The following is a 123,479-nucleotide window of genomic DNA, read 5'->3' on the forward strand; positions in this document are numbered from 1 at the left end:
TTTCTTGTTGTCGAAACACACGCACGCGCTGCATATAACGAAAAGGAGAACCCAAATAGTATTAAGAAGTAGCCATAACATTTTAATTCTAGCAGTCAAACTTGTAACATGTAAAAACAAACTCAACTAAATAAATGAAAACTTTGGTTCTTTAAATACTTTTCCAGACAAGACATGATACTAATTTGACTCTGGGCTGCTAAAGTCCAAGCATGAGACGTTCATATGAAAATTTTCTAGCGAAATACATTCATTTCTTATCCAGAAAAATAAGAAACAAAAAAGGAAAGATGAAAATACCCCCCTCCACTGAGAAAAACTTACCAATAATAAAAGTCAAATGTTTTATTTCAAATAAAACTTGCTAATAAAAATGCTACGCAAGGAACCAATGTGCTAGGTACATGTCTAATCTTCATGTAAGAGTAAATGACAAGATCAGAAGTTTAAATATGTAGAATGAAAGCTTATTTTAGAAAACTAAGCATTAAAGATATGAGATTGTATAGAGCGATATGCAAATTTCTTAAGCTGAATATTGGTTTTGACTTCTTTTTTTGTTGTTGTTGAAGAAGCTTCAGAGTTTTTTGCTGGAGCCAGGAGGTGGTGGTAGCCCCCATTGAGGATTTCTTCAAGTCATAGGGAGCTCTTTTATGCAGATTGTGGGTTGTAACTTTAAAAGTTTAATTTGTTGTTCTTCTAATGGTTTATACTCTTGTATTTGTTTTCCTTTCTTTCCCCTCTTTTTATAGGAAACAAAAAAAACAAAGGAATACCTAAAGTTTCAAAGATAAAAAATTTAAAGAAAAAAGCTTGGACCTTCTCGCAACATGGGTTTTTGGCCTTAGCTTATCGAGCCGATATATTTATTTTATGTATAGCCGAAACTTTTATTAAGAAGAAATGAAAGAATACAAGGGCATACAAAAAATAGCCCACAAGAAAATGAAGCAAACTAAAGAAATAGCCTCCAATCAAGTCAAATAAGATATACAAATAATTACAAAAATGTTTTACCACCAAAGCCTAAGACATGAAATCTAAAATAAGGAGCTTAACTAGCCAACTGCCAACATATCAGTTATCCAAAAAAAAAAAATCAATACCAAGAACTGGTTCCAGTCTCTCCCTCTCTAATCAACAAAAACTAATGATAATACCTTTTTAAAAAAATAAGTCACTTTACCTCACAAACTTTTCACGCTGACCACCCATCAGTTGTGACTTGTAACCACAATCAAACATTTTCTTTAAGCATCTGAATCATCGCAGAAAAGCATCTTGTTAAGGAAGATAACGTTCACATTAGCCATTAATGTAATAAGCAATCACTGTGTACTGAAGAAGTCCAGAACCCATACTTTGGACAAATAATAATATGAAACTACATTTTCCAAAAACTTATACTCCAGTACAAGTAACCAAGAAATGATCAACGTGCTAAAGTGAATAACAAAAAGGGTAAACAATAACATAAATCAAGAGTTTAGCATGCCTGAACACCAATTGAGATAATAAATTGACCACCATATCGTTTTTTTTTTTACATCAATCACCACTTTCTCTAAGCGCTAACACTCTAACCAGTTTGCTTCCAGATTACACTTAAAATTTTCAGAAAGGTAAAACCCACAAGTTACCACCAATTAGATCAACACAGTTTGCAGGCTAGAAGATGAAGCACTCCCATACCCATCACTTCTTTACCCTTTTTATCATACATAAAAACCAAAGAACTAAGATCTTAACCGTGTGTCTCTAAACGAACCCTGAAAGATAGATCATTTCCAAAAACCCAATTCCAAGACTTCCTGATTTCTCAGATGATATCAAGATTACAATTAATACTCAACATAAGAAACAACAAAATCAGCCCACTCTCCATAAACCAAAACCTCAAAGACACAGTTAATTCCTTTATTTCAATCCGTCCAAACCCCATAAACAACTCCCATTTCCAAATCATCCCAGAATCATCCGATACCATTGAAACAATCAATTACACGCAAAAAATCCTGTATGTCAAGCAAGCAGAAACAAAATCCCCCCTGCCCCGTCACTCCAAACTCCAGCATCCAATTCATACAACAGATAGACTATAAACCAATCAACAAACAATCGATCAATTGGGTAACTGGGATTGGAGCGCGAGCGTGCGCGTGGCCAAACTAGTCAACGAAAAAAGACTTACCACAACCAGAAACCGTCAGCTCAGTCCATGGCGCAGAGACAGGGAGAGAGTGGAAAATCAAAACAAAGCAGTGAAAAACGGAATTGGAAATGGATTCTCAGGTTGGGTAAAAGGAACACAAACAACACTAAATCTTCGGGAAAGGTTCGAACGCGTAAAGCGGAGGAAAATGGAAGAAACTGATAAGCAAGAGCAAGCGCCTCTTTTGAAGCCGACGACGACGATCATTGACATCTTTGAATATGTAATTACTATATTACCCTCACGGATGACTCCGTCAACAATTTTCTTCTTTGTAAGAATTACAAATTTAATCCTTTATGTACATTATAGATTTCTAAATATATTATTTTTTGATCGGTATGTAGACGGTGAATAAAAGAAAAATTATTTCAATGATCTTTTCATAATATTTATAAATAGAGTAAAATCTTACCATATATTTATAGTAGAGTTGTAATAGATATTACTATCTGTGTCTGTAATAATAATATGAATATATGTTATTTTACTCTATTTTATAAATATTGTAAAATAGTTTAATAATAATATTCTTTTCAAAATATATGATAAATAATATTGGATAAGTTCTTAAAAAACTGGATTGGTAAACCAAAGTTTGAAAACAAATTATTTTTCTAAAAAAAATGTATTTCGTGTGTGTTTGGCAGTAGAAGGAATGAATTTTAGTTTAAACAGTTTATTTAAAATGTATTTTCTATAGAATTGATATTGTATTTATCAACTTGTTTTATATTTAAAAAAATAGGTTAAATAAAAAAAATGTATCTATAGTTTGTAGTTTGTGTAAAAAAATACTTTCAATCTTTTAAAAATTTCAAAAATATTCTTTGACTGATAAATGTTCAAAAATATTTAAGTTTGAAAGAAACTGTTAAAATTTTGTTTCAAAAATATCACAATATCACTTAACTATTGAAAAAATTTATAAATATGGTAATGCTTACATAAGTTTTTTAAAAGATACTCTCGTTTATCCCAATTTTACACCGACGAAAATCAAAAACAAAATTTTAAATTGAAACCATAGTTTCAAAATTTATTTGGCTATTGACATATAATGATTTGATTACAAACACAAACAACTTCAATAATTATTGTTGTAATTAACATAAAGTTAATTGTCAAATAATAAAATGTATATGACTATCAACGTAGTGATACTATTATAGATCTTTCTATATGAGATTTAAAAAAAAAAACGGACTATTTGTTGTTTTAGTATGTTTTAAGAAAATTTAAAAAAAAAAACTTCATGAGACTTTGTGAAATTTCACGTTGGATTAAAAATATTGATGTTAATAGATATATCGAGGGGTTGATGCTACGAAAAAATTATTAATTTTTTTATTCCCCTCCTCTCGTGTTATTTAAATACTTGAACAATGATAACTTAAATATTCCCAACATAAAAAGAGTATGGTAAAAGTTTTATAAATTACAATTAAATATAATTAAAGGATTGAGATATTTTTTTTACTTTGTTTAATTTATATATCATTTTTCTTCGAAACACATAAATATACTATGTTCGTTCCACGTTATACTATCAACATCAAAGTTTGATAGTGAAATAGAGTATACTTGCAAAGTAATTAACACATGATCATAGTTTTCTTTATTTTACTTCATTTTTCACAATTTTGAAACGTATACATTCTTTAGGCCTTCAAGTTCAATTCGATCGAGTTGGTTAATATAGTTCAATCAATGTTTAGAGGTTGAATAATCCATATATTTTTAGAGGTAATTATGATGGTAGTAATTTTAGGAACAATGATAGAGTATATAACAATATTTTTTTAAAAATACAAATATAGCAAAATTTATTAACGATAGAAGTATATTAGTGATATACCAATATCTGTAACATCGTCTATCATATTTACAATTCTTTTAAAATATCGTTATACAGTGGAGTGTAAAGCTATTTATAATATATACTCATTATAAATTTTCTTATTTAAAAAAAATATTTACTATTTATTATCCAAACAAAAATACCTTAAAATAGTATTTTTTGTGAAAGTTATTGTTTTTATTTAATTAATTTCGACATAAAAAATTATTGGAAAAATGTTATTGAATGTACACGTACAATGAATAAATTTAATATTCCTTCAAAGTACAATAACTAAATTTGAACAGTTGAAAATGTAAATTACACTAATCAAAATAATATTTTAATCATTATTATTAATATATTACTTTTTTTTTCAAGTATAATAGAAGGTGAGAGATTCAAACCACAAATTTCGTAACCATTGACACATTATGAGGTGTTTGGGGATCGTATTAGATTTTTTTGTAACACACTGTAATCCAAAACCTATGTTTGAATTGAGCGTTTTAGGTCTGATCTGAAATATAAAGCAATCATTTTGAACCGTTTTCAACTCAACCTTTCTCACATTATTTTTATGTTTTACAATATTATTTTCGTTTCATATTTGATTACGCATATGTTTACCGCACTCTTTAATTCTCGATAATCTTAACAACTAAACAAGGGCTAAATAGATATTTACACGAAAGTTAAATTTTGGTAGAGTTGAGAATGAAAATGTTTCCTTTCCCTTTCTCTAGATGAAAAGAATACCCAAATAGATATTTTGAAGTAGTACATGAAGATTTGGAATTTAAATATTCATATTTGTATATATTTTTTGCACAAACAAATAAACTTTAACCGACCGACCACCCAATCATTACAATTAGATTTATAACACAATTTTGTTTTACACGCAATGAATATAAATTTATTTCGGAAAATAAAATAATAACGATAATAAAAAAATCTTTTGATTTTTATATTTATATATAGTTTCATTATGTGATGATTTTAAATATTTTCAGGTCAACAACTTTAATTTAAGGATTTGTAAACTATAGTTGCAAATTTAACAATTAAATTCAAATTAATTAAGTATATAACACTGTTTTAAAAGAATTACAAATATAGTTATCTATTGCAATTTTTTAAAAATGTTGTTATATTCTTAATTATTATTACTAAAATAGTCATCTATTGCAATTTTCCTTTAACTTACGATTTGTTGATATAAATTTTATTTTAATTTGGTCTTTAAAAATCAATCCATGACATAATTTTACTTTTTTTTTGTCTTTAAAATAATTATAATTAATTAAGTTTTTAAAGTATTGTAAAAAATAGCAAACCTCACAAAATACTTACAACATATAACAAATTTTTAGATTTTATTGATAACAGATATTGATAGACATTGTCTATCAAGACACTGATATCCATCGATGAATTTAATATAGACTCGGGGGCTCATAACATGTATAAACAAAACAAATTATTGCTTAATATTTGTATAGAGTTTAATGATAACTATGCTTATCAGTCTCCCTTCCAACCAGAGTTCAAGTTTTTGTTGCCTATATCATTCTATAATAACATAACTATAATAGTGACACTGATGTAAGTCTATTCATTTTTACGATGGATATAAAGATGTGCATTTAGTGATTTGAAGTTATTAAGATAAATTTTATTGGATTTAAAATGAGTTTGAAACACATTTTCAACCTCTCATCAACATCAAATCAGTTAAATGTACATTTTTAAACACATTTTTCATACTAGATTTTGGGTGAAGACCCTTTGTATCAAATAGTTTATTGTGATTTATTGCAGTGATATTATAATATATTGCTAAATAATTTTGTAGTTAAATCATTTTCGTTCATAAAAATGTTTTAAAACGTATTTTTCATAATAATAATAATATTTATAATAATACCAAATAGAGTTTTCAATTGCAAACAATAAATAGAGTTTCAGGAACCGTTGACAAGGCAAGCGAGAGAGACTGAGAAAGAAAAGCTTCACTTCGGGAGTCGTTGCACCGTCGTCTCAACCAAAACTTCAAAGGTACGTACCATTCTCCCTTCTTTCCCCAATACTTTTTTCCATTTCCCCTAGAATTTGGTTAATTCAAGAGATCGTAGCTTAGGAATTCTTGATCTGATCGGTTGTTTGACTCTTCTCGATTGCTGGTAATGTTTCGGGGAAAGGGTATGTGAAGAAAACGTTGAAAAAATATCCTATCGTTTACGGGTTATTCTGTTGCTTTCTATGGGATTTCTTGATAATTTGGGACGATTTGACGGTCGGAGTTGGGAGCTCGATTGCCGTTTGAGAAAAAGGCGGTGTTCTTATGAGAGATTCTTCCTCCCTCTTCTGAGTGATTTCGGTTGGAGGGTTTGTTTGAAAATTTGTTTGGATTTGGGGGGTTGATGTATGGTTTGGAATTTCGATGACTCTTTATTCAGACTATATTTTCTGCCTGTCAATTTTTTTTTTCTGGTTTGTACGAGGTGGGTAGGGTTTTTCTTTGAGGTGGTTTGCATGTGCAAAGGTGGTATTTCTGCATAAATTTTTGGTTTCATTGAAGTGGATTATGAAGGAAAATCTTGGAAGTTTTATTTTGATTTTCAATTTAGGATATTGGTCGGTTTAAGAGATTTTAATGGTTTTTGTAGCCTCTTACCACTTTCAATGATCAAAACAGGATGATCTACTCTCTCTCAACTGTTATCCTCTAGGTTTCTGAAATTTTCTTCTCTGATGTGTTGAGATTTTAATTGTATATTATTATTGAAAAAGAGTTTTTACTTGTATACTTTAATCTTCTTGCCAACAAGATTACAGCAATTGGAAACTTATTGCCTGTTGTATCGTCTGCCACCTTCCATTTCCATATTCTAGAATGCTGCATTTGTTATTTCGATGTTTTTCTTTACAGAACTTAAATATGAAACGTCACTTTTTTCTGTCTTCTCAAGAGTTGCGTGTTTCCAGGGATTCTATTTTGCATTTGTCTTGATATTGTTCAGTAGGAAAGATGAGTGACAACTTGATGGATAAAGTAAATGCCTTGGGCGAACGCCTAAAGATTAGTGGGACAGAGATGAGCCGAAAGATGAGTGCAGGTGTCAGCTCCATGAGTTTCAAAATGAAGGAACTCTTTCAAGGTCCAAACCAGGGCGATAAGCTTGCTGAGGATGCCACAGCAGAGACTCTGGAAGAGCCGGATTGGGCCCTGAATCTTGAAATATGTGACATGGTTAATTCTGAGAAAATCAACAGCATAGACTTGATTCGTGGGATTAAAAAACGTATAATGTTGAAAAATCCGAGGATCCAGTATTTGGCAATGGTGCTGCTTGAGACATGTGTTAAAAATTGTGAGAAGTCTTTCTCTGAGGTGGCAGCTGAGAGAGTTCTTGATGAGATGGTGAAGTTAATTGATGATCCACAGACTGTTGTCAATAATCGGAATAAGGCTTTAATGTTGATTGAAGCATGGGGAGAATCAACTAGTGAGCTTCGATATTTGCCTGTTTATGAAGAAACATACAAGGTATGCGCATATTTCTTTTATTTCTTGTTTTTGTTATTTATCATTTTTCTATTTGAGTAATGGTATCCATATATTTCTGTACCCTCTTTCTCTTCTAAATAAATGGGATCTGAGTATGAAAAAGATTTAGGGCTTTAGCATAATATCAGTGGATTAAGTTTAGAAGGACGCTCTTTGTTTTTTTTCCCCCTTTCTTTCCTCTTTCATCTACTGGTGTTTCCGTTTTCTAAGTTTATACATAGAATGATATACTATGCATGTAGTGACTTCTTAAATATTGTTTATAGGAAGTTCATGTCAAATTATAGTAACTTGGCAACAAACTATGTTTAATTCTTGGATAGATGTCTCAACACTATCCAAGAAACTTCAAAAAAAATCCAGCACATGCTCAGTCCTTCGAAGTGCTGCCTTTGTTTGAAAGATGAGGAGACCCTGTACCATTTATTTCTGCATTATATTTTTACTAGGAAAGCATGGAACACTTTGTTTAGAATCTTTAATTTGGAGGTTTGCCTTCCTAGTAAGATTGATAGATGGATGCTGGAAGGTTTCAATATCAGAGGTTATAGTCCAAAAGAAAGCATTTTGTGGAGTTGTGCTACTGTTCCCTTTTGTGGTGTATTTGGAAAGAGGAATAGTAGAATTTTTTAAGACAATTATAATTCTTTTGATTCTTTTTGGACTGTGTTGCAATGCACAACTTCTTGGTGGAGTACGAATTACACAAGCACTTTTGTAATTTCAGCCTTTCTATGATTTTCAACAATTGGAAGACCCTTATTCTTTAGTCTTTCTCGGAAAGGGCCCTCTTGTCCCTTACTTTTGTTCTATGAATATATCCGTTTCTTATCAAACAAAAAATGCTTGAATGGATGAAGTGCGGTAAAAGCTTATCTTGGTAAGAAAATCTTGATTTAATTAAAAGGGAAGTAGCTTCTTGGTGTGTTCTTTCAAAATGATTTTGTAACTACTCTCCTGCCGTGTATATATGTGTTGGAGTTTCTTTAAATGTATTAGTATTTTAGATTGAGTTGATTGGTGAGTTTTAGCCTTGGTATCAAGGTTGGATGAAGTATATGGGACACTAGTAAAGACTTCACACTTCAATATGTTCTTAACTAACAATACTGAAAGCTTGCAGACTGTATGTGAAGCAACAAAAATTAAACAATTGGAATAAGAAATGAGAAATGTATTGACACCATAAACCCTTTGTAATAATTCCGAATTATCACAGTCTCTAACCGTGTGCTCCATTTTGGAGTCCGAGTCCTAAAACAACATTATTTTGAACAGTGGACTGGTCGAACAACTTTATTCCAAAGGTCGGATTTTCGTTCCAAAAGGTCTTAAAGTGATCAATTATTTTATTTTATTTCTAATCTAGTTATACCCTTGGATGAATGGACATGCAACCACTTCTCTGAAGTGTTAGCAATACATGGTATTTGGTGTATATTTCTTCATCTCAATGGACTTGGAAGTGGTTTGACGGTCTGGAAATATGGGATGTACTTCGTACTTAAAGTTGTACGTGTGGAGTGGTTTGGCTGACTGCACAGATAGGAATATAAAGTTGTACATGTGGAAGCAGTACGAGAAGGATTACATATGGAAGGGAACCACTAATTATCCAGAAAATTTTCATAACAATTGATGTGTTCTTTTCCTTCTTCCCCAATATAAAGGTGAAACTACCTTCCTCTTTGATACCAAATACCAATTGATGTGGGATGGATCGACCAATTGTTTTAAAAGGGAGGAAGTTCTATCTATTCCTGTACATCACTTAGGACAAAGTCCAGGAGTGCACTTTCCAAATGTATTAGCATCCCTTTTGAGGCTTCCAATTTCTTTTGCAAAAGGAAACGAAGCTTTCCGGAGAACGTTGTTGAAATTTGAAAGCATCAATATCTCATTGTGTTGAAACACCCGCTTACATATTATTAATGAGACGGCTAGGTTCTAAAATATTGTTTTATATGAAAGTTGATATCATTCTCGAATTTTTAATACTCCTAGTATGGAGACACGATTTTCGCTAGTTTTGGACTTTTTCTCATTCATTTCATGCAAGAAAGTTTGGAGAGTAACAATTTGGGACTTTATTTTGCTAGTTTTCTTTTAGATGCTTTCCCTGTGGGTTGAGGAATAGAAGAGTGATTAACCATTACTTTTCTTCTGTTTGTATCTGTCAGAGTTTAAAATCAAGAGGCATTCGATTCCCTGGTCGGGACAATGAGAGTCTTGCACCCATTTTCACCCCTGCTCGCACAGTTCCAGTATCGGAGACAGAAGCCATTTATGCCGAAGATTTCCAACATGACATTCCCGTCCAAACCTTTACAGCTGAAGAAACAAAGGAAGCGTTTGACGTTGCAAGGAACTGCATTGAGCTTCTTTCCACAGTGTTATCCTCATCGCCCCCTCAGGATAATTCTGAGGTAATGCATCTCTTTCATAATGTTCGGATTTCTCTCCCTCTCTCTCTCAATATGTATGTGTTTTACTATTTTACAATATCATTTATTTTCTTATTTTTTGACAAGGAAACATTAGAATAAATTGATTAAAAAAGAACAGAATAAGAACAGCCTAAGGTAAAACCAGGCCTCCCCAACGTAGATTCTTTAAATCAATGTTTGAACTCAACAACCCACATTGAGAATCATCATGAAAACATGGTCGGAGAATATTCACTCTCTAGGTTCATTTTGCAAAAAAGAAAAGAAGAAAATTATTCAATGTTCTCGAGAGTTTGTTTTTATTTTTTATTGTTTTAAATCAACAACTTTCATTGGAAAAAAAAAAGAAAAGAAAAAAAAGAATACAAGGCGTACAAATAGCCCACAAAAAGTAACCCCTAAAGAAATGGTTTCCAACTGAGTAAGATTACCTAGAGAATAGTTACTGAAAAGCTTCGAAACTGAAGCCTAAAATGACACGTTAAACTTCAGTGACCAAACTAACTGGGATCACTATCCGTACCTCCGCACACTCTATTACTAGGAGTAGATATTATTCCTTAGTTCGCTAGGACCTTGGACTTGGACTTGGACTTGCTATTTTTGCTTTATGCTTAAATTTCCCATAAGATATCGTGTAGATGTTCAAGCTGATTATCTTTTCAATTTGACCATGAATGATAGAATGATACTACCTTGTTTGTCTCCCTCTGCAGGATGATCTGACTAGCACCCTTGTACTGCAATGTCGTCAGTCACAATTGACCATCCAACGAATTATCGAAACTGCTGGAGACAACGAGGCCCTACTTTTTGAGGCATTGAATGTGAATGACGAGGTTCAGAAAGTCCTTACCAAGTATCAAGAACTGAAGAAGCCTCCAACTGTTCAACGTGAACCAGAACCTGCCATGATACCGGTTGCTGTAGAACCTGACGAATCTCCCCGTCATGCCAAGGAAGACTCTCTGGTTAGAAAACCGGCTACTTCACGCGGCCGATCTCTCGGTGGAAGCAGTGATGACATGATGGATGATCTCGACGAGATGATATTTGGCAAGAAAGGTGGAAGTGGATCTGATCGGGGACACGATCCAAAGAAGCCTGATTCATCAAAAGACAAGGATCTGATTTCCTTTTGAGCTTGGTTTGAACAGATGATAATTCCACACCTATGTCAATCTAGAAAGATTTATTTGATGTTAAGAAAAACGGCTGTGTAACTCCTTCGTACATTAGATGTTTAGATGCATCTTGTAAACTTCTACATTAACTTCTGCACGTTTTTCAAGTTTCTGATGTTTGGATTTGGTTCCATATGATGGCGTGTGCGTATATATTATTATACACACCATGAGTTTTATCATTTATAAATAATACAAAGTTTGTTTTCTTTCCTTCACTTTTATCAAGGGTTTGTTTGGAAGTAGGTATTCCTTGAGTTTTTAATGGTAGATGTAAATGAAGTGTTATTGCAACATCCAAAAGAGGTTGACATTTTGTAGATGTTTCTATAGCCTGATAAACTCTTCATAAATAATTAAGATCTTACGTCCTCTTGATTGGAAACGATTAATACAAGAGTGATATTCAGACTATCGTAGATGCTATTCGACATATACATCTTAGTGGGTTGATTTAGCTTCATGTGTGTGGCTTGATGACCATCTTCTATGAATAGATTATGGTATTCATTCTTATTCCCTTTGTCTTTAACCTCTTTTGGTTTCACACATTGTACTAAAAAAAATCTAATCTACCAAGACTGAAAAAAAGGACAAATATCAAATTATACCTTTTTTAAAGTTACATCAACCTAAACTCTTAATTAATAATGGTATTCATTTAAAATATTAAACTTTATTCATTTAAAATATTAAACTTTATTGAATCAATTTAAAATTTAAATTAATAGATATATTAATTTAACCTTAAACTTTTGTAAATGTATAAATTTAAACTTCATTTTTTTACAAGTGTATCAAAATAAAACAAGATTGAATGATTTAAATTGATATGATCGTGTAAGTTTAAGTTTAAGGGAAACAGTTTGAAGAAGAAACCTTCACACAACACCACAGCATCATGAGAGGAAGAAACCTTCCATTTTCATCATCAATGTCTGCTCAGATCCAAAGATCCAATCGATCTCCTCTTCTCCTCTTCACACTCTCTCTTCTCGCTCTCTCCGTTCTCTTCATCCTTGTTTTCTTATCCCCTTCCAATCCCCATCCCAATCCCACTTCCTTCCACTCTCCAATTTCCTCTCTCAAACCCGAAACCTCCTTCGTCGTTTCACTCGAGCATTTTCTCACTCACAAGGTTCCTAAATCCCCTCCGCTACGTGATGATACCGCTCCTGTTGCCGGTGATGTTGAAGACGCCTCTAGGAAGCTCGATGAGGCACTTTCTGAGGCAGAAATGGAGCGGGTGATTCGAGATCCGTACTTTCCGTTGGGATCTCCAATTAGAGTTTATGTTTATGAAATGCCGTGGAAATTCACTTATGATTTGCTCTGGACGTTCAGGAATACCTATAGAGAGACCTCTAATCTCACCTCCAATGGCAGCCCCGTCCACCGCCTTATTGAACAGGTATTTAGTTATGAATTTTATGCTTACCTCACTTGTGGCTTCGGGAATTTACATTGTACTCGAGTGATTTTCAATATTACATTGTTGTGTAATTATCAATATTAATTGACAGAAAATGCCACTATTGATCTGAATACGAGATGCTCTAATATTCACTCGAAGTTTTGTTAATAGATTAGGACTGTTTAATCTAGTATATATAATATACTTAACGGGTGAACTTGTTTGAACCGCATTTTTTACATTGTTGAAAACGGTGTTTATAACATTATTCTACTTGATATGAATTATGGAGATTAAAAAATTTCAGAGAACATAAGACGATTCTACTGTTTGAAAGTGGATTATTTTTTTTGTAGCATATTCATGTTAGATACGTTTATCTCGTTTCTTGTTGATGTTATGAAGTGATGAGCCTTATGTAGAAGTCTATGGGTAGCTTCTTGCTTCATTGTGTATAGATGCAGTTTTAGTTTTCCATATACTTAAGTATTTATTTCAGAATTACAAGTTTCTATTTGTCGTAACTAAAATGCCAAAAATGGGTTTCTGTTGTAGCATTCTATTGATTACTGGCTGTGGGCCGACTTAATCGCTCCAGAGTCGGAGAGATTGCTGAAAGGTGTGGTGAGGGTTTATCGGCAGGAGGAAGCAGATCTCTTCTATATTCCCTTCTTCACAACTATCAGCTTCTTCTTGTTGGAGAAACAACAGTGCAAAGCACTTTACAGGGTGTGAGTGAGCTTCCAAGGTTTTCTTTTATTATATTTTCAGTTGTTATGCATGTCGTGCCTATATCATATTAGTCTTTTCTTTAAGGCGGAAGTGGATTTATTTAATTAATCAGAGGAGGGGGAAGAACTGCTCTAAAGCGAGCAATCTCTAGATGTGAGCAGGTGTCTGTCTTAAGGGAGGATGGAGTTGCCAAGCTGATTCCCATTAGTTGTATAGGATAGGAAGAGATTCTGTTGGCTATGAAACTAAATACTGTGGAAATCAATGGTTTCAATGACCAAGGTATTCAATAATAGTTCACCATGATCTGTATTCTGTGCATCGTCCCTAATACTTAGAAGAGAGCAGCCTAAAGGAAAGGATTTTTTTGGGATTTGGAATGGTTGTTGATTGGTTAGGGTGGCGCTATGTTGAGGTGAACTTTTGAGAATCCTATTGGTTGAGGAATAAGGAGTACCATGGATTCATTAAACCTATTAATTACTTGAATTTGCTTATCTCACTTGGCAATGAAAGTTTGACTTGGTCCAGTCATAGAGGTTAGCTGATCTGATCATCGCTCTAATAGATTGATTTCTTGTTCTTTTATTTTGAAGTCTCAGAACTTTAGGGTTCACTGAGACCAAAAAGTTTCAAAATAAAATTCAATGTTCAGTGCAATATGTTCTTTTTCCTGGAGCATAATTATGATTATTTTGGAATTTTATTTTTGTTCAAAATACAGTGCTTTTGTTTGTGCTCCATAAAGCATTGATTTACTTTTACATGTGGATCCAGGAGGCTCTGAAATGGGTGACAGATCAACCTGCATGGAAGCGATCTGAAGGCAGGGATCACATACTTCCAGTTCATCATCCATGGTCCTTTAAGACCGTTAGAAAATTTATGAAGAATGCCATTTGGTTACTACCAGATATGGACTCAACAGGAAACTGGTAGACATTAACATGATAGAACCTCTTAGAAGATATTGAATGTTCTTTTGAAGCTTGATTAAGTGACATGTACCCAATATCTTTAGGTACAAGCCTGGACAAGTCTTTCTGGAAAAGGACCTTATACTTCCCTATGTTCCAAATGTTGAATTATGTGACAGCAAATGCTTATCATATCAGCAATCAAAGAGAAGCATACTCCTCTTTTTCCGTGGTCGGCTCAAAAGAAATGCGGTAAGTTTTGGTAAATATCAGTGGAATTTTCTGCACTTCATACTTTTTCTTTATGCATTTGTTTAATGTATAGTAAGATGCATGAACTTTCTTTAGTGAGACACATGACGTTATGAGTTGATTTCTTAAACGGAACCAAAGACAACCATGTAAAATTTAAACTTTAGCTGGCGGTGGATGAGTGCTTTGGTAATAGACTAGAATCATAATTCATGCATAGCCCTTGATTGACTATTCTACTTACTCTTAGGGAGGAAAGATACGGGCAAAACTTGGTGGAGAGCTAAGTGGTGCAGATGATGTACTAATAGAAGAAGGAACGGCTGGAGAAGGAGGGAAAGCTGCAGCTCAGACTGGAATGCGCAAGTAATATTTAAGTTTTTATTTTAACCTCTTCTGCATTCTCTTTTGTTACCATTGCAGATTTCAGATTGTCCAACCTTTCTTCCATCTCCAGATCCATCTTTTGCTTAAGTCCTGCCGGCGACACTCCATCATCTGCCAGATTGTTTGATGCTATTGTCAGCGGCTGCATTCCTGTCATTGTTAGTGATGAATTGGAGCTTCCATTTGAAGGAATACTTGATTACAGGAAGGTAAATTGATGTATCTGTGTCACTTTCTTTTTAATATTTACCTTGAAGCCAGATTGGTAACGTATTTAATTTTCTGTTACATTAATAAATTTGAGACATTTCATTACATTAAAAATATAGCAACTGATATAATCTTTGGTTATACAAAATTGAAATTGATTTCATTGGTCAACCAAAATCGTATAAAAAAACTTCTTGAAAGCAGTAAAAGAAAAGAATTAATAAATTATTTCTCTATCCGGACTGCTTGGTCAATAGCATGATTTCATCTTACTGAATAAGTTGTGAAAGAAGTATGCGAGAATTGTGGAACGTTTCTCTCTGATGTCCTAGATCTCAAATGGCATTTTCCTCTTGCAGATTGCATTATTTGTTTCCTCAAGCGATGCTCTAAAATCAGGATGGCTTTTAACATATTTGAGGAGTTTTAGTGCTGCTGATATCAGAAGATTGCAACAAAATCTCGCCAAGGTGTGTAGCTCCTCCAAATTATAACTAATTCTAATAAATACCTTTATAGTGCTATTTCTTGCTTTATCAAAGTTTTTGGTTCGGATAACTTTCTATGCACTTCTTCTTGGGCATGCGGCTAAGCGAGGAGGATCACATATCATTCTAGTGCTTGGTGTTTTACATCTTGAATGATCTTTGTTCCTCAACTGAGATACACTAGTTGGTGTCGATAATCGATTAATATAGATTATGGCTATTTCTTTGTTGGGACCTTTTTGGAATTACAATTCAACCACATAAGTGTTTCTGAAACAGCAATGGATTAGTTTTAGCATCTTGTTATTTTTACCCCTCTTGGGTGAATTTCATGCTGACATTTGCAATCTTTATTATCTTTGTGCCCATTGGAAGAGTTTTCTTTCCTTGGTCAACTTCCTTAGCTTGGGATTAGGCTCTCCTCCCATCGTGAAACTAATTTCTTCTCTTCTTTCCTGGCATCTGTCAGTTATCAAGACATTTCATTTACTCCAGTCCAGCTCAACCCATGGGCCCGGAAGACTTGGCTTGGAAAATGGTTAGCTTCTCATCCTCTATCTCTACTTGTCCTGGTCTTGTGGCAAATATCTAATTGCAGTCGAAGAGCATGTTCCTATTTTTACATATTTAAAATCACTTCAAAACATGCCTTCATAGTAATTTTGAAAATCAAATTTAAAGTGATTTTGAATGATCAAAGATTTGTTTTAGATAATCTTTGGATTAAATTTGAATAAGACGAAAGTGATTTTAATTATTTAAAAATCATTATGTTCATCCAAAATCAAATAGTACAATATAACAAACTCTTTTGCCATGCTATTGAAATCCAACCACTAGCACATGTGGGTGTTCCTTTTTCTTCTCCAAAGAAATTAAGGGATGATGTTTGGGGCAAGAAGTTGATTATTATAATCTTCGATCATTGTAGTTTGGTTATAATAATTTGTGCTTAGAGTATAAATTATTTTAGTTTGAGTTATTTTTTAGTTGTAAATTATTTTAGTTTGAGAAGAAAACAGTAAACATTTAGCCGTAGGATAGAAAATACTGTAGTAAAGTGTAAATACTATAATAAATAGGGGGTTTTGAAATAGTGTTGACGGTAGTTAATTGAGGGTTACAAATCAATGTTTAGTTGCAAGGGGTGGTTCTGAGAATGAAGGGAGTTCGGTGGCTTGGTTACAGTTAGCAAATCTTTGAGGTGAAGTAAATGAATGTAAGCGTAATCAAGGCTTAAAATATCCTTTGATATATTAAATTGGGGATTTTCATTGATATTGATATTACGTTTGATTGAATATATTCGTACAGTAATTGAAATATAAATATGAATATCGACATCAATATTTTAACCGTCGATTTTGATTTGTTGCGGTGAAGATCGGTGGCAAGTTGGTGAATATAAAGCTTCATACAAGGAGGTCCCAACGTGTAGTAAAAGAATCTAGAAGTGTATGCAGTTGTGATTGTAGGCGTTCCAATTTTACTAACTCTCCTCCTTCTTCATTATAATCTTTTCCTTTTCAACTCATCGCTAAAAGGCTTCAATTGGAAGAAAAAGTCATCCAGAGGGTTAGATTTCTTCAATGCTAGAGTTGCATAGGGAGAGGAGATTGTCTTTTCCTTTCTACTCTTTCACCTTTATTTGTTTTGTTGTGGGGATTTGTAGTGGATGATCTATATTTTTAATTCTTCTTTATCAATTTTCACTTATAGAATTTCTAAAACTTCGAAATTGTTTAGTTAAAAAAAAAAATTTATTAGATATCTTTTTTAAGTTCTATAAAAAACTTATTAAATACTTCCAAAAGTTAACCATAATTTCAAAGTTTAGAGATTAGATTCTGTAATTTACATTTTTTTTTTCATGATATACTTCAAACTATCACTTGTGTTTCCATGGGGATTTTATACCTTTAGAAAGTATGGTTAATGTAGAATTTTATACCCTTAAGCTATGGATTTGGTATTTTCATTTTAACCATTCTTGTGGACTTTTTGTAGTAAATTTACAGATACAATTTGCTAAACATCTACATAGAAGGAAAAAGGGAAAGACATAGAAGAACCCAAACTTACTCCTTTCAACATTCCTTTTCTTCTCACAACTCAAACCATCAAGCTTACGTATGCTTTTAGATGTGTCCAATGAAGCGATGAAAAGTATAAGGTCTAAGGTTTATATTGAAAAATTCTTGGGATTCAAGACTATAATGTTTTTCAAAGGTTGAAAATATAGAAATTCAACCCCATGATTCTATAGTATTTATTCATAACAGCTAAAGTAAACTTGGACTTGACTTAATATTAACATAACCTCCAGTCTCTAATAGTCAAGATTCAATCACCATAATTTAAAAGCCACTTGCATCTTCAAAACAACCTAAGTCAAAACAAAATTTTGGAAGTACCATAACTAAAATAATACCTTAAATTTGTAAAAAAATTAAATAGAATAACAAGTGAATTTCTCAAAAATAACTTCTTAGAGCTTAGAAGCTTGTTTCCACGTATGGTAGGATGCTATACTTGAAAAAGTTATACATATATTTTTTTTATATATATGTAATGCTTTGAATTTAGGAGGGGAACATGAATAAACTGATATCGCATTTGAAGGAGAGAGATCTTAAAGACATAAAAGTAAAATTAAGAAATGCTTAAACAAATTAAAAGTTATTACTTATATCAACAAAGTGCACCTTTTTTTTCAAAATCAACATACTTAGCTTGAAATAATTCTATTCAAAGATCCAAATTTAATCTACAATATAATATAGTTCATCTAAAGAAGGGCACATAACATTGACATAGGAGAATTACATTGTGTATTAATTTTTATTATTTTATTAAAATTGATTTGAACTCATAATTATTTTATGTTATTTTCTTTAAAATTTAGATAGAACCAAACTAGAACTATGTTTACCTAGCACTTTTCTTTTTCTATTTTGCCAAATTATGATTTATGATTGAGTAATTGAATTTAAGGATTTAGTTTTCCTCATTTTCTTTAAATGCAAAATTGTTATTTGTTTTTAATAGTAATAATTCAACTTATATTAAGAAGTTGGGTTATTACATTATATGTCAAATATATTTGATCATGCCTAATGTAGTCCTAAGAGGAAACAAAAGACTTACCAAAACTAAAATGGAAAGAAGGAAAAATGAAAAGTAGCCAACCTCATATACAAAAGAGAGGAAGCCATGGGAAGAGAAGAGGGGCAAAAACAATCCACAATCCACAGTCCAACAAACGAAAGAGGATAACATCACACCACTGAGTGCACAGACTTAATAATATGTGAATATATATGGGCATTGGGTGGTCATAGGGGACAATTAAACAACACAAACAAACTCATAAAATGTTTATCATCATCAATACATCTAAGGGATTGTTTGTACTGGCACAGGCCTCTCATTTGATAAGCGTTTTGACGATTGATTTGACATTGAGCTTCTTGAGGTCGGTATATGACTGTCCACAGCCGACGAACATTACCGGTGCTCCAGATATGTAGACCATAGACAATGCTGCTCCAACCTGCAAGTAACCTCAACTTGTTATATTGATTGATAAATGGTTGATTATGATTCCCCTTGTTAGCTAGGAATGTTCCTCAATTTATTTACCTTGTCGTCGATGGTGTCGAACTTTGTGAGCAAGATACCATCAATCAGTCTGGGTTCGGGTGAAGTTGATAGGTCAGCTAGTTTCTGCAATGACAAGGATCAGAGAGTAAAGACAAGAGGTAGTTGAATAGGTAAGATGACAAAAAATGCAACGTATATAGAAACAAAACCTGATTGAACTTCGAAAGTTGATCGACAGCATCATTCCCAACGAGGGCCTCCCCAACGAACAAGACAAGATCCGGACTGTTAAGGTTGATAAGCTTTGAGAGAGCTCTCATGAGTGGTTCATTATCCTGAGAGTTGCAACATGTTTTGGTATGAATGAATATTCAAAGACTTCATACAACAAATGTGAATACGAAGATCGTCTACAACCTTGCCAATTAACAACTGGCACATGCTCACACAAATTTGCATCCAATATTTAGAAAACTAACAACAATTTTAGGATACAATCACTTCAATTTTGGTTAATAAGAAAAGTAACAAACCTGCATTCTCCCAGCTGTATCAACAAGAACTACATCTGATCCGTTGCGGGATGCCTCTTGGATTGCTTCTTTAGCTACAACCGCAGGATCTTTCTCATAACCCTTCTCAAATATAGGGATCTGAAAGTGATCAAGGATAAATATAGGGACCGAATGAGTCTTGATAAACAAAATCATGAAAATTGAAATTGGAATATCAATGTGAAATCATATACCTGAAGTCTACGAGCATGAGTTCTAAGCTGTTCCACTGCTCCAGATCTAAATGTATCACAAGCAGCCATCATGACGCTAACTTTATGCTGCAGAAGCCAATAGGCCACCTGTATATAAAAGTTAAAGCATTAAACTCTCGAATCAAAAGCCATATCAAAACACGTGGAACAAACTTCTGCAGGAATGAGGAGGCCTGACCTTTGCAAGATTAGTTGATTTTCCAACTCCATTGACTCCAACGAACACTACCACATAAGGCTTCTTTTGTTCTTTTGCAGCATGCACGTCCCTCAGAATGTCGATGGAGCGTCTTGGAGTCAATATACGGACTAGGGCTTCTTCCATTGCAGCCTGTAATGAGAAATTAAAGCAAGGTTCTTGGTCACTTACAAAATTCAATAAGAAATGAAGTAGGTGAGAATACATATTGGACACGGGCTACTCAAAGATGTACCTGGACTGTTGAAGAAATCCTAGTGAAAGAAGCTAGCTTCTTTCCCTCGAGACTAGCTGCTACTGATTCACAAAGTTTCTCAGCTATCTCCTCAGCCTAAAATCCAACCAGGAAATATCTTGTTAAGTTGCAGCCAAAAGTTACAAACAAGAGATGATAAGATAAATATGGAGAGAAAACATACCACATTCTTTGTCATAAGCCTGTCCTTGAGAGCTTTCAGAGCTGGTTCTAGGTCTGCCTTGTCCAAACTTGCCTTGCCTGAGATACTGGAAACATGAAAGTACCCAAAAAAAATTTTTAAAAAGGAAAACAAAATGAGAAAAGATTGATAATCTCACATTAAATTTAACATATCAAAGTAATAAAAAAATAAGTCATGTCATAAAGAACAAGGTGGAATTTCTGGATGTCATTTTATGATAGCTCTCCTCAGTTTCTCTTGCTTTATAGAGAACACAAATAATAAGATAGTCTCCAGACTCCACTTTCATTTCTAAACTTCTATATATATAACACACACAGAGAGAAACATAGGTTCGTCTTAGTATCAAAAGTCCAAAAGAGTACACATAGAATATAATTTGTTTTTGTTACTAAATGGCAGTCCTAAAGGCCTGTTAGTGCATTCAAAATGTAAGTCAAACTCATCTACACAACCTGATGCAACCATCCAGTTAAAACATACAAAATGGCCAAATAACAAATGCAATATAAATTTAATAATTTCACGCTTTGAACATTAACAACGATGAAAAAAAATTGAAATATGGGGGAAAAGTAATTAGAAATATAAACGGTGGACAAAAAAATGTCAGATTGTGAATCAGAGAATTCAAAGGTCTGATAAACATTAATTGACCAACTGCAAATAAAGGTCAAGGAACTAAAGTGTGTAAGTTGACCATAATGCAAAACCTTTTTTTTACATTGCTGTAAACTGGTCAGAAAGATGAGGCTATGAATGAAAAACATGCATGAAATAAAAAGGTTTACCTTTGGAACATAGACGAAAACCACCCTTTCTTCTTAGCATCGGGCTTGCTACCCTTGTCACCTTCCTCATCTTCTTCATCCTCACTGTCACTACTAAAGACCTCTTCTTTGTCCATCATACTTTGGCCCTGATCTGCTGCCAAAACATCGATGTTGTTATCCCCATTCTCACCCACAGGATCTGTGAAGTCTAATTTTGCCTCAGTGGGTTTCTCATCCCAAACTCTATTCTTCTTTGTTACCTTTTTCTTTGGCTCTTCCTTGGAGCCCTTGTTAGCAACAGGATCAGTTTTCTTTCCACCTTTAGACCTAAGCTTCTGAAGTTTATTTACATCAAAAGCCCCAACATTGGAACTTGTATTTTCTTTTCCATTAACAACAGCAGTCAGTTTAGATTCTATAACATGGTTACCATTAGAGTAACCATTCTCCAACTTATGTCCTTTTGTACGCTCAGCATCACCATCATCTGCCAAACCACTGTTGCTTTTCTTGTTTTCTCCGAATCCAGTCTTCTGATCCTGCCCTTGCTTCCTGGCATTGTTCAAAGGCTTTCCCACCTGCTTTGTTTTTTTCAACTCATTAGTACGAGCCTCAGCTTCCATTCTAAGTTGCCTAAAAGTTTCATCAAAATCATCATAGACCATCCGCTTTGGGTCATATATCTCAGAAAACCCCTGTTTCACCATTGCAAGCAAATCGTCCACATACAATAAATGAAGAATCCTTTGATACACCGCAACAAATACAAGGCCAAGCTCATTGTGGAAGGTCCACTTGAGGGTGTAAGCAGCACCTGGAGCATCATAATTATAAGATGCTGCACCTGATCGTTCCTCTAAAAGACAGGATCTGATTAAAGTGTCAATAGGAGAGCCTCTAAGTGCATTTCCAAGCTCCTTACAAGTCCATAAGATCAAACCCCCCCTAGTGAATATCAGCAACTGCTCTAACATCTTGATCTATTTAAAACACCCTGCAAATAAGTACATTTATTTAATAATTGGTGGAAATTTCTTCAGTTGGTATTGCATGATTCTAATCACAACATATAATCACAATGGATTTTGGAAAATTAATGGATTCAGAAGTTAACTGTAGTTCATCCAATAAATCACTGTTTGCTTGTCACAAAATAAAAGACAATGAAGTACAACATTACTCACAGGGAATAATTTCTATTTTCTAGGAAACAAGAAACTTTAATCATAACAAACCAATGACAACCTAAAGACAAAAGGACAATAAATCTTTCCAACCAAATTAATCTTCTCCCTGAATAATGACAACTGGCTCTTCTCCCCGAGGATAGAAAGTATGTAACTTGCGCGAAGCAACCTCTCTTGTTCCTGACTCTGCAATCCTAATGAAACCATATCCATATTGAGTTTACTCTTAAAACCTTTGAGTTATGTGGAATGGTAACAAGGCAGTCTAGAGTGTCAACCAACCAAATAACCTACGAGTTCATAGGAGAAATTTTTAGTAGAATTACTTCCTTTCTCCCCCCCTTTTACGAAAATTTAAAGAAAATATTTTTTCCTTGAAGCTTCAGTCGCGAACTAAACACAAACTCAATGCTACAAATTTTCAAGACTTCCAGAAAGCGATCTTGGTTGAGGCAACTGAAGCATAAAAGCACAAACAAGAGGAAAAACTTCACCCAAATCATTCTCATTGCAAAGTTATAGGGTGCCGAACGTCAAATCCTCAAATCCCTATGCAAACCAAATGAATTATCTGAAATCATATTGATTTCAACTACATAAAAACAAAAATACAATCGCAAGGACAAAAACAACCAGAATCTAAACACATCTTTAAAAACGGGAGGAAATGAAACAAAACAACAGAAAATAATTAAGAAAAAACTCTGACCAAATCATAATTCTCAAAAGAAACAAAACACCCAAATCATAAATCATTTCGATTCCACCAAACAAACAAATACACCCATCAAATCCATAAAGACATCATCATAAAGAAACAAAATTTCCAAAACAAATCAAACAAATTCCACTAAGTATAATTACAGAGACACAATTTCAATCTAGGGCATGGATCAAATGAGATTGAACATAGATCGTAATAATTCCAATCCAAAAGTGAAAATAGAGGAAATGGATCAATCGGAGAAAACGATGAAGAGAAGGAACAAACCTGTAAAAGCTACCTTTGTCGAAAATCTAAACCAAGAAGCGAACTACAGAAGAAAAAAATTAAATTAAAAAGGAAAAAAAAAAATCTAAAGGAGAATTTTATAAGGAAGAAGAAGAATTCCTACAAGAAAAAAGAAAGAAGAAGGGAATGGAAGTCCAAGTTTGTCTCCGCGTTTTATTTTATTTGAGGCTTAAATCTTCAAATTAAAAATGACCGCACGCCAGCTCAGCCAAGCCATCTAGCCGACGGCGCATACGCTAACAGTAACGGAAACGAAGTTTTCCAATTTAACTTAAATTATCATTTAGTCTTTGCATGGTTTGAATTTTTTTTAAAAAAAATATGTACTTTTCTTTTTCTTTTTCTTTTTAATTCTTTTTTTTTGGCTAAATGATACAAAATACCCCTTAACTTTATATATATGTTCTTTTTTGTTAAAATCTCGTTATTATGTATGAAAAATACTCTTAAACTTTTAAAATATTATAAACGTTTTTTATAACGAGGTATTAACAGTTTTTGTTCATATTTTAACGCTGATAATTTTATACATAATATCCTTATAATAGGGGTAATTTTGAATTTTTACGATGGAAATTTGGGCCAAGAAAAACATTGGGTCAAAATCAAGCCCATTAAGTGACTATTGTCACACCCTCTTCCAGAGCCCTTTCTCTCTTTGGCCTCAAAAGAGGGTGCGAGAGCTAGCAAACAGTGTCATACTTTGACAACACTTACCAATCAACTGCAATAACTAACATAGCGGCCTCATAACCAACAATGCAAACTAAACAAAATCCATTACAAGCTAAATGCCTATAATTACACTAATTCTATTATAGATACAAAGTGGAAAACATAAACCATACTATCTAGACCCATAATTTTCAAACTTATGTCAAATGCATATACACACTAACTATAAGGAGAATAATCTCAGTTCACCAACCACAACTCTAGGGCAAGCTTGGCACAATGACCACTACATTGTCCTTTGACATAAACTCTCAATATAGTAGGCAATATGGAACATAAGTGCACAATTTACACAATAGAGAGGAGATTTGAACCTGTGACATTAAAAGGATTAAAAGTTACTATATATATCAATAAACTGCACCTTCCTTTTTGGTGGCTCGATTGTAGAAAAGTGTTAGGGATTTGAATTTTGAATCATAAGCCTTTAATACAAATAAGGACGGTGTTGTTGCTAGGTTGCAAGGGAATATCGGGATCTCAGACATTGTCTTTAAGTACATACATGTTCCAATTGAGTTGAGTTTAAGTTGGCATTTTTGAAATCTCTACTTGAAATCATACTTAAATATAGTAAACAAATTAGATACTATTAGGGACTCTTTTTAACACGAGATTTAAATTTCTTGCTTATCTATTTATTTAATAATTTAAATGTAAAATTTCATCATATAACTCGATAACCAATTTTGATAATAATTAGCTTGGAAAATACTATATTTAAGATTTATTGAAAATATAATAACTAAAAACGAACCATGAAAGTACATCGGCTAAAATTGTCTCAATTTTTACTCGATTCACTAAATTGCAAAAGATTCTAGAGTGTGGGTTTTTTTTAACTCTCATATAAGATTAACGTTGAAACAATTGCATATATAATAATTAGATTTAAAGGATTAGCATGTACACTGACATTTTAAAAAAAATTGTAACTATAGCAAAATCTGATTATCACGGATAGATTTCACTATATTTATAATGGTTTTTAAAAATGTTGTTATATACTTTATTATTATCCATAAATTTACTCCCTATTATAATTACTCATTAATATTTGACACTATCTTAACTATTTAATATAAATTATTATTGTTAATTTAATTGTTTTTAGTAGCTAATTAAACAATTTAATTATGTTCAATGAATGTTTAATTCATTACCTTTTATTTATATGGGTTAAACAATAAATTAATATAACATTATTTTAAATAAAACTACACATTAATGTAACAATATAATAAATAAGTTTAAATCTTATTTTGGTACCTAAATTTTATAGCATGTTCTATTTTGGTCCATACCTTTTATTTTAGTCCAATCTAAGCTTATTTAATATAAAATTTTAATGAAATAATGAAACGATTTCTATATTTAGATGATTAAATTCTAAATTTATCATATTAATTAAATTTATAGATAACCAATAAATTTGGTTAATTTATTTCATAAATCTTTTATGCCAACATATAAATATAATCAACACATAATCAAATAAACCCAAAAACTATGTTTGTTATTTTTCTCTCCAAAACTCTACTCTCCAACGTCTCTTCCCTGACTCGGCAGCTCCCTCATCTTTAATTTTATTTTTTTTAGATTACAACTTTGCATAATCCTAATGTTAGGGACTAAAGTAAGCTTTTTTTTTATTATTATTATTAAAAGGTGTAAAGACTAAAATAAATTTTATGTTTAAAGACCAAAATAGAACGAGATGAAAAGTTTTAGAGACAAAATATGATTTAAACCTAATAAATGATACTGTATGGGCTACATTAATTGGTCTCACACATAATTGATAAATGATTATTTATCCACTTTAATTAATCAAAATATTTAAAAGAAAAATATTTAAAATTCATTCATTCAAATTACAAACATTTAATATCTAAACTCGAAAAATATAACAAGTAATTAGTAATATCAGATGTTATTAAAGGGTCGATGTTATCAACTTTTTTATAATTTAGAAAATGTATGAACTCTACTATCATAGAAAAAAAGAAATATATTGAAAGCATCCTTTAAAACATTATTTATATCAAACATTTTAAAGTAGACAATAAAAGAAAATATTGTACTCATTTAACTTATTTGTGGGTTAAATATAACGTGAAGTTGTTAGAAAGTAGTATTGATGATAAAAGTTAGAACAAATATTGTACACAATTTTATTCCTATGCCGCTTTTTAAACAATTCGCAACCATAGTCCTGAGATGAAGAAATCGAAATTTCAGACATTCTTTCATTAATTCCCATCACAATAATTACCTACCACTAACTACGACTTTAGGTATGAACTATTTGTAATGACTTTCTAAGTACTTAAAAATTTCTTGTCAAACATTTTTAAGCACTTAGAAAGTCATTCAACATGAATGGTCACCATTTTCTCGCTTGAATTATGAAAAAAATAAAAATAATGGGATTTCAAGGAATCAGAGTTTTTGCACCTATGCAGACTATGCAAATGAAGGATCCTCAATGATTTTTTCAATTAGAGAGGACTTCATGCTCTTAAAGCCACTTGATCTTGCCATGAGATCTTCCTTTTTCCTGCTCTGTTTGATCCATTATCATCATTCCTACACATTGATGATAACACCAACTCGCTGTTCTTTGCATCGTGTTCGCTTCTTGGGAAGATATTCTTCGGCTCGTCCTCCAGTCTCACTGGTTTGAAACCAGCTTGCAGTTCTTCTTCCTCCCTCTGAAGCAAGAAACAGATGTTAAAGGACTGAGAGTTGCATTTGAATGTAATCGGAAAAGTTGAAACGTTTCTAACTAAAAGAAGCTGAAATTGAAGTCATGGTAGGTACCGAAATCTGGTTAAGGTCGAAAACCGGGGTCATGTTCCTGTTGGCAGCAGCTTCATGTGCTCTGTATACTCTCTCTTTCTGGTCAAAAGTAGGAAAAGAACTGTTCACAATGACTTCCTTCTTGCTGCACGTATTTGACTTCTGGTTTAGGTCGAAAAACGACTGAGATTTTCGAGAAGAGGCTTCAACCCCATTGTAGATTCCTCCCCTTTGGTTTACGTCATGAGCTTGAGCAAGCGGCTTCAAAGAAGCTTCTCTTTTCCGTGAACTCTTTTCTTTCTTAACGGTGGGAGGTTTGAGTTCAAGGTTCCGTGGCCGCTTGAAACCAACCTTTGGCTGGATGTTTGCAGGCTGCTTCTTCAACAATTCATATCTATGCCTCAGGAATCTAAAGGAGTGGAGAAATAAACAGGACTCAGTTAACAACATTAGCAAATTCCTGATAGAAACCCACAGATAGAGGGAAAGGAGAATAGTGATGCTAGACTATACCGAACTTCATCCAAAAGGGTTTCCTTTTTCCGCTTCGCAATCAGTAGTTTTTTCTTCATGGCTTCTGTTTCCTGAGATGAAAATGCTTCAACTGGTCAAGTTCTACGTAAAATATTTTCACAAGCTATACCCTCATTATCTCTGCAGTACATTAGAAGTAAAACTGAGCAGGAATTCCATCCATCAACCATATGGTAAAAAAAATTGAAACCTTAAAACATACAGGGCACCCCCACCCCTCAAAGATTGTACTTTCATTATTCGTGAGTGATAAGATCATGTTCAAACCAATGTAATGGGTATCCAAGTTGAGCTAAGCTAGGTATATAAATTCAAATATATCACTCCTAAACAAATACAAAAAGCAACGTAAATTGAATACTTACACTTTGACTAATCTCACTCAACATTGAAACTAACAACTAACTCTATTACAGAAAATCAATAATATCAAGTCATATTTACTTCAAACTTGAACACAATTACAGGAGACACATTATCTCATTTAATTAAACGCCCTGATTTATTGCATGTTTAGATTACCTTTCTAAGGGCTTAAAGGCATTTTAAGTACCACTTCTACACTAAGGGAAAAACGGAACACATGGGGTCGAAAGTTTAAAACTTATGATCTCTTAGCCAATGGAACTGTCTAAACCCCTTGAGGTATCCTCGATTAAGCCAACAACATATAAAAGAGATTGAACCCCATAAGCTTAATTTTCTTTTAGCATTTAAAAACACCAAAAATTAACACAAACATCAAAAGCAATATTTCAACAGTTCAAAATTTTCTCAGCAACCAAATACAGTCTCAAAGCCTTCTCAGGCCAAGATCTTCATCTTTTCTAGTATCAAGGACAAAACAAGTACAGTCTCAAAACTCAGCAACCAATCAACAAATAACCAATCTCGAAAAATAAACAACAATAATCGAAGAACAAGCACATCGATAAAAGAGATTAAAACAGGGAGAAAAATCCAAAAACGAAAATATTACGTTATGCAACTCCTCGTAATCCTGCAAGAGACTTTGATGTTTGATCCCAACCATCGAACTCTCAAACAGAGCACACGCCATTGAATTCGCAGCCACCCCTTTTCGAGCTTTCTTCATTCGATTAAAAGAGAAAAATCGAAACGATGGTCGAAAAAAGAGATGACCCAGAAAAGAGAATGAGGAGAAGAAGGAGAAACAATGGCGGAAAAGGAAAAAAAAAGGGGGGGCGAAAAGAATGAAGGGTTTTGGTTAAATCTTAACCTAGAAGAGAACTAAGAAGGGAAGGGAGAAAAAACCCAAATCGGAGGGTGATTCAGGGAAGTTGAGAGAGAGAGAAAGAAGAGAAATTTAGGCAGTTTTTCTCTGATTGAATTAGGAATTTGTTGGAGAGAAGAATTTTTGGTTTGGTCCAACTGGGCCATTGATGAGATATAGAAAGAGGATTCCATTGATGTGTGGATGGTGAAAAATCTTGAGAACAAAAATTCAGTGAATTGTGTGAGTGATGTGTATAACTTTTTTTCTTTATTATTAATTGTTTGTTTTTTTGGAAAGAGAAAAGGGAATGAATTTCTGTTTGTGTTGAACTGTTTTAATGGGGTTTGCAGATGATGTTTGTGGATAGTGCTTCTTTGCCTTTAAAGCCTTTCCTTCTTTTTTCCTCTATTAAATCAATCAATCCATAAAGATTCTCTCTCTCTATCTCTCTCTCTCTCTCACACACACACACATATATGGGTTCGGTTTGGTTTATAGAAAAGTTTTAACTTTTTTATCCGGTTTGGTTTTCTTATTTTAATCGAACCCATAAATTAAGTTTCTTTATCATTTTAAGCAAACTCTCTAAGTTATAGGAACAAAAAAAACAATTATTTGGGTGGATATATGTTTGTTATTTTTGTCAAGAAAAAAATGTTCAATTTTAATTTGAAAATTAGAAAGAAAAAAAAAATGATGAGATGGAAAACCAAACCGAACCAAATAAAACCCCCTTTTTATGTTCATCGCTTTCTCATTTTGTCTTCAGAAAAACCATCTCAGTCTCTATGGTCAAATTAATAGACATTTTGGAGAATATTCCTTTTTTTTATGTTCTGATTTAGAATAAATGCTTACATAATTGTGTGTTATGTACTTAATATTATTCTATAGTTTACATTAATTAGTGTTTAATCAAGATTAAGTTATAATTTATTTTTTTCATTTGAAATTTGTATATGGCTACTCAACGTTCAAAATTACAAATCAAATTTGTATATGAATTAATCTTTTTAAGAATTCACATTTTTGACATAGTTAAAAATTTAGAACTATCTTGTTTAAGTTTTAAAACTAAAATATAATAATCTCCTTCAACTTTATGAATGAAATTTCTTTTGATATGTCTATAAATTTGATCTAATATCAAATTTGTTACAATAGTTTCATTTTTTTTATATTCGTGAGTGTTTGAGTCAACTTATGTACTCATCTGATAAATCACATGGGACAAACTGTCTCACTCTTTAACCTTAGAGTGTCAAGAAACTCGTAATAAATTAATTATAGTTAGGTAACCAACATGGAAGACTACTACCTTAATTTCATATAACTCTCTAATCTATATTTTATCTATCAAAATAAATTATTGTTCAACTGATATAAAACATGTACTTTCAATTTTGAGATTAGATGTTCCATCATTTGCAATTTTGAGATTAGATGTTCCATCATTTGCATACGGATCTAGAAAATGTTTCTTATTTATGGTAAAAGCCATATGGTGTTGTTGGCAAATTGTTATAAAAGACAAAATTTGTTAAGCTTTGAAGTAAAGGAGGAGACAACGACCCATTTATAGTTTGATGGTGTTAGAATATATAATTTTTGTTATAATGTCATGTGTTTAAGATGTAAACTATTTTAATTCAAAAAATAAAGTAATAAACACCATAACAAAGAATAAAAAGTGATGAATGTACAATGTAAAAACCGAAGGTTATGATAACTTATTTGAGAATACAAAATTGATATTTGCTGTAGCAAAAATAGCTATTTTAGTCTTAGGTATGTCCACATACATCTCTTTCAATTTATTTTAAATTTATGTATTTCAAGTCATGATAACCTAAAAAAGATATAACACATCCAAGTTAATTCAAAAAGGTATGTATGATGGATTTATATAGAAAATGTATGAAGTGATTTTGTGAGTGTGACTATATTTATTATTGTTTACTTGTATTCTCTAATCGTAATCTCTCTCAGTGCAAAGTTGAGAGTGATTCTTTCAATGGTAAAAATTACATGAAACACACTAAGATAGATACTTAAAAAATAATTTAGTACGGACCTACATTTACCAAATGTAGTTTCTATATGCAGTACTATACATTAACCATATACTTACCAACCATTTTTTAGAATCACTTTTTTAACTGTGGAATCAATCAAGCACCACTAAAGTTTTGAAAATAACTCAGGGTTAGCCTAAACTATATTGTTTCCCACCCCTCGCCCCCAAATCACCGAGCAACACGTGTCGTTGCCAGTTCCCCTTCTTCTGTCCAGAATCTACATTTCTTCAAAGCTAAAATTACTTACTTACAATAGTCGCTCTTCCTCCTCAGTTTGATTAGCTTTTTTAAGTTTTGCTTGGTGTTGCTTCCCATTCACATGAGCTAACATCACTTTCGTTACATAAGCACCAACTTTGCACTTTTCACACCAAAAACTGAACTTTACTGAACTTTTTGCCATGACATCGTTGTTAGTAGTCGGGTTGTTCTCTTGCTGCTGCTTATTCTCCTTTTTCAGAAAGTACGGAATTAATGCATTCATGTCAACACTGCCTTCACTTTTCTCACCTACATCTGCTTCTCCATCTTTTGTTTCCTTTCCTTCCGCACCTCCTCCTGCTGCCGCTGCCATGGCTTTCTGTAGCTTTCTCCTCTTTTTCGATAATGGCTCATGTGCAACTCGGGAAACTTTGCTCTCCTTTTCAGCTCTCAGGTTTGCTTCTTTACGCCTGTGTTTCTTGCCACGAAGGTGATCATTAAAAGATTTTTCTTCCGCAGTGGTTACTTGACACAGGGCACAACTCCACTCGTCCTTGGAAGTCTTCTTCACAAGAGATGGTAGGATGTGTTTGATGGATGGTGATGTCGTCGTCTCAGCCTTTCGCTCTTCTCTAAAGGCATTCGGAACGGGTTTTTCCTGTAGCAGCATTCTCAATTCTATAAGAAATGAACTCGACTTTCTAAGTGCTTAGAACCACTTTCTAAAGCACTTAAAAAGTCGTTACAAACATATTTTTTAAGTAGGATAATTTTTCTAAATCGTGCCATTATTCAAACAATGTATCAATAATAGAAACCTGATCATCAATAATTCCTATATACCTATATAGGCTATGAAAAACTTCCATTTTGTCCCAGTAAATTTAAAGCTTGAGTTGAAAGAAAAGTTCATAGAAATACTTTTAGAAGTTTGGCAACCTTTGAAATCTTAACATTTGTCTGCCAGTTTTATTGAAGTTCGCATTTAAATACCACCAACAAAAATAGATTAAATTACAATTGAACTCTGGGTTAGTGTTTATTTAAACTCTCAAAAGTGACTGTTCTTGAACATTTTTTAATTAGAGACACTAAAATTTTAGGGCCCTTCTACACATTTTTTAAATTATAAGGGACCTTTTGAAAATTATAAGAATAAACTAGATTCAGACTTCAGAGTTAGGACTAAATTGGGCCCTACACATTTTTTAAATTATAAGGACCTTTTGAAAGTTATAAGAATAAACTAGATTCAGATTTCAGAGTTAGGAGTAAATTATTATTTAACCATTTAATACACACATACACATGTCTATATCTCGATATACACATACATATATACATACATACATATATACATACATATCTACATACATATCTACATACATATATACATACATATACATATACACACATACACATGTCTACATCTAGATATACACATATCTAGACATATTTATCAATATACATATCTACATATATAGACATACATAGATATATAGCTCAAAATTAACCATTCATTTTTCTTCTCAAATTAAAATTCTCTTCTAAAATTTAGAGTCTCTCTGGCCTACAAATTTGTAATTAAATTTTTTATTTGTGTCTTATAAATCCATGAACTTTCAAATCAATCTCTAGATTTTGTAATTTTTATAAACATTGAATAGGTCAAGCATCTATTAAATACAAAAAAGGAAAATTAAGAATTTATTTGTGTTGATAAGTTGGGATAGTGGACGTATTTCTTGAATTTGATTTTTTGTTTTAATTTTTTTTTGCTTATTTTTGCACATTTTCTCTAGAGTGGTTTTCAACCCTATTAGAAAAGAAGATTGAATTTTCAGTCCAAGTTTTTTTTAAAAAAAACAAGTTTATTGAAAACTATAATTAGTTTCCAAAAACTGGTCTATTTATCCACTTTGACTAAGAATTCAAACTTTTCAAAAGATAAAAAACCAAACTAAAAAATAGTGGGTAAACAAGCATAAATTACAAAAAAAACTAAAACGAAAAACAATATAGAAATGGTTATGAAACTAGCCTAAGTTTTATGTAAAGAAAAAGAAAACATTCTTTCTTCAGGACAACAAAGGCAGATGGGAGATTGAAACACCTTTAAAAAATGATTTTGAAAAAAATGTCAATACCTCCAAATTAAATAGGAAATTGTCTTTTAAGTTTTCTCAGTCCATCCAATCAACCACCGAACTTTAGTTGGAAATTTAAAATTTTCAACTAATGAAGGTGAGCGTGATATACCAAAAACTGAGCCTCAACTGACTCGATAAAAAAATAATTACTTCAACGGGTCAAATCACCATGGAGAGATTAACATGGGATTCTGGTAATTTCTCAAATCTTATATATTTTAAATTAAATTATTTTCCCAAATATTATATCCAATTGCCATTCAAAGATTTAAAAAAATTATAGCTGTGTTGGGCACTCAGACTTTGGGGAGTGGGGTGGGTTATTTTAGCCCAGTGGGTGGAGTGGGTTATTTTAGCCCACTCCACATGGATTAAGCAAGAGGGGATAGATGAGGGTTATTTTACTCATTCTCTAGGCCCAGATGACCACAAAAATTTTTGCTTTGCTTGAGGTCAACCTCCTCGACCCCGAAATTCTTCCAAATTTAAAAAACTTTTTGAAGAAAATTTCTCGATCTCTCTCAAAGACATCTCGAGGCAACCTTAGCGTACCGAATAATGCTTATATGTTAGACCAACTTCAACTCGAGATCATTGACATAATGCTTAAAGATGTCAATGATCTCAAGCCAAAGTTCGCCCGAGATAGCCTGAGAGCTAAAGAAAATAAGCATGATGGAATATGATCTCGGGGGCTACGGGCACTCGGTGAGTTAAACAACTCTAATCCCTTTCACTTAATACATGCCTAAACATGGAGTTGGGCTAAAATAGCTCACTCCACTCCCCTCAAATATGTATCCCAAACACATACTATAATAACGTAACAACTTACTATAAAACCCAGCAAACTATAATAATACTCAGACTGCACTCCTCACCCCCAAATGCCCCATAAGAAAATTTAGAAACATATAAGATTTAGTATGAGATTAGTATAAGATTTAGGGATATTTGAAAAAATTACTATAATCTATAAATTGGTAAAAGAACCCTAAAACTCAATCAGCTTATTTCTGACGATTTTCCAAGTTAAACTGAGGGAATCATTCCAAAAGATGATGCCAAAAATGATTTTGAAAAACCCTAAAACATGGAATATATTTCATCAAAGGAAAGTAAAAATATAGGGATAAAGAGTCAAACCAGTACAATGAGTTTTCTTTCATTGGCAGCCTCCTTTTTGTCTTCCACCATTAATGGCTGAATCCGCGGCCGCAACGCCACCGCACCAAACCCTAGGCGGTCGGAAGTTTTTACTTGCTCCATATTCTGCCACTCATGGTACGATTGCACCACTAATGCCTGAGACGGCGATGGACAAGGCACTGCCACAGCGCTGGACGGCGGCCCTGTCACAGGGCAGAACGGCGGCGCTACCCATCGTTGCGGCTGTTGGAAAGGATATCCAACTGCCGACTGTGTAAGTCCTCGAATAGCGATCTCTCGTTCGAACAACCTCAGTTCTCTCCTCGCTTCCTCTTTCAGAAATCGCTCCCGTTCAATCTCCCCAATCAATTTCTCTTCTCTCAATCGCATAAACTCCATCTCCAAGTGCATTTCCTCGTTTAAATTGAACGGCTGTCTCAGTGTTCCGATGTTCGTCGTTTGTCTGAACGCGTCTGCTGAATCCATGAAGAAATCTAAAACCATGTAAAATCGGAGATAAGTAAAGAGAAATCCAAGACTTCCATATGTTCTAAGAAGTGCGATCGCAACCGTTGAAAGAGAATCGAAAACCGTTTGTGATGATCTAAAACAGGAACCGCTTCCGTAACTGAAAATGAATAAAAAATCCTAACCGAGCTAGAAAAAGGAAAAGTTCAATTTCTTTCCCTGAATACAATTTTACATTTAATGCTCAACAAAATTCCAATTAAATCTCTCATCGAAAAAACCATGAACAGGTCAGAGTTCCAACGCACTCAGTAAAGAGCTTTTGAATCCCAAGAAAACAAAAGCTATTCACTACTCAAAATTCAAATCATACAAAAAAAAAAAAAAAACAGGAGAAATCTTCAGCCCCTCCATCCGAAAATCCAAACAGAGTAAACACATAAACAACACAAAAACTCGCAATGCAAACAACAAACAAAGACTTCACACAACAAATCATCCAAAAATCGAAAGAATCTAAAGAATGAAAATCATAATGCGGACAAACAAACAAAGAAAAAAGTTGACAAGAAACACAAACCTGGAAATCCTTGCTCAGATAAACAATAAACAGCCGGAGAAGCAGGAGGAAGAAAGTGCATTGGCGGAGGCATAGGAGGAAGAAAGTGCATCTGAGGAGGCGGTGGAGGTGGCGGTGGCTTTCGGAGATCATCGACACGAAACTTGAACTCCATAGAAAAAAAAAAACAGAGAAAAGGAAGGGAACAGAAAGAGAATCGGGGGGAGAGGCGGAAGATGAAAGGGAGAAGGTAAGAAGAAGTAAGAAAGAAGAAGAAAGAAGAAGAAAGAAGAAGAAATAGGAAATGAAGAGTTTAGGAAGGGAAAGCAGCGGGTAGTGTTAGCGCGTGAGAAGTAGAAGAAGGAAAGTTGAAAAGAAAGGGGAGAGAAAGAGGGGGAAAAGGGGAAGCGTTGTTCGCACCGTATCTCTCCACTCTCCAAATACTCTCTTTCAAATGGGATTCTCTTTTTTCTTCAAATGAATAAATAGGTGTGGAGTATTTTTTAAAAAACAAATTGACCTTTTTATTGGATTTTTCTTTTTTTCCAATATTGTCTTCAATTTTTTGAGAAAAGAATAACCTAAATAAAAGTAGGCCTTTTTAGATTTTTTTATTTAGATTTTTTTCCTTTTAATTTCTTTACTTTTACTTTTTAAAATTAAATATTTAAATTTTAAGTTAAAATTTTAAATAAATAGTTGCAAATATATCCATTAGATTCAAAATATTAGCATATATAATCATATTTCCGACTGATATTTTTAAAAGATTGCAAATATAGTAAATTTCGTCAAATTGTATACCATGTTGCAAATATCCATCAATCATGAATAGTCTTGTAGACTAGCAAATATCCACCAAGTACAACTAGATTTTGTTATATTTACAAAAAAATTTAAATCTTATAGTAATTGTAAGGGTTTTTTTTTTCCCAAGAATAATAAAAGAAAATACAAACTATTTACCCTCGATGCAAAAAAAAATCACTAAAGTACAAAAATGCATTACACTCGGTTTGTCATTTTCTATGATTTTCCTATATTTAATTATTATTCCTAAAATTGCTATCCATTATCATTACCATAATTTATACTTAGACCTTGGTTTGATACTATACAACTAAAATTTTGTTGTCTTTTTCTAAAATATACTTTGCACTTTTTAAGCGCACTCACTTAACATGTTATGTTTTGTTTCAAAGTTTTTTTAGATTCAATGGATCGACTAAGTTTATTTTCTTTTGGATTATTATTTAGTCTATTGATATGAATGTTTGAAAGCATTTGTTGCATATAAAGTTCCAGTGATGTAAATTTCATAAATGAATTAAAGTGTTGGTTTCAATGTATGAGTGAGTGGTCATTGATGAACATCTCTATGCATGAGACTTTGAGAGTTTTCTTAGATATGACTGCTTTTAGTTAAATAATCGTTCTATTGGGTTGGATTGAGTAAATCATATACTTCCAAGTGAGTGAATTATCATTATCTTTCTTCTCATCTCTTTTCGGATAGCACGATTGATAAACTTACTTTATAAACATCGTTGCTATAGCTATACGATGCCTATTTTGTTCTACCTTATGTTTTAACTTTGCAACTTTACATGAAAACTTGTACATCTCCCTTTTGTAATTCTTTCAAGTTTTATTATTGTTAATTGCTTTTATTTTTTCTACTTTTATATATATACACACAGAAATTTTAGGAAAAACTAGAGGAATGAAATTATTTACTATTAGTAAACGTCACGTCATGCCATTTTCATCCTGAAGTCACATCATGCAACACTTTGTAGGGTTCGTCACATATTGTGGCGTTTTTTTGAATACGCCCAAAAGGGATTCTCTGACTTGGGTTTAGCAGCGAATCATTGCAACGATTTATATTAGTCACTAAAAAGTTGTTGCAACGAAAAGAATATCTTTAACAACTAATTTTATGCAAGATTTCTTATAGTATATAGGAGGAAAGTTTTCTCAATGTACCCTATTGCCATGTGGCCTTTTCAATAATACATGAACTCTTAAATGATGAATGATAAATGATAGAAAACATCATCGAACTGCTAAACTTTTTTGTCAATTAGTATATAGACAACGTTTATCTACATTCTTTCATCTGACCTCATTTTATAACTTCACGTCTCTCGTTTGTTTCAATTAATGATAATTTTAACACTTCATATGTTTCCTCTCTTATTCAATATCTTCTTACTTATTCTCACTATTTCATTCCCCAATCTCTACATGTAGTCACTTCAATCAACACATGTGGGCTATAACAATAAGGTACAAGAACAACCCTAATCAACCAATATCTTAGGACTTAAATGTTATGAGTTAATGCAATTGAATTTTAATACATAAACAAAATAGAACATGTCAAAGAATTCAAGAAATAATTTCCAATGACAACCAATGGGAGGAAAAAAGAAATAAAATATATACATGACCATATTTATGGGTGAAGATTTTGTTGATCTTTTCTAAAGTTCAAATTCCTTTATTTATTGTTTACAATAATGTTGTTCATGATCCAAAATTATATTGTTTTTTAAGATAATGTTATGTATGGTAATTCAGTGTGTGTTTTGATGAGTTTTGGGGGAATATTTTAATTTGGGTAATTTGTAGTCAGAATTGATTTTTTTAGCATAATTGTTTAAATTGATCATGACCATAAAAACTTATCGTTGATCAGTATAACTTTTGAAATTTCCTAAACCAGTCCCAACCAAACCTCTCTTTATGTTCAATTCAGCTTCGATTCAATCAGTTTTGGTCAGTCGGGTCGATTTTTCAATCTATCACGTTCATATTTACCTTAAATTAAAGTTTGTGACATGTTTGGTGTATTTCTTTTAAACGTTGGTTTTTAAAAATGTTTATTATAAATCCCAAATGTGATAGTCAAATATGGTCGTTTTTGCAATAATTTATTTTAAATTTTAACTTTTGTGTCTAATAGATTTTTGAATTTTTAAGATCGTATCTAACAATTGATAGTGAATTTGGAAAATAAGTTAGAACTTTACTTAAAACACGTTAAGATGGGGGTGTACCACTAGATCTAAAATTAGTTCTTTTTGTTTAACTAAGTTCAATCTTTTATAGTCTGTTTGAACATTTACAAAAGCATAGTCAATTCTAAGACGGTTTGATCTAAAAGACCGATCAATGTTCACCCCTACTTTATAAAAGAATTTTATTGAAAAAAACAAATAACAGTATTAATATATATATATATATATATATATATATATATATATATATATTAGAAAAAGGCAAAACGTGGAAGACAAACAATAATAAATGAAAAAAGAAGAAAAAAAATTGGGATTGAGACTTTAAAATTGTTATGATCAATAGATAACAAACCTAACAAACAGATTTTTCCATTAACTCTCTTCACTTCCACAAACCTCTCTCTTCAATCAAAAATGGTGAACGGTTGTGAGATCTGCTGCGAGATTCTCATCGCCATCCTCATTCCTCCTCTAGGAGTTTGCCTCAAATTCGGCTGTTGCACGGTAATTCCTCTTTCTTCTGCTTCTCCTTCTAATTTCCCCAAACTGACCTAAAACAACGACCGAAGAAACTTCTCTCCCTCTGCGATTAATCTAAATGATCTGACGATGTTGATCTGAAATAGATTTTTATTTTGATTATTCGCAGGTGGAATTTTGTCTGTGTTTGATTTTGACTCTTCTGGGTTACGTTCCGGGGATCATTTACGCAGTGTACGCCATTGCGTTCGTGGATCGTGACCAGTTCTTTGATGAGTACAGGCGTCCGCTGTATTCCTCGGTGTCGGCGGAATAGAACAAGTTTGAATTTCTTGATCTCTATGTGTTTTTAAGAACTTATGGTATGGATCAATAATTATTGCTGATTCTTAAGTAGTTTTCTCTGTTCTTTTCTGGATATTGGATTATTGGCTTTCTCATCATCTCTACTTAGATTTGTAAGGCTCTCTCTTTCTTTGATTGGATTGGATTTTGTTGAACAATTTGAATTAACACAATATGAAAAGTGGGCCATTTGATTATATATCTGTACTTATATGAGAACAAAAAAGAATTGTTTTCATTTGGGATTGGAAGTGTGGCTTAAGGGACTTTGAAATAAGATGTGAGTGTGAGTGTCGTAGAAAGTTAGAAGAATGGAGGAAGAACTGAAATGACTTTCGATAAACGAAAAAAATGAAGTTAAAATCTTCATTTAAATCTTAAACTCTATTCCCTAAACCTAATTTTAATTAAAAAAAATTGGTGCAATCGTGGTAGAATTTTATTGATGAATCAGCTTCCATCGTAAATGTATTTTTGGATTACTCTTAAATTTGATGTTACCATTTCTATTTCTAGGGGTCGAGTGATAACGAGATAGCCATTATAGCAACACTAAAGATTTCAAAATTAAATTTAAGTGGTAACAATAATGGTAGCCTTAATGTGACAATAATATATAACCATAACATAGTCATAATGGTAATTATTAAACCTAATTCCTTTCAAATTCTTACCCTGATTTACATTTTTTTTTTCTAAATATGAGAGTTGAATTCTGAGCTAAATTCTAAATAAAAAAAAAAGTTTTTAAAAACTACTTTTTATTGAACAAGAGTATCATATAAATGACTTATAAATACTCCTACCTTACGACCACTAAGGAGAAGGGTTGATTATCTCCAAGGGCTTATTTTTTGTATGTTTAGTTAGAACCACACATGTGCAAGGATCTCTTACATACAAGTTATTTTATAGGTCGCCCCTCGACTAAAAGATTTGAGTACAATGTATTTTATGTGATTTTAACAAGTTTTAAACACTCTCATTTGAGCGCCAAGTAACTTTTCTGTTTTTTTTAGTATCCTAAATATGAAAGAGAGTGATCATGAGTATATAAGTGTAGACAACTATATTTATTGGTATGAAACATTTTGAGGTGACAACAAAATCAAAACCACAAGAGTGTATCATGTATATCTAAAGTAGATAATATCATATCATTGTAAAGATATATGAGAGTCTATTGTACTTAACACTATGAAGAATCAAATTAGATCTTAAATATAGTTGAATTGAACTTACTTTTAGATCATAATATTGAATTTGATCACAATGAATTGATTATGAGCTTGACATAAATCTACACCTAAATATATGTACTAAATTAACTTTATATGATACTAAAAGTAATCATGGCAAAAGATCTACAGTCTTATATATTTTTAAAATGAGAGTTTAAGTAAAGAAATAGAATTGTTTTAAAATAGAGCAATTAAAACTATTTACAAAACTCTGGCCAAATTATTAGATTCTATATAATTCATTTGATTGTTTTTTTTACTATATTTTGTAAATAATTTTAATTTTTGTCTGTTATAAAAATTCCTCCATAAGTAAGAGGAATAATAAATTAAATTAAAAATATAATAAAGGTAATTTAAACAACAAATTCCCTCCATAAGTAAGAGGAATAATAAATCAAATTAAAAATATAATAAAGATAATTTAAACAACAAATTCTTCTTAAGAGGAGTCCTCTTGGATCATCACACATGCACTCATACCATCTTAAATCATTAATAGACTTAAAATTTTAAAAACAAATTTAATGTTATATTATGACCTAAACCAAATAATTATATGTAATATAGTTTTAGAATTATAGAGGAATGATTTAGTGTGTGGATGCATGTGGTATGTATTCTCCATCCCTATCTCCAAAAGGAATTCGAGAAAAAGAAAAGAAGATTCTTATATTCCGATCGGATTTGGAGTGAACCCTTGATAAAGAAAAAGAAGATCATGAAATGAAGAAATATGAAGTCATGAAGGAATATTACTAAAATGAGACGATGTGATAACTAAAAGAAAGGGAGATGTCGACATTTATACAATATAAGTTCGACATATTCTTCACAAATGATTGATTTAGAGAAATATCAACCAATGTTACATTCCCAATCACTTTCTCCTTTTTTTTTCTATTAAAAACTTCTGGTTCTTTAAAATGAATGAGATTTTGTACCAATAACACGAGCAAATACACCTTTACATGCCTTCAATATCAAGAGATATGTTGGAGAAATTCTCTAATCCTAGAGATATATTTCGAGAATATCAAGATGTATTTACATTTTTAAAAACTAGATTTTACGAATTTTTATGTTTCATCCGAAAAAAAATTAATTCTATAAAAAATTGAGTCTTCGTAAATATAATTCAAAAAATAAATCTAAAATAATAAATAAATATTTTATTGTTTTCAAATAAGTAAACATGTCTTTTAGTGTCATTTTTACGTTTATTTTTTTGTAATTCATGTATTATTTTACAATATAATGAAAATATCAATTCACCTCTTTTATCGATATCAAATTTATGAAAATGTAAAAATATTGACGTATTGATAAAAATTAAATATATATTAAAGTTAGAAATATTTTTGACACAAAACAGAGGGCAGATAATGGATGTGTTTTATAATTTAGGGTTATTGTTAATATTATTTTGATAAGAAACGGATAAAAGGTAAAAGGATATAAAGAATGATGAAGGACATTAGGAGGAGATGTGTGCATATGAGTTTCACTAAACCAACTTTGCTCCCCTCACAAATTTTCAATAATTTTTTAAGCTTTTAAAATAATTGCTCCACCTACAATAATTGGCGGATTAAGTTTTAAAAATATATAGTTGAATTTATTCTAAAAAATCAATAAATTGATGTTAATATCTATTTTATTTTGTGTTAGTCTATTCTATGTATTTTAATAATGACTATTTTTATTTTTTAATTTCTATTTTTGTTTTGTTTTTGAGAGACATCAGATGGTTACTTTCTAAAAATATGATAATAAATATATTAAAATTAATATAAATACTATTTTCGTCTTTCTATTTTTTTCATTTTGGTTCAGGTTGGTTCTTAAGTCTTTAAAAATTTCATTTTGCTCATTGTTCTTTCAACTTTGGCTCATATCGGTTCATATACTTTTAAAATGTTTATTTCGGTTCCCATCAAAAGAGATGTTAGTACGAATATTCTTTTTCTTTTTAAGAATTGAGTTGACAATTACTCTTAGATCGAGTAATTTGAATAATTTACACAAAAATAACCGATGATAAATATGAATAATTGAATTGTAATAAAAGAAAAAATTGTAGAAAATATCCTGAAACTATGAGTTTGGTTACATTCACGTTTCTAAACTTTTAATTTGATCCGATCCCTAAAGGTTGTTAATTTTTTATTTATTGAATATCTGTATTTTTCTCTCTTTTCTCTAGTACCTCTCTTCAATTCACGATAAATTGAAGTATGGGTACAAGTACAACAAGAAGGTGGAGATATTGAGGTTGACAGGGTGGGTCCTCACTACTTTCAAATTCTCAAAAGTTCCTAATTCTCCTTTTTCAAATTCTCAACATATTGGGGTTTCACTCTTTTCTTCTCTAGTCTTTCTCTATGTTCTGTTTCTGTTTTATGATTTTCATTCCCTTTTTTGCGTTCGACATAGATATGTTTTCTGCTGCTTTTCTTCCCAGTCCTCCTTCCCACTCATACATATATACCTTTTCATAAATTGAAAATGAAGTCATATAGTTCGCTTCTCCTCGTAATGTTGTGCGGTTTCTTTCTTGTTTTTTTTGCAATTGAGAATGGAAGAGCATATGTCCTCTAGCTCCAATGAGTGGGTAATTTGTATGTAGAATTGAAGAATAATTGAAAAGGATTGAGAATTCAAATGGGGAATCGAAGAAAAATGTCTATGATTGATGATTTCAATTGCAACCTGACGAGAGAGATTAGAAAGATATATGAGGGGTTTGGTTATAGTTATTTTGGAGAGTTGAGTGGGTAGTTATTCTAAGAGAGAATAATTAGGAAAGTTGATTAAAATAACGAGGTGAAAAATACAAATTGAGAAATGCGAGATAATAGGAATAACACCATCCACGTAGTTGAAAATGGTTTTTGCAACTTTTTCGATTAAGAAAAGGGTCGGTTGAGACTATCTCCATTCTCACGCCAAATGATCGGATTGCGCTTTTGCTTCTACTCCGCGCATCTCAACGAAAACTCCAAACGAAAAGAAAAATAAAAACCTCTATTTCCTTTCTTCATTCCTAAATTTATTTCCAAGGTCACCCAAAAAATGGCGGAGCCGTCACCATGGGCGGAGCTGACTCACGAGTGTCTAACCAACATCCTCTCCCGTCTAACCATGGAGCAGCGGTGGCGCGGCCCTATGCTCGTTTGCAAACACTGGTTCCGTGCCGCCACGGATCCTTCTCTTTTTTCACACTTCGATCTCGAAAAAAGGTTCGAGTCTGCCCCCACCGAGCTTCCGGCCTGGTGGTTGCCGGAGTTCGAGACCAAAATTGATTCCATGCTCCGATCTGCCGTCCGTTGGAGCCTTGGATCTCTTTCAGTTATTCGGATTAGACACTGCTCCGATTCTTCTCTCGATTTAGTCGCTCAAGGGTAATTAAATTAACTTTTCTTCTTTTAATACTAATTTTAATTTTATTGTTGGGGCCAAAAATGGAGCTTTATTGTTTGGTTATTAGGGTAGAAGATTTCATTTTTATTCTTCTCATATTTTTTTTTATTCAGCAAGCATCTTGATTGTGAGTTTTTTGTTTTCATTTTATAATTAAGTTAAGCATTATCACTTGATTTTTGCATCTGCTTTCAATTTTCAACAATCGATGTGCAGTTTTTTAGAATTAAAATTGTTGGGTTCCTCATTCAAGATGGGTTTTTTTAGGATGGTGGATGGGATGGGATGGGATGGGATGGGATGAATTTAGAAATTCTAATTGGTTAGGGATGTACCTTATAGAAAGGATTCCTTGTTTTGGAAACATGGTTTTTTTTTTTCAATTCATAAATATTTCATGGAATTTGATGTTCTCATAAATAGTCCACTTAGGGACTACGAGGATCTTTCTCAAACAATAGGGAATGAATTCTAATAGTAAACCATATGAACTCAATTTGAACTTTTTCCATATCGTATGGATAGTTTAATTGCAAAAAAAAGCAATTTCTAAAGATTGTTTGGATTGATTTTTTAAGTGCTTAGGAGTGTTTTTCAAGAGAGAAAAAATAGTGTTTTTACAAGTCCATACAGAGTTTTGACTCTAAATAGTCGATGAGGTCATGAGTATGGGCTTTGCAACAAAAATGGCTGTAGAATCTGGCATTGGAGATGAGTAAGATAGCATGGACACTAGGGATTATCAAAAGGGAAAAGGAAATCATATTATGGGTTGGCATATATTGATGGCTTTCAACTTACTTCACATTTTAGATGCCCAAACCTTGAGGTTCTTTCCATCAAGAGCTGCGCCAATGTTACTGATAGATCAATGGCTAAGATTGCTTTTGGCTGCCAAAAGCTCCGGGAAGTAGATATCAGCTACTGTCACGAAATCTCAAACGTGTCTTTGGCATTAATCGGCAGGCATTGTCCAAATATCAAGACTCTAAAACGAAACTTTTTTAACAATCTAGATCCTTCCCAACATAAGGGAATTGTCCCTGACAATTATCTAGATGCCCGCCCACAAGATGTGGATTCAGAAGCTGCCGCTATTGCAAAATTCATGCACAACTTGGAGTACCTTGAACTCGGTTTCTCTAAACTATCAGCTAAAGCTCTAACTTTGATCTGTGAAGGATGTCCTAACCTCAAGTACTTGGATCTGTTTGGGTGTGTGAACTTGACCAGCCGAGATATAATGAATGCTACATCAAGTTTGGAGCATTTGGAGATTAGGAAACCAAATTTCTACATTCCAAGGTCGGTCTTTCACACGGAGAGGTATGATCATTGGAGGTTGTATGATGAGAGATTCCAAACTGATATTTTCCGAATTTGATGATTCTGCAAGTGCACTTTTAATACTATATGTATAGCTGCACTTAGAAACCAAGTTTAATGTTGCTTTCCTAAGTTGTACAGTTTTTAATTTACCTGTTCTGTTTTATGACAGTTACAAGTCTGTATTATATTTGTAACTTGTATGGTGGACTGATGTGGCACAAGGTTGGTACTCTTGTAGTTATTGTTATGGGTTTCAGGTTTCACCCTGTACATCTCTAATCTCTTAATATGCTAATGATGGGACAATTCACATGATATTACAACATTTAGAAAATTAATTTCTAAATATGTAGTCACCAGGGATCGCCCATCACTTCTTAGTTATTGAGACCGTCTCCTTTTCTACCACTATTTTTCTATATTTTCTTCCTCTAAAATTCCGATCCCTCCATCAATATAACTAGTCCAAATATCTGACTTAAAAAGCTCTGGTTTAGATGCATTTTAAGTTTTATACCTTATACCTACCAGGGCGGCTGGATGGTAGTTCAGGAGGTACGATGGAAAATTTCTATTTATGGGATAGATCACTCAAACCTACCATCTCCTTGAAACTTTTATTGCAAGTTAAACTTCATGTTTAGTTCCTAATCTTCCAGGTTTATGTCTACTATATTTATTGCAAAGAAAAAAAATGCAGGAAAATAATTCTAAATATCAAGTAGTCACCATAGTTTGAACTTGTTCTCCACAAGGTCTTTCTTTTTCACCATGGTCCTTATTTCCCGTTGTAGCTACCTCCCAGCGGAATTAAGAATAAGATCATGTAGAGGTGGGGATTGGGTGAAATTCTATTTAGCACTGGCAATGTTCTTAGTCCAATGAATGAATGAATTGGTGAAAGTTGGAATATTATTTTGACGTTTTTATCCCCAGAATTTTCAGCTGTCAATGTTCAATAATATGATAATTTCACTTCATTTTTCATTGTATATGCTCGGACTCAACGAAAAAGTTATAGGAGAACAGCATTACAAACCTGGATTAGATAGCTTTAAATCAATGAATTAGGTCGTCTACAATGTCTGGCTTGATCTCCCGGAGTCTCGGAATATTGCATATTTGATTAGCCAAGTCACCGGTGACACGATCCATGTATAGTATGTAGAGCCCATTTCTGCTTTCCAAGAGTTCTAAAGCTTTCTTTGCATGTAGAATGGATATCATTCCCTCTTCAAAGAGCACTGCAAATCATTTTGGAGAACAATTAGAGGGGAAAATACTTGATGCAAAACATATTTCCTACAAATAATTTTGGAGAAATATTAAATGGAGTACTTCTATTATTACTTTTAAGTAGGTTTAAGAGTTTCAATATCATTTATTAAAAGCAAACATCATAGAAATTAGAAATGTATGATATTGTGTAAGACCATGACCACGTTAGGGAAATAATAGTAAGGCCAGGGCATATTAGAAATTACCTAGTAAGGTTGTTAGTGCTTTTAGTTATAAAATGTGGGGTGGGTTCAGGAGTGAAATTTTGCAGTATTTTCTGTGAGAAATATTGGTAGAGAGTAGCCCTCTCAAGGGAGTATATCATATTATAGTTTTTTCAATGATATTGCAATATGAATCTATCATGTAGTTTTCTGTGTTATTCTCTCCAAACAACCTTGTTCATAACTTCATCATTTTGTAAAAGTTGAAAGCAATGTCGAAGAAAAGAACAGAAAGTCTGTAAGGAAAAAAAAATGCTTACGGCTGTCGAAGTTTTCATCCTTTGACCACATCTGTAAGTAGTCTGATATCAGAAGCTCAATAAGTTGAATCCTGTTTACCATTAAAATTTTCCAAGTCATGGTGTAGGACAAGTTACTCAAAATAACAAATCCATTAGAGGTTTGACAATCAAATTGGCTCTATGGATGGAACCTCCCGGTGATATTAAACGCGTTCTCAAAACATGAAACAAACAGACACGTTTGAAGTGAATCTGAATCCCATTAAATTCCATTTGTCAGTATTATTACTTTTTAAACTGAAGCACGTTCTTTTAGGTTGTTGAAAATTTTCTAGTGCCTGGTTTATGAATTTACGCAACTTGTGATTATAAAGTTAAGCTAGCAAAGGGCACTAAATTTTACGAGTTTCCTACATCGTGAGGTATACAAATTACAAACAGAAACCATTAAAATTTACATTTCCCTACTTCTAAGTTATCCTAATTCGGACTAGAGAAGAACCATAAAAAAAGATTAGAAAGTTTACAGAGTACTTACATTAGGAACAAATATTCATGTAAGCTGGGAAAATTGTCATCGAACGGATCCATGAACAGCAAGCTCTCTCCCGCTGCAGAAATTCTTTGAGACACAGAAACTATTGCACGTTGCCCGATGTACGTTTCACGTCCGAGCTCCCGGATTAGATGCTGTGTATAAAATTGGACATCGGAGGCAGAGTCTTCTAATTCTGAATCGAGAACAAGTGAAAGCAAGAAAGTATTAAAATAAAAGAATTAATACACCAAATGGCACTATCATTGAGAAAAAGAACGCAAAGCAAATTCACGTTCGTGTAAATGAAACAACCTGAATAGTGAATACGTAATGAAGCAATCTTAATTACAAGAGTTGTAATGACATTGTGATGTACTACAGAAGTAAATGAATTTACCATCTTTCACAGGAGATCGCATCTTTCTGATTAAACGCATAATCAAGCTGCTAATAATTCCTTCAATAAGTTCCACGTACCTTCCTTTTGGTAGAAGATCCTTCAATGAAGCTTCAGGAAAACAATAACATTTCTTTCTAATGTTATACAATACACGATAACTCACAACTAATACATTAGAAGATTTTGTATTGCTAGAGTAAATCATGTTTTTAAGCTGTGTAGATATGATTTTCTAATTAACCAGATCATCAACAACTTGATTAGATTCATAAATCCATCAAATACCAAAAATTGCATCAGAACATATCAATGGGGTTGACCTCCATGACCTTTTATAACTAATTAACCAAACAATAATATCATTATCATATGAATCATCATCTCGCCATTCTGAGCATAGATCATAACCATATATGTTTTTCCCATTTTCATACTTCACATTTGTTGTACTAAGAAAAATATATATGAATCATCACCTAGAATGAAATCAACCGCTTGATGAGCCCAATTTTTAAAGTTGGCCTCCCCTACCTGTATAAAATATCATAGAAAAAAAATCAAGAAAACGATGCATTGTGCAGAATAAATTTAGAAACAAACAATTTTACAAGCGTATACGAATAATAAGAACAGACGCTCTAATTGTTTAACGTAGAAAAACCAAAATAATTAACAAAGTTCAATCCAATAACAGAAATGGCATTCTCATACTGGAGAATAAGTGTCGTAAAGCTCTACAAGAAAATCAACTGAAGCTTGGAGACGCTCAACTTCATCATCTTCATTGAAGTCTGAAATTCAAATAGAAAGGAACAGAATAAAAAGTTAAGCGAGAGAGACAGAAACTCATGCATGATCATAAAGTAGCTAAAAATCCCAAAATATATGTTAAACAGAAGAATTTTTTAGGTTAAACGCCACATATGTCCTAAATTTTCATGAAAATAAGAATTACTTTTGAAATTCGCATTAATGCAATAATAAAATCGATTGGCACAGTTATCGCTGAAAATCGCACTTAACAAAGCGTATTTTAAAGGAGCAATGCCTCTATCAAGCAATAATATACCTAAAACTCGTTTCCGATGAACTGCATCGTCTGATTTTCTCCTCCGTTCCCTATAACGAACTATTTCGACAATTTTCGAAACAATATCAAAATATTGAATACAAAAGTAAGCAAATGAAACCGAAAATGGCGAGGAAATCACCTTGTCTGAGAAATCTCCGGCGTAAAACGTCATTAAACCTGTTATCAGTACCATCTTGGAGCCGCGTAGGGTTCAATTTTCCCAAATTATCAAAGAAAAAGCACTTGCAAGAGGAGTTTTGGGAAAGCAAATCATCATGCGAAGCATCTAAAGTCAAATCATCAGAAACGAACCTAATAAGTTCCGAAGAAAGAAGTAAGGAAGATGAGGAGATTATTATACACAGACCTTCAGCTTGCTTCAGATTTTCTCTAAGCCTAATGAGTTCTTGCTTCCTCTCCTTAGCCTAAAACTTCCACTGATCTTCAATCAAACCACGCAAATAGTGAATGAAAATAAAAAAGAAAGAAGGAGAAGCTAATACAGAGACCTTTCGCTTCCACCGGAGAGCATTGGAATCGGAAGAAAGACTGGAGACGGTTGGAGGATGTTGCTGGTGCTGATTCTGATAAGCTTCGGAGGGTAGAAAAGAACTGGCTATGGCGAGTTTGAGAGACAGATCATCGAGTCCTCCGCTTGCCGCCGGAACTTGGCTTTCGGCCATCGGCAACTGACATTCCCGGAAGAGAAAAACCGAAATGGAGCGCGCTCAAAGCTCAAAGCTCAAAGCTCAGTGGATTGCAGTTATTTTTTTAAGCTCAAATTGAAACGTTCATGGCGACAAATACAATCGATTTTGCACTTCCTTCACGTTGGTTTTATATACGGATGACTAAAGCTTTTGAAAAATGACATTTCATCACCTCTTTTATAACAAAAAAATTTCAGGCCTTTGGCAACAATCTCAAAACAAAACAAAAATTGTAAATAAAATATTTTTTTAATAAAAATGTTTAAATGTGATTGAAACATAAAACTAATTTTATTTAGAAACATTTTCAAATCTAAACCAAATCAAATATAAATAAATAGTTATAAAATATAACATAAATAAATAGTTATAAAATATAACAAAATTTTGTAAATACTTTTACATGTTCAATAGTTTTGGATAATTTTTGTTTTACAACAAATTATTGTTAATTTATTTATAAATATATTTTTTTGTTAAATATTTTGATTAAGTTACAAACTAGTCTATAGATAAAGTTCAATCTTTAGCGTTTGATAAAACCTGATAATTGTTCTTATAATTTGAAAAAACTTTGTAAATAGTCCGTATAAACGGGACTATCGTTTAAGATTTTATGAAACTAAAAAAACTAAAATCACAAAGACTAAATTGTGTCTTTTTAAAACCAAAGAGAATAAGTTTATTATTTAATTTGAAAAATCTATATAATTACTATTTTGTAATTTTGTATAATTTGTAATACAACAATAATACAAATTATATTAAAAACTCAATTGAGTTTATAACCTATCTTATCAAATTTTTAAACATATGTATTTAATGTAATTCTATATTTAAAAGGTAAAATTCAAATTCTAAATACAATAAAAAAGATGTTTTCAAAATTTGCACTATTTAGATATGAAGCAGTTATTAAAAACATAATTTACATTATCTATCAAGATAAATTGAGTAAATATGAAAACATGAAACAAAATTCAAATTTTCTCGATAATTTTTTTCAACTTTTGTCTATATTTTTTTTCATGCACTTCTTAGTTCCGACTCACTTTCTAGTTTTAGTTAGATTTTTTTCTTTATCATTTACTTTTGTATCAAATTCTCAAATATTTGATTTATGAAAATATTTTATTTTATTTTTGTCACAAACTATATCACAACATTGTTGACGGAAAAAACTCATTGTTACTATCATTACAAAATATAAAGAAAGAAATGTCGTCGTCGTTATAGATAAAATTCAAAGGAATTATAAACATATTATTTTGAGGTCAAACGACATTTTGTCCTAATTTTTAGGCTATCTATTGAAAAGGCGTTGCAAGTTATTTTAGATTAAAATATCATTTAGGTCTTTAATACTCTAAAAATAGTTCTCCTACCTTTAATAAATCTTAAATTTAAATCTTAGATTCTATTTTATTTTTTTATTATTAAAACTAATTAAACAATCACAATAGTTTTCACGCAAAGAAACACAATATATGAATATTTTGTAAAAATGCTAATAAAAAATAAAAAATCTAAAATAAACTAAGTAGTTTTTTCAAGAATAATAAAATATACAAACTATTTACGCTCTAGAACAAAAATCCACTAAATGAAAAAACTCATTACACTTATTTTGCAAGGTGTAAATAGTTTGTCTATTTTGTCATTTTTTATAATTCTCTATAAACCAATGGTAGGAACTAAAATCAACGAGGACTAAAACTTAACAAACTCTAGAACATAGGAACCAAAATAATATTAGCTCGAGGGAGACAAACTACCTAATTCTATCGCAAGAACGTATAATTTCCAATAAAACTACCATACTAGTTAGTTGTTAGTTCAACGTTCAAATCAACTCACCATCCTCCAAGGCATTAAAAACTACGGTCAGAGCAAAGGATGGTTATATGAATTGATGTTTTCTAAAGAATTAGTAACACATCTGATTTCTAAACATTCCACTAAAAAAATAGAACGAACAACAGTTTGATGCATAAGATTAAACAAAAACATTATACATTTAATCTCTCAAATTTTCTCTATGGTAGAAGAAGATTTAGAATGTTGCAACTAACCCATCTATTTTTGGCGAAAGCTTGACTAAACACTGGCAGAAACTCCATTAACTGCAGGTTTATCTTTTTTCTTGGGAGGTTCTTGAGCCTTTTGAAGAACAGCCTTGTTAGGGACTAGAACAATAAATATATTCCTGTCTCTGAAGTTCTTGGCCTCTTCAGTTGCAAGCTGTGTATAATAAAATAACGAGAACGTCAATGGGGAAGAGAGATAAATAAAGAGAAGGTAAGACTTGGTTTCAGGTATTAACCCAAAGCACGGATATGGGATAAAGAGAGATTAGCAGACACAAATAGGAAAGAAACAAGACAAACAAGCAATATGATCACAATGTTTTAGGTTCTAAGCATTCTTTTAAAAAAAATGGTTCTATAAAACAACCATTATTTGCAGTATTGAGTAACAAGACCACAATAAGGGACAATGGGCAATCATTTTCTCTAGTATTGCCGTGATGAACAGATATTGAAGTCGAGACAAAATTGATACAACATAAATACCTCCCCAACTTCTTCCTGGAAACGTCTGATGAGCTCAATTGCTATGTTTCTGAACTCATTTTCACGACCTTTCAGGTTCACTATAACTTTAACCTACAATATTCGATAAAAGACTTCCAAAGTGATTCAGACGAACTATTACGATATATCTGGATGCATGAAAAGAAGATGAAAGATATAGAAGATGTGATAAGAAACCTTGTCACCGTCTTTTAAAAATTTCTTCGCAGCTTTCAAACGGACAGAGTAATCATGTTGGTCGATGTTATAACTGTGCAACAATAATAACAACCAGAAGGTCGAGATTGAGAAAAGGAACATGTGCATAAATGTTTCTGAAAGAGCAGACAAAGGCCTCTCATGTCTCTTTGCTTTTGCAGGCTGGGTGATTATTGATCTTAGACGCCACAAGTTCAAGTGGCTTTAAGTCGAGAAAAAGAAGAAAAAAAAAAGGAAACCTCCAGAGAGAAAAGAGACAGAGAGATGAAGGAATGTGTTACCCCATTTTAAGCTCTTTCAAATCCATGCGAGTTGCTAACATTCAAAACCACACTTTGTCAGTATCTTTCCACAAATCTGAAAGATTTGTGTACCAAAGAAAATATGCAGACTCTATTAAAAAAGAGATTCACCAGCACTTTTCTTCTGTTGTCCTCTTTTCTTTTTTTGCAGTTCATACCTATATTTACTGAGAAACAAAAGACGGGAAAAGAAAATTCTCAACATAAAAGTAACAAAATAGTAATAAGGAAAAAAAAAAGTGGCCTTCCAATTCTCCCAGTGAAAACAACATAACAATCATCCTATTTCATTATGTCACCGTTATACTGCACCATATTTCCATACTTTCTCGGAAACATTTAATTAAAAGTAAAGTATTAATGTAAAAATATATCATCACAACATGTTTAACATAAGAATTGAAATTAATCATAAAAGTTGATCACATTGGCATTGAACTCAAGCAAAATACAACCTTATCCACAAGCATAGAGGGAATGGGGAAACCAGAGAGAGAAAGTGGCATACTTGTAATCCATTATTCTAACAACTGGAGGATCTGCATCAGGGGATACTACAACCTGAACGGAATAAAAAGAATTAGCTAAACCTTACATAAAGCAACGAAAATATTAGGATTCCAGGAAAAATATTAGCCCCCGACCTTCTTTATCCAAGTTAAGAAGTAAAAAACAGAATGTGAAATGAGCATCGTTTATTGCACCAGGAGCATCCAGACAACCCAAAGGTTCTAAGAAATTTTTAATCATATATCTTAATAATAAGGCATTATCCAGCATTTATCCAAGTCTCGTGTTGACAAATAGGAGAAGGAAATTACAATTTTATATCAGAGCAAACAGTAAAATTGGCCTAATGCACAGCTGTGAAATGAAATCCATTCACTATGCGATGGTTCTTCTAGCTATGGATGAAAGGCTATAGCTTATATCTATAATTTTTCGAATAGTTTATTATTATATGCTTTTAATTCCATTTTTTAGTAAAAGAAATATGAACTATACAATGTTTCCTCAAAAGGCGATTAAATTTTGGTGCAAGGTTCTTTGGAATTCATAGACAAACCATTATTTTAACAACAAACGATGCAAGAAGACATACCAAATCAAGTTCAGCATCTTCAGCCATTTGAATGGCTTGGGCCTTCGACACAACTCCAACCTATTCATTATAAGAACATGAACGTTTCAAACTACCACACCTAGCATACAAGTATTGCATTGTAGCAAAAGGAAACAGACAAACACACACACACACACATATATATTTCCCAAAGCACAAACCATACACCTACCATATTCTGTTCAGCATCGATAAGCCTCACATTAATTGACCTATACAAATAAATCACAAAAAACGCAACCAAACAATTAAGAACTCCAAATATATAAAAAAAATCCATAAATCATACTAGTACAAGTACAGGACACAAACTTGATGGCGGAAATATCGAGACCAATTTCATCGTTAGAGCGCTTAGAATCAGGCGGTCCAGAAGATCGAGGAGCGCCGCCGAGTCGAGCAAATACAGAAGTACGAATAGGAGAGGAAACGGGAGAGGAAAAGAGGAGACGTAGAGAGTTGGATTTGTGAAGGCGGAATTTGAAGGCATTGGAATTAGAGGAGGAGATGGGAAGAGAGGGGAATGAAGTTCGGAAGGGAGTAGTGGAAGAGGAGGATGTTGGGGGAGGTGCGGCGGAGGAGGAGGAGGTGGTGGTGGCAGCGGCGGAGGATTGGGATAAGAGAGATTTGAAAGGGAAACTGCCGGAGAGCCCAGCCATAGCTTTGAGCTGTGGAGGGGGCAGTGGTGGGAGGGAGTTTGGGGATTCTTTTTTAATTAATTTTTAAGAAAAAAGAAAAGGAAAAATCTTATCCACAATAGTTTTTGAGTTTTGGAGTCGACTCATCACTCCAACTCCATATTCCTTCTTTCGTTTTTCATTGGAAGATCTTAGATACTGCTTTTTATTTAACTTCTCTTTTTTAAATATTGAAATCTTTCTACTTAATAACTAAATTGCTCATTTTGCCTTCACTTTCACTTTACTCCAGGTTTGAGCTTACTCTCTATTACATATTTTAAAAGTTTAGAAACCAAATAAATACATAATTAGTTGCCTTAGGTCATATGTCATTCTAATGCCACATTTATTAAACGTGTGTTCACATAAAAGTTTAAATTAAGGTCTCACATTTATTAAACTTGTGTTCACATCAAAGTTTAAATTAAGGTCATGTTTGGTAACCATTTCGCTTTTTTCTATATATATAATAATTAAGTCCATTTTTTGTTTTCTAGTTTATTTTTTAAACTATTTGTAAAATGTAGATAACAAAAGACGAAGTTGGAATTGAAAATAATGTTATAGACTTAATTTAAATTGGCAAAATAGTTACTAATCCAAGCCTAAACCAAACATACCATTTTATAAGTTTCATTTAACTTTTACTTAAACAAGGAAGAGCCAAACAAACCCAAAAAACTAAGTAATATACAGATACTACTAAGTTTGAGTTCAATGAAAATGACAAAAACATTGTTTAATCTTCATAGTTCATATTAACTTCTAAATCCCTAACAAAGGAATCTTAAAAACAAGTAAGCAAACCTGGAAAAAAGAGAAGAAAGAAAATCAAAGCCTTCCATACATTTGACCATGATTGGTGTCAAAAAGCAACTTCCAAGAGACCTCACTTTGTGTAGCTAAAATCTACCATAAATTTACATCTCATTATTTTCATTTCTCAACTGAGGTATCACGAATACCTCGTTCAGGTATCCATCGACAACGACACTTGCTCTCAAAGGTAAAGAAAGAAAAGGAATAGAGAGATAAACAAAAAGAAGCTGTCCTAAACTCATACAAATGGAATAATTTACCACCTTCGGTTTCATTTGCACTGTTAACACTCTTTTTGGATGGATGCTGCTTTTGGAATGACCTGCATTTTCTTTCCAATATATATATATATACTTTATATGTAATATATATTTATATAAAAAAATAAATAATCAAATTTACATTTAAGATGGAGAAGCAAATACAAGTGGCATTTTTGGAGAGAAAAAGAGGAAGTAGGTATATTGTTGTTAGCTTGGTTGGTGAGAGGTTATGAAGGTGGTGCGGTAGTTATACTGATGGGGAAGAAGATTGAGAGTTGTGTTTTCCAAAGCTTGTTTCATTTGTATGAGATGTGTTCTAAGACTGTACTCTTCTACCTGTTGACAACACAAAAAATTTGGTCATTTCTTTTTTGATCTAAATGGAAGAGTTTGTTAGATCCTAATAAGAACACTAAAAGATAGATTTATGTTGCAAAATTACGGTATCGATGAATAAACTACAGCATAACATAGTATTTGGAAAGGACTACTATCTCCTAAACTTTCCACTTGACATTATTAACCAAATCCTTCACACCTTGCTCTCCCAACGTCGCTCTCTATTTATAACTCAAGTCCTAACAAGTTTACTAGCTGTATAATAATACGTCCCTTCTAATAAACATACTGCTAACTAGGGGTCTAGCAGGGTTGTTGTAGAACCAATGGATGGATTGTTTGGAACTTTACTTCAAAAACAGTTATCTAGTTTTTATCTCAAAAGAAGCTTTCAAGAATAATGTTTGAATCATCCGTGAGAAGTAAAGAATATTGTGTGCTTTAGAACTCAAGGGCACCATTGTACAACTACAAAATAAATCATGTTCAAGTATGGTTGTTAAAGAATATCACGTTAAGGAAACGACTTTAAAAAGAACAGTCACTGAATTACTGTTTCAATTTATTTTCCAAAAAAAAGTTGTTCTTTGAGAATAATTGTGCCACATAGCATTTTGTTCTTGGACTCATTTTTTCAATATCCAATCTACCTCTGGATTATAAAAAACACGTTCGAAAAACATTTTCGTTCAAGGATTTAAAATTCAAAGAAAAAGTCCACGAAATTTGTGCATGAATAATTCAAAACCAGGATTCTGACAGAACAAACTTTCCATTTTCGTGCCTTTCAGCAACTAACACAATTAAGAAAATCAACTAAGCATCAACAATGCCTATATTCATACATCAGATATCCAAAAACATTTTCTAAGACACCTGCCAAAAACAATTAGCATTCAAAGAGGTGAATTTTTCATACAGTGTGATCCTATTTGTTATTTCATCTTGATTTACTAATCTCATGCAAATTTATGATTTACATTAAAATTTTCAAATCTACAAAATTAACGGTATGTTTTATGTGGCTTGTGAAGGAACTTCAAGTGAGATGTGTGGGATAAATTGGCCTTCCTAATTCTAAGAGCATGAGAATGTTGCTCTCACCTGCATTGCTGTTGTTGATGCCAGCAATGATTCACATTCATCTAACATTGCTTTCTCTTGCGAAGCTACAACCGCGAGTTCTGTAACCAACCCATTCATGCTCTCCACCTAAAACACAGAAGATATATTGTTAGAAAATGGAGCCTCAGACAACATGTATTTCAAACTGACAGTAAAATTTAATCTTTGCAGAAATGTGCTCAACTCAAGGACTAAAGAGTAATTACTCAATCTCTAAGAGAGCATCAGACATCGACTGAAGTAAATCATTGGATGACTGAAACAACTAAAATGAAGTTTTTTTTTAATGTTAAACATATGGTGATACGGCCTAAGATATAGTGTGTGAGTGTAGCAAATGTTGAAACATTTGAGGTAAGGATTCTAGCCAATACTGAAAACTAGATAACTCAACAATTTAAGATAAACTTAAAAGTGAAAACTGATGCCCCAAACTATCAACCAATACTGGCCACAATAAATAAAAACAAATAGGGTTAGAGCTTAAAAAATACTGATCAACCAGCTATTCTTAAATTTTTAATCTTAAAACTTTCAAATCTGTTTTTGTTTTGGGCCTGAACTTTTAAACTGGTTTAGAGCTTAAAAAATCTTATCTAAAATATCTTTAGTCCCTCAACTATCGAAAAACAATCATTTTTGTGCCTGTTTTTATTTGGTTTTTAATAAATTAATGGTGTGACTTGTGAATTCAAGTCACATAGGTTAGACTCGAGTCTTAGACAAGTGGAAATTAAATGGAAAAATAGCACAAAGGTCAAAATAGACCAAACGTAAAGTTCATGTACAGAACGAAAAATTTGAAAGTTTTGCCTTATCTTTTTGGGTAAGAAACAGTTTCATTGATAAATGAAATACCTAAAGAGTGCAACAGTTCGTCCACATAAAGATATACAAGAAGAAACTAATTGGAAACCCCTAGCAAATGATAAAGAAACCAAAACCAAAAGGATGGGAAAGACCAAAGAAAAAAACCAGAAGATGAAAGATGGATTAACAATGTAAGATGCCATCAATTAAAGAGAAAATCCAAACAGAATGTTAGGACAACAACCCCCGAATATCTCCACAATGGTATGATATTGTCTACTTTGGGTATACAACCTCATGGCTTTGCTTTTGGTATCATCCTATAATGGAGATAGTTGTCCTTATTTATATACCCACGATCATCCCCTTATCTAACCGATGCGGGACTTTAGTTGGATTGTTCAAAAGAATAATCTCAATCTGATAAATTACAAAAAGCTCGATTCACTGACGTTCAGAAATAGGCATTAAAGCTATCAATGAAAGGAACATGACATTATCAAACTCCAAATTCCTATCTGTAGCTTTGAAGATTCATTCATAACATAGTGAACCAATAATAGAATCAAGAATGTCTCTACCGCACATGTAAAAGGAACAGGAGAAAAATTTAATAGAATTATAACTCACAACGTCAAAACAGTCAATTAAAACCTCACCTGCGAAAGCAAGGAGCATATAGAAGATGCCATTACTTGCATCACGTCAAGAGCTGAGCAGATTGCGCCTTTTAATGATTCAACATCTGCCTGCACAAGTAAAAATCTCTACTACATGAGGCTGAAACTAATTCAATGATCGAAATTTGGAAAGCTTTTTATAGCCTGACATACTGTTGCTCCTGTAGTTAGGGGAACTCGAAGAGTGCTTGCTTCAAGATCTAACAATGCACCAGACAACGAATTGATATGGTCTCTCTCAAGTGAATCCCATTCCTCAAGGTATAACATCTGGATTTTCAATATTACAATAGTTTATGTTATATTTTGACAAAAAGAAGAGGTAAACAAAATTTAGAAGGACAAGTTCTCCTACAAGGGAACACAAAAGAACTTACAAAAGACTATCGTTAAAACCAATGAATAAACAAATCAAGAACGAAAAAGAGATCCAAAGGCCTTTAAAGATATTGATCAAAGTAAAAGCATCGAAATATACATATCCTAAACTTCCTGTTTCTCTTTATTTTCCTCTTCTTATTAGCTCTCAACACAGCAGTATTTTCATTGCCTTACATAAAATTAAAGACAGGTCTAAAACATTCTTGTTAGTTGATATTCAGTGTGATTGATCGACAATGTTCCAAAAATAATTAGGTGTTCACTCAAAAGCTTCATCATGTGATCTCAGGTCAGAAGAGAACGCAATATTAGTTAAATTTGTCTTCAAAGCCCACAACTACCTCGACAATTTTGGAGACATATCATAAAAGCATAATATAGCAAGCAATAATCAAATATAAATTAAAAGAATGACAGCAAAATTGAGCTATTACATTAAGAAGTTTGATATATAAGAAGATAGAATTCACAATCTTTTGACAGCTTGATTGAACTAGCTTAGGGCTTTCTCCTGATGTAAATGTCGCATCTATTTAATTTTTACACCCCTACTCATCTTGTTATTCGATGGAGAAGTTTTTTGTAATCCACCCTTGGTGGTTGCTCTTCCTTCCTTTTTCTACATTTTCTTTTATCAATGAAATTTATGTTTCTTCAAAAGAAAAAAAAAAACTTAATATAAATTATGGTATATCAAATTCCGCTGCTATGTTTATGAAGTCCATGGTGGAACGGACAAAATTTATGCTAAACAATGAGACATTCTCTGGACAAATTAAAAGTCAAAAGGTCACATTTTCTTTTATAGCATACGAGTTGAAGAAAGGACTCACTTGATCATTCATAATTTTATTCAGCTTGAGCTCTAGCTTCAGCCTATGGAGATCAATTCTGTTTCTGGTTACTGAATCCCAAATACGTATCATAGCTTTCCAGACATTACATAGCATTCTCTGAGCAACCAGAAAAGGACAAACATGTTAACTAGTCATCCACAGGGAAGTTGTGATACCATTCACAAGTATGAATGCGACACAAAGCACCAATTTGCTGGGTGATCAACATATATGATATTTCAATTTCAAAACAAATAACAGATATGATGTTTCAATTTCAGAACTAATTTACTAACACTTTCTTTTCCACAAAGATTTCCTATAACCAACCGGAGAAAAATAATTGTTTAATACAAAAGAAAATATGGCTCGGAGTTGAATCAATGAAAGCAAAACATATAAATATTTTAGTCACTGACACAAGCTAAACGGCATTTACTGCTCCCTTTATGAAAGTTGGAATAGAAGTGCATCGATACTAAAGTGGAAAAAATATAGAGGATAAAATACGTACTCTATGAGCTAAAAAATAAGCAAGCCCAGCTAAAGGCTACAAAAGTATCACAAGCATCGCAACCTCTAACAGGCAAAATATTCTTTCATTACATCAAAAAGATGAAAGAGCACCAGCTAATTGGTTACATGGCTAAATAAGCAAAATAAAACGTCCATGGAAAATCTCACGCAAAAAACTTCAATCAGATAGATAAGAAAGAAAAGGTTACTGAATTTTACAAATATAAGATGCACACCTCTGCATTTACTTTATTCATGTCAAGTACAGCTTCTGCTCGTGCATTGGAAAATCTCCATTGCATATATCTATTATATAATAGGCGTAGCTGGTGCGCATCTTCAATATAATTAGCACCTTTTTTACCCCTAAAATCTGCAATGAAACTGAGCACCGAAGTTGAGCTGTTGGATTGAATGGAATTAGTTGGCCTGGCTCGAGATGGACTGACACCCCTAGGAGGAGGAGTTGATGGTCTTGGCCGTGTTGGACTTGAACCTCTAGAAACAGAGGCTGATGGCACTGAGGTTCTAATGGGTGAAGGTAGACGGGATACAGGTAACGTCAGAGACTGAGATCTGACAGCTGGTGTTGGTTTTGACCTATCTGGTAAGCTATTAGAAGCAAGCCTAGGAATTCCTGATGCCTGCAATGAACAATCCTCAACTGAATTTGATTCATCTTCCATTCTAAGACCATCATCAAGTGGAAGAATCTTCTTACAATCATTATTAGATCTCTGGAAAAGTTTGTTCATAGAATCAGACGAAGTTCTCCTTAACGAAGATAACCCAATTCCTGGAAGTGGACCACTAGAACTCCGAATTATTTTATCAGTAAGATCCACACTTCGACTTAATGCATTTAATGATACCTTCCCACCAATTCTACTCGGCCACCTCTGCTGATCTACAAGCCGGGGATGCAAGCTATCAATTGGCTTAGAATTCTCCAACTGATCAGAAACATTCTTTCCTTTAAGAGGACTCCTTTTTCTCTCTGGTGTAGGTTTCCTTGAAACCATAGGCGTTTCGATATGCTTGTGAGCAAAATTTGAAGACGGCCTCAATGTCCGATCAGAAGGAGATGCAGGGACTGGCTTTTCCTTCTTACTGACAGGAACAGAAATTATGTCAGACTGGAAAGAGACACTCAAACTCCGCATGGTCGAAGGCCATAAACTTTCCGCCATTCGACCGCCTGCCATCCTTCTTGATGACAATCTCAAATCAGCAGATGTGTCCTGAGTCCGAGTCGATGGACTCGTCGGAGAAGGAGGCGTGGAAGGCCGTTTCCTCTCAGCCGATACGGCTCTTTTCTGCCCCATTTGGGAGGAAGAAAACACAGTTCTTGAGGCATTCGGCGAGGCACAGCGCCGAGGCGTGGAAATGGCTGAGGGAGTAGGTGACTTGTATCTAGAACTAACTTCCCTCGTCCGAGAGCGACGAGTGGCCGATACATTGTTTCTCTCAGCCAGACCCAGTGGAAGTCTCGGAGTCTCGCCTGTTGAACGCTTCCTTATTGAATCTGATTCAAATACATCCATCCACACAATCAAAATCAGACCACATCGATGAAAATCTTCATATCAGAACACATCTGGCGGCCATGGATTTCTTCACACGTCCTGCAATCAACTGAATAATACCAACTGCAAAAAGGGGAGAAAGTTCTCTGCATCATTTCTATCACAGCTGCACAACCAAAAGTGAAAACGGTACAGATTGCTATAGATTATGAAAGCAACGAGTAAACCCCACAAACAAAAAGAAAAGGAAAGAAAAGCATACATCTTTACAGACACCAGATCTAGTTGAATCAAAATTTGGTAATAACAGCAAAATAATGCAAGTGGGTGTTTTCTCTTCAAGAGAACCCTGAATCGAACGAGATCAGGCAATACCAATAAGATCAAGAATGCGTTACAGAACATCTGCTATAATACAATGAGTAGCAGAAAACAGCGAAAACTGCCAGAACGTGAATAGGCAGTTACCGTAGGAGGTTGATTTTGGTGGTAAACCACATTTAGCGGTTATGGTGTAGGGGTCCCCTTAGAACTTGAGGGAGACCAGGGCAAGTGGGTTATAGTCTCTTGAGTCATGAGTGGTGGAAGTGTAAGATAAGACTAAACACTTTAGAGGGAGTTCAGTGTAAAAGACTTCAAAAAATAGTTTCCAGCCCATAAGTTCTCTCACGGGAAGGCCAAGGTCAGATGGGTTGGACATATGTTTCGCTTAACCGCTACAGTCTAATGCCTACTCATCTTCTTCTTTCTACACTTTTTTTCACGAAGAAATGACAACAACTTCAAAACTGGCAAAACATAAAAATAAAATATAAATAAAAAAAAACTCCGTGTCTCTATCTCTTTCAGCCCTTGTATAAAAATTGGGTAAAAACAAGGTTCTATCTAACTACTTCACCTTTATGACTGACCAATTTTTAGCTACATTGATTTTCCTCTTGGAACCATAAACTTGACGACAGTAATTTATGAAACACCTGATTCTAATTTAGAAAAATAGTTATGAAAATCAAATATAAAGAGACAAGGTCCAAAAATCTCTCAATTCATAAAACTTCTAAAATCTATGAGACATCTATCTCGGGGTGAAATAAATAAATATATATGGGTTATGAACTTAAACTCTTCCCTTATCAATTTGTCTCTATGTCCAAGCTAACAGACAATTCGGCAGATAAAATAAAATAACACAATTGTTTGTATTCACGAAGTTAAACTATGTATGATTATTATAATGGTAGAACTTCGAGGTACTGATGTTCGGGGAAATGAGGGCCAATGTGCAGAAGAAATTTCCCATCCCCATGAGTTCAATAAGATTTTCAAAACAAAATCCGAAAAAAGATGAAAACAACGCAGTAAAATTAGTTACATAGAGTTTTATAAAAGATAGTTCTAACGAGAATGCTGTCTGAGCTTGATTAAGATTTGTTAAACGCACAACAAAAGAAAGGGAAAAATTGGGAACAATTTACTGGAAAGAAATTCTGAGAGATAAATCAGATGTGAGTGATCTGTAATTTGACTGTAACAAGTTGTCTTTGATAAAGTAGACAAACTCTGGTTGAACTACTGTTCATTACGATCTCTCTGCAGGAAAAAGTTAAAGAAATCTCAGAGAAAACTTGAAGTGAGAGACAGAGTTCGTCCAACTCCAAAAACATTCAGAATCTCTTTACTAAAAAACAATGTAATCGACGGTGAGTACGATTAACAAACCGTCTTAAATTAAAACTTTTCCACTCTGTCCTTTTCCTCATTCGGTGATCCACTAAAACAGGACCAAGTAGATAAAGCAACTTTCCTCTTTCAATTACAAAATTCACGAATGCCTAAACTCCGACAAAATTTCAATCTCTTATAACCAAACAAAAAAAATCCAGAATTCCTAAAATTTTCAACAACCAAAATTATCAATCAATTCACTCAAGAATTTCCAAGAAAAACACAAACACAAACACAACCAGAAATCAAAATTCAGAAAGCGAATGAGAAAAGATTATTCCTACCTAAGAACTCAAGCTCCTTTAAACTCATCGCTTTCACTGCACACAACGAATCAACCAAGATTTATGGTAACGAAAATCAAAATCGCCTCGATCTCCTGAGGAATTCAACCAACCAAACGCAGGTAAAACAAATCGTGGGAGAGACAGAAACTGACAGCAAAATTATTGCTGGCCGGAAAATCTCGGGAGAGAAATTGGAATTCGGCAGTGGTGGAGGGAGAGTGAAAGTAAATCAACGAAATTAACGTAAAAGTTCATGAAATTTATTGGTAAGAAATGAATTAAGAGATTGATGGGAGAAAGGTAAACAAGAATTAATTAATTAATTGATTGATCAATTAACTAATTAATCAATTAATTAATTATAATTATAAAGAAGAAGAAGGAAGAAGAAAGAAAGAAAGAAAGAAAGAAAGAGAGAAAGAAAAAAAACGGTTTCCGTTGGGAATTTTAACGCGGCGAGGGACCCGCCGGTGGTCGTTGTTTTGGCGCCACCAACTTTTTCTTTTCTCAACCCAAATTTTGGAATTTATTATCATTTTTGTGAGTAATTAAATTAAAGGTAAAATTATACCAAAAAAAGAAAAAGAAAAAACCATTCTAAATAAATTTCAATTATGGCCCTAAATTTGGGAAGTTTTCACCTTTATTTTAAATTTTGGGTAAGTCGTGGATTTTGAGTTAAATTATATTTGTTTTTCTCAAAATTTGTTTAGCTAACATTATTTAAATTTTTCACCTTAAGAAATAATACTTATTTTCAAATTTTCAAAACGTTACAATTATACCATTAATTGAGTTTTGTTTTAATTTGATCATTTATACTTTTAACGTTAAGGTCGAAATTTGTTAGTATACTCTAAAATGTAATGGATTTTTTTACCTCTTTCGTACTTTTAAAAATAATTATTTAAATTTAAAAAGAAAAAAAATACTACACTACACAAAATTCATGTTATACAAATAACTCAACTAAATTATTTGTAAGAAATAGTAATTTCGAATGAAAACAAAGATGAAATTAGCAAAATATTGAAGTTTATAATGGAAGATTGTAATATTTAAAGAATAATTAGAAACAAATAAAAGAAAACTTTATGTAAAACAATATCAACATCAAAATGATAGATAGACCAATGATAATTAAGGGAAATAGAATTGGTAAATGATGGTCATGAGTGGTGATTAATTTGTTTTCTAAGTAATGGGGGAAAATAGTAAACATCATTTTTCACACACAAAAAAAAAAATCAACCCATCATTTATTTTTTAAAATTATAAATGTTATTTTATTCTAAATTTAAATTTTAAATTTCTTCCAAAAGCTTTATAATTTTTCTTTCTTAAAACTTTAATATCAACGTTATCTAAGTTAGAATCAAAATTGACGACTTAGGTAGAGTTTTGACCATTCTAAGTTCGTTGGAACTTCAAATAAATAAGTATATCAGTCTAAATATATATCAATTAATTATATATAATAAAATTCAATGTTAGAAATTTTTTTGAGATCATTGGAAAGAACTAAGTCTTACAAAATGAAGATTATGAACCAATACATATATACGAAAGAAAAATTATTCTTCCAACCAAATATAACATAAATTTTCCAACACTTTTCTTACATTAAAAACATATTTATTCTTTTAATAACAGAAAATAGTTTGAAATAGAAAGAGTAATATATATATAATAATAGAATGTTACTTATTATGTCCTTTCAAAGTATTTTAAAGATTAATTGATGGAAGAAAACACATGATTTTGTCTCTTCAAGGGAGAAAGTCCACAAGGATTTAAGATATCCTTACCCTACAATGTTCTACATTTTCACTTCTTTTTTTGCTTTATGATTACCATTTTTTTATTTATTATTATTTTTATATATAAAAAAAAAAAACCCTTTTAAGTTATAGCCTATGAAAAAAAATATAATTATTGTCTTACACAACATTATGATTCCAAATTTATATTAAGAAAGTTTTCAAATATATTAAATTGTGTGGGCTTATTTATAGTAAAATTTTACTTTCTATATATGATATACTTGCGATAGATTTGTAGTGATAGATACTAATAGATGTTTATTTTGATCTCTCACGAATAAAAAATAAAATAAAATTTTATTATATTTGTAAATATTTTCAATTAAAACAAATTTTCAAATACATAAAGTTGTTATGTTACTAACAATTTGAATTCATTTAAAATTTTGAAGGTCCTTTCCCGTTCAAATGATTGATATTCTTTAACCACACATGTGAAAATAATATTTTGATATATGATACATTAAAATTTTGTTATTTGACGATACTTATTAATCCCTGCAGTTTTTCTTGTATAGAGTTTCCTCCGTGATTATTTATCAATCTATCGTAGTAGTTTGTAGGAACAAAAAATGTTTTTCGTGTAGGACGATGGATGATTCGTCATTTTTCTCTGCACTATGTTCATTCTCTTGTTCATTATGTATTAGTTATTTTAGTACAAAAATTATGAGGTTTAGAAGTGATTGTTCCATCTCGAGAAGAGAAATAATAGCATACTTAACTATCGTCAAGCTAGCTATAAGCTCATTTTGGCAAGAATCATGATTCACTTCTTTTTAGACAAGTCTACATATACAAAAGTCTTTGAAAATAGAATTTTAGTTTCTTTATATATATGATTAAATCGTTATACCATTCTACTTGGAGTTCGATAAGTTATGTTGATATTGACAAATCATATAAAAAAAGAAAGGTCGAGTTTCATCATTATTCTTTTTCTTTTCTAGTATATATATTAGAATGGAATTATTGGGGGAAAAAATAACAAGTTGTATATACTCCAAATGGTTGTATAACATTAAATTAATATTTCTTTCTATTTAAAATTATAAAATTTGAATTTTGTTTGAAAATTTTCACACAATATAATGCTTATAATTGTTTCAATAAATAAATTCTTAAAGTGTTATGAGTAAATGGTTTACATTTTTATTAAGATTAATCTAGGAAAATAATCATTAAATCTGTTTAGACTTTTTCAAATTTCAAATAAAATAGATAATTAAAGCTAATGCATGTATAATTTTCAAACTTAACTCCTAATCTAGATTTATTGATTCCCTTATATAAGTTAGTGAATTGATTAATAAAAAGAGATAAATCTCATATAATATTTATGTATTGGATAAATGGCATAAATTGATATACGAATTTAAATCAATACCATCCAAAATTTTAAAACTATGAATTGATATTTATTCAATTAAATACCTTGCAGCAACAAAAGAAAAAAAAGGTGATGTTAATTTTGCACAATAATGATATTCAATTACATTCAACCAAGAAAAGTCCAATTAAAATATAAACTTTAGATTCAAGACTGATGCCTCCTTCTTAATGGCAATAACAAAGTCCTCTTTTTCTTTTTCCTCTTATTATTTTATTTAAATACATAACTTTTCCTTAGGTTCAAATATGTATTTATATAAGAATTTGTCAAACTTATTTTTCTCAAATTCTTTCTAAACCTATGGAAAAATAAGTTTGAATTTGAAGAAAAAAAACTTTGACAAATTCAATAAAAATAATAGAAAAAATGTTAAAAAGTTGAACTTAAACGTAGGTGTAGAAAGAGTTAGAAGACTAATTTACTACCACTGGATGAAGGTGAACTTCCAAGAAAGTGTAATGGAAATGTTTTTATTCTATACATTTTATATAAAAATAAATAAAAAAAGTTGTTTAAAGATACATAATTGTTTGAAATATATTTTTTAGTTAATCCGAACATGCCCTAATTTATAACTCGTTTCACGGGTCCGAAAGCAACTATGAAAGCAAGAAAACTACGTAGATAAGTGAGAAAAAAAATATTCATAAAATTGAATTATTTGAATTATAGAATAGGTAAGAAATCCTCTAATGAATATTTTACTTCCACATGACACCAACAGTTGATGCCTAAGTCAATAAAAGAACTATAGATTAGTGAAAAAGTCGAAATCTAAGTTACCTCATACAAAACCATATTATAAGGAAGTTTGGCATAAGATTTATCTGTGTCCAACTAATATTAGGATATGAATTTTCTAATCCTAAATAAGATAGATTATATCTCAAGCTGAATGGGTCAAAGTCTGTCCAATAAAGAAGATCGATCTTGCTTCATCCGTGAATCGAATGTTGTGCTAGAAAAAGTAAACGTGTACACATAAAGCCATCAAACCATACATATCATGATTATTTTATCATTACCACACATCAAAATATGTAAGCAATATAACATTAATTTTGTCAATAAATAAAATATAAAGAACAACATCTCACACACATTAGGTTTGTACACATAAAGCCAATTATATTTAGGAATCAAAACTTTGGGTGCAATGTATCTCCAAACCTCACATGCTCTTCCAATAACCATTACCCTTATGGACAAATCTTTTCTAATTTATTATTCTATTTCAAAACTAAATTATTATTACTTTCAAATTTAAACAATTCCTATGCATATCATTTTGTTTTTCCACATGCCCATGACTTAGACATAACCTATGTAGTGGAACTTTCATCTCACATTGTGGACCCTTCTCAATCTTTAATGGCCTTCTTCCATCCCTTTTCTTTTTTCCATTTTTGGTTCATTCCTTTTTTCTTTTAATGATCATCATCTAACATGCTTTTCTTACCTTTATTGCTACATTCATCTTCCAGGATTCATTCTTACCTCTTAGCCAGGATTCATAGTTAAAAAAAAGTTGGAATATGAGGTGTTATATAATACAATGTAATCTAAAGTTTATATTTGGATGGAGTGTTTTGGACTTGATTTTATAGTATCAAACTTATTTTGGATCTCTCAAAACCCTAATACATGTCACATCATTGATCTTTTACAAAAATACTTTATATAATATGAACTAAAATGATAAAACGGGTAATGACAAAACTATATAAAATATAAATAATAATTTTGTGCTTTGGAGTTCATATTGGTTGCTTTTAAAACTTTAAATAATCAAATAAAATCTAGATTCAAATTTCACAGACTAAAAGTGTATAATTTTTTTTCTTTATTAGTATTTTTATGAAAAATGGTCATTCTAGACCTACTGTTTTAAGCTTAGGTGCTCTCCTTGGTCGTTTGTTGTCCTGCTGTTCATTTTACCTTGTGTCTTGGTCTCGAGTTGTGGATTCCTCTTCTTGTTGTTTAATATATATGTGTGTATGTACGTGTCTTTCAGGAAAAAAAGAAAAAAAACCTATGAAGGGTAACGTAGAGAAATCTAAATTGCATATATTTGTGAAAAGAGCTACTCATACCTAAAAGACAAATATATATTTTTCTTGGGTTTGCTCATTAGAAAGCATATAGCCGAAGACAAATAATTCGAAAATCACAACTCGAAGGCATTTGTTTTATTAGAGAAGTCCAAATCGCATCACATAGACAATTTTAATTTCCATTTTGTATGAAATTTAAATTTATGCATATGCGAAAGTCTTTTATTTTTTTCTTTTTGAGAAAATTAGATTTTTTTTCTTTACTTTAAATTTAGTTCTTGTTATTTGATAAATTCATAGATCTTTATAAATAATTTCGTCTCAATGATTTCATAAACCTTTATTAGTACCTTCACGCTAAAATGACTTGAACAATTATTAGAGATGTTCACGGGACAAGCCGAATAAAGATGACCTCTCTATTTTTCCATCTTACCACTTTTCATTTGCATAACTTGAAAGGATATTTTTCATAACTTAGAATGGATATTTTATCCAAAATTGAATGATCGTATTTCACTGTAAAATTGAATAGAATTGAAATATAATTAGATACAATCAAAGTTGAAAATATTAATGCCGAAAAATTATATATAAATATTGAGATGTAACATAGTACATCTCTTTGAACTAAATTTTCATTGATTTTCTAAACTCACGATTAATGCATAAGGCAAAAGGAACTCCCTAAAATAGCGCTGTATTGAAAGAAAATGTTGTTAGATTGTTACTAATAATCAACAAAATAAAAGTAATAATGAACTTTTGAACAACAGTTTGTAACAAAGGAATTTAACTTCCATTTCATTTTGGATTTAAACTAAGGAAGGAAGAAATTGAGGGAATGAAAGTGACAAATCCAAATAGCTCATCCCATTTCCAGTGAAAACTATAATATTACATATCAAAAGTCATGACAACAAAGTCAAGATATGAACAGCGAACGCTAACACACCTTCCCTCCCGGCTTTCTGTGCCTTCCCGTCCAGTTTGGAAGTTCGACAACAGCCCTGCGCCTCAGAGTCTGGATCTACGATGATGCAGGTTCAGCAGACGTTGAAGATGGAGCAGACGCTGAAGGTGTTGATCCCAGCGGTGCTGAACCGGAAGATGCTCCTCCATGGGACAGAGGGGCTGAGCTTGGTGGTGCAGAATGCTGCTGCTGATATTGCTGGGAACCTGAAGGAGGATGGGGCTGGGTTTGGGACTGCGGCGGTGGTGGCATGCCTGAATGATAAGGAGGATATGGTGGATAATGTTGTACATAACCATATGGTGGCGGCGGAGGATAAAATTGCTGTTGATATTGTGCAGGTGGTGGTGGGTGCATTGGGTGATAGGGAAATTGATGTCCCTGTTGGTGTTGGTGTTGGTGTTGTTTGTCAGAACCGGGTCTAGCTTCGGTTGAACCTGTAGGTCCATTAGGGGGCATCCCTGCATCGTGAGTCGAAACCAGAGCTCCCATTCTCTGAGGGTCCATTGATGGGTAGAATGCTCTCTCCTGTTGAGGTGGTGGAGGTGGAATATTGAAGTAGTGCATAGCTTGAGGTTGGTCATGGGTTCCCGGAGGGTGTAATTGGTTGTGCTGCTGTGAGATAACTGCTCGCGGCAACATTCCACTGTGAGCCACGGCAGCTTGTTTTGCTTCATCAGAACCTTCTATCTCGGCTTTTGGTGCTTGAGGTCTGCCCCACATCAATTTCAACCTAAGGCCCCTAATTACGAGCTTGTTAGAAAGCTCTTCTGCAGCCTTTTCTGCACCTTCTCTGGTGGTGTAGGTTACAAAAGCGCATGCACGTTGTAGCACCATTCTGATAGATTCAATTTCGCCATGAGCGTAAAAGTTATCTCGAAGATCTTGCTCGCTGACTCGAGCGTCAAGTCCGCCCACATACAAGGTTCTAATACTCTCATCTTCTGGCGGTTCCAGGGAAGGCATCTCTCCAGCCTTGTTAAGAAGCTTCAGTGCAACCGGATCGTTAACCCTGAGGTATTGATAAGAAAGTTAGTAATATATCTCTTCATTCTAAATGGCAGTAATCTCATTATTAACATGAAATGTGAGAATGAAATATAATAAGCATGTAACCTTCTTTTCTTTTTTATTAAGAAAAGATGAAAGAGTAATACATAAGCATAATGTCAAGCCCACAAAAGAAAGCCTCCTTAAAGGAAAGGGCTCCAACTATAGGAAATGGCGAATAAAGTAACTACAAAAGATCTTCAAAATTGAAGTCCAGAAAGTAACGTGATACTAACGAGGGACCAAACTTCACTAGGTTCTCTCTCCAACTCTGTATGCCCCAAAGGTCCCACAGAATAGAATACATCCCAGCAAACCATACAAAATCAACCCTTTACACAAACCCTAAATGATGGAGGGGGGGCTCCCCAATCAACAACTAATGTCCTGTTGTCAAGCAAGCAAAATGCCAGAAGTTTAAAATTTATTCTAGAGGGAATTTTCAAACTCAAATCTCCAAAGAATGTAATCCAAGTCTTCCCGCGCCTTTCGATAGAGTACAACAAAACAAGCCAACTAAAGAAAGCAACTTTCTCACAAGCTGATCCAAAGTGTTAACACAGCCATGTAACACTTACTAGGTGTAAAATTTCACTTTCCTCGGAATCTAATCCTCCAAAGATTAAAAAAATAGATTCACAAATAGGAGAAGGAAACAACAAATAACGAAAAAAGGAATTGCAAAACACAAATGAAAAGGAAATAAAGCTCCATGCTCAACCAGAAAAAATAAAAAAACTACTGTCTTTAAGGGAAGAAAATAGAAAAAGACAAGGAAATGCAGAGCAAAAGGAACCCGATCCACCTAATTATCCTCCAGGAACTACATTTCTTTCCTCTCCCTCACCACATAATGAACCAAGTGAGCGAAAGAAGGAAGCCCACAAGAAATATCTTCCCATAAATTCCGATAAGTGACTTTGACCCCACCCAACAGCCAGTCAATAGTATAAGGCCCAAACTTACTTACAAGAATCTTGTGCCAAAGTGAGTTGGGTTCAAAGGAAAAATGTCTCAACCATTGGCTAATAAAGCTTTGTTACAGATCCCTAAATTCCCTATTTCAAGGCCCCCAGGCCCCAAGTAAACCAACCTCCCAAAACTCTCCCATCTAATCAAGTGAGACCCCTTACCTTCATCCATCCCTTCCCATACATAAGTTGCTCAATGAGCAAGCAATGCATGGCACAAGCACTTTAAACATGGAGCAAAAATAAATAGAGATACTATTCTCAACAGAGCCTCGTATCGATTGTTTGTGCACAAATAACTGAGCAATTATCCTCGCTCTCCAACAAATAATTACTTCTGGAAGACTATACTTCATATGATATAAGCTAAAAAAATCTTAAAATATGCAAACAAATGAAAGATGATTTAAACACGTCTAATCTTTCAAAGGAATAGATCAACCATACCCATAATAACGATCCTTGATATTTTGTTGGGACAACTCTCCAGTTTCAGGCATCTCGTGTCGATAAGGGCATTCAGAACCTCTGGTGCATTCACCCCTAATATAAAAACTACAAACATGTGCCCGATTCCTCTTGTAGTATGGTGTGGTTCGTTGAAGCTTCAAAATAGTATCGTTTGGTCGTGCCTTTCCATATGAGGACTCATAATCGATACCAGCTCTTGCCTGCATGGTCAACATTGAACTGAATTAGCATAAATCAAGTAAGTAACAACAAAGATGCAAAGTGATTGAATTGAAACTTTACAACACTTTAGTCCTCACCAAAAGTATTCACCAATAACTACAAGGAGTAATCAGGATATTGTTAAAAGAAACACTTCAACAGAAAGTACATACCTTTCGATCATGCTCCTCGGCAAAATATTCCCTATTCACATCGCTCTTGGGAATAGCATCATTGGAGTTGATAGAGAGTGCAGTGTCTCGAACTTGAACTGGTAAGCCATATTCAAGATCCAAAAGGCAAACTTGACATACATTTTTTAACTTACTACATGTCTGACAAATCTCTGTTTTCTTATATCTAGCATCACGTCCAGGCCTCCACCTGAACACTGTAAATGGGCGTGTGCAAATTTTGCATTCTTTATCATAATCAGCTTTCGTCTGCAGTCAAATATTACATCCAATGAATCAAAAGTTATGCCTTAATCAAATAATAAGACATTAATTGCAAAAGAAAACAAAATTCCAATATACATTCATTGCCATCCATCCCCCCCATACACAAAAACAATATAGATTAGTGTTTTTTACCCATTACACTAGTTCATAGTATTATCACAAAGCAAGGACCGTACAATTCAAGGACTTATTCAAACATTCAAGTGATTAATTGTGAAATTCTGAACGTAATTCAAGAGTAAAATCAAAGTAACTCATGGCGTAAGGGGTACTAACATTAAATAATATAGAAGAACCAAGAACAAGCGTACCATGCGAACGTAGGGGTTATCGCCAAGGCAAGACTCGCAGATGATGGGAAAATCAGAGCGCTCCCACCCATCAGCTTCCAGATCCCTTAGCAACCGATGCGCCATGGAAAATCTTAGTTGAGCCCAACTCTGACCTTGTTGCCTTAAATGGAACTTTCAATAAATCAATGAACTATTCAGAAATCCCCACCAAACAATAAGTCAGCCTTCAAACTCAATTATCGACATAGCCATGGGAGGAAGAGCCGGTTATCAGAAAAACTACAAGAAGATTACATAAAATACTCCATTAGCACCCCATGAATATGCAAATTATAGATTTAAACATTTTACTTAATAACCCGAACCTAATTCTTCCAATAAACGTCACAGTGAACAGAATTAAATGCACATGTAAATCAAAACCCTGAGTATATCATCTCAGAGAACAAACGAAATGAAAGATTAAAGGATAAATTCAATGATTTCAGAAATTAGATTAAAGGACAAACAAACAATAAAATCTACTGGAGATTCTAGATCTACGGTCGTGGTGAGGCTGGTAGACGAAAGAAAAAAGAAGGCGAGGAGTATAGTGACTTACGAGGAAAACAGAGATGCCGCAAAAGGCAAACGCGGGACGGCGGGACGGCGGGACGGCGCGACGGAGGACGAACGACGACGGCGCGGCGGACGACGAACGTCAGGTGAGCAGATGGAGGAGCGAGAGGGAGTACCACTCACCACGGCTGCACAAACGAAGTATAACGAAAACCCTAAAAATCTTTTTGTTATTATTATATTTTGACGCCCCAAAAGAATTAGGAAACCTCTCTCCCATATTTTTCAATTACTTTTATTTTTCTTAAAGTAATTTTATTAGTTTTAGTTTGAAAAAGTAAAACTATATTGTATATCTATATTACATAAATAGAGTTCCTCAAAAATAAAAAAAATGACAAATTATTTACCCACCCTAAAAAAATAACTAAGAGACAAAATTTATCTAAAAATTACAAAAATATATATTAAATTATTGGTCAAATATAAGAGATTCTCGGCGTTGTGACGAACATCTATCACTTTTTGATGTTTAAATTAATACATAAATTAACTCTCATTTGGAGATTATTTTTTCTTCTAAGGTCGTATCTATAGACTCTTCTATTGACATATATGCCTCTAGTTATGTGAGTACACATATGTTAGGTGTTTTCAACGTTTGGAGTAGCAGGGTGCTAAATTGGACACGTCTTGATTATTTTTCAATAGTTATTTATTTTTAACTACTATTGCATGTCATCCTACGTCTCCTCTTGGTTCTATAGGATCAAGTTTGCCTATAGTCTTTCGGTCTTGCCTTAGCCAACCTTCAACAATTAATTTAAACGTGTTAAAAAATTAAAAGAACAATCATAAGTATTTGTCAACATTGTTATTTCATCATACTTCTACCAACATCTCTTAAAATTGAGATCTCCATATTAGCGTGAATATTGACATTTTAAACACCGAAATGAAATTAAACTACATTGAATTGGAACATTTTCGTTACTCCATTGGATATTATATCTATTAATGTTTATATGAATTGCTTGTTTTTTTTCTAAAAGATCCGCATAAAATTTCATTTTGTCATGCTTTCACGGTTCAATTTAATACAATTTAAATTAAATCGAATACTAAATATTAAGTTGGAAGCAATCAAACGTTTATTGACATCAACAAAAACGTCATATATAAATTTTATAAAAATACTAGTAGTATGAAAAAAAAATATTGATATCGATAAATAATTTTTAAAAAATTATATACTCTCTTCCCATTTTTCTCTCTTTGTCAAATTTTAATTCACTTACATTCAATAAGTATTAATTTTTGTTTAACCTACTAGTTTATTATTACTTTTTAAAAATCCTTTTGTTATGTATTACTGTTTTTACTATAAATTTTGATAACATGTGACAATTGTTTTTTCTTTTACAAAAATCACTATTATCATATAACCAATTCACTTATAATTTACACTTGATATCATAACAAAAAAAAAGTTTCATTTATTCTCCTTTAAGAAAGATTAGAAAGTAGAATTAGAATTATCACTCTATCTAAAGACTCCATAATTCAATCCCTCGTTCCAACAAATATTGAAATCATAATGAGCAGACAAAAGATAACTAGGGTTTACATACGTATTAATAATTAATAAAGCATATTTGTTAGTAACTCGTAAAAAATATCTCAATTATCACGGTTAAATTAAGCACACTTTTGCTATATTTGTTAGTAACTTTTAAATAGTTATACTTTAACCTTCCAAACCAGTCTCACGTATGTTTAAATTATATTTTCAAATATTTAATTTAAAAAATAAGTTATTTCAAGTATTTAATTTAGAAAATAAATTATTTTAAAAAAAACTCAAGTGTTTGAAAAGTACTCAAAATAGATTTTTGAGTGTATTTTAAATAATTTTTAAAGAAAGAAAATAATTTATTTTGAAAAAAACTAAAGTGTTTGAAAAATAATCAAAATAGATTTTTAAGTGTATTTTAAATAACTTTTAAGAAAAAATATTTAAATAAAAATGAGTTTTTTAAATAACATTTTTTTCTTAATTCAATCCAAACAAACCGTACAAACCTGTACCGTAGTCTATTCCTTCTAGTAGTTGTCCAATTATATTCAAATTTCCTAACTAATTAAATAAGTTTTATTGTTTAGAAAATTGCAATCTTTAACCCAATAAGATTTTGTGTTTTCAAAATTGACATAGGAAGGATAGCATAGGCATATACTTTTTTATACAAATTTCTCAAAGATAACCATCTTGATTTGACCTACCAATCCTATAAATTGAACAACAAACAGCAACAAAGGTTTTTTTTTAAACAAACTTTAAACTTCAAAAGTTAAAATGAAAGTTTGTAAAGTTCGAAAATATAATAAAAGCAAACTCCATGTAAGGAATATTTTTCACTATCTAATTAACCTCATAAATTTGGCTCTGAGCCTGATGTTTTCCTAACATGTTATACTCTTAAAAGTTTTTTTTTTTTTCTTCTCCACCTTTTTAATAACTAGGTCAAAGAGTAAATTCCATTCAAAATAAAATTGGAATTATGACAAATATAACACTTAGATTCAAAGATTTGTCAAGAGTCTGTCACCGGTAGACCATATTACAAATCTTGTTCTATCACTGACAGATCGTAAGAGTTTATTAGCGATAAAAGTATATCATTGATAAACGTTACTATATTTGCAATTTTTTTAAAATGTCGATATACTCTTACTTATTATCCCTAAAATTGTTAGCCATTATAATTACCTAAATATTATTTGGCATAACAATTTTATCGTAACACGGCAATGTGTAAATTAATACATACCCATAATAATAGGCAGAATCTCTAAGTGTTGATTGTCTCATAGGATCCAAAAGCAACTCTGGTTGGGAGTATGTATAAAGTATTATTGGAGTGTAGACTTCAGCTTCCACTGAAAGTTACCTTTGCTGCATATGAAACACACAAGTAATCTTTCATGTATTTTATTCCCAACTTAATGTAACTTAGGAAATACACATCATTCATGAGCTTGTGGTACCTCGATGATCATAAAGAACGTTCTTCTTTCCTTTTACTTCCATTTTAAATAATCAAAACAATTTCTTTTACACAGAAAATTTAGGAAATAGTTTGAGAGAAAATAAGTTTGTGATTTATGAGCTGTTGTTCTTTGAATAAACAATTTAAAGTTGAATAAACTTCAGAGAGTTAGTTTAACCTTGAAATTTTCAATTTCATCTGAGTAAACCCTAAACTTGAATATGTAGAGAAATTTACACCTTCAAGTAATTAAGGTCTTTTTAAGCGAGCAAGCATTGATGTAACTGGACAAGAATCCTTTTTCATTTTTCATGCTTGATTATGTAGATAAGTTCAAGTATTTTTCATGAATTCAACTGCTGCGGTGACTTAAAAGAAAGTAAAAATAAAATAATCGTGTATTAGTTGACAAAAATTGAAGAGTGAAGCATGGATAATTGAATGAGTATTTACCTGGACCGACTACAGTCTGTGCTTGAAATCAGTTTGAATCAACTGCAATAGACGCCCGAGCAGCTCATTTAATTGACACATATTTACGAAATAGAAGTAGATTTTTCACCTCCAATCGATGACTTGGATGCAGGACCTTGTTCAGGTTCCAGCATAGGAATTTGATGCTCCTTTTGTAGGCCAAAAGTATAGCTGCTTACAAAAAGCATGCAAGTTTTCATTATGGGTATACCCAAATTCAAATTATATAACTTGAAAGGGATGGCTTTTCTTTTTTTAAAATATGTTGTTAATGTCCTTCCAATATACCTCCATTTACCGAGTATATGTACAATTGTAAATAGTGTTAAAAATAATATGAACATCGTAAAAATTTAAAAACTCTTAAGCTAGTCAGTACTTTGTTAGGGCTCCCATTCTGCTGAAATATTCGAGTGAGGGTAAAAAAGGATAGTACGAGTGAAAGTTAATTACAAAGTGGGGACGGCCACTAGGTTGTGAAAGTGAGGAGGGAGTCAGTCTATATATAGAATAAGATGATAATGGTTAAAGGCAGGCTTTTGGTCATTTGTAAGTAGTCTTGAGAAAGGGGAGGTTAAGCTCTTTGTACTCGAAGGGAATTGTAGTCTTTGGGCAACTCTTTCATATCAATACTGATATTAGTAAGGGATACCTTACATGCTTTTTAGACCGTCCTATTTTAATCCTTATTTTACAATTTTAGAACTCTATTTTGTTCTCACTTTTATCCTTATAATATTTCAGTCCCTAAACTTTCAAATATTATATTTTAGTCTTTCTACTAAATGTCATGTTTTACTTCTTAAACTTTGGATTAAAAGTTGATCGTATGCTTTAAATATTTGTTATTATTTCTAGTTATCTAATGAACAAGCAAATAAATATCTTTATGTCAAGTAAATATGGTTAATGTCAAGTGTCTCCTAAATCATATACTAAAAAAGTTAATTACTGACGTTTTTTTTTATAATAAAGTTCAATGATTGAGAATGAGATAGAATGTTCAAAAAATTAGAGAACCAAAATAGAATTAAAGCTTACTTGAACCTAACTCCATTGAAGACAGCAAAATTATAAAAAGATGGTAATAATAACCTTTAGAAAGGCTCTTAACACCTCTTAGCAAGAAATTAATAATTGCAGTTACGCACCTCTATAATCAAGTTGAAGGTGGGAAACTGGTTGATTTAGATGGCCTTGCCAGCATTGACGTGCCTATTCACCAGATGAGCTCTAGTACATTACGGACCCAGAATTTTGCGCCTTACCCAAAACCGTTTCAAGGTCACCATGGTAAAGATTGAAACTCTTGGCTACTGCAAAGCCTGCATACATGCCATCGACTGCGGCACTTACAATTCCTCCAGCATAGCCTGCTCCTTCACCAACCGGGTAGAGTCCTCTAACAGATGTGCTTTCATACGTCTCAGGATTGCGTGGGATTTGAATAGGGGAACTTGTTCTCGTCTGAGAGCAAAACAAATTTCAACAAATGGTGATTCTACTAAAAAGAAAAAGTTGTAACAATGTTTGATTGGTTAGAAATTTTTCGGTTAAATGACACGTGTCAAAGTTGTGTTTGTGTCTCGTGTGTTTTAGAACTTTAGAAAAAGTCAAATTTTTTTTATTTTGTGTCTTATAGATCCCCTATGCTTTAAAAGTGTTCAACCTGTCCTAATAAATGTGGCATATTTAACAATTTTAATGATTCACTAAGAAGTTATTAGGAAAAAATTGGACCCCTGACTTTTCTAAATGGAAAATTTAGAGGGTAATAGGCATATGTTTTAAAGTTCATAAACTTATAACCACAACAGAGAAAGTTCATGACTGAACTCATAATTTGACCAAATGTGTTTTAAAATTGTGTTAAAAGGAAATGCATAATTAATACTTTCCCCAAATGCATTAATCATTTAAACCATTTAATCCAAACAAAAAAAGGGGACCAGATAACTTTTGGACACAAAATGTCTAATAAAGAGAGAAAAACTACCTCCACTCCATGTAGAAGAGCGTCACTTGAGAGAAAACCTGGTAACTGAACGCCCAAAATTTGAAAAGAAAAAGGTCAGTGAGTTCGTATAATTAAGATATCCACAATGTCAAAAGGATAGTAAGAGAGAACCTCTTGATCAAATGCTAGGATAGACTGCTGTAAAGCTTCTGTTATGTGATCAGGGAATAACTCGTGGAGGTTTGAGGCCTTCACTCCTAACCGGTAACTTGACGGTGGCACAGATGTCACTGAGAATAGAAGGAAAAGAATCAATCTGAAAGGAAAACAGCTGGTATAATGAAATTTAGGGCAAATTCTCACGCTGATAGTAAATGTCGGAGATGATCATGTAACAAGGTTTTCTTAACAGCCAGCTTGAGCATAGGTCAGTTGGTTAGAAACTTGATTTTCAGTATAGAACATTTTAGTGTTGCAGTCGACATCAAGATGCAAATTTCTGTGTCCACCCTCTTTTGAGTAGCAGTATTCTACTCGATTCTAAGGTTTCAGAGAAATCAGTGACTTGACATACCTCTTAATCTTCTGTCCATAAAATCAGTAGCAGTCTGCACAGGCAAAACAAAATTTCCACCGCCCATGACGGCTGCTCTTTGCTCAAGCTCTCTCTGACAAGAAAATAGTGTAATATCAATAAGAAACATCCTTTATGAAAGTCACCGAGTTGGATAAGTCATTCATATCTAATAACAAAAGTTAATGGCCTAAAGTTATTTTAGGAAAGATAGATTTATTCACATGAAGAAGAAATGTCTGAATACAATTGCTGAAAAAGATAAACTTTTCTTTAGAAGAAGTGAGAGAACACAGAAAAGGTACCTGGAATTCAACCCCAGCAAGAGGTCCACGAAAACCAAGATCATTGAAGTCCTTGGTTGAAACAGTGACAACAAGGGCAGCATTTGCCCATTTTGATGAACGTCTAGAGAATGACATGCCATTGATACAAAGTTCTCCGGGGTTCGTACTTGTGAGGACAACCTAGATGTGACAATACCAAGTTACTATTGAACTGACAGAAATAATGCAATAATAAAACTCTTTATGGTGGTGAATAATGAATTTACGGCAGGTGCTAGTTATCTAATGAGACAGCACTTAAACACACTAATATTATGTACTATTTTTCTTATGTACAGAAATAAAGAGACCGAAAAAGCTTGCAACCTAAAGGAAGATGTGAATCAATGCAGATGTGACATTAGGAAGTAACTGGACTTTATCTTTTTAACAAGTGACAGTTTTTTTTTACATAACTGCACACCAATCATTGCCAAATCATCTCGATTGTGGTGGAATCAGACACCGGAAAAGCTTGCAACCTAAAGGCAGGCTTTAAAATATGCATTCTTGGTCAGTGCAATCAATTTGAGAAGCATACCTGGCCACCAGGACACATGCAAAATGAATAGCAACTGCGACTTGCTGCAAGAAAATTGGAGGATGGATTCTTCGTGTCTATATTAACATACTTAGCAACTTTATAATCTGCCACAGGTACTTTCCCACGCCCTTTCTCTACCTCGTTGGCTAATCCAGAATACTACATTTGAATATATGAGGACGTTTACATCTTAAAACAAGGTGAAAAGTATATGAAATGAGAACCAATGCAAGTAGTGTGAGTAGATAAGAGAGAAAATTTAGACATAAAATCAACTCGGCTTTAGAGTAGTTACAAAGTTTTGTTCACACTTTTTTTACCAACACAATTTGTATGCATGCTTCATGAAGATGCAGATGAAACCACCATAATTCTAGCAAGTAGTTGTTTGATAGGAATGCATCCAACGGGAAAATTATCAGAATTCTTTATTTCTTTTTAGTTGGAAAATATAGTGAAAGCCAATCAATTTTAAGCAAAGCAATAAAACTAACCTGTATGCTGTTTATTAATTCTTGAGGATGCTCGATCCTTAAACCAACCTATTCAAGCACAGAAGACAACGATGTGAGCATTATAAAAAGAGATCCAGTAAGCCAACAACAAATCTGGCACAAAAAGTGAATCCAGTATTGTTTTACTTTTAGCATCCACGTATTCAACATTTTTGGCATAAAGAGAGCATGAAGAGATGCAATATCCTTGTTAGGGAAGCAAATTTATCCACAAAACAAGAGGGATAAAGAAGAAACTAACGGAAAACTCCTTGGGAATCACGGGGATGTTATGAGACAAAAGCATTTGATATACATCACGGGCAGAATGGCCAACAGCTAGGACAATAGCATCATATTCAAGCGTCTGCTTGCTCAGCTTTAACTTGTCTCTTGAATCAGAAACTTTAACACCCGCTACATGTCCACCCTCTTCAATTAGATCATCAACCCTAGTCCCGAACTTGATAGTGACCTGGAATAAAGTCATAGAAATTAAGTGGGAGAAAACTGAACAAATGTGGAAATTAGAAAAATATTTCATCTTCATACAAATCCAAGGACAGGAATAGGGTAGAAACTCACACCCAATGTTTCCAAGTGCTGCCGAATGTTTCTAAGTAATGGAATCAACTTGTCTGTTCCAAGGTGCGGCTTTCCATTGAGTAAGATGTTCTTTGGGGCCCCAAAATAAACTAAAGATTTCATAACCTAGAAATTAGAATTTGAACACAAAACTCAGAAGCATGACATAATATTGTTGGAACGTGTTGCAAGTTGAGGCAAGAAAGTGAATTTTATTTTTTTTTGCAAAATATTACACTTTCATAGAAAAAAATAAAAGAATCCACAAAGGAAATATGGATTATAATGAAGATTAGGCATCATAGAAAAACTACAGAATAACATTCAGAAGGTCACACGATTTAGGTCCCTTAATGTAAAAACACACCTAATACTGTGACACCTATATAGTGTAATAATATGAGAGAGAGATTAATAAATCTGTAAGGGGGAAAAGTCTAACCGCTTGCACGCTGCCACTGTTTCTACCAATTCTAGTGACCAACTTCCCATCACTCCAGGTACCTGCACCACCCTGCCATGCATAAGTTCTAAATGAATGACTCAAAGATAAATAACTGAAGAGCCAAGCAACGTGATATGTTTGAAGAAAGGAGCACCAATAAATGACCATAGAACAATATGCCAGTAAGAAAAGACAAAAGATACCCAATTGACCGTGCATCATTGGATCAACAATATCAAAATTGAATTAAGGAATAACGTGGCACCCATATGGCCACATTGCACACAGAAGTGAGAATTCAATCTCAATGTTTTGTTAAGACTAAATGGAACAACCTAAGGGCAAGGGACAAGAGGGCCCTCCCCAGAAGAAACTAAAAAATGATGGCCTTCCAATTGTTGAATATCATTGAAAGGCTATAATTACAAAAGTGTTTGGTGTAATTCGTACTCCACCAAGAAGCTGTGTGTTGCAACACAGTCCAAAAAGAATCAAAAGAATTATAGCTATCTTCAAAATTTTCACTATTCCTTTCTTTCCAAATGCACCACAAAATGGACCGAGTAGCACATCTCCATAAAATGTTTCCTTTCAGGCTATAACCTCTAATGTTAAGCCCTTCAATCAACCAGCTATCAACCTTACAAAGCTTCAAATAAAAAATTCTAAACAAAGTGTTCCAAGCTTTCCTAGTAAAGAAACCATGCAAAAATAAGTGGTCCAAGGTTTCCTCTTCTTTGAAGCAAAGGCAACACATCGAGGGGCTAAGCATAGTATAGTGAATTTTTTTTTGTAGATTCTCATGAGTGTTAAGGCTTCTGTAAGCGAGTGACCATAAGAAAATTTTCACCTTTTTCGGAATTTTAGTCTTCCAAATGTGACAAATTAAAGGAACAACAATGGAGGGGATCTCTTGGTTAATCAAAGTAAAAACCTTTAATCATCACAAAGAGAAAAATAACACATAGCTAATAATAATGGGGGGGGGGGGGGGGGATGGAAGTAAACAACCAAACAACAACAACTCTCTGAAATAAACTTAGCTTCAAGTTTGACTCAGTTCCTAAGAAGTCAACACCAACAACTCTCCACTACATTTGAAGTTCATCTAATAAAATCTTGGACGCAAAATTAGTATTTAATCTATGACATTAATTGATGCTATTTGAAAGGCTTGCACTCCAAAGAGGGTGGAAGTTATTTTGTGGCCTTTGGCTCACAAAGAGCTCAACACTCATGATTTGCTCCAAAGGAAGTCGGTTAGTTGGGTTTTATCTCCTTCAGTGTGCTTGTTGTGCCTCAAAATTGCTGAGTCTCCTGACCACTTGTTAATTCATTGCCCATTTACTTGATTGGCTTGGAATTGGATGTTATGGGGGTTCACTACATCCCTGTACTTACGTGACAAAATTGAAAATTGGTTGAAGGCGTTTTCAGTATGGAGGTTGAGAAATAGAGGAAATTGAAGTCTATGGTTGTTTGGGTGACTTGGGATGTTACAGTTCTTCATTTCAAAGTGAACCTTACTTTGTCTAGCAACAGTGAAAAAAATGTTTCTAATTTCAGAATAGGTACTAGTAAGTATAAGTTCATTTTTCAATTTGTTGTTTGCATTTACACAATCATAAGCATCAAGTATAACAACAAATCTTTTGGACCAGATACTAATGACACTAAAAGATCATACAACAGCAGTCAAAAGTAAGGCTTTTCAAATCAAGCAATAATGCAAAGCATATATAGCTTGAAAACAAATACCTCCCCAAAGCAAAAATTGCTATCCAGCTCCAGAATCCTACGAGATACCAATGCACCAATATCACGCCCTCTTTGCTCCACTGGTTGACCTCTTTCAATCAAGGTAACATCAGCCCCAAACTCTGCAAGGACAAGAGAGGCGAAAAGGCCAGATGGACCACTGCCAACAACAGCAATTTTTGGTTTACCATTTGACATGCGTAAGTAAGGACCAGAGTGACCGGTAAGTCCATTTGCTCCCACCACTTCCTGATTACTTTTGAGATCATGAACGATACTGATTACATCATTGGATACCTTTTCTTTAGCAAAATGCTCCATCAATCCAACTTTAGGCTCCAAGTCCGAAATGAAATCCCGAGCACGCGGTTCAAGAATCAGTAGGCTATGTACATCCATGTCCACAGTATAAACAAACTTCGGTTCCTTCAACATCTGGAACCATCGATGATGCAATTAACACAAGTTAAGAACCCAGCAACTTCTTGATAATAAACTGTTCCTCCTAAACAACAGCCATTGCTAAGAATACCATTAAACATATAAACATACCTTCCTAGCGTCAAAAGATTTACGAATAACAGAGAAAGCTTCCCGCGGCAGCAGCGAAGCGACCTGAAAACAAAGGAAAACAGCATGAATTTGATTCAAAGTGTTCGTCAAACCATATAATCAACGAAACTGCCAAAATTACCGGAAACTCGAGCACTTTAGCAATTTCTTGCATCAAAGCATCCGAGAGGCCATGAAAATCCTTGCCAGGATCCTTTTCAACAGGAACTACGAGCTTGAACAACCTCCAAATGCCTTCGAACTTGTTCTCAACGGTTGTGAGGACTTCTTTGTGTTTCAACTTGAGCTTCTTCTTTTCCGATGGATACCTCTTCTTGCCGGTCCGTTTGGCGCATGAGACTCGAAATGGTGGAAGATGAAGAGAAGAAAGCCTTGGAGGTGAAGAGAAGAGTGTAGAATTAGGATAAGTGAAAGGGAGCTTGGAGGGAAGAAGAGCCATGGCGGATGGGCAACGAAAGAAGTAGACTGCAGTGAAGCTGCAGAATTCGGAATTCGGATGACCAACAAAACGATGTGATAACTGAAAAAGCTCAATCTCTTTGCATTTGTTTTGTGAAGTAATGGTAAAGATGACCCGACCCATTTTGAACGTATGACAAATAACTTGAGCTTTTTTTTTATTAAACTAAAAGAAAAAAACTAAATTATTAAAGGTCATTACGTCTTTGTTTTTTTTTTTTTTTTTAACTATTGTTTGATAACTATTTGTTGTTTTTTAAAAAATTGAAATAAAAATACAAATGTAATTGATAATCATTTTTGTTTCTTACATTATTTTTATTTATTTTTTAGTTTAAATATACAAGAATTAAAATGTGTATAGAATTCATTGAATAAATAAATAAAATATTAAGGATTAACGTTAACAAATATACATAAATGTTGTTGCAAAATTAATAATAAGTTGTGGTAGATTTTATTAATGGTACTTGTTAAATTTTGATTTGAAATATTATTATCATTCATTAATTTATCTTAAATGATATTGATTCTAATTTAATTCAATTTATTTCAAAAATTATCTTAAACTAAAAAAAGTATGAAAAAATAAGGATACGTAAAGATAAATATCTTTACCGTATCATATTAATAAATTTATCTGAAGTTGTTAGGTTTTATGAAGTTGGTAATATTTGTTTTTAAGGCTTCAGATATCATAAATGTCATTGTTTTTTGTTTGGAAGAAAATGAAGTTATATGTATTTCTCCTACTATTGTGCATTGTGGTTTGATGAGAAGGGATCCTCTAAGCTTAGGAGACTACATTTATTAATGGAGATATTGACGGTTTCTAATAAATTTATCATTGTACTAACCATAGAGATACTTTTAAATTATTCAGAGTTATTTTTGCTACAAGATATAAAGTTTCAATTCATATACTAATCGTAAGATTTATTTTTCCGTTTATGATATATTTTTTAAACTTTTCAATGATCTATGGTGTATTTTTTAAACAAAATTTTAACAATTTTCATCAAAAACAAACGGAGAGTGTATTTTTTAACTAATTTTTAAGTTTAAGGATGTTTTTTTTTTACCCGAAATGCAAATTTGAGGGGTGCTTTTTATAATTTAGCCAAAAAAAAGCAAAATGTTTATCTGTCGATATCATGATCGTGCGAAGTTATGATATTGCTTTTTTCCCCTCCTCTTCTCCCTCCCACATCTTTCTCCCTTTGTTTCTTTTCTTCATTTGCATCTTCGTCTCTGGCACTACGAGTCCACACAAACAACTCCAATTTGACCAACTATGATAAATAGAGAACAGTGAGGAGTGTGAGAGAGAAAGTACGAAAATGAGATAGTGAGAAAGCGAGCTTGTGAATGATCTTGACAGAGTGAGAGCATAAAGAGCAAGACTAGCGAGACAAATAACAACGAGACTTGGACGAGAGCAACATCGAGTTTGAGCAAGAACGACACCCTTTTTAGCTAGAATAACACCAATTTTGAGCAAAATGAGTGAGAGTGAGACCACTTTTCCACGTGCACGAGTGTATTTTTGGTAAATTTTCTTGAATTTGATGTCAGCAAAGGGTCATTCGACATTTTTTTCAAAAATCGAGTCATGACGTTTTTTCTCAATTTTCAGGTCAGTCGTTCGACGAACTCTTATTTTGTCCTGCAATTTTGGATTTTGTATTTTAAAGTTCATTTAATTGTATTCATATTTTATTAGATTTTAAACACTAGTTTGGGTTGAGTTAAGAAAAAAATATTTTCATTTAAACAAAAAAAATTAAATACATTTTGGGTGGTTGTGAAAGACTCTAATTTTTTTTCAAAATAACTTACTATTTAAAATAAATATTTGAAAATGTATTCCATATACACTACTATACACTATAGTCAATTTGCTAACAAATCTAAAACTAACAATGTAGAATAGAGTGACCAAGTAGATTTTTTTTTTCGGTCTCCAAATAAGTCTAAAAGTATAACTTAACCTTATATATTTATTTAAGTCCTACAACTAGAAGAAACTTTTGAAAATTCTTTTTGAGTTTTGAAAAATACCTATATTGAGTTTGATAGCCAATCTAAAAACAAAAGAAAAATTGCAATTGATAACCATTTTAACAATAATAATTAAGGATATATAAAAAAATTTTAAAAATTGTAAATATAGCAAAATTATCACTTATAGGCTTGTATCGTTGATAGATTTCGTATGGTCTATCAGTTATAAACAAATATTTGCAACATAGTCTATCGATGATAGACTTGAATCATTGGTAGTATTTGACAAATTTTACTATATTTACAATTTTTTTAAAATGTTACTATATACTTAATTATTTTGAATTAAATTCCTAAATATACTACTATCCCAAAATAAAATTTAGAAAGGGTGTATTTTATGTTTTAGATTACCTATTCTATATATTTTTTAAAGCTATAGTTAGTTGGGTAGTTTGTAACACAACGTAAATGCTCTCCCCTTTCTCATCACTATTAACTTTTATTACATCTCTAACACAACGTAAATGCTCTCCCCTTTCTCATCACTATTAACTTTGATTACATCTCTCTAACTGCACAAATCTTTGAAATAGTTGCATGGGTGATATTTAAGCTAAAGTAATAAAATATATAACACAATAATAAAATAATTAATAATTGTATATACAACGCAAAAAAATTTGGTAAAAAACTAAAAACACCTATATAACGTAAAAACACCGGTATAACATAAAAACTAATAACTGCGATTAATTTTAATAGCTGTTATCATTGATAGCTACTACCAACGATAACTTTCAATTTGAGAAACGTGTTGTTAGTTGTTATCATCGTAGTTGTTATTAATAATGTTTGTTATCAATAATAATTTTCAATTTGAGAAATGTGCTATTAGTTAAAATCATTGATAGTTTCTTTTAGTGGTAACTTTATGTGAAAAATGTGTTGTCAATTGTTATAATCGATAATTGATGATGAAAAGACATGCATTGATAGGTAAAGATGAAATATTTAAAAAATTTACCACAGTATTTGCTATGTTATGCTATTTACTATAATTTTTCTTTTTTGAATCTCCTTGATTCGTTTTCATAATTTCATATCATCAACGAAAAAAATTGTCTGAAAAAAAAATTAATTAGTGTCTAAGCCACCAAACATAACACCAAGAGATATCAGACCAATTCACAATGTTTGAGGTCAATTGAAAAAGTCATATTCAAAACCCTCAACTCATATTTAGTAGTTGTAACAACAATACATAGATGAGTTCAATCACTAATGCAACTCTTGGAGGTTATCACTTAAAAGGGTAACAAATAGAAAGCATGGAATAATCAATATATAATCATGCATAGACTTTTTCATCATTTTCATTTCCACTCGACAGATAGAAAAGTGGTTTAAACAGTAAATTGATGAGTGAACATCATATACTACCCACAGTTGAAGCAATTTTTTTAGTCCTTACCAACCGCCAGAATCGGTGATTGGTAGAAATCGTCTGGATGGACAATGTTGATTTCCTCGAAGTCATTATCATCTACACAAAGGGAAAAATCGCATGTTATATCAAGAAAACATGCAATGAGAAAACATTTTTTTTATAGGAACCAAAACACAACCAACTATATTGAAATAAAAAGTAATTCCGGAAACTTTTTCTTTTGAAAAGGAGACAAGCTTCTTTGTTAATTTGTTGATGTAAAACTCAAAGTACAGGAGAATTGTACCTCTAGAATAATAGAGAAGCCAAAAAAGGAGGGAGGGAGGGGGGAGGGGTTGGACTAAAAAGGGAAAGGATGACAGTATACGGAGTAACTCGAGGAACTTAAAAACCTCCCTTGTGAGACGTCTCTCAAGTCTTTGATTCACTAACTAAAATTTTGCCAAACTACTCATTTCTTCTTACTCTGTATTGATAACCAAATATCATAATAACCTCCCTATCTAATACACTCTCAACGGATGTTACGCTTAACAACTCAATTTATCGATTAACTTTATCTTTCTATATGTTTTTTATACCACCCACATTTACCAAATAACTCAATTTTCCGATCTCTACTTTTCACATTGATCAAATAACTCTATCTTACTTTCTTAATTTACTTTTCACAATTATTGAGGAACTCAATCTTACAACTCTACACCCAAACACAAACTTACTAAATCCAACATATTAATCTCAGACTTATTAACTTCATACAATGAGCCAAATGCCCTCTTAATAATAACACCTCAATACCGTTCCTATTAGTTTCATATTCCGAATCCAGATCCAATGACAACGAAGACCATAACTGTAAAAAGACTCCAAATCCAAGTACAAGCACATAAATAACTCTCAGTTCTTGATCAGAAGACAGGCTTCTAAAAAGAAGTACTAGAACAAGAAGTTCACAAAAAGATTGTGGGAGGTGGTAGGGAAAAACCTTTTCGCAACGTTAGAGCCACAACTGCATCATTTTCAACCTGAAAATATATAGAAAATGTTATCAGAATTGTAGCCATTGTATTTTCATAACCTTAATATTTCCAGAAAATCTGATAACTGATCACCGAATGTAATAAATAAATGTATTGAAGACCTACCTTCTGATCAGCCAGTGTCTTTGAATCCTCCAATACTTCCCCACTCCCCATTAGGATCAAGCGCTGGTCAACTACTGGTTGGTCAATAAGGGACTCTAATTTTTGCTTGATATTTAAAGTTGTCTCAATTGGATCACACTGGATAAAGTAGGTTGTCTTATGGCGCTTGATTCGGATATACATTGCCTATTGTATGCAAATATGGCACAAAAAACATAATGAATAGAGACAGTCAAATGGAAGTTGAAAACCAATTGAAGGCATTTATATCACGTCCAAATGGTATAACATTTTATGAAAAGAGCCAGTTTATATATTTTGGTTTGCTATAGTGCGACTAAAACTCAATCAATACCAGCCAAAGAAAAGATTACAGGCACAAAGCTTACGAAATGCAAACAAATGTAGAATTGATCCCTCAAAAGATGAGTAAGAATAAATGTCAGAAAAAATCTAGATGTATGTGTCAAATCCAAGAGAAGGGGCAAACTAAAGTGGCATCATGAATTCCTTAACTGGATTCTCCATGCCCTTGGATTTTCCTACTATATTCTAAAAGCCACTATAAATTGTTGAGAGAACAAAAATACCAAGTTTTGTCAACCATATTCCTATTAAAATCATCAAGCACCTACAGCAGCTAATCATGACCAAGTAGCTCAGTGGGAAGAAAAGGTAGGCCGATCTTAGAATAAAAAAATTAGAGCTTACTGATATCCTTCCCGGGTCAAAATTGTGTCAATATTTGATTTCTCAACATATAATCACAAAACCCAAAGGCCAAGGAGATATTTGTCCTCTCCCCAAATGGAGATTACAAAACATGCCTAGACAAAATCGATGAACGAAGAGTAATGACAAAGCGCACTGCATAAAGCTCTACAACTAGATGTTGTGAACTGCACAGGGGAGGAGAGAGGAGAGCATTTTTTTTTTCCAAACTTGAAACAAGAAGCTGAACTCTGAGGCAGTGAATTGTATATGATCACAAAACCACAGAAAGGCGTGTACTTCTTATTTTTAAATAATTTTTTTAAAGATGTTTGGTCTTTCGAGAAAATAAAACTTCTGGTCAAGTAGGATGAAAATAAATCCTGCTTTGAAATAATCTCCACCTTCATACTGATTAACCATGAAAGTGAGTTATTGGAAAAGTAGCAAAAGATAGTCTCCACCATGTTGTCGTGTACATTGCGGCCATTGAGTTTCCCAGTTAGACCATCAAACTGGCCTCTCTTATACCAAGTGTTAAAAGTTTTGTTACACAGTTTAATTAATGCTTACAAGAATACAAGAACACATTAGGTGTTCTAGCCAACACAACATTACACACCATGCTTGTGCAATGATTTCGCGTTGAATCTATGCCTTGATGCTTAGAAGAAACATTGACAATAAAGAATATATGGATACAATGGTACATAATTACAAGGTTATAGATAATAAGGACAGCTACTTGCTCGTGATGAGAACAAATAAACAACATTAATTTTGCAGGCCTGCTTTGAGTTCTCTATACTTATAAACTAAACCAGTTTAATCAGAAAAATGATAATAAAAGTATAGTAGCAAGGTTAAGGTCTGAATCACTCAAATTTAAACACAGCTGGATATATAGATAGATGTGAAGTACTCACCATAGTTGACTTGAAACAAGAACTAGTGGACCAACACTTCAATAAAACACTGCCTCCACTACCGCTGTCTGAAACTCACAAAGATTCATCCAACTCATCACATTGCAAATTAAAAAGAATCTATTACAGATTCTCGTCTTGTACGTGGAATTACAGCTACATATATGATCTATGAGGAAAATACCCATGCAGAAATAATATAATGCCAGTAACAACTCAATCCAAAAAACTAGAATTCCGCTCGTTCACAGATAATCATCATCAACCCACCACATAATCTTGAATTTCAGAGTTCAGAAGTTTATGGAAGTAGGGATAGTACAAAAGAAATTCCTAAAATCGATTACATGCTATCTAATTATACTGTTAAAAAAAATCACATGAGTGGAGATGAAAACAGAATCTACAAATTTGCTAAAGTGAAATATACGAATTCTCGAGACTTTGAATTAGCTAATTGGGATTGAATTGCTTTGAGCTCTAACCTGGGAATCAGCGAGAAGTCTCTTGCTTGTGCTTTGGGAAAGTTCGTTCCTTCAATTCATCGCGATGAAATTAAAAAGAAATGAAGGCAAGTATTTTGGACTAAGCTGGGTTGGACTGATTAGCTGATTTTCTTTTAATTCAATACATAATAACAAATTTCTCGCAACAAATATAACAAAATATATATTTTATTAGTTTATTATGGTAGATGATAATGTGTGATATTTTAATATATTTAAAAATAATTATAATTTAACAATTTTTTTTAAAAAATAGTAATTTTTACAAAATATTTACTTATACCAAATTCTATTACTACGGTGATTGATATACTAAAGTAATAGAATACTATGGACAACAAAATAACAAATTTTGCTATAGTTTGTAAATATTTTAATTTATTTGCTATTTTTAAAAATACCTCTAATTTAATTAGTTAATACAAATAATTTGAAGAAAAAAATTGGTTCGATTGATTCTACGTATGTATTGGGTTTAGAGTTTTGTTGTTGTTATATTTTAAAATAATTTATTTACTGATAATATCGTTAAACTTTTAATATATAATCTACAGTAAAATAGATATAAATTGGTAGTATTAACATGGTCCAAGCTAAATTTGAACCAATTTCAATAGAGATTTTGAGTAACTTTAATAATAATCATATAACTTTTCAGTTTCAAAGAAATGCCCTCTTTAGCCATCGATCATGGTTAATGACCTTGACTTTGGGTCGGGTTGAACATCTCTTCATATGCCCATTTTTTGTACTAATGGTGATCTTTTTGGGATGGGTGTCGTGTACATTCTTCATTAGCTATTTCATAATTTTTGGTGTGGCACGACCCAACTCACTTTCCATAGCCCACAAATGGGGATAGGGATAGGGATGTTCGGTTCAAATCTTGTTATTTTCTTAACTTTGTTGATTATCTTCTTATGTCATACCGATGACATTATCATGTCTAAAATCGTCTCTATAACGCACATGTAGTTCGTTCCTCTCACACGGTGAATATTGTTTTGTTCTATAACTCAATTATCTTTTATATTTCATTGGAATGTTTAAAATGTCATTCTTGCTTTTGATCCAATGCTTTGTTTTCATTTAGCTCATAAATTTTAATATTACACACTACACTCAATGTTATTTATCAACGTCTACTTTACTATTTTGTATTAACGTTTAATACTTGTTTGAAATAACTATGATGTGAAAATTTTAATTAACTTTGATAGTCATGGAAAGTTAGTAAAAACTAAGTTATTAATAGGATATAAAATCATTAGACACCCATAATATCGATCAATAGAGTGTGATATTCAATCCAAACACTAGAGATTGCAAGTTGCCGTAAATTACATGTGAGAGGGGTGAGTAAAAGTATTTCAGTTTACTGTATAATAAAAGAAGCCTAAAACAATGCCTTGTCGATGAAAAGTTATAATGTCATCAACAAAATCCGGACTTCATTGTTAAAACTGCCTCAACCTCAAGCAAGTTCCAAATAATCATTGAAACGTTTTCAGTTCATAAATAATAAAATATTTAATTCTTCAACCATAACATAATACAATTATGGAGAGAACCAATATTAAGAAGCTCAAGAACAATAATGAACTTTTAGAGCTTTTTGGATCGATATCACATATTCATCGATATTATGTCAACCCCTAACTTAAGAGAAATGGATAGTATAATTGAAGTTCATACTCAACCGTTAAAATTAAAAGACAAAGAAAAAAAAGAAAAAGAAAAAGAAAAAGAAAAAGAAGGAAAAAGAAGGAAAAAGAAAAGAAAAGATATTTTCCCTTTTATTTTAGAATTTCTTATTTCAAGAAGTATAAAATAAAATTATTAGTTAGGGAGATTTTTGTTAAAAGAATTTTTTTAGAAAATAGTCAGAATTGAGAAAGAGGTTTAAGAAGGGGTTTCATCGTTCTTCCTCACAACACAACGTTGTCGCTTCCTCAATGCCTTAATTTTATCTTCAAAAGAAATGACAGCCACGGCCTCCTTCTTCCCAACTCTTCAAGCTCCAATTCATGGCAGCAATGCATGGAAGAAGCCCACTAAGAGATGGAAATGCGAAAGAAAAACCCACACATCATTCACCTCAACCTTCAATTCCCCTCTTTCTTCTGTTTCTTTCCCCGTAAACTTCGATTCCACTTCCCAATCACTCCATCTTCAACCTCTAGCTGATTCAGTTCATGAAAATTTCACGGAAACTCTCGATAATTCCATGAATTTGCAGATACCCATTAGCGAAATCCACCAGATAACTCGAGGGGAATCTAGTAAAAGAATCTTCATTCAGGATCCGCCATGGATAGCTTCCTTGTTCTTGAAGGGGCTTTACAAATGCGTTCAGAAGGAAGTGAAATTAGAATTTATGGAGATTGAGAAGAGGAAGTATAATTTGCTGAGGAGGAGACAGATTAAGGCGGAGACAGAGGCTTGGGAAAAGATGGTTGAGGAGTATAAGGAGTTAGAGAGAGAAATGTGCGAGAAGAAATTAGCACCGAATTTGCCTTATGTGAAGAAATTGTTTCTGGGTTGGTTTGAGCCATTGAAGAATGCTATAGAGGAGGAGCAAAAAACGCAGAGGAGTAAGAAGCAGAAGGCGGCATTTGCACCTCATATAGAGTTATTATCTGCAGATAAAATGGCGGTTATTGTGATGTACAAGATGATGGGATTGTTGATGATGGCGGCGCAAGATGGCTGCGTTCAGGTCGTTCAGGCTGCGGTCCAGATTGGTGGTGCTATAGAGCAAGAGGTGAGCATTGGAGGTCTTGTGATTTCTTTTAAGATGATTTTTTTTCTTCTAATTGAGCAATTACGCCTAGAACTTATAAACTTGTTGAGATAAAACACTACTGTTAGTGTCAGTTAGTGTACCACTGTAGCTTCAGAAAATGCACAACTCATTTGGGATAACTCTAAACGAGATTACAGTTGCAATTCATCCTCAGACTTCCAAAGTGTTTTAGTATTGAAGGCCCTGGATATGATATAGATTTAATTTAATTGCATACGAAATACTAAAATTTAGTTCTCTCTAGTTTGACCGTCTTATAGTTAAAATGACTTTCGTATCGTTTTAACTATTGAACTAGAGTTTTTGAGTATACCTCACTGTAATTTGAATTCTGCAATAATGCTCTATCGAGGAAGAATTGTTGCTCTTTTCTCAGTGCTTCCTAAGCCAGCATCATTAAATAATTGTGTAAAGGGCTCAACTCTTCCTCTGAAATTAAACCAGGTTAGAATTCAGAGCATTCTGGAGAAGGCTAGGAGCAATCAGAGAACAAAGGTCCGAGCAGATACTGAGTGTTTGACCAAGGAGAAAGAGGTATTGAGGAAACAAGTTAATGGTTTAATTAGGAGAAGGAAGCTGAAAGAGGTGCAAAAGTTGTTGAAGAAAGAAGAATTTAAGGCTTGGGGTCGAGACACCCAGGCTAAGGTTTGTGGCTTCTATCTGTTATCTTATATGATTCAATGTAATCAATTCAATACCATTATTTGTAAGGCTTCTCTACCCTATCAAACTTTGCAGCTAGGAAGTCGTCTCATAGAATTGTTAATTGAATCAGCTTTCATTCAACCTCCAGTTAGCCAGTCAGCTGACAGTCCACCCGATATCCGACCTGCATTCTGGCATGGGTTTAAACCTGTTGCAAAAACTCCAGGGTGAGATTTATTTGTTCTGTCCATTTTCTGTTTCTTACAGATTGATGACCAAGCAACCAATTAGGTTCCATTTAACCAACCTCCACAGATTTTTTCATTAGAGTATCCTCAGTAGGCAATGTTTTATAGCAATGAGCCGGGGACATTTTGTGCTGGTTTTTGTCATCTTCTATGGCTTTTCTTTTCCTTTCCCCCCTTTTGGAGTGGGTGAGCTGGGTGGATGGCTGCTTCTTGGCAGGATCAAGTAGCCAACTCTTTTCATGGTAGCTTTTTCTGAACAGCTTATCATGCTTCTGACTTCTGCATTTTTTTGGTGATTGTAGGCAGAATTTTGTGAAGAAATATGGAGTTGTCGAATGCGATCCCATAGTTCTTGCTGGGCTTGACCGAACTGTAAGTTACCTCTTTCTTTTTTTTTTTGAGAATATTAAAAGAATAAAGTGACATGTTCTTAAATGGAACTGTATGAATTCATGTATCAAGTGGAACTTTTTCTGTTCCCAAAATTTTCTTTTCTAAACTATTACTTTCTGTCTTTAATCCTATGCAGGCGAAGCATATGTTAATTCCTTACATCCCTATGTTGGTTCCTCCTAAAAAATGGAAAGGGTATGAAGCAAATTGAATAAATGCACTTTATACTGTATATTTTTGTTAGGGTACCTGGCTCATGTTTACTGCATCATAAGATGCTGGGTAATAAGTGATTCTGAGTGCTTTAAGACACCTGTAGACTGCATCGTAGATGATATTTGCTACAAATCATAAATATGTGATGGAAATACACCTACAGGTATGATAAAGGTGGACACTTTTTCTTACCTTCATATGTCATGCGTACTCATGGATCAAGTAGGCAACAAGATGCCATGAAGAACATTTCTGGGAAACAGATGCAGAAAGTATTTGAGGTTTGAAACCTTGAATTCCCCTTTTTAACGAACATGAAATTAGTTTGTTGTACATCTGACATTTTAGCAGTTTTCTTCATGACATATAACAGTCTTTCTAGTTCTATTTGGCTTATTATTTTTCTTTGGTGCTTCTATCACACATGTAGTTGAGTCAACCTAATAATTCGTTGAAATGGGTTGTTTACAGGCGCTGGATATGCTAGGGAGCACCAAGTGGAGGGTGAATAGAAGTGTACTCAGCGTGGTGGAGAGTCTTTGGGCTCAAGGTGGCAATACAGCAGGCCTTGTTGATCGCAAAGATGTAAACTCATGATACTACCAAAGCCATTCTAACAATTATTAATTCTTGTGAACCTGTATTCTCCTTAATATCATATCGGACAAAAGGGTACCAGTAACAATATAGTCAAACTTAATGCTAAATTGGATTTCCATTCATAAATGGCCACAGTTCCAGTTTTCATATTTTCTTGCCTAGGTATGGTTCTGCTTAATAGATGATGAATATTCTACATAAATAAAATGTTATATAATGTGAATTTCTGATAAAAAAAATGGTCCTTCGTGAATAAAATTCTTGGTTGTGTCATGATGGTTATTATTAGGACAAGAGTTCTGCATGATTTTCTGGTTATATGCTTCTTATGTGGTTGATTGATTCACATTTCATTGGCAAGTAGGTTCCCATTCCAGAGAAGCCACTTGGGGATTTGACAGAAATGCAAGAATGGAGATGGAGCATGAAGAAGGCAAAGAAAATCAACCAAGAGTTGCATTCCCAACGATGTGATGTTGAACTTAAGCTTTCGGTAAGATTTATTTTCTAATAACTTTCCTCTAGTTGAGAAATGCATATGTTACCTAGATAAGAAGCACGGGTATGAACAAGACACGACACAACACAGGGATATCCTAATTTTAAAAACTGAGGCAGGGAGCTTGTTGGGATACGCTCTTGTTAATTATTATTTTTTTTTAGAAAATATATATATTTAACATAAAATACTAAATGGACTCCACCTAAAAAGCATAAATTGTCTAGTTAATTAACAATTGTAGGAGACAAAACGTTTAGGTTTCTCTCTCTCTCCTATATATATATATTTCTTCATATTTTCTTTCATCATCATCATCATTTATCTTAGTTTAACGTATAATTGATTTGAGCTTTAAATTTGGACCCAACATAAAAGGTTGGACGATTTTTTCTTTAAAATTTATTTCTGTCTGAAATGTGCACCCATGTGTCTAATTTTATTTTAATTTAGATAAGAATCATATCTTTGATAAAAATGAATTAAGGGGAAACCCCAACACCAATAGGTGACTACAAAAATAATTTCGAATTGGAAACTAAATAAGATAAAATAAATAAATATGTTCTTAGTTTTGCACCAATAAAAAACAGTGGGCAGAGCCAAATCCAAAATCTATCAAAAGGTGAAGAATAATCTCTGAAAAAACGTCCGTTGCGCTCGCCTCAAAAGTCCAAAAGAAAGAACACATAATTGCCAACCAACCCATTTTTCAGTACCACCAAAAGGATGACCCACTAAAAGAGACGCGAGTAGGATGACCCACTACTCTAGTATTTCAAACATGTTATTGGATCATGCCAGAGACTAACCAAAAGCATCTAAAATAATATACTAAAGTCAGTATGTGCAAGGACAATGCACAAATAAATGAGTTGAGGAGTCATGTTGTCTTTGACGCACGATGCACCATGATGGAGAAAGAAGCATATAAGGCATACAACGTTGTAAGCGATCAATCATATTAACAACAGCAAGGCTAAGCTCCCATAATTTTTTTAAAAATTTTCTTAGGATAGTTATCCATCCATAAAATGGAATAAAACTCCTTCACAAGTGGCTTAATTGTACCCACCATTTCTTTAATACGAGATTTAGCAGAAAAAGATAAAAATGAATCAAGGGACTAGGACCAAGTATCAGGAGAAGGATGAAACCTAACTGACAAAAGATGGAATAATGTAGCCCATTCAAGTTCCTCCAAATCATTAAGATTACCTTGTGTCTGAAATTCAAAATAAATTAAAAAAGAAAGAGGACATGAATTGTCCGACATATACTCCCCCTATAATGGGGTGTTCGTGCTACTCAGCTGCCTAATAGATGAATTATTTGAGGGGGATACTAACAACAGTCCTTAAATCTGATTAGTGATTTTCATCCACTTCTATCTTAAATTTTGAGAATAAATATGAGTATCACATGTATATGCTTACTTTTCATTGTTGTGGACAATTATCTAAAATATCATTAACCAGTTATTTGTCATGAGTTAGGTTGCTCGCAAAATGAAGGATGAGGAAGGCTTTTATTACCCTCATAATCTTGATTTTCGTGGCCGAGCTTACCCAATGCATCCACATCTAAATCATTTGAGTTCTGATCTCTGTCGAGGAGTTCTCGAGTTTGCTGAAGGGCGACCTTTAGGAAAGTCTGGTTTGCATTGGCTAAAGATACATTTAGCTAATTTGTATGCTGGTGGTGTTGAAAAACTTTCCTATGACGAACGTCTAGCATTTGTGGATGACCATCTGGATAACATATTTGATTCTGCAAGTAACCCAGTCAATGGGGATCGTTGGTGGTTAACTGCTGAAGACCCTTTTCAATGCTTGGCTGCTTGTATGAATCTATCTGAAGCCCTAAAGAGCTCAGCACCACACACTGTCATTTCCTATCTGCCAATCCATCAGGTGGGTATCCCATTAGTTTATTTTCCCTCGGATACAACTTTCATGTCTACTTATAATCAGTTTTATGACCTCCTGTCTAAATAATCTGTTGGATGCTTAAAAAATACTGTTGGATGATTTCTTATCCTTGTGTTATAAACATCTTTTCCCTATTATTCTTCTTTTTCTTGTAACGAAAACAAGGCTCTTTATTTATTATTAATAAATGAGACTAAAGCTCATAGTACAAAAATGTTATACTAAGAGCTAGAGAAAAGAGAAGAATTCAGGCAAACTACAACAAAAGCTAAACTTTGACAAGAAAGGAAATGACACGCGAAAAAATGAATTCCAACAGGAAATGATCAAGTAAACAGAACCACAGCTGTAGAAATGTAGAAATCTAAATACAAAGCATAACGAAAACTCTCTCTCATAAGGAACCCATTTGAATCTACAAACTTGCAAGAAGATGCAACTAACTGCCTGGTAACTGACTTGCCATATTAACCCAAAATCCAGAGGAAGCTTGAGAAAGTCTTTCAAAACATCAGCATCAGCATATAGACTTTACTTTCCCATCATTCTTCTTGAAGTTAAGTATATTTCTGTACAAGACGTTTTTCCACCTCATTCCTTGGCTTGTCAATTTTCATCAAGGAGAATCATCTATACGTGTATCCTTATTTGAAATAAGCTGTCATTCGTCATTCACAGTTTTTTTTTTTTTTTTTTTAAATTGAATCTCCAACATCTAGGGATGGAGCACATGGCAATACCACTGAACCAAGCTCACTCTGGCCAATTTTTTCTTGATTATTTACTGTCTTTATTTGAACTTGATATCTATTATCTTTTGTACATATTTCGAGACATCTATTTATTCATTTAAGCGATGTAATGATAGCTTAAACGTCATAATTTTTCAGGATGGGTCATGCAATGGCTTACAGCACTATGCAGCTTTGGGAAGAGACACTGTAAGGCCAAATTATCTCTCCCTTCCTTATATTTCTGATGGATTATTTTGTTACAAGAAACAAACATTTAATTTTTATACTGTAAAGAGTAAGAGTTCAAAGAGATACAAACTTTTACTACATGTGAGGAAGTGAAGAAGAGAAAAAAATTAAAAAACATTACACTGAACAAACGAAGGTTTCCCAATTTATTACAAATATTATTAGGAGAATAAGACTCAGGAATTGCCTTAAACTTGGCAATTCTATACAATCCTCCCAAGGTTTGCTCTTGCCTTTGTCATACGATAATCATGAAGATATGACTTCAGTTGCATTTGTGTTGCCCATAAGATTCCTTCCTTATTTTATGATTGCTCTTACAAGAAATTGAAATTACTATCAGTAATTCATCAACTTCTTCATAAGTCATCAAATAATATGTTTAGTGATGGTGAATTATAATGTGACAGTGCCAATATTTCCCTTTGGGCTTCAAAGTTTATTCTTTTGTCTTTTATTAATAATTCTGTTCTTTTTCAGCATTTTTTGCGTCTTTTTCTCACTAATGTTTTCATTTATAGTTTATGAAAATTAAGGAACCAGGTAGCTTAGACCGTTTTTGTTTCTGATTTAACAAGAATTGTCCTATTTGATCTCATGTCCATGTATTAGTTTCCAATGCTGTAAAGGCTTTATGTTAGCCCTGTTTGTCATGATTTCATAGTTTGTTGGAAAGGATGAGGGCCCTATGGGGTGTCAATCTGGGTGAGTCTACTAATCCTTAGGAGGCTCATTGTATAATTCTCTTGTACTATGAGCTTTCGTTTCACTATTAATCAATAAAAGAAACTTGTTTTCTTCTCAAAAAACAAAAAAAAAAAAAAAAAGAAAGAAAGAAAAGGAATCAGGTTGCAATAAATGGTTCTTCTTTCAATAGGATGTGCATGGATGATCTATCACACGAGTCTCTTATTATCAATTTCACATGTCGACTTGCTGATGTTGAAATTTTGGATTCTAAAAGATTATGTTTATGGATTTTCAGTTGGAAGCAGCTGCCGTAAACTTAGTTGCTGGAGAAAAACCTGCTGATGTTTACTCGGAAATTGCTGCCAGGTATGTTCAAGTCCTTGTCATCACTGGAAACAATTAGCATTGTACTTCTGTGTTACCGCAACTGACATATCAGTGCCATATATATATATAGATATATATATTTTGGAAGGAGAAATATGAGACTATTCATTGTATGACTTCTAAAAGTTCTATATCTAATATGTCCTTTTGGTTAACACCAATTGGATGATTATGTTACTCTGATTTGTTCTGTTTATTTTTTAATCATCCATTTTCTATATTTTTGCTGGTGTTCCAAAGAACATTTAAAGACGTGCGGGGTCTAGGGAATTTCTGGGATTTGGTTAGTTTTCTAGTGTTGAGACAGTGCACCCTTTAATCATCTTTGTAATTTCAACTCCCTTCCAATTTAGCCAAGTGGGGAGTCCTTTGTAGAACTTTCTCAGTTGGGAGATCGTTTGTCTTTTTTTTTCAGTACAAATTGTGGGGGTGGGGGATTTGAACATAGGACCTCTTGGTCTTCAATAAAAATTCCATTTCTTACGAGGAAGAATTCACGGTTGGCTACCTATCCATACAAAATCAGATTAAATTTAATACCTTTGTGTGGGCTTTGGTTTCTAAGATTTTATATATGTCAGTGAAAATGAATGTGTCCATTGGTGAAAATGAATGTGTCCACTCTTGTTTTACTTCTATTACTGGTCAACAGGGTTCACACTATCATGATCAGGGATGCTAGCAAAGATCCAACGACAAATCCAAATGCTTCCCTGGCTAAGCTCCTCATTGATCAGGTTTTTCTTTCTTGGCTTAGCCTCCAAGCTGCAGTTTAGTTAATGGATATTTTGTGAAGATGCTCATTTTTTAACTTTTTTTTTGTCCAGACTTACACCTTTTGAACTAGTTTATCTTTTGTGATTTTCAGGTTGATCGCAAACTGGTAAAGCAGACAGTGATGACTTCTGTATATGGTGTCACATATATTGGTGCTCGCGAACAAATTAAAAGAAGACTGGAGGAGAAAGGCCTTATATCTGATGATAGACTACGATTTAGAGCATCCTGTTATGCTGCTAAAGTAAGTAGCTAACTAATATGTGATCAATTACATTCTGATATGGATAAATTACCTTTTGTTATTTTTGAATTGTAATTTATTTCATGCTTTATCAGAATATGAGACTTTCTTTGAACCTCATTATAGGGAATATTTAGTAAAAGAGAGTGAAGATAAGTCAACAGTCTTAATCTGTCTGTCGGTAACATTGACAACCATAACTTTTTTGTGTTGTTAGCTTACAAGAGTTTCAATACTTACCTAGGCTAAATCCCCCAAAAGAAGAAGAAAGAAAGAAAGAAAAATAATTCACCTAGGCTATTGAGGATATATCTCCACATAATCTCAAAATTTATCTTATTTATACTTTGGGGAAGTTTCTCTTATTCCCCTTGCTGTTGGAGTTCTTGTGCTCGTCTCCCCAAAATCCTGTCCAGTGGTTTTGTGCTAAAGTGAGATTTACACAAGGAATACGAGTCAGTGCTAAGGATTTGTCTTCTCTGGTTGGAGAGAGATTACAGAATCTTTCAAGATTAGTTTAGACTTTAGAGCTACTGGAGTTTGTTTGTGTGTGTGTATTATACTTTGCAGCATACTGTCTCCAATGGAGGGTATACAAGGGGAGTTTTGTAACTTTCCCCTTTTATTTTATTGACCCTTGGATTTTTATCTTTAACGCCCGGTGGATAGGTTGACGAGGGGTGTTGTTTTATCTCCTTGGTCATTACTTTTCTACCTCTTCCTTTAGTAAATGGGAATGGTTTCTTTCTTTCTTCATTTTTTTTTTTGCAAAATGTTCATCATTTGTAATATGACCGTACCCTTTTCCATAGGTGACGTTGTCTGCACTTGGAGAGATATTTGAAGCTGCACGTGGAATAATGGGTTGGCTTGGTGATTGCGCTAAGGTATGCCATTCTGTCATGTTATGGACAGTAGGCTACTTGCTAGCTACATAAAATGACATAATTTGGGTATTTCTTTTAACTGTCACTTGAAGTTTTGATTTTAAAATTTGTCTTTCTTGAAGGTAATTGCTAAAGATAATCAGCCTGTGCGTTGGACCACTCCACTTGGTCTCCCTGTGGTACAACCATACTATAAAAGTGAACGGCATCTTGTGAGTAACTGCTTTGCTGAATCTTTTTCCAGAAATCAAATCAACTTTTGATTGGAAGTACGAAAAGTAGTCTAAGACTCAAGAGGTGGGAGCACCTTCATCCAAAGGAGCTTATAAAAAACCCACTTCAGTTGATAAGAATAAAAATAAAAATGACAAAAATACAAAATACCAAATGAAATTATTCAAGTCCCTTCGGGGACATCAGATAAAATTGGAACAAAGTGGAGCTATTCAAGATGAGAGAAAGTTCACAAGACCTATAAAACTTAACACTTCCCCGAATACCCTCCCAACTCTTACTACTTAGTATTTCCTTTAAATAATTTATTTACTCTGACCTCTATAACCAACTCTTTCGAAGTTGTGCCTGCCCTAATCACTGCGCATGACCTCAGCACCTTTTTTTTTTTAAAAGGAGTACCACATAAGATATGCTAGATATTTGCTCAAGTGGCATGCACCAACTCAAACCAAGCTCTACAAAAATCTTATTCCAATTCCAACAACTACGGTACATTTACAGCTAAAGTACAGGTAAAAGGTGATTCACACTTGTAGTAACTTCTGGCACGAGACACTCCCTTTGCTTCGAGTTGGGCATGGTATGTTTCTCAGGAGAGATTCCATTTGGTTTTTAGTGATAGAAAATATCTGTTGAACGAAGCGAGATGATTTACTAAGAATTCTTATTTATTACCAACAGATCTGAATTCTGTCTCTAAGTGTTAAGTTCTATTTGTGGAACTTTATCCAGTGCAAACCATTTGAAGGAGAGAAAGTTTTCCTTTTGGTAGGACTCAACCAGCCTCTTAAGTTTGCTCTCCCTAGGCTTTTCACTATTACGACTATTTCAAAATTATTGGATCTCTCAACACTGATGCCCTCAATTCATGGAGACTAGAAGTTGTTCATCGAAAGTGACTAGAATATCTTTCGGACTGTTTCTTGAGGCCCCAGGATTCTAATAGGCACTATTTTCAAATTTAAAATAAATTACTATCATTTCGGCCCTTTATTCCTCATGGAAACTCCTGGAAATTTTGCACTGTTGTCCCTCTTTTTAACTCTCCAGCTATAAGCGTACAGAACCTGGTGGAATGGGCACAAGATTTTATGGCGTTGGTGCTGCAGAGTTGGGAGGATAATGTTTTTAGTTCCTAAGCATTTTAATTTAGTTATTTGTGCTTTGTACATGTAAATACTTGTATACTGGCCTAATAACTGTGGTTGATAATTATCTACAATCTGCCTGCAATCATCCTCGTTAATAAATCTTACATACGACTTGTTAGAGGAAGACACAATCATCAGTCTTATCTTTGTGCTGCAGATTAGGACATCTCTTCAAGTTTTAGCTTTACAGCGAGAGGGTAACTTGGTAAGCTTATGTCACTGGTCTTGAATCCCATGTTATGCTCCAGATTTTCATTGAGCTTACTTGACTGTTACATTGTTTCCAGGTGGATGTTAGAAAGCAGAGAACTGCATTTCCGCCCAATTTTGTGCACTCTCTAGATGGTTCACATATGATGCTCACAGCTCTTGCCTGTAGGGATGCTGGCTTACGTTTTGCAGGTTAGTTTTTCGACTTTATCAGAACAGATCCTTGATCGTTGAATAGCTTTGCACTGGGGAAAGAAAATTGTCAATTTGCAATAACTCGAAGATATGATTTGTATAAACTTGGTGGATTAAGGCATTAACTCAATCATTTAGAAGAGAGATCTTACTAGATTTTCATTCTCTTGGTACGAATCCTTCCCTTCTCATGGCAACAACTTCCAGTTCGTAAAACAAAGCTATGGAATATCCGAGTGCACTACCTCAAGAAGCCACGTAATTATGGAGAGATTACACAGTTATGTGTACTCCCTGTTAACTTTTTCTCCTTGTACTATTACGAGGGCATGCTTGAGGGGTTAGCAGTAAACTCATAGATACGATAATTAGCAAGGAGCACATATAATTTTACTCTAATTCTAAATGTGCTTCCAGTTCATTGCGAGGTATATGTGTTCAACTTCCAGCCCATAAAATCCCTCAAATTCAAGTCCGCCAGTTTTTGGTGGTGTGGTTTTCAACTAAAGCATTGAAATTTTTTTTAACTATGGACCTTATTGAATTATTCCTCAAACAGTTTATCTATCAATAAATTATTTGACGTCAGTATTTATACAGAATATCCAGTTAAGAAAATGAGAAGTTGAACAACAAACAAGGTGCACAAGAAACAGCGTAAATAATAATTTTAAGGTGTCACAAATAAATGTTAAATTCAATTTCATTTTTAATGATTTCTTAGAACAACAACTTTCTAGAATTAAAATCTGTTGATGTACTCTGAGTCTCACCTCACCAAGCCAAGTACTTCTGTTTCAGGGGTGCATGACTCCTTCTGGACACATGCCTGTGATGTAGACCGGATGAATCTGATACTAAGGGAAAAATTTGTGGAGCTTTACAGTATGCCAGTTCTTGAAAGTGTAAGTATGCTGTTATTAAGTTTCTAAATGCGCAGAAATTCTACCAGCGATTAAGAAATTTAGTTTTTATTCAATCTATTACGAAGTCCAAATAAAAAACCACTATGCCTACATGTTTTTTGTGTCTTCAGTCCCTATACTTCCAAAAGTTATATTTTGATCTCTTTCATGTCAAGTATTTCCACACCTCTACCCTTGTATTAGACCTATTCTGCATTTTGATTCAAGAGTATTTTATTTGTATCAAATTACACAAGTTAGGGTTTTTGCGGAATCTTTGGAAAGAAAGAAAGAAACAGTAGGACCTTAAGATAAGTGCTGTTATTTTGATTCTTTTTGTCTAAATGTGCAACTTGATACTTTTTGGCAGTGCACAATTCACGCAAAAAAATTTCTTTTGTGATTATAGTCTTGCCATCATTATATAATTGGAAGGCTTTCATATAGTCTTGCTTTAGAAAGATATTCTCCAACTTACTCATTCATAATCTAACCTCTGCCTTCAATTAATATGATTTGTATACATGTTTTCTAACGAGTTAGTTTGAATTTATTTATTTGTTTGTTTTGTCTGATCACTGTGATTGGTAGTAAACGGAAGCATAAATGCTAAGTACGGATACGGTACGACACAAACACGACGACACACTATTTTTTACAAAACTAGGACGCAAACATGATAAGGGCACGTTTATGAAAGTCTACATTTTAAAAAGTATATATTGTTTTTATACTAGAATAAATTCAAAGAAATGGGTTGATGCATGTATATTCTTAAAAAATTAGTTGATGTATTTTACACTCAATTAATTATTATTATCATCTAGGTGTCTCTTTTTAATGTGCATAGCAAGTGTTTTATTCATGTCTGACACATTTATTACATTAACATTAACAAGTGTTCGATATGTGTCCAACAAGTGTGTTAATGTCCATGTCATGGACAGAAATGCCCTTGCTTCCTAGGGTAAATGTAATAGAGCTTGATATAGTTTTTACACTTATCTCATGAGTTTTGATTTTTGGATTTTTTTTGTTTGAATTTAGATCAACTAACTGTTAGGCAAATTATAAATCTTAAAGAGCTATTTTGTTTTCTTGCCAGTTGCTTGAAGGCTTTGAAACAACATATCCAGGATTGACATTCCCTTCCCTCCCTGGGAGAGGCGATTTTGACTTGCAAGAGGTTCTAAAATCCCCTTACTTCTTCAACTGATTCTTCTGAACTCAACAGCAGGCATGACATTCTGCCGAAACATACTTTAGCAAAAACATGTATAGGAAACAATTTTGAGTAGTGGATGTAAGACTGATACAAGAGACAAGAGCGAAGCCCAGAGCCAATTCGATCATGTCAGGAATTGTGAAACCATTCCAATTTGTTGCTCATCTCTTCAAGCTCTGCAATCCTGTCAGCACACTCTAATATCCTGCTGTCAAGGAAATGAACGTTTTCTCGGGTTGTCTTTGTAGCAGAACTTGATGGATACTCGCACAATCTGTGAGCTGAAAATGGTTCAGCCAAGACCGAAACTCGAGCAGGCGTCTTGTAGTTGGCAGCATTTTTTATCTGGCTTCTGACTTTGAGGGTTCATTTTCCTGCAGATGAGTATTCTTTTTCCCCACATCTACTGTATAAACCTTTTTTAGTATCAATTAGAAAGGAAAAGTAAGCTATTTGTTAGAAGCCTTTATTTTCACTTAGTAAGGAATGTAAGCTAAGCTATTAGAAGCCTTCATTTTGTCTGTGTATAGGTTCCCTAGTAAACTCTGTACTATATTCATTCAATAATTAAAGTAAGATATTTTTTTAAGCTCTACACGTTTAGTTAGTACATTGTGTTTAAAACATTTTTTAATCATACAAATTTCTGTAACCCGATAACCCGAACTACCAACTCAAATTAAATTGTAAGCATTTGGTTGAATTTTTTATGTTTTGTTCGGGTTAAGTTGGGTTCGGTCTACATTTTTTAAAATTTGGGTTGATCTAATCCAACTCAATTTTCTAATATTATTGAGATATATATATATATATAAAGGTGTATATTATAACTTACCATTATTATAATTCATACGTATTATTACGAAGTTTGTAATATATATGTTGGATTTTTATATTTAAATATTTTAAGTTAATAAAAATTATACTTAAAAAAAAATAACCTGAATTTTAAGGGTTGGATTAGGTTGGATTGAACATCTTATCTTTTGCTATTCCAAAAAGTATCCCTAATCAAGTTCAACTCAATCTATTTACCATCCATCAATTTTCTTAATTGCTAAGCATCCTAGTTTCCCAAAGAACTTCATTTCATCGATCAAACACTCAAACTTAACCCAAAAATAAAAAGTTGAGAAAGAAATCGTCCCAATCTATAATCACATTGTCTAATCCCATGCCATCTTTATTTATTTTACTTGAATCAATGTTCATGTTGAACAAGCAATGGCTTGGGTAATAAGAATTACAGTCCAACAATGAGCACTTTTTTGTTCCTTGTGATTGAAACTAAAAAAGAGCTGAAAAGGAGATATGAAGTTTTCTAAGTGTCACTGTGGAGTTGAAGGGGTGAGAGTGAGTTTCCTGCTAGAAAGGACTTGATGAGTTGAAGAGCCAGTTTTGGTTGGTGCAGAGGGACTTCATGGCCTGCTCCTCTCACAGACACAAGAGTCACCCCTTCATATTCCTGAATCCATCCTCCAACCTGTACAAAACAATTCATTCCATTTAATTAATTTATATGATCTATTTTCCTGCCAAATGAACTCGTCATCTCGAGGTCAGCAGGTCGTCGAGTACTTTAAGAGTAACTTGTGTAAAAATTTGATTAAAGTAGGTAAGTTAAATCATTCTTGCTTTACATCAGTATGTTTGTTAATGATTGATACATAATTGGAATGGTTCTCCATCAGAAAACACAATTTTTAGTATCTACTAGTCACCCCATCGTATTCTTAAAATTTTAAAAACAAAAACACAAAGGTACGGATGATAACGATTTCATCTTAGTTTTCTGTTTTTGATATTGATGGTTGTTTTCTCCATTTAAAAAAAGAGAAAAAGAATCTTGAATTCTAGTCAAAATGTAAAAGACTTGTCTTGATTTTTGGAGCACACACTGGTTGAAAATAGATAACAAAGGGAAGAAACTTGAGGGTAAAAATGATGTTTATAGGTTTTACTTTCAAAAACCAAAAACAAAATTATTATCAAATGGAGTCGAAACTATTAGTAAACAATCTCATAAACTGTTTCAAACCTCTGCTCTGTTCTCTCAAAAGAGAAACTTTACTATGACAAAACAGTTATAAAGCCCAACTGATATTCAAATGTTTTTTAGTTTATTTCACTGGTAAATGCCTTCTTTAAGTACCATATATCCTCAACAGCTATAAAGCAGATGGCAAGTGAGTATAACATAAATCCTAAAAGATACTAAATATAGTTTTAAGATGCCATTGCTCAAAGTATACACTGCAAACAATGATTTTACCTGGCCACCGTCATACCAAGGACGCCAAGATCCAATTACTGGAAGCTTAAGGGCATCGACACTGTAACGGGTAGATGTGATTGGGAGTACAGCATCAGTGTCACCACTGTCATTAAGAAACACAAACCAATATTCAAATTCAGTAAACAGAAACCGTAATGGATGATTCAGAAACTGGAGCAGCAATGAAAAAGTCCGTTTTTCAGTAGAATATTTCAACATTAGTTCAATAAGAAATAAGACATCAGGGCCACATTAGTTCAATTAGTGCAATTAATTCAGTTTGGCTCGGCTTTAGTCTCAAACCAAAACCAAACAGCTAACACGCTCATAACAAACTGCTGGTTTCGTCGGTTCGGTAGCAGTAGTTCACTATTACTCAAATATCTGCAAGTGTTCGAATTAGCTTTCACCCAATTCAATTATTCTCGTGGAAAAGTCCCTTGATCCTACTAAGCCTTTTTACTATTTTCATGGTTTTTATTATTGACCACTAAATCAACATCAACCCAGGTGAAGGTGGTCGTGATACAGTAGGGTATAATTATAACTTTTTTTATCAATGTGAGAGCATAGACTAATAGCTTCTTTTTCATGATGTAAAACTTCAAATTTCAAGACGAACCTGAACACCCAAATACGAAGTCCTGCTTGTATCAACTCCCGATATATGTCAAGCACTGAGCCAGCAGAATCCTTCCAGTTACCGTTAATCAGATAACTGTTGGCATCAAGAGTTTCGTCAAACACAAACAACAAGAACATCCTTACCTGAGAATACTGTTATCAAAGGAAAGAGTATGCCTAATAGAAACTATTAAAACTTTTGAAGTTCCACGAAGAAGTAACGAAATGACACGAAGGCTTTTTTTTTTTAGAAGAGAACAAAAATTACTTGTTTTTCTATAAAGAAAGCGTTGAAATTAATGGCAAGTGAACTTTGATCAAACCTGTAAAATTCTCCACACGATCCCATTAAAATTCAAGGGATGAAATTTAACTGACTAAGATGTCAATGGAATCATTTAAATGTTTGCACTTTATCCTGTTTACAAAGGTGCTGGGCTAACAATAAACAAAGAAACTTGTTGCCCATAATTCAGCTCAACTAACTTTGATTGTTTAGACCCGTTTGATAATACTATTAGAAGAAGGATTTGATAACTATTAGAAGAAGAAGATAACTTTAGGAGGAAAAAGAGGGCGATAGAAGACGAGGACAGCATCGAAGTACTCAAGGAGATGACCACAGGGGAAAAGGCTTGGGATGTTTGGAGAAACCCTCCACGATCCCCCAGTGAGAAACATAACAATTTTAAAATCTTGGTTGCTTCCTAGAATGGCTTTAGAGTGGGCAAACCTATCTGGGGACTAGTTCCAGTTAGTAGTTATGTTTACTTCATGAAATTTATACCTAACCTTTAGAGTATTCTATGATAACAAATAACAAGTTTTTCTGGAAATATATGCAACAAATGTCACAACAAAGTTTAGAATTGTTCAAATGTTGTACCTGCAGGTCTCCCATTTAGATGGTGCGAACTTGGGATCAACATGAAGCGCCTGTTGAACTTCAGGTAGATTGAAGTATGCAACCGAGTGCTTCTCGGTACAAGGATCATAGCGTTCACCAACACGTCCAATCATCTAAGAAACAGTTACAGTACATTAATGGACACAAAAAATTATGTAATCAATAACATTTACAGAAGCTCTCTTCACTACAGATGAAATTTGCAATGATGATGTGAAGGGGAACTTGAAGATGTCATAACTTTAAATGTACTAGCTTGCTGAAAGATGAAACGAATATTGAGAAAAAGAAGCAAACTAAAATCTTGAGAATATCTCAGGAAATTACATCTAGATCACCTACTACAATCTTGAACTTATTTCAGACTGTGGCTAGAACTTCGAAGTGTAAATTAATGAAGTAGAAGATTAGCGAGTTGCCTCCCTTCAGCATTATCTAGAAATTGTGTGTGATTAGCAATTATGTGCTAGTGCCAACTGGAAGCCTTCTTGTTTGGTGCAAATTTTTCTCCATTATTTAGCAAATACGAAGTGTTCCTGATTTACTACCGTTACCAGCAACTGCCGGAAGAAGGAAGGGAAAGATCGAATGTTCCAACGCCCATGGTTTTATTAGAAAAAAATTTATAAGTTAGCTTCAATCTTTCCTTCATGTTAATAATAATAAAATTAAAAACATTGGTTGGTGAACTCACATGCATTCGCTTTCGCAGCCGATTTGAAGAGGCCTCAGAGCATGGAGGAGTGAAGATGCTATAATGGTCAATGTTTCCGATTTCTTTATCAGCCACCTCAAGTATCTCGTCACAAGATGCTGAGGAATGTACAAAAGATTGATTCGCACATAGTAGATTAAGCTGCTTGTATGTTTGATCAGAGATCAAACCGGTGGACCACAAAAATTCAAAAACTCCCACATGATCATGATGATCATCAAAAAGAGCATTGCCCACCTACAAGAGCAATGTATAGAAGTGAATATAACAGTTTTACTTACAACTTAGTATTACTAAAAAGTTTGACTTTGTGAGAAAAAGATGCCAATACCATATAACCCTTCAGATTGATGGATTTTTCCTTGAATAGAAGGTTGTTCCTTACAATAGCTTGGCTTAGCTGAGGAACATAATGCCCTACATATTCATATCATTAAAAATGAAAACAATACACAACTAAAACTACTTAGGGAGAGTACAAACTGTAACGAGTGGAAAGAGAAGAATATGCTAAGAATAGATATCATATTAACTACTATTATTTTATGCCATAAATTTGAGGAAACATTTCCTCCTTACCCCCATAGCTCTCTCCTGTAATATAAAAATCCCTTCCTTTGAATTGAGGAAAGCGCTCGAACCACTTTAATAAGAAAGCCAGAGAATCCTCAGCTAAAAAATCAGAAATTGAAGCATGGTCAAATTAGTTGGATCAGCAGTGACATAACAGATCCAATCAAAGCAAGTATAACATGTTGTCTAAGTATTACCTGTCCTTTTATCTCCGTTGTTCATCAAATCTGAAGATGTGTTTGAATATGAAAACCCAACTCCAGCAGGGGAATCGAGAAATAAAACATTGGCAACTGTAAAAGATAATGCAGAAAGGTAAGAGAAGCTGTAGGAAGGCTTTATTTTTATTAAATCACTCATTCATCCAAAAGATTAAGCTAGTGGTTGAAGGCAAATTTAGTTATATATCACTAACACTCCCAAGTGAGCTTGAAAATTTTGAAAGGCCCAACAAGTGGAGATCAATTTTAATTGGAGAGAAACAACAATGCAGGGGCTGAATACAGATCCCTGGACCACCAGCTTTGATAGCATATTAAACCACCAATTTACCCAAAAACTTAAGTTAGTGGTTGATGACAAATTTAATTATATATCACTAACAACTTTACAATTAAACAAAACAGAACATTTTGAGTAATTTCTTAAGAATGAACTCTGCTATTATCAGTGAGGGGAAAAGAATGAGAAAGCCTTACAAAAGAACAAGCCTAGCCCATTTGAGAAGCTAGATAATCTCCTACTAAACACTCCACAAAATACTTTCTAACTCTTGTTCATGACATTCCTGACTATATCTACAAACTATGTACACGTTACCAACAGATGGTATATTTTCCTTTTACACTTTATAACATAAATACTTACTATTGGAAGTCCAACCATGCACTGAAATAACACGATCGTAGCAGTCAGCCACTTGTGATAGAATATTCGTAAAAGAAAAAACATCTAACACTTGACTCATCATCTAGATGTTCATGCTGCATTACATGGATGAACAACTGAACATAAAAAATGGGACAATTTGTTTGATCATAAATGAATATTCTATACTTAGATATCTGTATACTCGACCAACTCATTTGTAATCCGTCAATATCTAGAGTATGGGGGATGAAAATCGAAGAAGAAAAGGAGAAATCTTACCTTCATTCCAAGAATAAGGATTCAAGTAGACAGGTTTCCCATCAGCATTAATGTGAAATGGGCCAATTTCTTCTGCCTCGCCATAAGCAATTGATGAACATCCAGGTCCTAAATAAACAACTCAAGATCTAAAAACCCATTTTGCAATCTACAACCAAATAATCACAGAACCCATCAATCAACTCTCACAAGCATGAAAAGAAGAACAGAGCATTTTATTTCACCAAATGGCATAACCAATTATTTCTTTTCTCATTCATAGACTAGTTTCTACCACAATCCAATAAACCCAAAAGAGGAAATAGTTTAAGAAGAGAACCTCCATTAAGCCATAGAACCAAAGGTTTAGAGGCAGAGTCCTCGGTAGCCTCAAAAAACCAATAGAACAGCGCTCTCCCAGATTCTTCATTGACAGTGATATAACCAGAATAGTGACCGAACTTCACCTCAAAGTTCTGACCTGGAAGTTCAGCGATCCTGTCCAGTTCTTGTTGACGAAGAGGATTTTCAGTTGAAACAGCAATACCCAGATGAAGAAAGGCGAAAATGGTGAAGAGCTGAAGGAAAACCCAGGTGGGGCGAGCCATTATGATGAAGCTCGCTTCACCTTGAGGATGGCGGAAGAAGATGATGATGGTGGTGCCTCGAAATGCGAAAATGGATGGAATTATCAAATGGGTATGAGTAAATAGGAGCAAAGAAATGGGAAATGATTGCTTTTCAAGGCTTTTTTGTTGGAGTTTTCTTAGACGAGTCACCAATGAAAAGCTATATTTGGTGGACGCTTGAGATTTGGTAATGACGTTCATAATGTATCTTATTCACTTATTCTATTTCTTTTAATGTCCAAAATCATTTGAGATTTATAATGTCCAAAATCATTTTTACCAAAATTATTTTTCTTTCAAATATTTATATATAAGAATAAGAATTTTCTAACATTAGTTTTTCTTTTCAAAATTTGAACAATGAATTTTTAAACTTTTGAAATTAAAAATTAATCATTCGACCGACCATCAAACTTACATAATTGTATTTGTACTTAATATATAAGTATGAGTATTCGACTATTATCATTTGTGGATTAAACTTTTACAACTATTAGAAGTTCGAGGATCAAATTTTAACCTTTTTAGAAGTTTAGAAACCTAATTACTGTTATAAAAAATTTAAAAGTATAGTTGCAACTAACATATCAAGTTTTTCTCAATTTGTTTTTTTTTTTAAGTATAACATAGATTAATTATTGTAACGTATTTAATTGATATGAGTTTTCTCTATAGAAGTTAAAGATTTAATCTTTCATCCCGTTATAGGAAGAAAATTATGTAACACATAGGTGGATGTCAGTCACCTTTCATTACTCACGTTAAAATATAATTAAAATATTTTAGAAAATGAATTAAAAGAATTTTTCTCATGTCAAATTATGATTAGATATTTTGGTGGGACGTAGTGATAAGTATTTTTGTTATCTTACACTATTTTAAAATTTAACTTCGTAACTATTTCAAATAAGGGATAATTGCAAATTTAACAATTAAATTCAAATTAATTAAGTATATAGCACAATTTTAAAAAATTTACAAATATAGCAAAATTTGTCAAATTCTATCAATGATATAAGTCTATCACTGATATACCATATGAAGTCTATTAGTGATATAAGTCTATCAGTGATAGTTTTGCTATATTTGCAATTTTTTTAAAATGTTGCTATATCCTTAATTATTATTACTCAAATAGTCATCAATTGCAATTTCCGTTCAAATAATTAGTATACATTATTTAGTGAAGTATTAAGGCTAAAAGTGTAAATATTGAAACATATGAATCAGTTTAAGACAAAACTCACAACTCAAACATAAAATTGCAACCTTTTTAAACTATGGATTGAATTAAAATCAAATTAGCTAAAAATGTAACATTTTAATCTTATAGATTAGATAGAACCTCAAGGCACATCCAAAATTTAGTATAAGATGATTTTAAAATTACTTTTTTCTTTACCATCTTAAATTCACTTTCAAAATCATAATTAAACATTTGAAAACTCACTTTATTGGTATGAAATCAACCTTACAAAATTAACTACACTCAAAATCTCTTTTACTCAAAATTTCTTTTTCTAAAAAGTTTGCCATGATATTAAGGACTATATATAATATAATTTATCTAGGAAGTAGAAACAAGTTAAGTATTAATTAAAATAAATTTATAGTTCTTTAATTATAGAAATATGCACAATATTAATGGAAATCTCAAATCTCAATATCAAAATATCTTATTCCAACACTACAATGATGTGATTAAGAGAGAGTGAAACCTTGAGAATGTGACCCTTCCACACTTTGGAATAATCTACAAAGAAATATCAAACATCTATTAAAAGTTAAAAAACTTTTTTCTTTCTTTCACGTCATTTTACCTATCACTCGTTTTTTTAAAGAAGATCGTACATAAGAAAAATATCTTAGAGTTGTTTGATTTGAAGGATTTCTACGTAAAAATTGACTCAAACGTCTTATTTATATGATTCTCATATTTATTTTACAGTATTCAACAATTTGTCTTAAAATAACTTATTATCAATAATCTTCATTTTTCGCGTAGACAAGTTTTATCGTTTTCTCATTCCCTCCATTTTTAAAATTTTATACGTGATTTCATTGCATATTTTTCAAGAAAAAGGAAAGAGGTTTATACATACAACTTACCAATTTCTACCTATCTTTTACACAAATACCTAAACCTTCTCTTTTTTACATTTAGGTTGAAATAAACTTACAACATTTTTATTAATAATAGAGGGAACTAACTAAACTATATTGAAAAAAAATGTTAATAATTGAGAGAATAAATAATGAAAGATTATGGGACGCTCGTAAAAATAGCAAAATAGTTTATGATAATAGCCGATCATGTCACTACATTTTCTAAACTACAAAAGTAGTAAATTTAAAAGTCGATAACCTTTCAATAGCTTATTGATAGTTATATGATATTATTAATTACTTGTCATGTTTTCCATATTGACAATGTGAAAAAAAAAAAAAAAAAAGGCATTGTTTTTTTCTAAATGTTTTTTTTTTTTTTTGTCGTGTGATGTAATTTTTCAAAGATTTAGTGATAAAAAGGAAGGGATAATTGCAAATTTAGCAATTAAATTCAAAATAATTAAGTATATAGCAATATTTTAAAAAATTGCAAATATAACAAAATTTGTCAAATCCTATCAACGATAGAGTCTATCACTGATAGACCATGTTATAAAAATTGGTCTATCACCGATAAATCATACGAATCTATCAGTGATACAAGTCTATCAGCGATAGTTTTGCTATATTTGTAATTTTTTTAAAATGTTGCTATATCCTCTTATTATTCGTCAAATCATAGATCGCTACAAAAAAAAATACATGAAATTATGAATGAAAGAAATCTAAAATTAAGCCCATGCGAGTATGGGAATGAAGCCCATGGGCTTTACTGTTTTCGGATTAGGCCTTTTTTTTCTTTGAAAAATTAGATACTTAGATATAAACCATATGAGTATGGGCAAAGTTGAGTCAAAAGTACTTATAGGTTAACTAACTTTTAACCAATTGAGGTATGATTATGATTAGATTAACCACTTTTATTTCTCAATTTAAACTAATTTCTAATATGATTAAATTAACACTTACTAATTTCTAATATGATTAAATTAACACTTACTAATTTTTAATATGATTAAATTAACACTTACTATATAAGTCTAAGTTATAGTGTTTCATCAACATTCCCATATTCAAGTCAATTTCAACAATTTGAGACTATCAAGTTTGATTTATAAACTAATATATTTAGACAACCCAATACATAACTAAAAACTAATTAACTTATGCAACAAGAGACAAGAAAATACATATATCCAAGAAAAACATTCATTCAAATGGCACGGTTAAACGATTAAGGAAATAAACATGAAAACATCACTTTAAACATCTAACTCGTCATTCAGAAAAGTCAAAGTGAGCAACATTTGTTATAAATCATTAAGATATCACTTGAAACCAATAGATTGTTATAAACCATAACGAGATATTCTCCATCCAAATTGGGGAGAAATATGAAGTCCAAAATTATCTTTATTAGAGCTTATTATTAAAAAAATATATGTATATATTTTTTTTGACAATATGTAAGGATGAGAAATCAAATCTCTAACATGATATGTGCTCGATGGGATAGGTTGGTGTTGGTCATATGAACAATTACACTCAATGTTACATGTGGTAGAGAATGTATAATACTAGATATTCGCCACTTCACATATGTGGTACGAAAAAACAACTTTAAATTGATCAAAGTACCTATCAACATTTTCACAAAACGGAAAAATATTTCAAACATTGATCTACAAAGTGTTTTTGTTTTTTTAGTTTGTCTATGTAGAAGATCAAACCTCAAACTTTTAGAGAAAAAAGTTGTGTGTCAATTATCACTCTTACGTTGACATACACAACACATAGACATATATTTGATGAGATATTTCAAAATCCAATAGTATAAAAATTAAATCATTACACGTTAAAAATACAAAGACTAAATCGTTACCGACTAAAGTCGATGATGGATATAAAAATTTGTCAACCAAAATTGAGATTTTAGCACATTTTCTCTGTCAAAGTTGAAACCTTGTCCACCAAGTAAGGGAAGATAACAACAACATAATATTTTGGGATTTTCCCAAACTCATTGGAATAAGATCCCATCTTGTCTATGCCCCACTTCTCAAATTCTTTGAATCTATTTTAAATCAACATGCCATAATTGTCATAATTATATTTGAAAGAGAGATGGTAAACTTTAATTTTGCAACTTTGGTTTATAGTAATCTTTCAAAGCTAAATTATAGAGGAAAGAGAATTTAATAATAATGACAATTATAGTTCAAAATGACTACAATTGGTCTTGGGAAAAAAATGGTTGTCTTAGTTTATTTTAAAACGTTATTGTTTAAAGTAAAATCAAATCAAATACCTCCAAATTATAATTATAATTTTAAAAAATTGTCGAAACTATATAATTATATAACTTGTGAGAATTACTGTCATTATAATTTTTTAGATAACTTATAAACAAGTGACAAACTTTGCTTTCCTTTCCCTTACAATACTCTCCCACTTGAATCATACCATCATTTCTCTGTCAAATAAAAAGAAGAACAGCAAATTTTGTTTTGTGATATTCGGGTTATCATGTAATGAGTTTGTAATGCAATCCAAAAAATCTACATTTTAATTGAGTGATTGGATCCGAGTGATAACACAAAATTCATTTAATTCTCGTAGTTTTACCCTAACTTTTAAATTTGAATGTTTTATAAATAAAAACAAATGAATTAATCAAATGTGACCAAATACAATGTATGATAGTTGGTGAATTCAATTTTCATTAGTACTTAATTATTAAAAAAATTGGTGAGTCCAACCCTATAGCCATCAAAAAATACCACATGCTTCACCAACTTATGGCAGGGGGAAAATGATATATATATATATATTATATATATATATATATATAAGGCTTTTTTTGGTATTATGGAACAAATATCTTAACTATGCTAAAGTTTATATTACTTTAGGTCAAAAAAATAACAAAGAAAACAACAAAATTTGATGACTTTGCAGCCTTTGATAATTCTTCTTTAATATTCATAATAAAAGTGAAAATTTTAGTAAGTTTGCATAATTAAAATTTAAAAAAGTAAAATTTTAGATTTTATAAGTAATAGACTTTAATAAATTTTTATAATGTGTCAACATGTCATTTAACAAACATTAATAAAAATTTATCCATTAATTCTAATAAAATGTTACATATATACTACAAACTTTTGATACTCATCTAACTTAATTTAGACTTGAGTATTATAATTTTTCTAGCCATATTTCATATTCCAATATTTATTTAGGTATGGTTTAATTTGATCATTTATATACTTCTAATTCCTATGAATCAACTTTGATATTGGTAAAAAGTTAGACCAGGATAACTATTTCAATTTTTGTTTTTGTTTTTTATAGTATTTAATTTAATTTTTTATTATTTAAAACAAAAACTATATACAACGGCAACCTTTTTTCTTTGAAAAGAAAATATACTTTTTATTTTTACTTCTTTTTTCATTTTCAATTTTTGTTCCTAATTTTTAAAATTAATTTATGATTAAAAAAAGTAAATCAATTATCAAAACACATGCATTTTTTAATTTGTTTTTCTAAAGAAAACATTATTAACACTCCAAAGGAGTTGTTTGACTCAGTTAATAAATTTAGCAAAAAAATGTTGGGTGGATAAAAAAATCAATCACCTATTCGTATTTACTCACATTTTTTTCAAAATAATCACATTTCTCACACGTTATACGTGTTAACTCCTCTAATTACTTTCTTATACTTATTACTAACTCAACCTTTTATTTTTATCGTTAACCATATGCTTTCTTAGAAATCTAATGTTTACAAGTAAAAACTAGAGTGTACAATTATAGCCATCATTGTATTTAAAGTGTGGTTTCTTTTGTTCCAATTTGATAAATAATAAATGGAGGAAAAGTAACAAAAAAAAATTATAATAATAAGATGCATATCACCTCATTTTTAAATTAAAAGATAACAAATTTTAAAAAGAATAATTATTTATTTAGTTACTTGCGGCAATTTTCCAATAATAAATGGTAACGCTTCTCAATTTAATTTTTATTTTAAAGAATAAAATTTGGATGAAAGTGAAGAAATAAAAGCCGTTAGATTTGGGGCCTCTAAAAATGACTGTGGAGGAAGTGGTGGGGCCCAAGGGGTTGGATCAAACCGTTAAGCATTCTCCGCATGTGAATTTCTGAAGTGGGCCACGTTGGTACTGGCCCCACGCGTGTACACTATCGACACGGCGTCTTACACGTGTATGAAAATAATACCCTCCACGTCATCTTCTTTGATTTGAGCTGTTCATGATATCGAAAGAATCGACAAATATTTCTTTTTTAAAAAAAGAATAGTGGTTTTGTTTTAATATCTTTTGAAACTGATGATTCAATTCCATTTCTTGTTAACTTCATTTTTTATTATTTTTTTTTTGTAAATGAACAAAATAAAAATAAACAATCCAACAAAAGACACCGAGTAAAAGATAATAATAATGGACGATTTTATCTTTTCATAAATTATAATTTAATTTTCAAAATTAACAAATTTTATCAAATATTTACCACCTATAATTATTGATATGCTACACACTTGTAGAATCCAAAATTTTATCATAACTAGTAAATATTTTAGTTTATTTTACTATTTTTAAAAATGTAACAATTTAAATTTTATTGTAAAAATTAGTATTAATATTCGATGAAATATTTTTGACCTCAACCTTAGCCAAGAATGAGGTTGATCAGCATATACGGTCCTATTTGGGTTGTGAGAAGATGATGGTATGGATCCAAAACTCAAACTAACCTCCTTGGCCTCAATATAGAAAGATGAGTCAGGATGAGATTAAGGTTGACATTCTCCATTTGGCATGCACTAACTCATTCAGTTTGAGAGATAGTCTATCTTACATATAGGATTAAAAAACTCATATCGTAATGTTAGTTGGACAAAGATAAATTTTAAGTAAAATTAACCGTACGTAGATACACCAATATGGTTACAAAGTAACTGAAACTTTTTTCTATTATATAACTCTTATCCATTTTTCTTTGTTGTGCATATTCCCTCTCCTTTAAATTACAAATTCTAAGTGTTTGTATTCACTTAACATTTGACCAGCATTTATAAAATACAATGCCTACATCATAAAATAATAAAAGTCGACATTTAATTTTAAAATTTTTTAGGTTGAAAACTAAATTATTACAAATCTAAAAATATAAGAATTAAAATGTTCCACTATTAAAATTGTTATAAAATTAAAAATATAGAAATTAAATTGTAACAAATCTACAAAATTAGAAAATTAGTTTTTAAAAAAAGTTTCAAAAACTAAATCAATAATTCACTTATAAGTTTATGACAAAACTTTGTAATTTGAATTAAAAAAATTAGTATTTACATAAAACATTTTAAAAAGTAATAATAAATATTCTTCAATTTGGGAATGTTGACTCATAGGAAGAAGCTAAGATGAATAATGTGTATCCAAAAAGTAGTTTTCAATGTACTTTAATTCACATGGAACCATAAGCCAAAATGAGAGGTAACAGCCAAGCAGCCATGGCAGCCTGCCACAACTTGTACATTTAATATTTCATTTTTTCTTCAATTAGCCATGGCTTTATCCAAGAATTAGAACAAAGAATAGGAATAAGAGCCGAAGACAAGGATAGAATGGGCAATCGAGATTGGAGAATTTTTTAGATAATTGTACGAATGACAACAAAAATTAGGTTAGCTAGAAAATAATACGATCAATTTCACTTTCAGAATGTTATTTTTAACGTCCATTTATATCAACGTGAAATATCAAAATTGATTATTCTACACATGTGATAGGATTTCGCTTTCACTTATATTTATGACTATTATTCCGTTTTTTTTTTCGCTTTGTATCGATTAACTATCAATGTTGTAATTTTTTTTTCTTGTCGTTATTTGCTTTCTCTACTACTAGTGAACATACAACGAAGAACAAAGAGTTGTTGTGAGAGGAAAGAAAACATCATTTAGTCATCACGAAAGAAGAAATAAAGAAAAATGAAAGAGAAAGAGGAGCGAGTGTGAGAAATAACCTAATCTGTATTTGTCCGTGATAATCCATTTTGGTAATTTCACACACTTATAACGTGGAAATACATGAAGTTTTTAAAAATTGATAAAATCTTAATTTTGACAAAAATTTGAATCATTTCATCCAAAACCTAAAATTTTTCGAATAGATTTTTTTTTGTCTTTGTTTTTCTAAATATATTTTTAAAAGTTGATTTAGTAATTTTACTTGAAAGACAATGTGTTAAAGTAATTACAAGAATTTTGAAAATTAGAAATGGAATTGGAATATAATAAAGTATGGTATAATTGGAAAATTAAAGGGATTTTGAAAATAGTCAAAAGCATTTGCAAATGTTTCTTTTGTGTTGAAAAAAACTAACTTAATGGCTTAAGTGTATACATGAATGATTAAAGCATACCTCGAAATTACTTTTAAAATGTAGAATTACTTTACATTTTTTTTCAAGTATAATAATAGGGGTAGGAAAAAATTTAATTTTCAATTCTTTTAGAAGTACATGTACGAGTATTACTAAGTTATACTATTTTTGTTAAATATAACTATCAAATATTTGTCAAAACAATTTAATTTAGTCGTAAATGACAAGAATTTTCATCTAAAAGGTTCAATTCTCCGTCTTCAAAATGTTGTAATAAAAAAAGAGAACATTCTTAAATACAATCTAAAAAATAAATTATTTATAAAATATAAAAAATATACGTCAAATTCTCTCAAGTTCGTTTAACTTTTTCTTTTGCTATATGCGTAAATAGTTTCAATTTTTTTTGTTATTCAAATATTTGAGAATTAATTAATATACCAATCAGCAAATTAGCAAAGTGATGGTAATTAAAAAAGTAAAGTAAAATTTAATTTAATTGAAAATCTCATAAGCAAATGATTTAAGTTGGAAATTTTTTAATGGGGCCTTCTTATTTATTTTTTTAAAAAAT

General features: G+C 32.6%; 16 protein-coding genes across 29 annotated transcripts in view; 5 read left to right on the plus strand and 11 right to left on the minus strand.

Moving 5' to 3' along the window:
• LOC101219180 (probable cyclic nucleotide-gated ion channel 5) overlaps window positions 1-2,397 on the minus strand; it is an 11,180-nt gene extending 8,783 nt beyond the window's left edge. Inside the window, exons 1-2 of one of the 2 annotated variants that reach the window (XM_004144681.3) lie at window positions 2,192-2,397; window positions 1,187-1,258 (exon numbers count right to left, since the gene is read on the minus strand). In XM_004144681.3, coding sequence (XP_004144729.1) covers window positions 1,187-1,245 — 59 coding nt within the window. In that variant the 5' untranslated portion in view covers window positions 1,246-1,258; window positions 2,192-2,397. Of the gene's footprint in view, window positions 22-1,186; window positions 1,259-2,191 lie in introns of those variants that run through there. The other variant, XM_031880778.1, reaches the window with a different exon arrangement.
• Window positions 2,398-5,990: 3,593 nt separating this feature from the next.
• LOC101217994 (TOM1-like protein 1) lies at window positions 5,991-11,475 on the plus strand. The gene is made up of 4 exons (XM_004144676.3): window positions 5,991-6,113; window positions 7,044-7,605; window positions 9,807-10,052; window positions 10,790-11,475. The coding sequence occupies exons 2-4, from the start codon at window positions 7,087-7,089 to the stop codon at window positions 11,213-11,215; spliced, it is 1,191 nt and encodes a 396-aa protein (XP_004144724.1). The 5' UTR covers window positions 5,991-6,113; window positions 7,044-7,086; the 3' UTR covers window positions 11,216-11,475.
• Window positions 11,476-12,100: 625 nt separating this feature from the next.
• Window positions 12,101-17,425, plus strand: LOC101218233 (probable arabinosyltransferase ARAD1). Of its 2 annotated transcripts, none has more exons than XM_031881543.1 (9): window positions 12,101-12,668; window positions 13,227-13,400; window positions 14,181-14,338; window positions 14,425-14,572; window positions 14,823-14,938; window positions 15,030-15,168; window positions 15,529-15,639; window positions 16,127-16,195; window positions 16,796-17,012. In XM_031881543.1, exons 1-9 carry the CDS (start codon window positions 12,159-12,161, stop codon window positions 16,847-16,849), a joined length of 1,479 nt encoding a protein of 492 aa, XP_031737403.1. In that variant the 5' UTR covers window positions 12,101-12,158; the 3' UTR covers window positions 16,850-17,012. The 2 variants fall into 2 exon arrangements, with proteins under 2 accessions (XP_031737403.1, XP_004144725.1); XM_004144677.3 differs by lacking the exon at window positions 16,796-17,012 and adding an exon at window positions 17,041-17,425 and having other exon boundaries at window positions 12,102-12,668.
• Window positions 17,426-18,817: 1,392 nt separating this feature from the next.
• LOC101217753 (signal recognition particle receptor subunit alpha homolog) lies at window positions 18,818-23,808 on the minus strand. Its single transcript, XM_004144675.3, has 10 exons — window positions 23,620-23,808; window positions 21,460-22,435; window positions 20,648-20,732; window positions 20,464-20,559; window positions 20,208-20,360; window positions 20,009-20,116; window positions 19,794-19,913; window positions 19,470-19,595; window positions 19,300-19,383; window positions 18,818-19,210 (listed from the first exon to the last, which is right to left on the minus strand). The coding sequence occupies exons 2-10, from the start codon at window positions 22,413-22,415 to the stop codon at window positions 19,085-19,087; spliced, it is 1,854 nt and encodes a 617-aa protein (XP_004144723.1). The 5' UTR covers window positions 22,416-22,435; window positions 23,620-23,808; the 3' UTR covers window positions 18,818-19,084.
• A 2,678-nt stretch (window positions 23,809-26,486) lies between these two features.
• LOC101218708 lies at window positions 26,487-29,289 on the minus strand. 2 transcript variants are annotated; one of them, XM_004144679.3, is made up of 4 exons: window positions 28,691-29,289; window positions 27,691-27,761; window positions 27,199-27,586; window positions 26,487-27,089 (listed from the first exon to the last, which is right to left on the minus strand). In XM_004144679.3, exons 1-4 carry the CDS (start codon window positions 28,805-28,807, stop codon window positions 26,889-26,891), a joined length of 777 nt encoding a protein of 258 aa, XP_004144727.2. In that variant the 5' UTR covers window positions 28,808-29,289; the 3' UTR covers window positions 26,487-26,888. The 2 variants fall into 2 exon arrangements, with proteins under 2 accessions (XP_004144727.2, XP_031736367.1); XM_031880507.1 differs by having other exon boundaries at window positions 27,691-27,831; window positions 28,691-29,288.
• Window positions 29,290-30,972: 1,683 nt separating this feature from the next.
• LOC101215299 lies at window positions 30,973-36,002 on the minus strand. Of its 2 annotated transcripts, none has more exons than XM_004144747.3 (3): window positions 35,575-36,002; window positions 34,530-35,020; window positions 30,973-31,885 (listed from the first exon to the last, which is right to left on the minus strand). In XM_004144747.3, exons 1-3 carry the CDS (start codon window positions 35,726-35,728, stop codon window positions 31,274-31,276), a joined length of 1,257 nt encoding a protein of 418 aa, XP_004144795.1. In that variant the 5' UTR covers window positions 35,729-36,002; the 3' UTR covers window positions 30,973-31,273. The 2 variants fall into 2 exon arrangements, with proteins under 2 accessions (XP_004144795.1, XP_011648895.1); XM_011650593.2 differs by having other exon boundaries at window positions 34,524-35,020.
• A 2,843-nt stretch (window positions 36,003-38,845) lies between these two features.
• LOC105434560 (UPF0057 membrane protein At4g30660) lies at window positions 38,846-39,606 on the plus strand. Its single transcript, XM_011650594.2, has 2 exons — window positions 38,846-39,086; window positions 39,232-39,606. Exons 1-2 carry the CDS (start codon window positions 38,997-38,999, stop codon window positions 39,376-39,378), a joined length of 237 nt encoding a protein of 78 aa, XP_011648896.1. The 5' UTR covers window positions 38,846-38,996; the 3' UTR covers window positions 39,379-39,606.
• Window positions 39,607-43,039: 3,433 nt separating this feature from the next.
• Window positions 43,040-45,746, plus strand: LOC101218939 (F-box protein SKIP1). Its single transcript, XM_004144680.3, has 2 exons — window positions 43,040-44,052; window positions 44,885-45,746. Exons 1-2 carry the CDS (start codon window positions 43,724-43,726, stop codon window positions 45,453-45,455), a joined length of 900 nt encoding a protein of 299 aa, XP_004144728.1. The 5' UTR covers window positions 43,040-43,723; the 3' UTR covers window positions 45,456-45,746.
• Window positions 45,747-46,239: 493 nt separating this feature from the next.
• Window positions 46,240-50,026, minus strand: LOC101215052 (protein MULTIPOLAR SPINDLE 1). The gene is made up of 10 exons (XM_011650595.2): window positions 49,664-50,026; window positions 49,522-49,579; window positions 49,294-49,440; window positions 49,152-49,211; window positions 48,794-48,873; window positions 48,559-48,613; window positions 48,080-48,190; window positions 47,683-47,875; window positions 47,163-47,233; window positions 46,240-46,644 (listed from the first exon to the last, which is right to left on the minus strand). Exons 1-10 carry the CDS (start codon window positions 49,835-49,837, stop codon window positions 46,460-46,462), a joined length of 1,134 nt encoding a protein of 377 aa, XP_011648897.1. The 5' UTR covers window positions 49,838-50,026; the 3' UTR covers window positions 46,240-46,459.
• A 1,717-nt stretch (window positions 50,027-51,743) lies between these two features.
• On the minus strand, window positions 51,744-54,851 carry LOC101218472 (translation initiation factor IF3-4, chloroplastic). Its single transcript, XM_004144678.3, has 9 exons — window positions 54,394-54,851; window positions 54,254-54,293; window positions 54,061-54,120; window positions 53,467-53,519; window positions 53,070-53,125; window positions 52,938-52,971; window positions 52,636-52,708; window positions 52,438-52,530; window positions 51,744-52,105 (listed from the first exon to the last, which is right to left on the minus strand). The coding sequence occupies exons 1-9, from the start codon at window positions 54,738-54,740 to the stop codon at window positions 51,962-51,964; spliced, it is 900 nt and encodes a 299-aa protein (XP_004144726.1). The 5' UTR covers window positions 54,741-54,851; the 3' UTR covers window positions 51,744-51,961.
• Window positions 54,852-55,496: 645 nt separating this feature from the next.
• On the minus strand, window positions 55,497-64,354 carry LOC101214813 (AUGMIN subunit 8). 6 transcript variants are annotated; one of them, XM_011650597.2, is made up of 7 exons: window positions 62,319-62,848; window positions 60,767-62,222; window positions 60,012-60,131; window positions 58,951-59,067; window positions 58,777-58,866; window positions 57,287-57,394; window positions 55,497-56,179 (listed from the first exon to the last, which is right to left on the minus strand). In XM_011650597.2, the coding sequence occupies exons 2-7, from the start codon at window positions 62,072-62,074 to the stop codon at window positions 56,051-56,053; spliced, it is 1,872 nt and encodes a 623-aa protein (XP_011648899.1). In that variant the 5' UTR covers window positions 62,075-62,222; window positions 62,319-62,848; the 3' UTR covers window positions 55,497-56,050. The 6 variants fall into 6 exon arrangements, with proteins under 6 accessions (XP_011648899.1, XP_011648900.1, XP_031736818.1 ...); XM_011650598.2 differs by lacking the exon at window positions 62,319-62,848 and adding an exon at window positions 64,066-64,354 and having other exon boundaries at window positions 55,958-56,179; window positions 60,767-62,179; XM_031880958.1 differs by lacking the exon at window positions 62,319-62,848 and adding an exon at window positions 64,066-64,354 and having other exon boundaries at window positions 55,958-56,179.
• Window positions 64,355-70,041: 5,687 nt separating this feature from the next.
• Window positions 70,042-74,533, minus strand: LOC101217519 (zinc finger CCCH domain-containing protein 40). 3 transcript variants are annotated; one of them, XM_031881081.1, is made up of 5 exons: window positions 74,360-74,533; window positions 73,777-73,918; window positions 73,178-73,447; window positions 72,780-73,003; window positions 70,042-71,323 (listed from the first exon to the last, which is right to left on the minus strand). In XM_031881081.1, exons 2-5 carry the CDS (start codon window positions 73,879-73,881, stop codon window positions 70,369-70,371), a joined length of 1,554 nt encoding a protein of 517 aa, XP_031736941.1. In that variant the 5' UTR covers window positions 73,882-73,918; window positions 74,360-74,533; the 3' UTR covers window positions 70,042-70,368. The 3 variants fall into 3 exon arrangements, with proteins under 3 accessions (XP_031736941.1, XP_031736940.1, XP_011648901.1); XM_031881080.1 differs by having other exon boundaries at window positions 73,777-73,929; XM_011650599.2 differs by having other exon boundaries at window positions 73,777-74,037.
• A 2,328-nt stretch (window positions 74,534-76,861) lies between these two features.
• Window positions 76,862-85,645, minus strand: LOC101214567 (uncharacterized protein Cbei_0202). The gene is made up of 15 exons (XM_004144744.3): window positions 85,218-85,645; window positions 85,076-85,138; window positions 84,524-84,958; window positions 82,763-82,834; window positions 82,321-82,446; window positions 81,998-82,210; window positions 81,736-81,783; window positions 81,239-81,400; window positions 80,677-80,838; window positions 80,372-80,465; window positions 79,969-80,087; window positions 79,837-79,881; window positions 78,992-79,307; window positions 77,820-78,011; window positions 76,862-77,272 (listed from the first exon to the last, which is right to left on the minus strand). The coding sequence occupies exons 1-13, from the start codon at window positions 85,533-85,535 to the stop codon at window positions 79,074-79,076; spliced, it is 2,091 nt and encodes a 696-aa protein (XP_004144792.2). The 5' UTR covers window positions 85,536-85,645; the 3' UTR covers window positions 76,862-77,272; window positions 77,820-78,011; window positions 78,992-79,073.
• Window positions 85,646-88,778: 3,133 nt separating this feature from the next.
• UBI-1 (transcription elongation factor B polypeptide 2-like) lies at window positions 88,779-92,350 on the minus strand. The gene is given in 5 exon segments (NM_001280584.1): window positions 88,779-89,105; window positions 89,998-90,037; window positions 90,158-90,343; window positions 91,795-91,862; window positions 92,280-92,350. Coding segments are annotated over 4 exon segments (312 nt in total). The 5' UTR covers window positions 91,798-91,862; window positions 92,280-92,350; the 3' UTR covers window positions 88,779-89,022.
• Window positions 92,351-94,183: 1,833 nt separating this feature from the next.
• Window positions 94,184-108,124, plus strand: LOC101214329 (DNA-directed RNA polymerase 3, chloroplastic). 3 transcript variants are annotated; one of them, XR_004214529.1, is made up of 20 exons: window positions 94,184-95,064; window positions 95,551-95,751; window positions 95,845-95,978; window positions 96,302-96,371; window positions 96,529-96,587; window positions 96,772-96,889; window positions 97,080-97,193; window positions 97,573-97,701; window positions 99,204-99,620; window positions 100,529-100,579; window positions 101,607-101,677; window positions 102,351-102,435; window positions 102,567-102,719; window positions 103,532-103,606; window positions 103,729-103,818; window positions 105,152-105,199; window positions 105,282-105,396; window positions 105,607-105,679; window positions 106,201-106,304; window positions 107,410-107,455. XR_004214529.1 is itself a non-coding variant. In XM_031881053.1 (19 exons), exons 1-18 carry the CDS (start codon window positions 94,282-94,284, stop codon window positions 106,026-106,028), a joined length of 2,742 nt encoding a protein of 913 aa, XP_031736913.1. In that variant the 5' UTR covers window positions 94,184-94,281; the 3' UTR covers window positions 106,029-106,074; window positions 106,201-106,304. The 3 variants fall into 3 exon arrangements, 2 of the variants coding, with proteins under 2 accessions (XP_031736913.1, XP_004144791.2); XM_031881053.1 differs by lacking the exons at window positions 105,607-105,679; window positions 107,410-107,455 and adding an exon at window positions 106,000-106,074; XM_004144743.3 differs by lacking the exon at window positions 105,607-105,679 and having other exon boundaries at window positions 94,186-95,064; window positions 107,410-108,124.
• Window positions 108,125-108,658: 534 nt separating this feature from the next.
• LOC101217043 (serine carboxypeptidase II-2) lies at window positions 108,659-114,506 on the minus strand. The gene is made up of 10 exons (XM_004144672.3): window positions 114,092-114,506; window positions 113,773-113,880; window positions 112,821-112,916; window positions 112,630-112,722; window positions 112,382-112,467; window positions 112,030-112,287; window positions 111,315-111,448; window positions 110,427-110,522; window positions 109,802-109,907; window positions 108,659-109,012 (listed from the first exon to the last, which is right to left on the minus strand). The coding sequence occupies exons 1-10, from the start codon at window positions 114,357-114,359 to the stop codon at window positions 108,851-108,853; spliced, it is 1,407 nt and encodes a 468-aa protein (XP_004144720.1). The 5' UTR covers window positions 114,360-114,506; the 3' UTR covers window positions 108,659-108,850.
• Between the last annotated feature and the right edge of the window lie 8,973 nt (window positions 114,507-123,479).

This window comes from Cucumis sativus, chromosome 2 (assembly GCF_000004075.3).
Source record: "Cucumis sativus cultivar 9930 chromosome 2, Cucumber_9930_V3, whole genome shotgun sequence".
In the NCBI taxonomy this organism is placed as follows: domain Eukaryota; kingdom Viridiplantae; phylum Streptophyta; class Magnoliopsida; order Cucurbitales; family Cucurbitaceae; genus Cucumis; species Cucumis sativus.

Coding starts and splice junctions, on each gene's coding strand:
- LOC101217994 (XM_004144676.3), top strand. CDS start 7,087: ATGAGTGACAACTTGATGGATAAAGTAAATGCCTTGGGCGAACGCCTA. Junction 7,606..9,806: donor TTTATGAAGAAACATACAAG/GTATGCGCATAT, acceptor TGTATCTGTCAG/AGTTTAAAATCAAGAGGCAT. Junction 10,053..10,789: donor CCCCTCAGGATAATTCTGAG/GTAATGCATCTC, acceptor CTCCCTCTGCAG/GATGATCTGACTAGCACCCT.
- LOC101218233 (XM_004144677.3), top strand. CDS start 12,159: ATGAGAGGAAGAAACCTTCCATTTTCATCATCAATGTCTGCTCAGATC. Junction 14,939..15,029: donor GCTCAGACTGGAATGCGCAA/GTAATATTTAAG, acceptor TTCCATCTCCAG/ATCCATCTTTTGCTTAAGTC. Junction 16,196..17,040: donor AAGACTTGGCTTGGAAAATG/GTTAGCTTCTCA, acceptor GTTGCGGTGAAG/ATCGGTGGCAAGTTGGTGAA.
- LOC101214329 (XM_004144743.3), top strand. CDS start 94,282: ATGACAGCCACGGCCTCCTTCTTCCCAACTCTTCAAGCTCCAATTCAT. Junction 95,065..95,550: donor GTGGTGCTATAGAGCAAGAG/GTGAGCATTGGA, acceptor AAATTAAACCAG/GTTAGAATTCAGAGCATTCT. Junction 106,305..107,409: donor GTATGCCAGTTCTTGAAAGT/GTAAGTATGCTG, acceptor TTTTCTTGCCAG/TTGCTTGAAGGCTTTGAAAC.
- LOC101218708 (XM_004144679.3), bottom strand. CDS start 28,807: ATGAAGAAAGCTCGAAAAGGGGTGGCTGCGAATTCAATGGCGTGTGCT. Junction 27,762..28,690: donor ATTACGAGGAGTTGCATAAC/GTAATATTTTCG, acceptor TTTTCATCTCAG/GAAACAGAAGCCATGAAGAA. Junction 27,090..27,198: donor TCGACCTTAACCAGATTTCG/GTACCTACCATG, acceptor TTCTTGCTTCAG/AGGGAGGAAGAAGAACTGCA.
- LOC101218939 (XM_004144680.3), top strand. CDS start 43,724: ATGGCGGAGCCGTCACCATGGGCGGAGCTGACTCACGAGTGTCTAACC. Junction 44,053..44,884: donor CTCGATTTAGTCGCTCAAGG/GTAATTAAATTA, acceptor TTCACATTTTAG/ATGCCCAAACCTTGAGGTTC.
- LOC101214813 (XM_011650597.2), bottom strand. CDS start 62,074: ATGGATGTATTTGAATCAGATTCAATAAGGAAGCGTTCAACAGGCGAG. Junction 59,068..60,011: donor ATAAAATTATGAATGATCAA/GTGAGTCCTTTC, acceptor TTGAAAATCCAG/ATGTTATACCTTGAGGAATG. Junction 58,867..58,950: donor CCCTAACTACAGGAGCAACA/GTATGTCAGGCT, acceptor TTACTTGTGCAG/GCAGATGTTGAATCATTAAA.
- LOC101217753 (XM_004144675.3), bottom strand. CDS start 22,415: ATGTTAGAGCAGTTGCTGATATTCACTAGGGGGGGTTTGATCTTATGG. Junction 20,560..20,647: donor GGCTTATGACAAAGAATGTG/GTATGTTTTCTC, acceptor GTTGGATTTTAG/GCTGAGGAGATAGCTGAGAA. Junction 20,117..20,207: donor AATCAACTAATCTTGCAAAG/GTCAGGCCTCCT, acceptor TTTTATATACAG/GTGGCCTATTGGCTTCTGCA.
- LOC101217519 (XM_031881081.1), bottom strand. CDS start 73,881: ATGGCGCATCGGTTGCTAAGGGATCTGGAAGCTGATGGGTGGGAGCGC. Junction 73,448..73,776: donor ATAACCCCTACGTTCGCATG/GTACGCTTGTTC, acceptor ATTTGACTGCAG/ACGAAAGCTGATTATGATAA. Junction 71,324..72,779: donor ATCAAGGATCGTTATTATGG/GTATGGTTGATC, acceptor TCAATACCTCAG/GGTTAACGATCCGGTTGCAC.
- LOC101214567 (XM_004144744.3), bottom strand. CDS start 85,535: ATGGCTCTTCTTCCCTCCAAGCTCCCTTTCACTTATCCTAATTCTACA. Junction 85,139..85,217: donor CTAAAGTGCTCGAGTTTCCG/GTAATTTTGGCA, acceptor CTTTGTTTTCAG/GTCGCTTCGCTGCTGCCGCG. Junction 82,835..84,523: donor GCAATTTTTGCTTTGGGGAG/GTATTTGTTTTC, acceptor TATGCATGGCAG/GGTGGTGCAGGTACCTGGAG.
- LOC101218472 (XM_004144678.3), bottom strand. CDS start 54,740: ATGGCTGGGCTCTCCGGCAGTTTCCCTTTCAAATCTCTCTTATCCCAA. Junction 54,121..54,253: donor TCGATGCTGAACAGAATATG/GTAGGTGTATGG, acceptor TATAATGAATAG/GTTGGAGTTGTGTCGAAGGC. Junction 53,520..54,060: donor AAGATGCTGAACTTGATTTG/GTATGTCTTCTT, acceptor TATTCCGTTCAG/GTTGTAGTATCCCCTGATGC.
- LOC101217043 (XM_004144672.3), bottom strand. CDS start 114,359: ATGGCTCGCCCCACCTGGGTTTTCCTTCAGCTCTTCACCATTTTCGCC. Junction 110,523..111,314: donor TCTAAATGGGAGACCTGCAG/GTACAACATTTG, acceptor TGATGCCAACAG/TTATCTGATTAACGGTAACT. Junction 109,013..109,801: donor CTTGGTATGACGGTGGCCAG/GTAAAATCATTG, acceptor TGTTTTGTACAG/GTTGGAGGATGGATTCAGGA.
- LOC101215052 (XM_011650595.2), bottom strand. CDS start 49,837: ATGGCCGAAAGCCAAGTTCCGGCGGCAAGCGGAGGACTCGATGATCTG. Junction 47,876..48,079: donor GCGATCTCCTGTGAAAGATG/GTAAATTCATTT, acceptor TTCTCGATTCAG/AATTAGAAGACTCTGCCTCC. Junction 46,645..47,162: donor GGATGAAAACTTCGACAGCC/GTAAGCATTTTT, acceptor AATGATTTGCAG/TGCTCTTTGAAGAGGGAATG.
- LOC101215299 (XM_011650593.2), bottom strand. CDS start 35,728: ATGGAGTTCAAGTTTCGTGTCGATGATCTCCGAAAGCCACCGCCACCT. Junction 35,021..35,574: donor ATCTGAGCAAGGATTTCCAG/GTTTGTGTTTCT, acceptor ACATGGTTTTAG/ATTTCTTCATGGATTCAGCA. Junction 31,886..34,523: donor AAAGAAAACTCATTGTACTG/GTTTGACTCTTT, acceptor ATGCTGCTACAG/GAAAAACCCGTTCCGAATGC.
- LOC105434560 (XM_011650594.2), top strand. CDS start 38,997: ATGGTGAACGGTTGTGAGATCTGCTGCGAGATTCTCATCGCCATCCTC. Junction 39,087..39,231: donor TCAAATTCGGCTGTTGCACG/GTAATTCCTCTT, acceptor GATTATTCGCAG/GTGGAATTTTGTCTGTGTTT.